General features: G+C 31.6%; 1 protein-coding gene across 8 annotated transcripts; it reads left to right on the forward strand.

Annotated features, from left to right (window-relative positions):
- Positions 1-38,666: 38,666 nt before the first annotated feature.
- Positions 38,667-102,896, forward strand: LOC142322829 (senecionine N-oxygenase-like). Of its 8 annotated transcripts, none has more exons than XM_075361904.1 (12): positions 38,667-38,787; positions 42,756-42,881; positions 42,981-43,110; positions 49,166-49,267; positions 68,615-68,811; positions 70,242-70,377; positions 73,645-73,763; positions 78,245-78,422; positions 82,231-82,381; positions 91,021-91,184; positions 95,383-95,658; positions 102,351-102,896. In XM_075361904.1, the coding sequence occupies exons 3-12, from the start codon at positions 43,027-43,029 to the stop codon at positions 102,417-102,419; spliced, it is 1,476 nt and encodes a 491-aa protein (XP_075218019.1). In that variant the 5' UTR covers positions 38,667-38,787; positions 42,756-42,881; positions 42,981-43,026; the 3' UTR covers positions 102,420-102,896. The 8 variants fall into 8 exon arrangements, with proteins under 8 accessions (XP_075218019.1, XP_075218043.1, XP_075218026.1 ...); XM_075361911.1 differs by having other exon boundaries at positions 38,671-38,723; XM_075361919.1 differs by lacking the exon at positions 38,667-38,787 and adding an exon at positions 39,127-39,145.
- The last annotated feature ends 41,283 nt before the right edge of the window (positions 102,897-144,179 follow it).

Consider the following 144,179-nt stretch of genomic DNA (forward strand, 5'->3'; position numbering starts at 1 on the left):
CCCTGGAGCAGACATTGATAGTGACCATAATTTGGTGATAATAAAATGTAGATTGGGGTTTAAAAACCTGAAGAAAAGGTGTCAGATGAATCGGTGGAATTTAGAGAAGCTTGAGGAAGAGGAGGTAAAGAAGATTTTTGAGGAGGACATCACAAGAGGTCTGAGTAAAAAAGATAAGATAGAAAATGTAGAAGAAGAATGGGAGAATGTTAAAAAGGAAATTCTTAAATCAGCAGAAGCAAACTTAGGCGGAATAAAGAGAACTGGTAGAAAACCTTGGGTTTCAGACGATATATTGCAGCTGATGGATGAACGTAGAAAATATAAGAATGCTAGTGATGAAGAAAGTAAAAGGAACTATCGGCAATTAAGAAATGCTATAAACAGGAAGTGCAAACTGGCGAAAGAAGAGTGGATTAAAGAAAAGTGTTCAGAAGTGGAAAGAGAAATGAACATTGGTAAAATAGACGGAGCATACAGGAAAGTTAAGGAAAATTTTGGGGTACATAAATTAAAATCTAATAATGTGTTAAACAAAGATGGTACACCTATATATAATACGAAAGGTAAAGTCGATAGATGGGTGGAATATATTGAAGAGTTATACGGAGGAAATGAATTAGAAAATGGTTTTATAGAGGAAGAAGAGGAAGTTGAGGAGGATGAAATGGGAGAAACAATACTGAGATCTGAATTTAAGAGAGCATTAAAAGATTTAAATGGCAGAAAGGCTCCTGGAATAGACGGAATACCTGTAGAATTACTGCGCAGTGCAGGGGAGGAGGCGATTGATAGATTATACAAACTGGTGTGTAATATTTATGAAAAAGGGAAATTTCCGTCAGACTTCAAAAAAAGTGTTATAGTAATGATACCAAAGAAATCAGGGGCAGATAAATGTGAAGAATACAGAACAATTAGTTTAACTAGTCATGCATCAAAAATCTTAACTAGAATTCTATACAGAAGAATTGAGAGGAGAGTGGAGGAAGTGTTAGGAGAAGACCAATTTGGTTTCAGGAAAAATATAGGGACAAGGGAAGCAATTTTAGGCCTCAGATTAATAGTAGAAGGAAGATTAAAGAAAAACAAACCAACATACTTGGCGTTTATAGACCTAGAAAAGGCATTCGATAACGTAAACTGGAATAAAATGTTCAGCATTTTAAAAAAATTAGGGTTCAAATACAGAGATAGAAGAACAATTGCTAACATGTACAGGAACCAAACAGCAACAGTAGCAATTGAAGAACATAAGAAAGAAGCCATAATAAGAAAGGGAGTCCGACAAGGATGTTCTCTATCTCCGTTACTTTTTAATCTTTACATGGAACTAGCAGTTAATGATGTTAAAGAACAATTTAGATTCGGAGTAACAGTACAAGGTGAAAAGATAAAGATGCTACGATTTGCTGATGATATAGTAATTCTAGCCGAGAATAAAAAGGATTTAGAAGAAACAATGAACGGCATAGATGAAGTCCTACGCAAGAACTATCGCATGAAAATAAACAAGAACAAAACAAAAGTAATGAAATGTAGTAGAAATAACAAAGATGGACCACTGAATGTGAAAATAGGAGGAGAAAAGATTATGGAGGTAGAAGAATTTTGTTATTTGGGAAGTAGAATTACTAAAGATGGACGAAGCAGGAGCGATATAAAATGCCGAATAGCACAAGCTAAACGAGCCTTCAGTAAGAAATATAAGTTGTTTACATCAAAAATTAATTTAAATGTCAGGAAAAGATTTTTGAAAGTGTATGTTTGGAGTGTCGCTTTATATGGAAGTGAAACTTGGACAATCGGAGTATCTGAGAAGAAAAGGTTAGAAGCTTTTGAAATGTGGTGCTATAGGAGAATGTTAAAAATCAGATGGGTGGATAAAGTGACAAATGAGGAGGTATTGCGGCAAATAGATGAAGAAACAAGCATTTTGAAAAATATAGTTAAAAGAAGAGATAGACTTATAGGCCACATACTAAGGCATCCTGGAATAGTCGCTTTAATTTTGGAAGGACAGGTAGAAGGGAAAAATTGTGTAGGCAGGCCACGTTTGGAATATGTAAAACAAATTGTTAGGGATGTAGGATGTAGAGGGTATACTGAAATGAAACGACTAGCACTAGATAGGGAATCTTGGAGAGCTGCATCAAACCAGTCAAAGGACTGAAGACAAAAAAAAAGAGTCAAGCAGTGGTCAACAGGAAGGAGCGTCTTCCTCTTACCTGGTAACCTAAAGGAGTTGACAAATCGGCTTGGGCTTGCACTATACATACTTACACAGAATCATGATACTGGTTTAAGTGGCTTTATCAATATACATGAGAGAAAACTTCAATCAACTCTTAGCGGGCTGCAGGCATTGTTAGAAATTTCAGCTTCATTAAATTTAATAACACAGGTGAGACAGACAGACGAACCACATATAGTCGATATGAAAAACATCTTAGAAGAAAAATTAACAGATGAAGAACAGATTTAGTTTGCAACAAATAAGTGGCCAACTGTCCTGTCAATATATGTACAACAGGTGACCAATGCAGGATCAACTGAGGGTGATATCTGCCAATTTAGAAACATAGAATGTCGGCAGGGTTACAGCTGCACAGTCTCCAGTGATTATGTCTAATTAAGTCAAAGGTTAAAATGCGTATACAGTTATGACTGTTTGCATTTTAACAGTATATTCTTAAAAAGAAAGACGAGGACTTAACACTTTTTTGCTGGTAAGGAGGATATATCAATTATTAATTACTTTTAATTGTTCTATTAAAGTATACCAGCAGAACCATGTTCAAGAAATTTATTATGACACATAAACTTTTGTTATTTCATTTCAATTTAATACTTTAGGTAGATTATAAAATAGCTACCCTTTGTAATGGGTACTATGATTTGACTTCCAGAAAATTTTGACATATCTTCACATTTCACATTCCCTGAACCCCAATCCACTGCTCAAAAGTTTATATACTCATATATATATATATAAATGTGTGTGTGTGTGTGTGTGTGTGTGTGTGTGTGTGTGTGTGTGTGTGTGTGTGTGTATGTGTGTATATATATATATATATATTTCACTTTCTTGTAGACATGATAACTACTGTAATTTTGCGCCAATAACTTTTAAATTGATACATAACATATAACAACCCAAAATCTTGATCCAGTTCATTAATGGGCAAAATCAAACCATTGGGGTAGAAATGGGGTTTTTTTCAAAAAAAATATATCGCTATAACTTTCTTATTAAGTAAAATATTGAATTTGTTTAAACTTCTTACTATTCTTTGGATAAGGGCGTGAAACTTACCTGAGTAAAGTTTTTTGATATCACTAAACATTGGCTCAGGGGGTGGAAAAATGGGGTTTCGAAGACAATAAAATCACACCTCCCTTAATGTTCACTTAGTTAATGTTAATGTTCACTCAGTTTAAAGTGGTTGTTAGACCTCTAAGTATTACCAAATAGAACAATTTTTGATATGACCAACCCTTACGGCAAGGGATGATCAAAATGTTGCTGGAATTGTTAAGAAGATGGGGCTTGTTGCATGCTAAACAAGTGAAACTTTTTTCACTTGTCATACTGAGTAAATTTGAAGTTTTTCTTAACTTTAAGGTGAATATCTTTTTCATCCCCTATTTAGCACTGGTGTAATCTACCTCCATCTTCCAGCGTGTCGAAAGGGATTTTTTATTTTAATTTTGTAAAGAAAATTTTTTTTTTTCTAGTATCAAGGAAGTAGAAATCTTTGTTTTCCACTTAAAAATTAGAGTACTTTCAAATTTCTATTAAAATTTTTCATAGATTTCCTTTGTTGTTATAATTTTCAAAAGAAATGCTAATATTTCTTTAAAATTGTATTATATAAATTTTAATTCATTTTACCCTGTGTTTTGTTTATTTTCAGAAAAATCATCCAACATTGCAATTGTTTTCTAAACATGACTATGATTCTGAAAAAGTTGGTTTATTGATGCAAAGAAGAAAATCAATCTAAAAAAAAATATTTAAAAATGTAAAACTGTAATACAGAGTGGTTCAAAGAAACGGGAAATTTTGAAAGTTGTGTTGGTAGCCGTGGGCAATTGGTACCACTTGATAAGTGGCGCCAGCCTCTCTATCTTAACCTGCCATTTAGTTGTTATGGATCCTTGGAGTGGTGCGAAACGTGCATTTGCTATCAAAGCGTTTTACAAAAACAATGACAGTGTGGAGGGAGCGCGTAGAGAATTTCGCCGTCATTCTAATCTGCGACGTCACGACCGTGTTCCATCGGTCAATCCGTCGTCTCTCAGCATCTTTACAATTGCATAGTTCAAGTGTTCGAAGAATGTTAGTGAAGGACTTGCAATACCATCCATACAAGTTGCAGATCGTCCAAGAACTGAAACCGAACGATGCAGTTGTGCGAGCACAATTCTGTAATGTAATGCTTCAGAAGATAAATGATAACGAAGAGTTTGTTCACGAACTGTGGATGTCAGACGAAGCGCATTTCCACCTCAGTGGATTTGTTAGCAAGCAAAATTTCAGATACTAGGCACAAGAAAATCCTACGCAGCTACACCAGCGTCCGTTGCACAGCCAGAAAGTGACCGTGTGGTGTGCTATGTCATCTTACGGTGTTATTGGCCCTTATTTTTTTGAGGATGACAATGGTCTTGCGATTACAGTGACGTCGGCTCGTTACGTAGCCATGCTTGAAACCTTTGTTGTGGAACAACAAAGAGATTTCCACCAATTCTTAACACAGCCTGGTTTCAACAAGACGGAGCAACGTCCCATACTGCACGAATATCGATGGCAGCTGTACGCCGATTGTTTGGACAACGTGTCATTTCACGAAATGGTGACATTAGATGGCCTCCCAGATCGCCTGATCTCTGAGCTTGCGATTACTTTTTGTGGGATCACCTTAAAAACAAAGTGTTCCACAGTAGACCTGCTACAACGGAAGAACTGAAGGCATAGATCCGAGAAGCAATTGCGGAAATTCCAGTTGAGATGTTACGTCAAACCATGAGCAATTTAACGAAGAGACTTCGTGAGTGTTTACGTAGAGGAGGTCACCTGAAAGATGTCATCTTTAAAAAATAAACTAAAATGTATGTATCCTAAAATGACAACATTTGTACAATTACATGAAATAAAATTCATTATCTAAAAAAAAAATGTTCATTAACGTTATTTAATTTTTTAATTTCCCGTTTCTTTGAATCACTCTGTATTTATAGTAGAAGTAATTTATTATAGTATATATTTATTCAGAAAAAAAACTTTAAATAACCCAATTATAAAACTATTTCAGGTAAAAACTGTAATTTTAAATTACAGCATTAAAGGAATTTTGATTTGTATGTTACCCATCATTTACTTGGTTTTTTTATCCAGAATTTTCAAAAAATATTTACTGAAATAGCATACAGTACAAAAAGTGAGTATAAAATATATTCAGGAACAAGAATAATTTCTTGAAAAATTAAAAAAAAAATCTGATGTGGACACTGCATGACTTACTTGTATGTCTATTAAATTACATATACACATTTTTTGCTGCATTTCATTTAAACTTATTTCATTTGAAAGTGAGATACGATTCTCCAATTCTTTAATAAAGTGGACAATTAAACAATTGCTGAAATATTAGTTTTTAATAACATCTAATATTTATACTATTATTAATTCAACAATCTTACATTATATATTAGAATAGAGTGAAAGTCCCTTTGCTACTCATATTACTAGATCAAAATATTCAGTTTTATTATTGGATTATATGGTGAATAATCAAAAATGAAAAAGAAGCAATCATACAGGACAAAATAAGATAACATGAAGAAATATATCTCAAAAAAACGACAAGAAGATGAATATGAAGAGCAAGAAAACATTAAGAAAAAGGGAGAATAAAAAAATTAAGAGAAGGTGATAAAAATAAACAAGAAAACGTTAAGATCAAGGAAAAAATAAAAAAGATTAAGAGAGGATGATGAATGTAAAGAGAAAAAAAATTTAAAACTATAGAACACGTACACAAATTAAGATCAAAAGAATTATGCCAAACCAAAGAGCGATTAAATGAATGGCAACAAAAAACAAATAAACGAAATGATGATCAATTCTGATGTAGGGAGAACATTGTCCGACAATATCAGAGGAGTAATGAACTAAAAGATAAGAATTTTTTGCAATTTATTAAACATCTAGCATGTTTACCTCAGTGTATATGTTGTTCTTGAGAGGGTCTATTTTTCAGTCCCTCTGTAGTTAACTTTACTGTAGATAAAATTAAACAGAAATTGAACTAGAAAATCCAAAAAGAAAATACGATTTTCAATTATTATAAATAATCAGATGTTTCACCAAATCTATTACATGTTCACCATTGATCTCTATATAACTGGACAGAGGATCCCATATATTGGAATTGGTAAAATTTGAAGCATAAACTATAGCAATAAATGAGTATTAGAACCGGTAGAACTAAATAAAATGAAACGACGCATGCACAGAGGTAAATATATGAGTAAGAATAAAACCACAATTTAAACCAATGCAGTAGAAGTGTTCTGATTTTGTATTTTGAACACTGATCTCTATATAACTACATATCTGATCTCTATATAAATTTTCTATAACTGCCTGTAAATTTCTGCTGGTGTTGTGAAAATGACTGTATTTTGGTTATCTGACTTGAGTAAAATAAACATCCTTACCATCACGAATATAGTTGCGCAAGCATACAGTGGTTTTATTTCATTTCCAGCTGCTCATTCTGCGGTGCTGGAGAATGCTTCAATATTGAACACTTAATTGTATTTTATGGTATAAGGATCCCCTATCCAGTTATATAGAGATCAGTGGGCGCAACTCAGAACGACTCAACCAACATCAACAACAATTTTCACATGCATAACTTCAAATACACTACTATAGAATATTTAAATTTTAATGAAATTTAACTATTAGTTTTGGAGGCTTTCAAGCCACAAATTTTACACCTGCTCGCACACACACACATATATATGCACACACACATATATATATATATATGCACACAGCACACACACACACACACAGAGAGAGAGAAATTAAATGTTGAGTGAATGGTATTTTCGTACTCCTCATATTTCAAAATTTACAGAAAATTTATTTTCGCTCCCACAAATCTCACTATGCGACCAAAAGTAATACGGTACTTTTTTCGAAAAGTCAGTAAAAAGTATTTTTGATTTTATAGTTTGGTGTAGTAGCATGTGACTTTGTATGTTGGTATCATGATACCATACTTTCACAACTGTTCAGTAAACAATAATAAAACAATGCCGTTAGTTTTGTAAGTTAGTGACTATTATTAGTAGTTAGTGGTTTGTGAATAGTTTTTTTTAGTGTAATTATTATTTTAACTTATTTAACCAAATGAATAAAATTTAAAAAATGATTGTTTCTTTACTGTATTTACAGACATTATGGACTTTATCCCAACGTTGGTAATGCTATAAATTTTAGCTTAGAAATAGATTAGGACGGTATATGAACTTAAACTTAAAATTTAAATGTGATAAATTTTAGGTAAGAAGTAAATTATGAATATGAACCTTAATTTTAGAACAGTTCTTTTCTTTATTATTTGGCCCCCATATGAATTTTTTAAATGTATATATAAATACGGAATTTTGCAGTGTGTTGTAATAAATATAATCGGGGCCAGTTTTAGTCATTCGATTATTTTATTACATTTATTATTTTTCAGCGCTTGTTCGTGTATTTAAAAACAAATTTAATTACATGTAATAAACCATTTAATTACATAATTTGTATGTTTATTTCATTTTTTGCCCTAATTAAACATTTCGTTATTTGATTTGTAAATTGCTAACAAGTCTAAAATTTGTAAATGTTGGATTTATGCACTTAATCACAAAATATTTAATTGATTACTAAATAGTTTTGTATTCTTTTATAAAAGAATAAATGATTTTATTTGTTCATAATTTTTCTTTAAAAATGTCTATTTCATTTATTTATTTTTTTTATGGTGAGTTGAGAATGTTTTTATTTTTGTCTATATCAGCATTGTTATAAATGAGAATGGAACTTTATAAAAATGAAGATCCACCATTTACTGAACAGTCAGTATCATTGATAGTAATCAATACAATACAATTGGTTTATGTTAAATTGTTATCATCAGTATCTACATTGGTCATATTCCTGTTAAGTATGGTCTCTGTGTACATTATTTAAAAATTTAAATGGATAGTATCCAAATGACATTTAGAGTTTGAAAGTTTATTTTATTAATTAAAATCAGTCAAACAATATTTTATTCTGATTTGTATGTAATACATTATATTTATTAGACAAATTGTGAGATAAAAATAGATAGAAGTCCATATGAGTTAACATGTGGTAAATATAAAACATTACTACAAAATAATTTACAGTTCAGAAGGCACTATAAAAATTATTTTGAGTCCTTATTTATGTACACATTGAATGGAGTGCAGGTAATTCAGGGTTTTTAAAAAAACTTTTTAATCAGTATTATTTAAAAATTCCTCAAAAGACGAATATTGTTATTGTAGCTTGTAAAAGAAAATTTCAATTTTATTTTAATTAAATGGTACTTGTTGGTTACCTGCACACTACATGCTTGTCATGTATTGTGGTTTAGCTGCATTGTTATGTATTTTTACTGATTATATTAGCTTAGATAATGATTAGAAAATGTTTATTTCTAATGAAATAAACACACAACTGTACTTTTTATATTTTGTAACAGAAAATTATTATTAAGTAAAAGTGAAGCAGTTATTTTACTAATATTGTGTATAAAATTAGAACATTAAAATTACAACAAAAATTAATTAAGTAATTAAAAATGGTAGCAAAACATAAGATCCTTTCTCATCAAAGAAATTGCAAAAAAGTGAATCTTTTTGTTGTGTGGAATAAAATACTTTGTTATTATGAATAATTTAAAAAAAATAAAAGTGCAGAATGCTGAATAAAAATTTAAAAGGTTCTTACATATAACATTATTTTTGTATTAAAAAAACATGTGGATAAAAAAGTAATGCATTAAAAATCTGTGGATAAATGGACCATAAAATACATCACATCTAAAAGTGAGTTAATATCAGTCATTTAAATTCAAATTTATTATGTAGTACATCAGTTATTAGGTAAAATAAGTTTCAGCAAATCTTTTCTAAGTATATTTTAAAAGTAACAAATTAATAATAAAATTTCTGAAAATTCAGTAAAGGTTTTTTCTATTGTTGTGTTTCATTTTAAGTTATAATTTTAAAAAAAATTTCCTGAAGGATTTTTTAAATTTCCCAAACCGACTGCAAGTTTCATAACCTTATCTTTATTATACATCCCATGTCAGATTTTGAAGGGATTTTTTAACCCTGCAACTTACTGCATATTTTTATAATAACTTAATATATTAATAACTTACCATAAAATATAATCTTATAATAATTAATTAATATATAATATAATTTAATAATAATAGTATAGTTTAATATAATTATTATATTAAACATCTGTTTTTTAGAAAAGTGTGTAAAAGTCGCATAACTTTGCATAGTTTTTTCTAGACTACTATTTAGGAGAAAAACAAGCCCAAAATCTTTAAGCTTATTTATTTATAAGTGAATAAGTTCTTAGCCTTAATAATTTTGTATATCGGCCATGAGATACTTTGGATTAATTTTATTGCAATTTTTGGTTATGGAATTCTTTTGCTCACAGAGTTTCTTGCAAAGGATGTTGACTAATTGGTGGTTTCATGGAAGCAGTAAGTTTTTCATTTTCGATAAATTTTATAGATCAGAAATTTTCTATAGGTTTTGTACAGGATTATCGTGTGGGTTTCGTGGTTGCCTAGCTAAAATACTAAATTCCTGGTCATTGAGGCAGTTCAAGACTGATTTCACTGTATACTTTGGATATTCATCCAGATGGAAAATGATTTCACTGTATGGCAAAAAAAATTTTACAGGAGTTAAATTTCATGTATATTTATTTCTGTATAAAATTTCCGCATTGTATGACAAACAGTTATCCAAGACACAATTAATTACCTGTAGATAATAGTCCTTCATATAAATAGTCCTTCCACTTCTTGTTTTTTATTCAAAAATTTTAATTTGATTACATTCTTTATACTCAGTTTACTGCAAAATCTCAATCACAATTGTTATTGGGCTGTTTAAATAATGCTAAAGACAACGTCCCTTGTAACTGATTGACTTAAATTTTTTAATCGTTTGCCCTATTTAGCCAATAAATAAGAAATTTTTTACAATACAAAAAGATTTTTTTGTCTTACAGTTTTAATTTAGGGTCCGATGAGAATAAATGCTAACCAAAAGTATATAAGCCTCTAAAAGATATTGAACTATGAAAAAAATTTATTCTACTCTTAGTTTAAATTTTTAGATACATATCTCCTATTTCCTTGTTTGTTATCAAATTTAAATGGAAACAGTGATCCATATTTAGAAGTCATCATTCAAGATTTCATAGAGTGGTTTACCCAGACTGAAGATATTAAGCTAAATTTCATGTAAAAAGAAATTAGGCTTATTATCCCCCAATCATGAATGAAATAGGCAAAATTCATAACCAGAGTGTCACTAATGTGGTGGAATCATCTAATTTCATCCCTTTATGGGGGTTCCATATAAACCCTTGATTAAACACAATCAGATAGTAACTTAGCTACCCAAGGGACATTAAATTATGTAAAATAGTTTACCTGGTTTCCATTGTTATTACAAAACTACAATTATCCTGCGGAAGTGCCTATTCAAATGTTAATTTATAGTTGGATCTTCTAGTTACAATCAGGGATAAAAATAAAACAAATTTTATTTTGTTTTCAGTCATTTGACTGGTTTGATGCAGCTCTCCAAGCTTCCCTATCTAATGCTAGTTGTTTCATTTCGGTAAACCCCCCAACATTCTACATCCCTAACAATTTGTTTTCCATATTCCAAATGTTGCCTGCCTCCACAATTTTTCCTACCTATTTGTCCCTCCAATATCAAAGCAACTATTCCAGAGTGCCTTAAGATGTGGCTTATAAGTCTGTCTCTTCTTTTAACTATATTTTTCCAAATGCTTCTTTCTTCATCAATTTGTCGCAACACCTCTTCATTTCTCACATTATCCACCCACCTGATTTTTAACATTCTCCTATAGCACCACATTCCTAAAGCTTTCTAGATCTTTTCTTCTTAGGTTACCCTGATCGTCCAAGTTTCACTTATACATAAAGCTACACTCCAAAAATGTACTTTCAAAAATGCTTTCCTGATGTTTGAATTAATTTTTTATGTAATAACATTATATTTCTGACTGAAAGGTCGTTTCACCGGTGCTATTTGGCATTTATATTGTTCTTGCTTCGTCCATCTTTAGCAATTATACTTCCCAAATAACAAAATTCTTCTACCTCCATAGTCTTTTCTCGTCCTGTTTTTATATTCAGCAGTCCATCTACTTTATTTCTACTACATTTCATTACTTTTATTTTGTTCTTATTTATTTTCATGTGGTAGTTCTTGCGAAGGACTTAATGTTATTCATTGTTTCTTCTAATTCTTTCTTACTCTTGGCTAGAATTACTATATCATCAGCAAATCGTAGCATCTTTATCTTTTCACCTTGCACTCTTACTCCAGATCTAACTTGTTCTTTAACCTCATTAACTGCTAGTTCTATGTAAAGTTTAAAAAGTAACGGGGGTAGGGAATATCCTTGTCTGACTCCTTTTTTTATTATGCTTCTTTCATATGTTGTTCAATTATTAATGTTGCAGTTTGGTTCCTGTAAAAGTTAGCAATTGTTCTTCTATCTCTATACTTGAACCCTAAATTTTATAAAATGCTGAACATTTTATTCCAGTGTATGTTATCAAATGCCTTTTCTAAGTCTAAATGACATGTATGTTGGTTGTTTTTCTTTAATCTTCCTTCTACTATTTATCTGAGCACTAATTGCTTCCCTAGTTCCTATACTTTTCCTGAAACCAAGTTGATCTTCTCCTAACACTTCTTCCTCTCTCCTCTCAATTCTGTACAGAATTCTAGTTAAGATTTTTGATGCATGGCTAGTTAAGCTAATTGTTCTGTATTCTTCACATTTATCTGCTGCTGCTTTCTTGGTATCATGACTATAACACTCTTTTTGAAGTCTGATGGAACTTTCCCTTTTTCATGAATATTACACACCAGTGTGTATAATCTATCTATCGCTTGTTCACCTGCTGCAATAATTCTGCAGGTATCCAATCTATCCCAGGAGATTTTCTGCTATTCAAATCCTTTAATGCCCTGTTAAATTCAGATCTCATTATAGTATCTCCCTTTTCATCCTCTTCGACTTCCTCTTCTTGCTCTATAACCCTTCAGTCTCTTAATTCATTTTCTCCATATAACTCTTCAATATATTCCACCTACCTATCAACAGTTTCTTATTTTCTTTCTAGTTATAAATTTGTGTACCATCTTTATTTAACACATTGTTAGATTTTAACTTATGTACCACAAAATTTTCCTTATCTTTCCTGTTATGCTCTGTCTATTTTACCAATGATCATTTCTCTTTCCACTTCTGAACACTTTTCTTTAATCCAGTCTTCCAAAACAAACTATTGGATAATTAACAATGAAGAATTTAATAATTGCAAAAACTTATCATTAGACACATTTTGAGAGTTGAGTTCTTTTGAACTCATTGGCGTTTTAAAGTTTTTATAAATATATTATCTAAATTCTATACTAGTAAATCTCTTGAGTTTTTTGTTCACGCTAATCTCAGAATTTATGGAACCATTTTCTATGCAATGCTGTACACTTGTAGCAGGTGCGGAGCAGAAGGTTTTTCATTTTGCTTGATATCAGTATGTTAAAAGGAACTGGCTCTATTATAAATTTTATTCATTTATCTAATTGACACACTCATAAGTTAGTTCAACAGTGTGCCATTACTCGCTTCAGCCCTCTGTTTAAAGGAAGCTATCTTAAGATTATTTAAAAACATTTATTTCTAATCTGTGTATCACATTGTACTATTGTTGACATTCATCTGGTTATTTTCATGTTCAGTAGGTATAGGGAATTATCACCTGCATACATTAGAATCATGGGAAAACTCTTCAACTTTTGAATATATTTAGTAGAAGTAGAAACTTTCCCACACTTATCATATAGCCAGTACTTAGTTTACTTAGCCAGTATTAGCAAGGCTTTTTTTTTATTAAGTTCGGTTCTTGAAAGTCATCAGTAAGAAATGTATACCATACATATAATTACATATGAAATAGTGTTTCTTCTTTTGTGTAGCTCTGCAAACCAAAAAGATGATCTTTTAGGAAGATTTCTGCAGAGGTAGTAAAAAAGAGCTAATAAAACATAAGAAAGCTAATACAACTCATAAAGCTAATGAAACTTAAGAATTGTAAAATGCAAAATTGAATAGTTGTTTCAGTTATAATCCAGTTATTGACTATGCAGAAGAAACAGATATCTGGTTACCCAGTGTGATTGCCCTTATTGTAAATTTTTAAAATGGAAAGGCAAGTCACACAGATTATGTTGCTCCACGGGGAGAAGTGCAGTTAGTTCCCACACTTACTTAGCCAGAACCATTAAATTTATTATTAAATGGAGAACATCTTTCGTCAAACTTTTGATCGTATAATGCAGCTTTTCAATTTACATTATTTGGAGCCCAGTGAAACAGTCAAAGGAAGCTTTATGCCTACTCTCAAAATTCAAGAGCTAGTGTTTTACCACATAGGATCATTACTTTCCATACAAAAGGAAGTAAGGAATTTCTGTACACATGGAAAAAGCCAGGTGATACTGCAAGGTATCAGATAGATTATATCATGGTTAAGCAAAGATTTAGAAATCAACTCGTCGACTGCAAAACTTACCCTGGAGCAGATATTGATAGCGACCATAATTTAGTGATAATGAAATGTAGATTGGGGTTTAAAAACCGGAAGAAAAGGTTTCAGAAAAATCGGTAGAATTTAAAGAAGCTTGATGAAGAGGAGGTAAAGAAATTTTTGAGGACATCGCAAGAGGTCTGAGTAAAAAAGATAAAGTAGAAAATGTAGAAGAAGAATGGGAGAATGTTAAAAAATTTAAGAATGGGAAATTCTTAAATCAACAGAAGCAAACTTAGGCGGAACAAAGAGAACTGGTAGAAAACCTTGGATTTCAGACGATGTATTGCAGCTGATGGATGAAAGTAGAAAATATAAGAATGCTAGTGATGAAGAAACTAAAAGGAACTATAAACAATTAAAAAATACTATAAACAGGAAGTGCAAACTAGCGAAAGAAGAGTGGATTAAAGAAAAGTGTTAAGAAGTGGAAAGAGAAATTAACATTGGTAAAATAGACGGAGCATACAGGAAAGGTAAGGAAATTTTTGGGGTATGTTCAGTTTTTGGTCAAGGTCGCAGACACAACGTTGTTCGAGAAACCACAGTTTTGCAGATTTCGCATTAACGCACTAGGTTTTGTCAACAAATCAGTGAATGGTGTTATAAACAACATAATCCAAGGTTGTTTATTATTACAATTCTGACCTGTGTGCAATTGCCGTTACCAGCTGCCGCCAGTCTGCTCTCTGTGTGCATTGGGTGTGTTAGCTTCGGTGCTGTGCACATTGTTCTTTTGTTGTCAATATATCGTCGCGTCAAACTCTTAACAAGATTTTAGTTTTCTGAAGACTTTATTTAATGTTTTACTTTCTGCTCATGGCTGTTTCTGTATTGTCGGAAAAGCTAGAATTAGATTATTTTTTTAAGTGAAATGTGCTCGGTAAGGCTCGTTGTGCTATGTGTTTTCATACTGTGAGTTAAAATTATGTCTGAATTACTGTTTTTATTTTGTGAATGTAATAATTATTCTCGATTAAGTCTTCTCTTCTTGTGTTTCTAGTATAATTATAAATTAAACTAACTTCAAATAATGCTGATGTGCTGTTTTATGTGTTTTTTTCTTATTCGTAATCACTACCCAGTCCAAACCATCAGATCCTCTCAGAACAGAGTACATAAACTAAAATCTAATAATGAGTTAAACAAAGATGGTACACCGAATTATAATACGAAAGGCAAAGTCGATAGGTGGGTGGAATATATTGAAGAGTTATACGGAGGAAATGAATTAGAAAATGGTGTTATAGAGGAAGAAGGGGATGAAAGGAGAGAAACAATACTGAGATCTGAATTTAAGAGAGCATTAAAAGATTTGAATGGCAGAAAGGCTCCTGGAATAGACGGAATATCTGTAGAAATACTGTGCAATGCAGATGAGGAAGCGATTGATTGATTATACGAACTGGTATGTAATATTTCTGAAAAAGGGGAAGTTCCATCAGACTTCAAAAAGAGTGTTATAGTCATGATACCAAAGAAAGCAGGAGCAGATAAATGTGAAGAATTCAGAACAATTAGCTTAACTAACCATGCCCCAAAGATCTACTAGAATTCTATGTACTAGAATTCTGTACAGAAAAATTGAGAGGAGAGTGGAGGAAGTGTTAGGAGAAGACCAATTTGGTTTCAGAAAAAGTATAGGGACAAGAGAAGCAATTTTAGGCCTCAGATTAATAGTAGAAGGAAGATTAAAAAACTAACCATCATACTTGGCATTTATAGACCTAGAAAAGGTATTCGATAATGTAGACTGGAATAAATGTTCAGCACTTTAAAAAAATTAGGGTTCAAATAGAAGAACGATTGCTAACATTTACAGAAACCAAACAGCAACAGTAATAATTTAAGAACATAAGAAAGAAGCTGTAATAAGAAAGGGAGTCTGACAAGGATGTTCCCTAGCCTCGTTACTTTTTAATCTTTCCATAGAACTACCAATTAATGATGTTAAAGAATAATTTAGATCCGGAATAACAGTACAAGATGGAAAGATAAAGATGCTACGATTTGCTGATGATATAATAATTCTAGCTAATAGTAAAAAGGATTTAGAAGATACATTGAACGGCTTGGCTGTATGTCCTATGCAAGAACTATCGCATGAAAATAAACAATAACAGAACGAAAGTAATGAAATGTACTAGAAATAACTATGATAGACTGAACACTGAATGTAAAAAAGAGAAAAGATTATGGACATAGAAGAATTTTGTTATTTGGGAAGTAGGATTACTAAAGATGGACGAAGCAGAAGCGATATAAAATCCCGAATAGCACAGGCAACGAACTTTCAGCTAAAAATATAATTTGTTTACATCAAAAATTAATTTAAATGTCAGGAAAAGATTTTTGAAAAAGGAAGAGGTGAAAAAACAAAATCAAAGAAAACAAAAAAAACAAAGGAAGAGGTGTAGCGGAAAATTGATGAAGAAAGAAGCATTTGGAAAAATATAGTTAAAAGAAGAGACAGACTTATAGGCCACATACTAAGGCATCCTGGAATAGTCGCTTTAATATTAGAGGGTCAGGTAGAAGAAAAAAATTGTGCTGGCAGGCAACGTTTGGGATATATAAAACAAATTGTTAGAGATGTAGGGGGTATACCGAAATGAAACGACTAGCAGTAGATAGGGAATCTTGGAGAGCTGCATCAAACCAGTCAAATGACTGAAGACAAAAAACAAAAGAAGTTCTAAAATTTTTACAGGTGTATTTTATAAGACTATTTACAGCAAGCTGAAGCAAGAATAGTTCATATTCATAATCTAGATAAAACATAAGTAACAGACTTCAAAATTTATTTTATGCATTCAATCCATATGTTAAACTGCAAAGTACTATTTATTGAATATGTAACATCTGCGAATAAAAATCAGCACAATATTGTTATTCATGCTGATAGAAAATAAAATAATAAAGAGCATTGACGCCGCTACAATTCACCTTTAATTTTTTGCAGGGGAGTAGATGGTTAACATTTTACACTAAAATTTTAATACTCATACTGGGTTTCAAACTAAGAAAGTTTTATTCTTATAGACTCATCATAAGAAAAGATGAGTACAGTCATTTAACTTGTTTCAAACAGCTTCTGAATCAATATATTGTTGTTATATATGCTAAGACAGACATGGAAAGACTTATACACATTTGCACATATCAAACTCAGCTAAGAGCTGGAAATTACATACATTTACAAGATGCATTACGAAATTTTGTATAATTTAGGCTTCTTAGTCATTTTACCCGAGGTACACAGTATATGCATGAGTGAATTACAAGATGCTTTTTGCTATGTACACAAATCTTGTACCCTGATTTATTTATTACATTCACTACAAATAGTAAGTGATCCATGAGTTACTTAAAGGGTTTTCGGCTTGAGATCAACATGATTTAGTAACACACATAATTTATTGAGGTTGAGAAAACTGATAGATTTGTTAGTTAAGAAAGAATTTTTGGCCTGGTTGTCAGCTACATGTACAGCATTGAATGGCAGAAATGAGATTTGCACATGCGCATATTTTGCTCTGGTTAGAAGAAAAAATAAGACCAGATCACAAAGATTTTATAATTAGTACAGAGATGGCTGACCCTGATAAAGTGCCTTATGATATAGTCAAAACACATATGATTCATGGACCAAATGGAACAATTAATGCTAGGTCACCAAACATGAAGGAGAGGCATATGATTGCTAAATCATTTACAAAAAAAACTACCAAAATTGATGATGGCTTACTAAGTACTGAAGAGGGAGAGGTTTTCAATGTGAAATCCATTTAAGAGAAGAGACTTTGACAGTTGACAATAGTGGGTAGTTCCTTTCTCGCCAGTGGTTTTATTAAATTTTGGTTCCCACATCAATGTTGAATTGGTACCAGTGTCAAATTCATTAAATATATGTGTGTAAATACCTGAATAAAAGCTCTGATTTAGCTACAGTTGGTATACATGATTTTTACAGTGAGTTATAACAATTTCAAATATGAAGCTGTGTGGAGAATCTTTTCTTTCCCTACACATAAGCATTTTCCACCTGTTATTCATATGGATGAACATCTCAAAAATGGGTAGAGAATTTATTTTCATGAAGGTAATTTACACGAAAAAAAAAAAATGGAAAATCCAAGAAACACAACTCTCATGGCATTTTTTCAGTTGTGTTGGGAAGATGACTGCCAAAGCTTTGTTATACAAAGAAGTATCACAAATTACCTTTCAATAGACAGTCAGGAAAATTTAAGCTTAGACATTCAAGGAAAATTTCATTTCGTCTTATTGTTAGAAGGGCGTGAGAATGTGTATTGTGAACACATATTGGATTGAGTATATACAGTTCATCAAAACAATCATAAATATTATTTTCTTCATTTATTTCTGTATAATGTACGTGGCCCAGCTTCATATGAAAATATCAATCCTGTCTATAATGTAATTCATCCAACGTTTTACGTTACATTCAAGCTCTTGAACTTTTAGAATGTCACTCATTGGAATGATATATTGTCCGGGGAAAATTTATTTGCCAAAATGAGAGAACATTTTGCAATAATTCTGTTATTCTACAGTCTTTCAAACCCAGATGCATTACGACCATTTCTCTGAAGATTTGATTCAAGATATTGCGCATCAAATTCCTGATTCTGATTTGAGTTCATACAAGGAAATATTAAAAATAATTACTATTTTTACTAGGTTTTGTTACTTGAATCACAGTAATCCAGTAGGTCAATATGGACTACCAACTCTGTAGACTGCTGTGCATGCATTTCAAAAGAATATCTTTCTGAAACCACTTACAACAGACAACAATTTTTTTCTACAGTCTGAGAGAATGAAAGATTACTGACAGACAAAGAAATATATATCAATTAATTTTTCAAAGTGTATATTGTAAATTTGGATGCGCATTTCTCCTTGAAAATACCAGGTTGTACAGATAAAACATTTTTAATCAAATGATTCTCTTGAAGTGAAGAAATGCAGGCAGGATCACATTAGCAGAAGCTTCCTCAGGAATAACTGCTACATTATTACCTGGTGGAAAAACAGCTCATTCCTTATTCAAAATATCAATAGATATGAATTGCAATGAATTTCCAGTTTGCAATATTTTCAAAAATAGTGCTAAATTGGATTTGATAATAAATGCAAACTTGGTTGTTTGGGGTGCCACAGTATGGCCCATAAAAAAAATCAGTAAATGCTCTCGATTGAACTATATGAGATTTGCACAATGACAACAGATTCATGGGTGGTATAAATTTTTCTTTGGAGATTTGAGACAAACATTGTTCATTGGTAGGCAAAGTATCAAAGCTGATGAAGTAAATGCTTGCATTAAACGATCGAATGTATGACGTTCTGTTTAAACAGTATCACGTAACTATAAAAGTGAGGTTCAGCTTGGTGGCAATGCAGATTAGGCAAAGTATCAAAGCTGATGAAGTAAATGCTTGCATTAAACGATCGAATGTATGACGTTCTGTTTAAACAGTATCACGTAACTATAAAAGTGAGGTTCAGCTTGGTGGCAATGTAGATTTTCACAAATTTTCTACTGCTTTATTAAATCTTGGAGATGCTAAAATACCAGAGACAGATAGAACAATATATTTACTGCCATCATTTTGTTGTACAGTTTCTTCGATGGTGGAGTTGATCAAAAAGGTTTATGGACTTATTAAGTATATAAATTTACATGATGATGCCTTATTATGTGAGCGTATAATACTAGCACCAAGAAATGAACAAATAAATGCTATAAATAGCAGCATACTGAAAGAATTTCTACGAGATGAAAGAATATATTATTCCATTAATACAGTTTTGAGTGAAGAAGATGTAGTTCATTACCCAACTGAGTTCTTGAATTCTTTATCAGTATCAGAATTAACAACTCCCACATTAAAATTAAAAGTAGGTGTTTCGGTTATACTCATGAGAAATCTGATCCCACCACAGTTATGAAATAGAACTCAATTGAAAGTTAAGTTTCCAAAATAAGCATATCATCAAAGCGACTATTTTGACTGGCTGTGGCAAAGGAGAAACTGTGTTTATCCTTATAATTCCAATCATACCAAATAACTTTCCATTTCATGTTAAAAGTTTCCAGTTAATATATGTTTTGCTATGACGATCAATAAGTCACAAGGTCAAACATTACATACAACTGTACAGCTAGTGTAGATTTATGAGCTGCTTGCTTTTTTCATGGGCAGCTATATGTGGCATGTTCTAAAGTAAGCAAGAGCAGTGAACTCTTCATTTGCTTTGATAATGGAAGAATTAAAAATTTGATTTATTATGAGGAACTGGTGTAAAAATGTATATAAAAACACTATTTGCATTATTCTACAGAAATAAAGTTTTTATCTATTTCTCTATATGAATCATGTTACTCCATATTTATGAATATCTCAAAATTGAAATTACTGATTTTACACATTGAGGACACATGAATGATGAATCTATTATTTCATACTTTGAATATTCATAAATCATAATAAGAAATAACTTACACGTACTGTTTACAATTTATAAACTCGCAATTGCTACACAATCATAATAAATGAGTGAAGCTGCCGGTACTTGCTGATATTATTTAAAACTCAAGATCTATCTATTGTATTTCTTTTCCTTATTAATAATGTCATTAAATACATTTTTGTTGAAAAATTTTTTTAGTTTACCATTAAAAATATTATTATCAAATTTTTTACAGATAAATATTTAACAGTTTTCAGTGCTTTTTGTTGGAAGTATTTAAATTGATTTTGTATGGTTTTCCTCCTTTTTTCAGATGTCTGACAAGCCACTTCCAAAATCAGAAGGTCTAATATCAGAAACTGGACCTGATAAAATTGAGGAAACTGTATGTTTGTTTTTGCCCCATTTTCTCACTGAGCATAATACAACATTTGAACACGTAAGTTTTTTTTTAATAATTAAATGGTTATTATTGATTTTATTTCATTAAAAATTAATGAAATAAAATAAATATACAGTGTGTTTGTAGAATAACATTGAGGTTTCAAACAGTCATAGTTTGGAACAAAGAATGACGGACACATGTATTCCTCAAAATAGAGAAACTTCAAGAATCTATCCTGTTCAGTAGATATTGATTTGTATTCCTTTAGTTGTGCCACAGATATCTAAACTACATTTAACCTCTTGCCATGCACTACAGAGGATATTGATAAGGTAAATAACCACTGAACCATAGCTTCAGTGGTTCATTTTAAATGGTTCAAAATTCTTATTTGAGCAGAACATTTGTGTCTCTTTTCATAAACCTACAAATAATAATTCGTTAGGCTAAGCTCTAAGGTATCCAAAAGGATAATAAGATGTAGGGATAATAATCCAGGATACCATGCTTCTTGTCTGACCCATTGGTGAAGAAGTGTGTAATCTGGAATCCTGCAATTGTGGGATATTTACCATATCCAGGAAGTTGTTTCCTATTATATTTTTTCGCAAAAGAGAAGGACCAGTCACTTTGCATCATGCAGTTGCAAACCACACAACGTTTGGGCTATCACACTGATGTTCCGTACTGACATGTGAATCTCCCAGTACCCTACATTTGAACATTAAGCCATGTACTCATCCTAATGATACTTGAAATGTGCTTCATCATTAAAAATAAATCTTTTAAAAAATTTTGATCTGAATTCATTGAACCTTCCTCTGCGAGGTAATGATGGTGACTAACAAATTTCATGCCACTTAACCTTGCACTGGTAGTAGAATTTGCTTACATATTAAAACGTTGGATAGCTTGTTTTTATTTATATTTCCTGTTTCTGCCATGCCTTGTTCCAAAACTATGACTGTTTGAAATCAACCCATTATTTTACAGAAACACTGTGTTGCTTCATCAAATTAATTTTTTTTCTGAATTCCAGAAAATTGATGACATTCACTGTTCTGGACAACAGAAGGATGATGTTGGTGATAAAAATGTTTCAACAGACCCTCTAGCAAATGATGGGATCAATTTTATTAAATTTGAAGATTATAAAATTAAAAGTGAAATGGTAAGATGATAATTTTAGCTTTTTTTAATGGCACCTAATGCAATGTCATCATTTTTACTGAGAAACAACTTCACTTTTGTCTTTCACAAAATAGTCTACAACAAAAACCATGTTTGCAAATAAACTGGAAAGCAAGATTTTGTTTCAAAAATCTTATTTAAAATCTAATAGAAGGAAAGTTGGTAGTAATGCTTTTACTTTTCAAATGGAACATTTTAAATAGTGTAATATTTTCTTAAAGTAATCCCTTATACTCAGAATACAGAAAAGAATTTCTGGCTTACATAAACTAGAAAAACAGAAACTAGTTTCCATTATTCAAGCATCATTTAATTAGTGCCTTCAAATAACACTGAAGACTTTTGCCTCCAGGAATCATTCCTTAAGTCTGCCAATTTACATGATACTGTTACACTGTAATGGTATCATATACAGAATGGCAGTATATGATACTACCATTCAACGACACCTGAAAAGACCACATACCCAGAGGGGGGTACCCCAGATAGAGGCAAGGCATGGAGAAGACCTAGTCCCAGCTGTCCGGATAGTACTGCTGGGAATGGCATAGCCGGGCCTTCCTTTGGTTCGGCTATGCCAGCCGGATGGTTAGAGGCAGGGCCCCCCCCCAGAGCTGAGCTGAGCTGTGCTGAATAAGCAAGTCCGGCCATGGTAAGGAGAGTTAAATGGAAGAAGGAGGAGATAAAAAGTATTATATCGTCAACTGCTTCTCTCTTAAGATAGTTGGTGGTCTACTTAAAGATTAAGTTGTCATGATTACTTAAGAGGTTAAGTTAATATCAGTTTTAATTTTGTAAATGTATTAAATACTTGTAAGTTCACTTTTCTTTTGGTTTCAAAGGTAAGATTTTTAAATATATTTACTTCCATTTTAGAGCATGGATGAATCTCCTCTAGTAGATGATGCTCCATTAAAGCTTGAATTTGGAGAATCAATTTACACCAACTGTGAAGAAAGAAGATGTCTGATAATGAAAGTGAAATATTACTTGATAAATTGTAGTAAACTTTTCTTGTCTCTACAATAGTGAGATTAGATGTGTAAATTATTCATTGTAATTTAATAATTAAAAATAGTAATTGATTTTTTTTTATTGAATATTGAGTGAAGTTGCAGTTGATCAACAGATATATAATACCATGTTACCTGCTTTGTTATGCTTACAAATTTTTGTACGTTTTTATATCATGACAATAGTAATGTAGTTTGTAGTCTAGTATACAGCTCAAAAGTTAAAATTTATTGAAAGTATTAGGTGTGATTGGAAAGTTTTAAGACATGGCTTCTAATCTCAAAATGGCTATACTTACAGGGTATTGCGATGGATCTCCTTCAAAGTATTTTTCTGCCTGAACACATGATTCCAACATTGTTTCTGCTTTTGAAAAGATTCCTGGAGATTTTCTTTTTTAAGGGTGTCAAGAACTATGTAGACTCTTTAGAAATAAAATTAATAATTTCATCAATAAAATTAACAGCGAAATAAAAATGGTTGATAGAGTAGTATAGTTAAGTAGATAGAAATGATTATCGGGAAAATAGATGAGTATATAGAAAGATAAGACAAAACTTTGGAGAAATGAGGTCAAAATGTTCAATATTTTCATGTGCAGAGTATAAGCCATTATTGAAGAAATAAGAAAGAGCTACAGTATTGTGAAAATTAATGGACTAGTTGTAAATTTTAACAAATTTTTGTATTTTACTTACATGAGTTTATACTGTACAATTTTGTTAATATGAAATATGTCAATCTTTATGTTTTATCTTCTCTCTGTTAGGCATAAATTGGATTAGTTTTACACATTGTTCTATAAATTTTTCATCCCAAAATCATATGCAGATTCCAATGTTAATCGTTTTCCCCTTTGATGTGTAATCTAGCTTCCTCATTTTGTTCTTGCATAAATTCTCAATGCAGTTGAGGTCAGGCGGGTTTCCTGGCCTGCCTAACAATCATATATTATTGTCACCCTTGAACCTTTTTGCTGCTTTTAAAGGATGACAGGGAAGAAGTCTTGCTGGAATATCCAATTTTTGCTTTCCACAAGAAGTAGAACTGTATTTTTCTATATTCTTTCTGTAGAAATAGGACAGTGTGGTCCTTCAACAGAAAAGCATCTATTTTTACCTGATATTTCAGCGATAGAACAATGTATTTACAAGAAACAGATTTGCCATATTCACTTTGAAAAGAAGGTGGATGTTTCTCATCTACAATAAAATGTGTTTCGTTAGAAAATATCACTTTTTATAATGTTACCACGTCTACAAGTATGAAAATAAAACATTTATTTACATAATAAGAATAAGTATACGTGCACATTAAAATTCTTCAAAGTATTGTCCCCCTGGTGTCAAAAAACATAATGAGCATGATCTTGATCTTTGATTTGCTCATTCGAGTCTTCTTGGGGTGAGAGGACACCGAGGTATGCCACTCGGCATTTTGCCTCTTCATGTCAGGGTCATACTGGAATATTCACATTTTATCACCCGTGATAACATTCTCCAAAAAGTGGGATCATTTTCACTCATTTCCAAAACATCTTGACAAATTTCCATTCAGCGAGATTTTTGGTCACAGTCAAAATTCTTGGGACAAGCTTTGCGCACACTTTTCTCATGTACAAATCCTTGGTCACAATATCCTGGATGATAGTTTTTTAAATATTTAACATGACGGCCATTAAATGAACACTTATTCGACAGTTTGTTTGTAAAAGTTCTTTCACACGAGTCACATTTTCGTCGTTTGAGGAAGTTGACAGGTGACCAGCGCAGGGTTCGTCGTTGACCTCTTCACAGCCTTCCAAAAATGGCTTGTGTCAATTGTTGATTTGCCTTTGTGATAAGCACTCATCTTTGAAAGCCTGTTGAACCATTGGAAAAGTTTCCACTGCAGAATTATTAAGTTTCACATAAAATTTGATCGCATATCTACATTCTAGTGAGAGCTGCATTGCAACTTGTACAAGAGATGAAACAGAGGTTTATAAAATTGCTCATCCTTCACCTTTAAGAGCTCAGAAACAATTGAGCAAGCACTCACTCGGTAGTTGACTTACACCACCAGTGGTTGATAGAGTGCTTTAACATACAGTTGCTTCACATTAAAATGTATGACATTACTTTCCAGACAGACCTTGTACAATTTCCATATTTCTAAGGCCATTGCAGTCTCTTTTTGTTCATATTTTCTGTTAGGAACTGTGATTTTTTACAAGATGTGAACCTTGTTCAAATAACTTTCATCATGAATTTGAACACTGAAGCAGATGATCTTCCTTTGAAGATTACAACTTTAGTTTGGAGGCAAGACATTATCTCTTTTAGTAGTATTTCTTTTATTGGCACACTTTCCTTTTTTACATATTTCAATAAAACACTAAATAGAAAAATTAAACTAACCTAAATAACTTTACAAAATACTAATAACCAATAAAGAGCAGTTTATCTGAAATTTCCCTGTTAGGTATAACATTTCCATTTATTGCCACAGCGCTCAAATAATGTAGAATAAGAAGTATCACTGCATGTAGAACAAGGTAAGGTTTTCTAACAAAAAATAATTACCTATCAAAAGAATTGTTGCAGTTTAAAAATCAATTTGAAATAAATTTTTTAAATCAACCTATAGAAATTAGAAATTACGTATTAAAATATAGATGTATGGTAAATCAGTAAAACAATTGCAATAAAGTATTACTTTCCCAGTTACTGTTATTTGTGTTATATATATATATATATATATATATACTGAACTTTCTATTTCATTTTACAGGTACCCCACAAAGAAACAATAAAGAAGAGTACAATGAAGAATTGCACTACATGTAAGAAACAAGTGAAAACCTTTGTACAAGATGGAGTTACAAAAGAAAAGTGTAATAATTGTTATGATAAAGCACTTCAGAAAAGGTTTTTTTACAGTTAAAATTAAAAAATGATTGTCGATTAAAAAATTTGGGTAAAGATTTTAGTAAAAATGAATTAAATCATTCTATATATGTTGAGGAATTTATATGTGAATATTGTAATAAAAATTTTCAATCTAAACAAAACTTAAGGAGACATATTAACTATCATAAAAAAGATAAAAAGCACTTTTGTAACTATTGTCAAAAATCTTTTAATATTAGTTCTAATTTAAATAAACACCTTAATATCCATACTAAAGAGAAGAAGTATATATGTAACTTTTGTCAAAAATCTTTTAATCGTACTGATCACTTAAAGAATCATCTTAATATCCATACTAATGAGAAAAGATATGTGTGTAACTTTTGTCAGAAGTCTTTTAATCGTCTTGATCACTTAAAGAAACATCTTAATATCCATACTAATGAGAGAACGTATGTTTGTAATGTTTGTCAGAAACATTTTAATGATCATTCTAATTTACAAAGGCATATTAATAGCCACACTAAAGAGAAGAAATTTGTTTGTACATTTTGTCAAAAGTGGTTTAATTTTAGTTCTAGTTTAAAACAACATCTTGCTATTCACACTAAAGAAAAAAAAAATGATTTCTTCAATTCTTTTAATTGTGATTTAAAAGGTTTTTATAAACACATTGAAAAGAAAAGGATATGTTTGTAATTATTGTAAGACTATAGTCATTAAAAAATAATAGAGAAGTGAAAATATTAATAGTGTTTAAAAAATTGATTATCCAATTATATTGCTATGGAAATTATCTGTGAGTAAACAATAGTTGTGTAAAGTTGGGGAAAAGATTTCTTTGTATTTTAACACAAGTAAAGCAAGGTTTTTTTTTTTTATTTCAAATGAAATTTATTAAACCATATATGTGCTGTTTTGATCAACCAAGTTTTGCTATTTTTGATGTAAAATCATTACCTCATCATTGTAAAACTTCTGTGTTTTCAATAATAAAGACTGTAATTAATGATTTTTTCAGAAATCAACATTGTACTGTTATAGAGTTTTGTAGGACCAAAACAAACAGTCATCTGATGGTGCAAGGTCAGATGGATGCATCAAAACTTCCCAACGAAGCTCTCAAATTTCAACAGGTCACCACAGATGTGTGGGGTCTGATGTATGGTTGGGAACAACATCTTTCCTATTGATCAATTTAGGTCGTTTTACGTTGTTTGATTACTGTAACCTTTCCAGTCGTTGACAGTGGAGGTTAGAATCAGTTGTGTCAATATTTACACAGCGTCACCTTTGTACAGATCTTTTCTGTACATTATTGTTGATGTAATCCTTTTTTCAAATTGGATTATGTCCTTAATGAGCCATTTCAAAAATGGTTTTATGTTGTTCTGTTTTAACATCGATTCTTAGATATAAATTTTGAACCATTAAATTTTTCTTGTTAAATCATGTGGCACACAAACTTTTGAGTTTTTTTATCCTGCTTTCTTCAAAACTGTTTAAAATTTTTTATGGTCGGTTAGTAAATGTGCTTGATAAATTTTTCCCTTGATTTTATCTTTTTCAGTCATTAGTCGACCAGAGTGAAGTGCATTATTGACATTAAAATTTTGAGATTGATAATGCTTGAACCAGCTTTGTTTCATACATATTGATACTGCATCATGTACTGATAAACATCATAAACTATTTTAACAGCTGATTCACATTCTTTCCTATTTTGGAATTAAATTTCAGAATGTGTTGAATTTACTTTTTTATTTTTACAACAATAAATTTTAAATAAATATACCTTATAACCATAACCTTTCTAAAAGTACTTAGTGTTTTGTCACCTTTCAGAAGTGTTGACAGATTAATATTACCAGAATTATGCCATTTACTGGGAGACTACGAAGAACTTTTTCCTCAACTCCAATATATTATTTATAAACCAAAGCAAATGAATAATATACCAGAAAACATTATTAACCCATAGTGGTGGGATCTGTTATTTTCTAATTAATTTGAATATTTTTTGTTAAAGAACCAAAAACGAAAGATGAGAGTTGGTGCTGTGTGTGTGTATGAAACATACATTTAGGGTGGACGTAAAATATTTCTCTGATTACAAACATTTATTATAAAAATCTACATGGAATAAAATCATATTTTTTTATTTCAAAATATAACAACTCAAGAAGGTTTTTTATGACACAATTGTATGCTTCTACATGTGCTTATTTTTTTACTTGGGTAACACCTAATCAATTTTTCTCCACTTGTTGTCCAATATGCCTTCAGTTATTATATCAAATAATTTGTTATTCTTGCTTTAAAATTTAGAATGTGTCAAATATACTTTTCCTTAATATATTTTCATAAAAAGAAATCAAAGTAGATGATATCCACTGATTGTTGTGGCCAGAACGTTGGACAACTTTCTAAATCACTTGTTTGAAACGCATATCCAAAAATCAAGAACATCCATTTAAAGTGTGGAGGTACACCATCTTGTTGGAAAGTTATCCACAGCTAAAAAAACTTTTCTACATAAAGTGCAGCTTAAAGTTCCAATATGTCTAGATAATTTTCTGAAATTGTTAGCTCATAAAAAAACATCCTTGCTATGCATTAGACCACACCAGACATTTTCTTTAGGACTGTCTCATTCATTTTATAAAACAACTAGCTTCCTCTCATAGCTTCGCCCATCCTATATGGTTACTTGTGTTTCCTGTAGCGATCACTCTTTATTTTTTATGTTTGTAGTAAAGTAACCGGCGGTAGGTGCAGCCAGTCAAATATACAGTAACAGAGTCAGAAACTGTGATGGTTGAGCCACAGCACCTTCGCATCCCTTAAAAAAATTGGAATAAAAAACCCCAAATATGGTTTTTAAATATTTATCTAAAGAATATTTGTTAGCCCAAATCTACTGAATATCTTATTTACTATAGTTGGGATTGGGAGAATTTACAATCATTGTTCAAAAATGTTTTTTACCTTTTTTCACCCCATTCCAAGGTTGAAGTTAAAAAAAATCTAGTAATTGATTTATTGACATGAAGATTACACTCACCAAAAATCAGGTTGATTTTTTTATTTGTTACCGAGAAATTAAAAAAATAAGTGTTTAAAAAAAGTCAGAAATCAGTTTTAACATTTGACACTTGAAATTAAACTCAAAAAATCTAGAAATTCGATTTTAGATGTTCCTAATCTTCGTAATCAATCGGCTCAAACCCAGTTTGTAACCATTCTAAATTTTGTGGGTTACAAACAATATATATTATGTCATAAAGAAAAAAGTTTCAATATTTTAAAAAGTAGTTAAATATTCATTGACTTAGCTGATATTAAAAACAGAAAATAGGCAAGATAGTATTATATTATTTTAATACTTAAATAAACGTAATTAGTTTGATAAGAAATTGTATTACATAACTTTGTTTTTTGATGTCTGACATGGTCTGGATAGCCAGACGGTGATGTCATTGTGGGCTGGTGAGTGCGTATACAATCTCAGAAACAAGTGTGTACATGCATAGATATGAACGGGTGTCTGGTGGGGGAAGCCAGACTGACATTTTTTTGTTTCGGGTGTAGTGTGAATTTAGCCGTCATGTAGAAAGGACGTGTTTAAGTTAGATCGCATGGAAGTGGTGATGTGTTCTTTGTTCAATACGACAGGACAGTGAGACTGGGTAAATAGGTGTATTCGATGCAAGGTCATCATTATTTTTATATGTGCAAAAAGTATCCTTATATATATGAAGAAAAAAATTAATAATGATAGATTTTTTTTAATAATATGACAAACGAGTAGTGTGGAAATGTGTTTTCTATGATTCCATATATATGATTTAAAATATATGATTCCATATAATTTTGATATGCTTAATATGTTTAATTAATGTTTTAAAAATTATTTTTTGTATTGTTAATGTTAATTATTTTTTTATTTTTAATAATATACTTGTCAGACTACATAACCAAAGTACATTATTTCGTCATTCCCGCTTTAATTTGAATTATTTAGTTATTAAAGCTTTTATTTTATATTGTATAATTGATTCACTTGAGCTTTTCAAATTAAAAATTTTTTTCTCTTTTCTCAAATTGGTAGTAAGCTCACAAGTTCACACAATGATAGACTTTCACAGTTCACAATTTGTTAATTCAATTCAGTAAAGTTTGTGTTTCAACCGGCCAAACCCCACTGTTACATATATATTCTTTTTTCGAGATGAAATATATCCAAAAACTTCCTCACTTATGCCAAGAAACATGGGTAAAAATTTAGTAGCAATAGACGAAGTAGTTTTTTGTTTATCCTTAACAAAAAAACTTTTCCTCTTTATATAATAATATAGATGTACAAGTTCTCTGAATACCAATACATTGTGAATATTACCTACCAAGGTGTAAAAGATTGTCTCATATGAAAAGCAAACAAGCTTAAGATAATCATTACTTCATTAATGTGATACAGAATCTCTGTAGCAAAAGAAGTTCATCAAAATCCATCATCTGGCTTTAAGGCTTGAACAATTTTCACTACGCGGATACAATTTTAGTTATTATTGCAAAATCCTAATTATTGTATATCAAGCTTATTTGAAGCATGACAATGTATTGCTTTACCACAACTGCATTGAAAGGCCACACAAGCAGTATCAATAGTCTTATCACTCACATTAAGCCTGCCATTTCTGTTAAGATAACAATATACTATAAGTCTCTATGAATTTTGAATACTGCACTTTGATGCTTTTAATGTCTGACTGAAGTTGTTAGTAATCATTTCTGAATTTCTGCTACACTGTAATGGATGATTTTATTTCATGATATAAAAAAAAACAAATTGGGCTTTCTCCTTCATTGACATAATTTTGATACTAGCATGTTATGTAATTGTAACATTACAATAAACACATAAGATTTTAGAAACTAATATAAGTAATGGTAAAGAATATGTTTGTGTTCCATGTAATAATTTAATTGCAATAATATTTATAATAAAGAAAAGAATTTGTTCTTGCTGTATATTTAGAATAAATATACATTGCATTAAACACATAAATATGAATGACTTTAATTAACCTTTCTCTTTTATTTTGTATTTTTTCCTGCAACTATGCCATATATTATTCTCAACAAATAATCTAATTAACAGATTTGGTGGAACATTTCCTTTTTTGAGTAAGCATTAAAATTCTATGTAATATAGTTCAGAAATGAAAAGAAGTCAGTACAGTATTAATTTCTTCAGCACCTTCACAGTTCTTAATTTTTATACTATGTGTATATCAATGACTGTGTACCTGAACTTTAGAGACAAAGAAGTAACTTGAGAAGTTACCTTTGTGGTCAAACGTTTTAGGAATGATGAGATTAAATTTTATGCCCTTTTTTGCAATTTTATGCAGTTTTATTATAAAAAGCGTTAATGATAATTATTTGTAATAATTGTTTTTTTAGTTGCATTAGAAATCATTTCATGAAGTGAAAAGTTTTCAGAAGGTGCTGCTATTGTGCAATAGTAGGGGTAGGTTTGCCCTTCCACTGCACAGTAGTATGGGGTAGGTTTGCCATGATTGTGGAAAGGGAATCTTGTTTTGTCCTTGAAAGTCCAGAATAGATCACCATGATATCTTTGTTTATTAGAGAGTGGTATCCTTTCGAGGATAAATGTCTGAGCCGATCAAATATTTTTATCTGGTTCAACAGATTCAAATATGGCCACGAATCAGTCGAAGATGACCCTAGCCTGCAGGACTTACAGTTCAGAACCAATGAAAACATTGTGAAAGCTTGTGATTTAGTGTGCCCTCACCATAGCCTTACAATTAGGGAGGTTGCTGATGAACTGAATTTAAGTTTCTACTCAGTCAGTCATTTTGAACATGTGTCAAAATTCATTCTGAAATTGTTCTCAGAAACAACACTGACTTCCCAAGAACTGATTAATCAGGTCCAAACTAACTCTGATTTATTAAAAAGGTTAATTACAGGTAACAAATTATGGATATGACCCAGAAACAAAGGCATGGTCATTGCAGTGGAAGGGTCCAAGTTTGCCACAACTGAAAAAAGCACGACAGTCGGTTGAATGTGAAGACTATGTTAGTTTTTCTCTTTGATTCTACAGGTATTGTGCTTCACAAATTTGCTTCTAGGGAGGTGATCAACCAAGAATGCTATAAAAGTGTCCTTGAGTATTTGCATAAAGATGTAAAAGGGGCCTGTACTTTGGTGAAACAAGAATTGGGTCCTCCACCTTGACAATGCACTGGTTCATTGTGCATTATTGATCACAGAATTTTTTCCAAATTCAAAATGCCTGTGCAGAAGCACAGGCATATGTTTAAAATATTAGGAGGCTGATCCTTAAAATTTAAAGATAAATTACCAATAATTCCCAAGCTTAATATAAAGTACTGTAATTCAATCACCTTAGAGATAAGATAAAGATTTTGTAATTCACCATAATTGTAGAAAATATAAGGTGCGATTGGAAAATTTTATGACTGGACTTGTAATTTCAAAATGCCAATACTTACAGGTTATTGTGATGAATCTCCTTCAAATAGTCCCCTTCTGACTGAACACACCGACTCCCAGTGGTATTTCCACTTTTGGAAGCATTCCTGACAATTTTCTTTGTTAAGGATATTAAGAACCCTCTCCATACTTACCTGGATGTTTTCAATTGAGTGAAATCAGTTTCCTTTCAGTGAAAATTTCAATGTAAGAAACAGATAGAAGTTGACAGGGGCAAAATCATGGGAACAGGGAGCGTTGCAGAAGCACAGGCATTTTGAATTTGAATTTGTATTTCTCTAAGGTGATTGAATTACAGTACTTTATATTAAGCTTGGGAATTATTGGTAATTTATCTTTAAATTTTAAAGATCAGCCTCCTAATATTATAAACATGCTTATAATTATTAAATTTTTGATAGCATAAATGTATTATTTTTATGTAATTATATATTTAAAATTATATAATTAAGTAATATAAATAAATAATTCTAAGATCATTTCAAGAATGGGTTAGTATGCTGCTCTACAGGAAAACGCAAAAAAGGACTACTCCAACATTTGTTTGGATGGATCAAGGGAGAAACCGTAATTATAGTAACATTACAAAATATACAATTAATTATAAAAAAATTGATGTGATCTGAAATCCATATTATTTAAAATATAAACACATAAAATAAGATTGAAATAAGTGCATGAGAATATTTGAACAGCCACAAAATAATTCACAGTCAGAGGTGGCTCAAAGCTAAAATTAATGGGATTACTACTGCAGAAAAGTTTTTTCTGGGCCTTTTCAAGGCAATGGTTAAAGTTTTCTGTAAAATAAAAGAACCGAAAAAAATGAATCATAATAGCTGGAAGCAAGATGATAATCTAGTTCTATACTTTATCACATTCAAGAATATGATACACAGTTTTTAAGCATATTGTGCTTAAAAACTGCATTAGATTTAACCAAATAAATAATGAAATATTTATATTTTTTAGTATTATTAGATAATAACTTAATAAAATGTCCACCTAAAAACATTATAGTTCAGTGGTGCTCAATTTAAATTTCTATGTACACAGAAACAAATACATAATTAGGTTTTACTAATTACCTTCTCTTTTGCCCTTCCAGCTTGTTTTTGGACAGATTTGGCAATCAAAGAGTCCTTGCTTTCTGCCATCTTCTGATCTCTACTGAAAAAACAACTAAACCGCTTTCATATTCCCTCCACTTACTAAACTAGAAAAGGAAACAAACAAGGAATGTTCCATACACACAGGAAGTAAAAAAAAAAAAACAACTACCTTCCACCAGCACACCAGGGTCGGCACTGTGGGAGCAACAGTGCTCTTGCATGCAGCTTTCTATGTACACAAGTGTACAGCAGCTAAACACCACACCATTGGAACTGTGAAGTGCACAGTTCCATATAAAAATTTTTGTATCTTTTTCTTAAACTGGGGAATAACTACTGACATTAAGCTTAAGTATATATATATTGTACAATTAAAGAAAAAAGGAATTATAATATTAAACTTTATTGATAATATCAAGTGGAAATAGGAGTGCTGCAGGTCCACAGTGCCTATACATGGTCTGTCACTGTTCACAGTCCTAAAGGTGTTAAATGCAAATTATTTAAGCACATGTTGAATTAGATGCAGAAAATTCAGGGGTATTTTTAATTTGTATTAGTAGAAATTCATCAACCTGCAGTAATACAATTCTTGTAAACTGTATAAAGCTATTCATGGCAGTGTTCAAACTATTCAGACAGTTTTCAGGCAACCATTGCCTGAAAGCTATTGCAGCCAAAAAGAGAAATTGTAGAAACTCTATTTGCATAACTAATTGAAAAATTAAAATCAATACTGACTGAAGAATGTAGCATCATTGTAGAAGATGAAGTTTATTGTAAAAGCTTGTATGTATGCCAAAAAGCACTGGTGAATACAGGTAAAGCTAGTTGGGCACTTGTGACTTTTAGTCACTGTCCCCATGAACTGTTTCAGTCAGCACATGATCAGTAACTGTTAACTAAAAAGTCATGATCATTATTATTATTTGTTGGTGGATTTTAAGGAGTTGGTCTTGTTAAAAATAAAACAGAAAAAAAGCAGGACTGGATTTATCCAATTTCTTGGATCCCATCCAAAGAAATTTTCTGGATATTTCCATGAGTGTTGAGAATTTCTATGATTTGCTGCTCATTTTGAGTTCTGTTATTGCCAAAGTACAAATATTTCATTAATTCCACCTGATGAGAGAGACTTGAATTACTTATAATGTAATTTTTATCAAATAATACAAGTAAAAAAATATTTTTGGGATTCTTTTGAATTGCATTCTAAGTACAAGTAATTGTGCATTTTCTATGTTTACCTGTGTTATTTTCCATCTACTGTGCAAGTAATAAGTATTAGTTTAAAAAAATACTAATTATTTACTGTTTATTTCTAGTTACACAGTTACTATAATTCGTAAAATAAAATCTGATGAATACTTTGAAGGAAAGACCCTGCCAAATCTTTGATCCACAAATAAATTGCTTTAATTATATATTATAACATTTAAAAAAATAAGGTAATTAAGCAATTATTTCTTTTTTATATTTATTTATTGTTTTAGAAACAATTAAACTATGTTTTCTTTTAAACTCCAATATTTCATAATAATTATGAGGTAATCACTACTTTTATATTCAACATAAAATATTAGTAAATATCTACATCAATAAATGTAAATTTTTAGTAATGATTTGCTACCAGAATGTGATATGGTAATATTGTTCTTTTTTTATAGATGACACCACTTATCTCCATTAATTTTTTATACCAAAGTAATTATGGTTTGAAAAATGTAGCAGTATTTTTGTAATTTTTATGTTCACAACTTTACATGAATCACTAAATAAAGTAAGATAAAGCATCAGTTTTTCAATCTTGTTTTGCCAAAGCTATTATTATTGTAGTAATTATCTTCTGTATTTATAGAAAAAGGAAAAAAGTTAAAAAAAAAATGAAAAATTCTGGAATGAGAATGCTGTTTGGAAATGGTGTTCATTCTATTTTCATGACAAGACAAAAAGTTGTAAAAGTGGAGGCAATGACTCATTAGTAGAATCTTCATATACTAAGGCTATAGCTGGATTTTACATTGAATGGGTTTTGTAAATATTTATCTAAAATGGAATACTACAGGGAAATGTCCTAAGTATTGTCTTAGTCATCAATACTAAAACAATCTGCGTGCAAAAACTCATTATGAGTTCTTTATTTGTAGATGATTTTTCAATTTACTTTGCATCTAGAACTTTACCCAATGGCAAAAAGTTGCTCCAAAACACAATAACACATTTAGAATCGTGGTGTAAAACGACTGGATTAATGTTGTCTCTGGAGAAAACAAAATGCATTTGCTTTTCACACTTGAAAGAACATGATGACCCTCAACTGTTTTTACATGGTGAACCAGTTGAACCATGCACATAGGTTAGCTTTTGGGATTGTGGTTTGACCAACGACTAACGTGGGTAACACATTTGAAGGAGCTGTAGGTAAAATTTCTAAAAATGCAGAGTTCTATTTAATACTAATTGGGGAGCTGATTGAGTATGTACATTGTTCTACCAAGCTCTGGTTCATTCCTGCTTAGACTATGGCTGCATGGCTTATTTGCCCGCACAGGCTATCACTCTTAAAGATGCTCATTGCAGTCCATCATTCATTTATCCGTCTTGCTACAGGTGTGTTTCGCTCAAGCCATGTATTTAGCTAGCATGAATTTTTGCTAGTGAACAGTGGTGAACTATCTATTTGAAATAGACTAAACCAACTGATCTGCTCCTATATAGCTTACATTAAAGCACATCAAAATCATCCTACCTTTGATGCGCCAAGCAGCATGTTAATCAATTTTAGTAACAGCCAAGATTTACTGTTAACGCTAGCCATCACAGCTCATCACCTTTTCTTATCTCTAAATGTAAAATTACTTCCTGTTGCTCAATGTTATTACCTCGATTGGCAACCTTCTCTCATGAATTAATGCTGTAATCTTGGTTGATTACAAAAAAAGGACACAAATCCGGTTATGTCATGAGAAAAAGGTTTTAATATTGTAAATAGCATGAATCCTGATGCTGTAGTTTATACAGATGGCTCTAGACACCATAATTCTGTTGGTTGTGGTTAGCAATAGGACATACATGTTTGGCCTTCCCAGCATCAACAGTGTTTTAGTTGCAGAGCTGTATGGTGTTAACAAGGTCTCAAATATGCTTAGCCCAATATGTACTTGTCTGTTCAGATTCCACGTATACCTTGCAGGTGATTATGAGCAGTGACATGTGCTCCAGACACCCTGTTATCTATGATATACAGACAGTCTTTATATCACAATCTGTCTTCTCTGAAATGACTCTGTGTAACACAACTGTAAGCTTCTGCTGAATCCCTAGTCATATTGGAATTTCAGGCAATAAGCATGCTGCTCATGCAGCATATGATCAATGTAAAAATATACAATCACGTTGTTTCGAACAGTCTTGTCTGGTTTCTGAAGATAGTGGTTCATGATGAGTGGCAAAGTGAATGGAATGCTACCATCAACTTCATACAGTTAAGAACACTGTGTTATTGTGGAGCTCTTCATGTAGGAATAACCATTGAGAGGAGGTTATTATTTGCCACACCTCATGAATTAGATGGATGCAGCTGTTTATGCTCGCTGCAGTGCACCAACTAATGGTACACCACATCCTTGTGGACTGTATCTGTTATGCAGCATTGTCAGAAATTTCAGCTAGAGGTTAACATATGAAATATCTTAGGCTACAATGTATCAACGTTTTCACATGTCTTACAATTTCTTAAGGGCTGCATCAGGATTTAAAAATTTAATTACTCATATCTTTTTTCGTCGTGACTATTTATACCATATCGCATTTGCCAAATGACAATTTTGTTCTCTAAGTTACATATCTAATGTTATATTTCATTGTGGTTTTATTTCACTTTTTGATGATGTGTTTTAAAATTACTATTGTTTAGATTTTAAGCTAATTTTTAATATTTATTTACTATATTATTATCTTGTTTGGGCACTGATGACAGCACTTTGTTGTTCACTCAGGAGGGAAAAAAAATTGTAAACTATAGATTTGAAGTAAACAAAAGTTAATTATTATAGTGGCTTCTGTGGCACGAGTGATAGCGTCTTGACAAACAATACAGCAGTAGTTGCATGAACCATGCAAGTTTCTATGCATGGGTGGAAAACTTTATACTTTATTGAATAAAACGCCAGAGATCAATGATATTTCTGCATCTTAAAGTTTTCCAGACATTAATTATAAAATTAAAATAATATTTTTCATTGAAAATAAATGTCTACTAAGTTGAAGACAAAGCTTATCTTTACAAGACATTTCTCACATGATTTATCTTACTTTTATTTACACCTTTCTTACTTTCTTTTTCCTGTTTGGCCACCAGTAATTACGTTCAGATAGTTAAAGAGTATATGTATGAGTGTAGTTTTATACAGTCTCAGCTCGACCATAACTGAAATGTGTGGTTAAATGAAACCCAACCGCCAAAGAACACCGGTATCCACGATCTAGTATTCAAATCCGTATAAAATAAGTGGCTTTACTAGGACTTGAACGGTGGAACTCTACTTTCAACTCAGCTGATTTGGGAAGATGTGTTCACAACTAGACCAACAGAGTGGGTTACTTTTATTTAGACCATCCACTGAGTGATACTCGTTACCAATAGACAGATTGCAAAAACGTGTTTGAAATGGAAACTAAAATAATTCGTATTACGTCATTATTTACTACAGTTACGTTAGTAACTGTATGTAATGGAATGTTATGTAATGAATGTATGTAATGTTATGTAATGGAATGATTTGTAATAAATTTCTGATGAAATTTCTTCTTAATCAAATTCCAATAATCAAACAATTCCTAAAATGCTATATTATACTCCGGATCGTGATAAAATTCGTAAAACACGTTAAACGAATTGAAAATGAGAGTAAAAGATAAAAAACCAGTGGTTTATAAGTGATTGTTTTAAAATAAAATATAATTTTCTTAAAATAATATTCCTTAGACAAAATTTATATAATCTATTATTGCAACTTGTACAAGTTGGCACGAATGATCGTAACGTTTTGACTTCTTACGAACAGTACTGATTTTTTATTATTGTAGTGTTTAGGTACGAGCACTTTTGTGCGTAATGTTATTTTTGTTTTTGGATAGTAATTATTAGTTTATCTTGCGTAAGTAGTTAATTTAATAAAATCCAATTTAATTTCCAAACACTATTTACTTGCTGTCATTTAGTAAAAAAAAAATTAAACTTATTTGTTGACATTGTAGGCTTTTTGACAATTGTATGTGTAAATGTACTTATAACAGTAAAACGTGGGTTGGGAGTAATTAAATGTTTTATATAGTAATCATAACTGTAGGCTATGTTTGATTACTTGTTTCTGAAACTTATTACTGTTTATTCTACACCATTGTACCACCATTGAGATTTACATTTATTTTTCATAAATCTAAATAACCAGCAAGTTCTTATAAAATAAAGTTCATTAAACAGATGAATGGTGAAAAAATGTGTCTGTAACATAGGTATGTCCTTAGGATATATTTTATATTTAAATGCTGTGTAACTTTGATTTGAATTAGACCTAATGCCAGATTAACCAGCAAACTTTATTGTATTATTGTCCATACAAGACTGGTTCCTAGAAAAGTATCTACTCTAGACCACTCTTATTCCTATGTAATTATACAGATTATAAATATCCACAAATATTTGTAGTTTGAAAAATTACACTACTGAACAATTTGTATTAAAATATGTTTACATTTTAAATCAATTACACTTGATTTTAATTTGATGTATGATATGGTAAATTACTATACAGTTTAAAGTGTTTTATTAATTTAATTTATTTAACCTACTGGCATCTTTGTTGCATTGTCCCAGTCACAGTCCCTGATAAAAACTTGTATGTCAGACAGAAAATGATTACTTTTTAATGAAAATAATAGAAAAAAAACATTTTCTACAATCAAACACTAATATTTAAATGCTTAAAATGTATGGTTTTACCTGATTTTACTATGTATATTAAATAAAACTCACCAATTTATTTGAAATACAGTTGAGATCTTGAAATGCAACATACTTTGGTATACACTCTGCAGGCTAAAATAAAACATGAAAAAAATACGAGTGACTAAATTTTTGCTGAAGATATAAAATGCATAAAAATAGTTGCTGAAAATGTAAATTTTTAAATTAATATTGTTATATAAAATATAAGCACTGTTAAAAGAAAATCCAATGTTGTTTTGTATTCTTACTGCATTGTATCAGGATATCAGGCTCATATGAACTTAAATAAAAAGCTTCTTTGCAGCTCATATCTTTACATTTCATACAATAGTATTGTAATACCTGTTTCTATAAAATATAAAAAATACAAAGTAATTATTAAGAAAGCTTCATCATTACCCTCCCATAATTCTAGTGCACAGCAATTTTCCAAATGCACTGTATTGATGACTAAGGGCTTGGTAGTTTAGGTCTAGTGTTGATTGCAATTTTTCACTTTTATTTAAATGTTTGTTACTTTTTTATTTTAGCTTGATACTTATCGGTAGTGTCATCATTATTAATAAGTTTGCTTTGTTGTTTATCTTTATAATTTTTTTTTTCTTTCCAATATTTGCCTTCCTATACAGTTTTTACGTTTTACACAGACCCTATTATCAAATTAAGCCTGAATGTTTTAATACACGGCCCACCAATGTAGTTTGCCACTTTACAAGATTCTATCAAAACTTTCTTTTCTACTCATTTTAAAATCTTTAAATTTTACTACTACCAAACCACCTAATTTTCAATATCCTCCTGTAACACCATATCTCAAAGGTCTCTATGCGTTTCCTATTGGTCTTCCCTGTTATACATGTTCTACTATCATGAAGCAGACACTCCACAGGGGCATTTTCAAAAATTGCTTTTTAATTAGATTATATTTGATACTAGCAGATTATTTTTATCTTCCTTATACCAGTCTGCGTTTTATATCTGTATTATTTCATCCATTCTGTGTGATATTACTAACTAAATAACAAAATTTTACCTTTTCTGGTGTATAGTATTCCTCTATGCTATCCTTTCTGTTATATGTAATTACCTTTATTTATTTTCAAACCAATTTCTATTTGAGCAGTAAATCCATGCCTTTCAGGACACATGTTTGGTTTCTCTCAGAAGAGCAATGTCATGTTTATTTTTTCTTTGGTAGTTAATCTTCTCTCAGATTTGTCTTTCAGTTTATGTATTGCTCGTCTTCTGTGAACAAGTTTAAAAGCAATGCAGACAGCTACATATATCCTTGTCTCACTCCTTTCATCAATTTCTACTTTTATAATTGATACCATATTCTTGAACAGATTATAAATAACTGTATTCTCCCAAATGTAAGTTCAAGTTTTCTTAAAATTTAAAACCTTTAATTCTATTCTAAATTCTCCAGATCTACAGATGCGATGTACAGGACTGTATTTTTTAATCCTGTTTTCATTACCATGTAACACCATACTTGCAAATAAATTTAAAAAGTGTGTATTTTCTTTATAATCTGTTGCTCCTCGATGTGTCAATCTGCTTTTGATGTCATCATTACTCAGTCATTAACCTGAGGCTCAAAATCTCTTGCTCATATCCATGCTCTTTTTGAAACTAGATTGGTCTTTATCGCATGCTCAGTTATTTTATTGAGCAGATTTTTCCTCTGACCTATCCTAAATAATCTTGCCATTTCTTAGCACTTTCTTCTCAGTGCAACAAAGATTTTCTATTCACACCTGTGGTATAAATAAATTTATGCTTCACTTCCTCATGGTTTTTTTTTTATTTTTATCTATCCTGCATTTAGTTTTACTGTAAATTTTTTTACATTAATAGTTTTACTAACTTTGTTTTGTCACTCCTGACTGCACAACATGATTTAAGTAGCTTTGACCATCCTTCTGCATCATCATGGTGTAATTTCTATTTGAATATGTTTGTGTATTTTTATTATCTCATGTTATGTGCTATCTCAATCCTTCTATTAGTGGTGTTTGTATGTAATAATAATAAACCATACTAATAAAAATATGCTGTGCTGCAGTGCTTACAGATGTTCGAACCAAAATGACAAAGAAAAAAAAAAATATGTTGATTTATCCTGATAGAGGAGATAAATTTCTGAATTTATTTAACAATTGGATGACTTTCTGTAAACGAAAATGTGTTAAGCTAACCAAAAATTCCATTATTTGTTTGAAGCATTTTAAAGTGTCTGATTATGATGACTAATCATACAATCTAAAAAACTGCTACTGTCGATGAGAAAACAAAATATCCTTGTTTGGAGATGGTAAGTGAACCTTCTCTATTTTCTAGCGAAAACGACTCCAGAATTAAATAACTTATAGCTCTGCTGTCTGAAAAGGTTGTGGGTGAAAATCATGTAATATTATTGTTGAAAGTTTAACTGATGAGACGGAACACTCAAAGCTTTATAGACGTAATACATCTTTAAGTTGTCATTCATTGTGAGAGCTTATAGTGAGATATTATGTAAGTTATCTGCTAATAAACTTCGCTAAGTTTATAGCTAACCTCCTAATTTCTGCAATCGATGACCTCAAAACTGATATGAACAAACGCTTCATCATTTTATTAATGTTTATTATAAATATAATGTAATTAAAATTTCATAAAAAAATACATGTATTTTTTTAATCTTGATGGTTGATTCTCCTTGCTAAAGTTTTGTGTATTTATTCTGTTAATTTTCATTTTATGTGTTTGTGTTTGATAATCATTCATTTAAATAAGTTTACCAAATGAATTCATATGTTTGACTATTTTAAATGAATTTTAATTAATATTTTGATTAAATGTTATTTTAAAGTCCTCCTTTCCAATTTCATGGTTTGGCCTAATCCTGGATTTTATAATTTTATTAGCCAAAGGATTTATATTTTTAGCTATTTTTGCTGTAAGAGAGTATTTATTAACTACACAAATCCATTAAATTGAGTTAATTTCAATTTATTCCACTTCTCTTTCACCCTTATATTTATATATAATGTTTTCCTTAAAATTATAAAAATGTTTTATGTTTCCAATATAGTTATTGTTTAAGTTTTTGGATATTTTATTTTTTTGCAGATAATGAACCCACCAGCTTCCACATGTGTTGGCATGAAGTTAAAAATTGAAGAGAATAAATCTGATGAAACTGAATGTTTGTTTTTACCACATTTCAAGACTGAAGATGATTCAACATCTGTTTATGTAAGATTAATTTTTTAGTTGTTATCAGCTTTTATACTAGTAAAGTACATAAAAGGAATTATTACATTGTTACGTTAAATCTTTGTTTTTGTTTTTCAGGAAATTGATTTAGCGCTAGTGAAAGAGGATCCATGTCATTTTGGTGATGGAGATACTCTTAACAGATCCACTTGCAATTGAAGGGGCCAGCTTAATTAAATCTGAAGATTTTAAAATTAAAAATGAACTGGTAAGATATTAGTTTTCAAGAAACAAACAGTTCATTATTTAATTCAATAATGATACATATGTATGTATGTGGGTGAATACTTTTTCTATCAAATTTCAACGAACATACAGCTTGTTATTGAATTTAATAATGATAAGTATGTATGTGGGAACACTTTTTGTCTCTGATTTGGATTAACCATTATTAAAGGAATAAAAAAGTATACAAATGGCCCAGATCAGCCATCGGGTTCACCTGAAAGTGGTTGCAAAAATAAAAATCTTGTAATACACAGGTCTACAAAATTAAGGAATTTGAAAGTTTTTTGTAATATGATAACTGATTTTTAAGTTATTTTGTGCGCCGATTTCAAATATGGCCACTGGTTTTTCTATCACGTAAGAATTTTTTGTTATACTAAAAAAATAAAATGGGAAAAAGGTATATTGTGTATGTATTCCTTGTAGTAAACTTTTATCTATAAAGAAGTAATAGAGCTTAAAGAAAGGATTTTTGTACATTTTCTTACCTCTAAAGAAGATTTATAATGCCTTTTTCTTTTCCTTTCAACACTTCTCAGGTCACATTTTCTGTTGTAATTAGCTTGTGGATCGTCTCTTTGGATGCACCAACAGTAGTCTGCAATCATGTTCACATTCCACCTTTCCTGATATTTGTGTTTCATTTCCTTTATATCATGGTGAAATCTTTCACCCTGTTCTTCAGTTGCAGCACCAAGATTTTCGGGGAAGTAATCAATATGAGAATGCAGAAACTATACCTTCAAGCTCATCAAGATCAAGCAACCCAAGTCTTAGAATGTTTTCCACTATACGCTTAAAGTTTGGGTCCTTATTAATCCCAAGAAATTTCTTTACAACTTCTTTAAATGTTTTCCATGTTTCTTTTTCAATGTCCTCCATTTTGGTTTGAAAGACTTCATCTTTAAAAAGTTACGAATATCTGGACTAGGGGAAATGCCTTCTTTCACTTTGGTTTCTGACAGTTGTGGAAACTTGTGGCATATTTATTTAAAACACTCCTCTTCTTTAGATAGAGCGTTTACAAATTGAAATTGTAGCCTTTACAAAAAGAATTTAAATTCTTTACAAAAACAAATTGTTTCAGCAATTCCAGTTTGATGTGAAGTGCAGATAGGAGGACTTTCGGTGGATCAACTAAACTTTTCCGTATTAGATTTTTGCTCCGAACACCTTACATGTCCATTCTTTTTTGGTCTAATGTTATTCCTTGTTTCGGCTGTCCTATTCACACAAGAAGCAGGGGTATTTGGTGTATCCTCCTTTCTGTCCAAGAAGCATAGAAATTACTTTAAGCCACCACATATTATCTATTCATAATCGCAGTAATTCAGTTTAGACTGAACTAATTGTAAATTCTCATAGCATTCTTTCAGATACACAGTGTCCTATTAGCACTAAAGCATATTTGTTGCCATTATGAAGAATAACAGCTTTGAGACTTCTTTTGGATGAGTCTATAAACAGCCTCCATTCATTCACATCATCCTTTATATTCAACTGCGCCATTACACCAGGAACATTATTACAATAAATTAATCTTCTATCTTCAGAAAAGTACAGAGTAAAGCCTTTTGCTCTATTTCTGTACCATAAGAAAAAAGTGCCAAGGCCCAGTAAGTTTTTCCTTTTAATCTAGATCCTAGAAGTTCTGCTGAATTTTTAGGAAAACTTAAATCTCTGACCAAGTCATTCAGTTCATACTATGAAAAAAATTGTGGTTTGGAACTACCAGAAATAAAATCAACATCGTCATCATCCTACAACTCTTGTTTCGGAGTTGTTCATTGTATCTTCTAGTTTTTCTGGAACTGAAGGTGCAGGTACACCAGGGCCATGAGGTACAGAGTATATTGCCAAAACAATTTGGATACACAATTTCTTTCTTATTTTTTAGATTTTTAGAACCTTTTTATTTATTTTTTTAGAACCCTTGTACATTACAACAAAAATAGCAATCATCACTGTGATTTGACTTTTTCTTACCTTTTGTCCATTTGTATAGCTCTTCTACACAAGTAGAATAAACTGTATGAGGGGCCCACATTTTATCTTGTCTCCAAGTTTTACCCCAAAATAGGCACAGTACACTTTTTTAACAAAGTCTGTAATATTTCTTTGCTGTTTCTTTACCACAAACTCCCCGCAAATGTAACAGAAGTTATTAGGTGAATTAACACAACCCCCTTGAAGTCATTTCGAAATATAAAAACACAAGGACAGCACAAATAAAATAACTTCAAAAAATGAAAGAAAACTAAAACATTATAGAAGGTTTAGAAAACTATTTAACACTAGCATGATTGCAACACAGTGTTCTAATTGCAACTGATTTATTTTTATTTCAGTAGAGTGAAAGGGAGTAGGGAATGAGTAGGGAGTGGTCATCACTTAGCTTGGCAAAATTGACTTACCAAGTCACTCTTAAGTAATTAGTTTACATCATCTTATTAGTCACTCATCTTACTGTATCAAACCAAGATTATGAACGCTACTTGTATTCATTCCACATAACCAAACTAATAATAAAGTATCAAAAAGACTAACATAGGGCTATTTTTTTACTCAGTGTTTTATAAATAAAATATATTGATTATCAATTTTGAGAATATTAAAAAAAAATTGATTTAGTGAAAAAATGATACATGATATAATGTGTTGACTATTTTTTCTGAAACCAGCACACAAAAATCTATAAGAATTTGTTATTAGTTTTCACATAACTTTTCCATTGTTGACCTGTGTAATCATTATGCAATAACGCAATAAGCTATCAAGTTGGTTTAACTGCACTAACGTAAGGTTCAACATTAGTTATTTAAATACTACCATAATTAGTATATTTCTTCTGTCATAAGTTAAAACAGTTTCAATAGCAAATGATTTCCAGTGTGCGTTAAATTTCAGCCATCCCTTGTATTTTCCAAAATATTAATGTTTAAACTGTACAGATGGGAAAATAGTTTATCTACTTGCTCTGATATAATCGATATATTTATTATTGTATACCAAACAGAATAAAAAATGTATTTATGTGTTACTCAAATCATTAGATATTTCCAGTACAAATACTGCTCTTGAATCTAAGTAATTATTTTTATTGATATTCCTTAGTGAAATTGAAATAATTCAGCCATTCAATTTTTTTTTCTATTTACCAATATCTAATTTTTTTTACTTTGCATTTCCATCTATGTAAAAATATCAGGTAAAATTAATTTTAATAATTGATGCACTAATGGAATTTTACTGTTTTCAATAAGTTCTAGGATCCAACCAAATAGTGATGTGCTAAATAATTTTGCTGGACAGAACTGTCCAGTCATGCAGTATATGTTCAGTATTACACAGTAAGCAACAAGACAATTGATTGTCTACTGTTTGGGTGAAAACAAATATTCACAGTGAACATTTATAAATTTAAATTAATTACCAAAATGCAAAGAAGATTTTTTGACATGAATTTAACATCAGTTAGGACAGAAGAATTCATTGCAAGATGCTATTATGAAGGGGGTTGAAAAGTGAAAGAACATGGGGTAATGTTTGTAATCATTTTGTTGGTAGTACACAAACAGTACAGAGAATGTTCAGAGAATTAGGACTGGTTATTCGAAATTGAAGTCGTTTATGTTGTATATAAGTTTCTTTAAATATAACTGATAGAACAATGTAAACATTCTACAGTGTACCTCAAATTTCACTTGTATAATATTCAATTTGTTCATAAATTTATTGATACTGGTGAAAAAATGTGATTATAAATCTATACTCTGTTTAATAAAATCTTAAATATGAATCTTCTTTTTTAAATTGACTAATTGAATCAGATGAGGTGCATTTTTATCTTAATGATAGTATTAAGCAGACAAAAGTTTTGTTATTGGAATGACAAAGATTTGTTATAAGTGCAGAAACAACTGCGTACACTGTACCAAAGTTACTGGATGTTGTGGTGAACCTGCATTTGGAATTACTGGTACATACTTTTGTAAAGAAGGTAACTTTTACTTCCTAGCAATATCAAGAAAATTGCTTATGGTAACACTTAATGAGATTGACGGTTAAATTTGATTCCAACAATATAGTGCCACATGGATACTGGATGAGATTGTGAAATTTGTTTACTATTTACATTCTGTGTGTTTATAACGTGTGTGGGGGACCAGCTAAGTCATAATAAAAACATAATAAGAACTAATTTATTGTATACGGTCCATTAAAAATGTGTAAAAACAACAGTGCAAAAACTTTTTCATGTGAATCAACATCATCCAGATATTATTCAAGTTACAATAGATGTTCTAAGAGAATCTTTCCTGAACACCTTATTTTCTGTTTCGGTGATGTAAATTGGTCATCTGTGTTACCTGATCTAATTGCTGCAGACTATTTCCTTTGGTGATACTTAAATCTAAATTGTTTGTGTATAAATCACATTCTATTATGGCATTAAAAAATAATGATTTAAGAAATTTGATAATGCATTGCTAATAGGAGTTATCTTGTAGATAGTTTTTGCACCAGTAAATACTGTAAACAGTGTAAAATATGATGCAGAGATTCATTAGAGATGCTGATTGTGTTACTGATCTCATATGCTTTTGATTTTTTATCCTCAATCTCCATATTGTGGAATTTTCTTTATTCTCTGCCGTTGTAATCTCAACGGCTCAGTAATTCATTTTTTATGTTCAAACAATTGTTCTGAAAATAACTAAACCACAATTTTTCTGATGGTGGAAATGATTATAAATCATAATATTTATCCAGCTCGACTTCAGTTTCCTGCACAATTTTTCTTTCAAAAGTATTGTTTTGAATTTCTCTTTCACCCATTTTTCACAAATCGGAATACTAGGATGACTCCTAACAAAATTATGAATGTATGTGTCAGAAATTTGGTGTATGCTCTTAGTGGAGTTCTGAAAAACTTAGGAGAAGTCTTGTATTACAAGAATTAATTTCTTGATCTTGAGTAGACTTAACAAACACTCCTCTTAAAAAGAAAGATAACTGTAAAAAAAAAAAAAAACAGTAAACTGTAACTGTAAAAATAAATAAGTAAATAAATGAAAAAAAAGAAATATTAATAAAAAAATATATTAACTAATAAATGATACTTTTTTATTTTTTTTCTTCAGTCTTTTGACTGGTTTGATGCAGCTCTCTGAGATTCCCTATCTAGTGCTAGTCATTTCATTTCAGTATATCCCCTACATCCTACATCCCTAACAATTTGTTTTACATATTTCAAAGATTGCCTGCCTGCAAACTTTTTTCCTTCTACCTGGCCCTCCAATATTAAAGCGACTATTCCAGAATGTGTGGCCTATAAGTCTGTTTCTTCTTTTAACTATGTTTTTCCAAACATTTCTTCATCGATTTGCCCCAACACCTCTTTATTTGTCACTTTGTCAACCCATCTGATTTTTAACATTCTCTTGTAGCACCACATTTCAAAAGCTTCTAATCTTTTCTTCTCAGGTATTCCGATCATCCAAGTTTCACTTCCATAGAAAGCTATGCTGCAAACATATACTTTCAAAAATGTTTAAATTAATGACGTTTAAATTAATTTTTAATGAAAACAAATTATATTTCTGACTGAAGGCTCGTTTCGCCTGTGCTATTCAGCATTTTATATCACTCCTGCTTCGTCCATCTTTATTAATTCTACTTCCCAAATAATAAAATTCTTTTACCTCCATAGTATTTTCTCTTCATATTTTTCATTCAGTGGTCCATATTCGTTATTTCTACTATATTTCATTACTTTCATTTTATTCTTGTTTATTTTTATGCAGTAGTTCTTACGTAGGACTTCATGCCATTCTTTGTTTCTTCTAAATCTTTTTTACTCAGCTAGAATTACTGTAAAATGATACTTATGAAACTCCTAATGAAGGTTTAGATAAGTAAAAGAATTCTTTGAGCGGTTTTTTAAGCAAAATCTTGTCTTCTAATTCATCTTTGTAACTATTTAGTATAGTTCTTTATTTGAGTATAAGAATTTTTAAACTTTATTGATGCAGGAAATAGAGGTGTATGGTGCTCCGTTAATGCTTGAATTTGAAGTGGAAACTAATACTTCATTTGTATCAGCTGTGAAAACAGAATCTGGCATGTCTGATCATGTGAGTTAAATATTAATAAATTGTAAGTCTTCATTTGTCTCAATGAATTTTAAGTTGTAAATTAATTTATTAAAAGCAAAAAGTGATTTTGTGATATTTTAATCTGAATAAGCTGAATTTATTGACAAGTATAGACATGTTTTCTGTTATACCTGCAGATTTGTGGTTGGATTGGCTACACTATTCTATGCTATAACCGCACAGATACAGTCTAGAGTATTTCTATTTGTATTTGGCCTTAGTAGAGGCAGCAAGTTTGTAGTTCTTATAGTGTAGCACATGTAATAATTAATATAGTAGAATTTCTTCTTTCTGAATTTTTTTAAAAGTTATTTATTTTTTATGTTATATTCATTAGGCTTGGACCTACACTAGGTAACAAGTTAAATAGAATTAAATACAGTTAATTAGTAGATTCATAGGTTGACCCTTAAAACTGAAGAATTAATATCATATCAACATGGTATCAGTTCTGTTTATAAGGTTATATATTTTCCCACTATGCAGTTAAATTTACAATTTTGTTTTCAAATTTTTGTATTAGAGAGAGACAGTGATTTACACTTTCTTCCCATGCAATAAATACATTTTAATTGTGATTTTATAAGTTATTTCTTTAAAATTGTATTAACTAAAATTAAGATTTTATTAATTTTTATTCTAATTTTAAAAATTTTGAAACTCAATATTTCAATAAATATTTGGAGATTTTTGTCATTCAATTTTTTTGCGTTTAGAATTTTTTGTAGATTACTTTGACAATTTTCATTATTTTTTTATGTCCAGTTTTAACTTTTTTCTTTTAATTTACAATATAAAGATCACCTTTTTAATTAGTTAAAAATATTACTATTGTATATTTTTATTTTCATATTAATATTTTTGGACATGATCAGAAGCATCAACCATAAGATCCTTCAGTCTGAATTTTGGAATCACAAGTAGGAATTAAATTTTATACTTCACTATTACCATTATTATTCATATACTTTATCATGGTCCGTCAACAGCATATTACATAATCCAGAATGGGGATTTTTCGAGGTAAATTCAGTAAATTTATTTACTCCCTTTCTTCATGCGCAATGTAAATTTCATTTCAAGTATAGTAGTTAAATCTAGTTAATCTTTCACTAGTCCTCCAATGTTCTTGGCTTTTTTGCAGTCAGTTGAACCCTAGCAATCATGCATGGTGTAAAGTGGCAGATTGCTCCCTAGCTGTTGTGTAAGGTTTGTTAAGTCCAATATTGTTTGTTAGCAATATTATTGGCCAAGAGGATCTATGTGGTCTAAATTATAAATTTGTAATGATGGTATAAATAATTTTTTTATATTCAGTGTCTTACCAAAAAAATAATAATTTCAAGATTTGTTGTATAAGTGAAGATAAAAAAAAAGTTCATATGAAAATATGGCATCATGAAACACTTCATTTTTGAGTTCTAGCTTGCAGAAAATTTTGTCCTGATTTCTACTGCAAGGATTAAATGAAGGTATACTGAAAATTCTTGGAACTAAAATTAAGGGATAAATTTGATGGTTTCATACAGTTATGACCTGGAATATTAAATAAAATTGATTCTGGAAAATATTGTGATTTATGAATGTCAAATCCATAATGTGTTAATATGTATGAGGAGTGAGTGAAATGTACTGCACAATTACTCATAACTTGCAAATGAAAAGAGAGATTTAAATGAAATGAATATGGTATAAGAGTGCATTTTATTGTTACAAAAAAATTTAATTGCTACAAAACCTTAATTTATTTCTCCTCATACTCACCATTTACAGGTAAATATTTCTCCCATCGGTGAACTAGTTTTCTCATTCCATTGATAAACAACGTTAGCAATCTTTCCTTAATCCGTGACTCTGAATCCTTCAGTTCGTCTATGGAGAAATGAATAAGGGGTATTCATTTAAATGAATGTTAAAGGAATATCTCCATTTAATTACAAAAAAAAGTGAAAATCACAGGTCAACAAATCATAAGTATGGAGGGTCTGGATGCAACCATTGGGTTCGTTATCAGATACCATAACATAAGCTTTTTTTAAACAAAAACATCAAATTTAATAACAAAAAATTTTTAATTTATATTTTTACAAAAATGTACTTACTATGTCGGGATTTGTGAAATAATGTACTAGGACTATGCTGAATATGTTGTTTTCACAAAAATTATAAAAAGTTAAATTACATAAAATAAAAATTACTAATTGCGATGAATGATACATATTACATATAATAACAAAGAAAGTGATAATAAATATATTTGTCTCTAAAGTCCCAAAAGTTTCGTACGTAGAACCGCTATTGTATAACTACTTGTATACCTCAAAGATTAATATAAATATCTTACTAATATATATAATATTAACAAATTGACCAATCCAAGATTAATTTATTTATAATTTTACGCATAATTTTGCCATTTTAACGTTATAATTTTAATAATAATATTATTTATGTTATTATGTATATATATATTTTTTTTTTTTAAATCGACAAGTAAAAAATCTTCTAATTGATTGAAGATTGTTCCTTATGAAGTGGCCTGTAATTTAAAGTTCTCATACCTGTGATCTTTATTGTTCATGATTAATAAAATTTTATGATCAGTTTTTTCTTTTTATATTCTCTAGCACAACTTACTATGTTGAGATCCCACACAAAACTGATGCTTCTTGATGGTATTACAGGTTTAACTCCACCACTCTTTCTTCGAATTGTCCAAGTCTGTGTGAGAATTTGTACTCGCACAAACATAATGCTCTTTGTATAGAAAACGTTAGTACATTTTTCCAGCATGATATGTTTCTTAAAATTCTATTTTAAGAAAAATTTAATAACAAATGACTCATGCTGCTAATAATTTAACTTAACTTTAACTTTAATGTTAAATTTTATGTTTTAACAAATATATCATATATTGACGTATTAAAAAATTTATATAACAAAATAGTCTAATATAAAGTAAATTTCAAATAGATTCATAAATTTAAATAACCCAATTAATTTTAATTTAGGTCAGAATTTATAGTGGTTACATGGAATCTGTTAAAATTTCAACTTCACAATATTTGGTTATATGTGATGTGTGTTGCTGAATATTATTTGTTGTAGAATTATAGGCTTTGTGGATTATCAAACATGACACACACGTCTCCTTAGATGTTTTAACATCGTTATATATGATGTGATGGTTGTTTTGAATCGATTAATCTACATCCTTTTTGTGCTTCTCATCAGTCACAGAAACTGTTCGACATCTGGAGAGTTCATCCTTAATATTTGTTTTACCAGATTGTGGTACACAAAATTTGATTGCCCATCTACTTGCCTATTTCGATCACCATGAATGGTTTTTAGATGACATTGAATTAAACTAGCATTCAGTTTTTTCAGCCTTAAAAAATTTGATTGATGCACATTATTTTAGACATGTTGACATACTAAACGATCTCAACTTCATAATAATGGGGACTGACATAAAATGGGAAAACTTGGGTAAGCAAGTTTTGAAATATTAGTAGTAGGGGAATGAAACTGCAATAGCATGTGTCACTTTGTGCAACATTTTTTTCTCCCGTTACATTGCAGTGTACATTACATTTCAGCCAACCCTCATTTTGGTTTAGAGATCGGTCTAGTCTGTATACAGAAATAATAATAAACTGTTTTTCAGATTAATGTTGTAGAAACTATAAAGAAAAGTAAAATGAACTGCACTGCGTGTAACAAACTTGTAAAGAATTTTATACAGGATGGGATTATGAAAGCTAAATGTGAGGATTGCGGTAATTCTTTTCAAAAAAAGGCGACAATTTAAAAAAAATAAATAGAGATATAAGATCACAAAATTTAGGTGAGAATACTAATAATGAGAATGAATTGTCTGAAAATAAAGGAGGTGTTGAGGAATTAAGTTGTGAATATTGTAATAAAAGATTCGTACGTAAATTTAGTTACAAGAGACATATTAACATTCATACAAAAGAGAAAATGTATCTTTGTACCTTTTGTCAAAAGTTTTTTATTTGTAATACTAATTTAAGCAAACACCTTAACATCCATACTAAAGAGAAAAAGTATGTTTGTGAGTTTTGTCAAAAATCTTTTAATTATAGTTCAAATTTAAAGGAGCACCGTAACTCACACACAAAAGAGATAATATATGTTTGTATCATTTGTCAAAAGCCTTTCACTTATACCTGTAATTTAAACAAACACCGTAAAACCCACACTAGAGATAAAGCATATCCTTGTGAATTTTGCCATAAGTCTTTTAATTGTGGTTCTGTTTTAAAGAAACATCTTAATACGCATACTAAAGAAAAAAAATTTGTCTGTAATATTTGTCAAAAATCTTTTAATTACAGTTCTAATTTAAAGATACATATTAATACTCACATGAAAGAAAAAAGTTATGATTGTACATTTTGTAAAAAAAACTTTTAATTTTTGTCCTAATTTAAAGAATCATCTTAAAATGCATGTAAATGAGATAAAGTTTTGACTAGTGATTGTAATAAATCTTTTATTCAGAAAAGTTTTTTAATAAGTTTTATTATTAGTATTCACAAAATTGATATTTATGTCTTACTTGTGGTAATTATACGGGTAAACAGTTGCATTATACTGGGTGAGCAACTTAAAACTAAACTGCTACAGACTAAATACAGTTGTAATGTGTTACATTATATGAATGAAATGAAGAAATGAAAAATTCCTGAATTATTAAATTAAATGTTATTGAATTGATAATCAATTCAAGTTAAGTGAAGAGTTGAAAATCTCTATGCAAAGGTGGCTACAATTCCCAGATAGTAGAATTGTGTGCAGTGAGTTTGAAGATGCTTGTTTAATGATATCAAAAGTATTTGCAACGAAATGGTGATTATGTAGAAAAATAAAGTCAATATGTAAGTATTTGTAACCATTAATAGATTTTTCCTTTTTTTAACCTTTAAGCTCTTGAACTGCGCCTTCTGTTTTTCACAATCTGTTTTCAGTGTTGAATTTTTTTGAAAATTGTGTAGTACACTTGTGTATGGATAGTCTATTCAAAAAATATTGGCTTCATTATACAGTTGTCTAAAACAGCCACACCATACACCAATTTTCTCATTATGATGTGGATACTGAAACATCTGGTGAGGATTTTCAGTCATCAGATGGTTGGTGGTTTTGTGTGAATTAACATGCCCAGATAAATGAAACTATGCCACGCCTGAAATGAAATACAGCATCAGATCTGTCTGTTCATTGACAATACTTTTGAGAAGCCAGTCCCAATAATTAAAATGTTTCAGTTTGTGTGTTGTTTTAACATGACATAGTTTAAAATTTAAAACACAAAAAATTAACTAAGATAATTAATAAGTAATTAGTTATTGGTAAGTAATTAATTAAGTTTAATTAAAGAATATCGGCTATAGCCTCTGGAGTCCTAATGAAGGAGGTTGCCTATTTTGTTTTGCATTTGAAATCGACCCTGGTTTTAAATGCATACTTTTAACAAAGTCTTGTATTCTCTATATTTTGCTGGAATACTACCATTCAGAAAGTTTTCTTAAAATATTTTACATGTTTCTAGAAAATATCCTAGAACATACAGCTACTTTGATAGAATTATTAAATTAAGTGTTATTGAATTGATAATTGATTCAACAAGAGATGTTCTGCAACAGCGTGTGTAGTTAATGCATTTACCAAGATATACAGCAATGATTATCTGAGGTTTTCTAACATCTCTGTGGATGCTAAAGGTGACTACCCAAGTCAGTTATTAGTACTTCAAGTGATTTTTGGTCGCATTGTTAAAACTGTCAACTTTGATGCTACGACAAATTTCTTTGATTTCTAGTAACTGGCTCATATTAAACTTAGCCCATATTGAACTTTAAGGCCGTTATTATTACTTAATTTTAATTCTTTGTATGTTAATGTTAGTTCCTGCAATCGTTTACATTGATGGATCAAAAGTAGAAAGATAAGAAGTTGTACCATTGTAACTAACGGGATCCCCATTCATGGATACTTCCAAGAAAGGTGAGCGTGTACACTGCTGAAATGTATGCTCTGTTAAAAGTTTGTGCTGCTGTGAAACCCATTGTATTAAAAGATTTATTATCTGTACAGATTCTCTAAGCATGGATAGATACTACTATCCACCTTGGCAACAGATTCATTACACAGAACGATTCTTGATTTATGCCATAAGTTAGAACACCTAACTTTAGTCACTTTAACTTGCTTCCTGAATTATTTGATTATGAACATTGGCAGTCATGTCATTGATTTGTCTTGATACTGTGTCGTTAGAAAGCGAAATTTTTTCAATTTTTTTTCTTTCACATGCCTGTTAAAACACTGGCCATATCAATTGTGGCAGGCAATATGAGATTTACTGTGGTTGTACAGGGTTTGGACATCTAGCTACTCTTAATGCTATAACTTAAGACACTTCAAGTGTACTTTTATCAGTATAGCTTGATTTACAAATAGAAGTTGTTGATTTCTCAACATGTGTAATTTTCTTTTAAAGAATTCTAAGGGTTTAGTTTGAATGGAAAGATTTTTGAATAATTTGCTAATTTATTAAAAATGGTAATGCATGCATAATGATACTTTCTCATAAGTCAAAGGATTGAGTTATATGAAAACAGTAATGTTTTTCCTTTTAAGAATAAGTAACTTATTTTTAGCAAAGATTGCATATAAATAAATGTAAACACAAAGATAAGTGTATATATTTAATTCTTTAGATGTTAGTCTACACAATTCATATTTATGGGCATTGAAAAATTATCTATGTGGGAGTATTTTTTTATGGTGAAAACTCACTCACTTTTAAAGAGATCCTAAGAGATAACATTGTACTTTAGATGAGAATTTACAAGGCCCAGTTAAAAAGTAGAGGCCGATTGGTAACAAAAGAACAGTTGAAAAAATGAAAAATTTATTAATGGTTTCAAATATTTATATATTTACTTTATTTTTCTACATAAAAATAATTTCTTCCTAATGTTTTTGATATTGTGAAACAAGCTTCTTCAAACCCACTGCATAAAATTGTGCCACCTGGGATTGTAGCGACTTTTGCACTGCGATTTTCAGCTCTTCACTTTTCTTGAATTGTTGAGACATAAGTCAGTTTTTGAGGTGTAGGAAGAAATGATAATCACTGGGTGTGAGATCTGAACTGTAAAGGGGATGATAAAAAATCTCTCATCTGAATTTTTGAACTGTTTCTGTTGTCCATACAGCTCCGCATGCATGTTTGTTATCATGAAGAACAATTCCTGATCTCAGCATTCCCTGACACCAATTTAGAAAGTGTTTCACAATAGACTTGTTACTTTAAATTAATGTAGACTTGATGAAATTTATCAAACGCACAGCCTGTTAACCTCAGAATACAGTTTGCATGATTTTCCTTCGAAACTGAGCATGTTTGAATTTTTTTCGGTTTAGATAACGAAAATGATGCCACTGCATGGATAGTTGTTTCATCTAATATGGGGAAACTTTTCTTGTGGTAAAATGGGTTGAGAAAAGTAAATGCACATGTCATATGTGTGACCCACTGGGTTGATCTAGTGGTGAATGCATCTTCCCAAATCAGCAGATTTGGAAGTTGAGAGTCCAGCGTTCAAGTCCTATTAAAGTCAGTTACTTTATTTGGATTTGAGTACAAGATCGTGGATACTGGTGTTCTTTGGTGGTAGGGTTTCAATTAACCACACATCTCAGTAATGGTCAAATTAAGACTGTACAAGACCACTTCATTTACACTCATACATATCATCCTCTGAAGTAATACCTGAATGGTAATTCTTGGAGGCTAAACAGAAAAAAGAAAGAAAAGATGTCATTATGTGATCTTTGTGAGCACTTGACATTTTTCGCACCCATCATGCATACGGTTTTCAACAGCCTAGACTGTCAGTCATGATTCTTCACAATGTTAACATTGAAACTATGATTGCTAATCATAAAGCAATGATTTTCTTTCACTTTTGCATGGCAAACAACAGTGAATTGATGGCAATGTATTAGTTACATGCCCAACAAACCACTTGCTACTGTGCATGTGTGAACCAATCATTGTTGCCAATCACTACTAATAACTGATTGGTCCTTACTTTTGAACCGTACCTTGTATGTTAGCATTTAACAATGATGAGAAGCTTAGCGTTTTATTAAAGCACTTCAAAGCAAAACAGTATGGTTTGATTCTGTTACAAATAAAATGGATTCCATCATCCCAAGAAAACTTGTTATCTAATAAAATACCCAGAAATTTTGCTTTATGGTTAACAGAATTACATTTTCTCCAGGGCTGGAGAAAATAAGCTTTATATATATACTTACTCTCATTTCCCATTATGGCTTTGCACACACTGGAAAATTTTGCCAAAAATCTCCAGCAGAGGACCATTTCTATGCATAGATCAAACTGACTTTTGTCCATATGATACATTAATAGCAATTTAAAAGTTGAATGAGCAGTCCTACCACCAGCGAGGAGTATTGCAGTGATGCCTGATGATGTTATACCGAGCGCCAAGATACTTGCGCATCAAGCAAATGGGATAAGTAGATTTATCAAAAAGGTTTCCCAGTGCCTTGAGGAGTATCTAAAATAAATAATTTGTTCTGTCAGTATGGATTTTGCGAGTGATTGAATCATATTCTTGTGCTGATCTGGTTCTAATTTAGAAACGTTTATTTTTATGTACTCTTGAAGTACACTGATATTAAAAAAAACTTCAGAACATTAAGTCATTGGGGTTTTCATTATCTTGTTCATCACAATTTGGCAATGGTAAACCGAAATCACATAAATACTGTTCACAAAGTCATAACCCTGTCTTCACTTTCAATAAGATCTCTATTGAAAAATATCTTGGGAGCGGCCTGAATAAGAAATGCAGCATCATAATATCATAATTTACAAGTTTAAAGAAATAGTTTTTCTTCTTAATAGAGCCTATGACACTCCAGATTACATAATGAAGCTACTGTAAAAACTGTTATGGTGATTAGTTAAGCAGTTTCTAAAATATATGCTAACGTACAACTGTTTCCTCTTTATATAATAAGATCTAGATGCTATTCAATAATTTGAAAAAAATATCACCAAATGAATAATCAAATATTTATTGCAATCACAATACACCCAAGAAATTGAATACAACTGCATTAACCTAAATACTATACATATATCAAAGATATGAATTAAAATTGTCTGACTAATTAACCGGTATCACCAGCATATGCTCTTGTAATGCAAAAACATTTTTGCGTGAAGCGTACCACAATGTGTTTGCTGCCTAGCAGAGAGCCCGGTAGAATTTTAATGCCCTATACCATTAGCAAATACCCCTTTTGAATTTTGAAAATTGGAAAAATTTTTTGCCAAGATTTAAAAATATTTCTGAATATCTGCTTGATGGAGAGTGTATATTATGCATGCAAAAGTTAGCCTTCAACCTACTAACAAATTCCCCATTTCAATTTTGAAAATCAGACGATTATTTACAGAGATATACAAGAGCACCCCATTGCATCTCCCTAAATAGCACCCTGTTTGTTACTAGTTGATGGGTTTAGCCTCCCACAAGGTGCTCACATACCGCCACTCTAGCCTCACACGCAGTCCCCACAAACGGGAAGTCCATTATTGATAAACAGAATTTTTTTAAATTTATTTAATATTATTTTATTTAAGGTAAATTTAATTCTTTAAATTATTTTTGCAAGATTATTTATTCTGCTGACTCAAATTATTCAGTTCAAACTCTGTTCACAGTTCATTAATTCATTTCATCAAAGTTAAGTAGAACGGAGCTCTACTTAACTCCTCCTACCATCGGGGAGGGTCCTTGGTGAGATCCAAACTTGTCTGAAACGGGTGGAGCAGATGGTTAAAAAAGCATGTCTCCGCTGCGGTAACAGCCACGCCGGGGGGCCTAAGCGGGTTAGTCCCTGGCCGACAATGCAGGCACCGGCTATCAAAATTAAGCGGGCAACCGTCAAGGTGGTCTCTATGACGCCTGGTCCGGGAGCTTCATCTGCCATGACGGAGCTGACCGTTGGGGGATGGTGAGGTTGATTACTACTACTACTACTTGACTCAGCTTTTCTCCGGCCCTGGCGGTTTTGGGACGTATCTACATCGATTAAAAGGAGATCCCAAGGTGCATTTACTGCAGGTGGGAAGGCTCTGAGCACGCCTTCCACTCATGCCCTAGGTGGGATGACATAAGAAGTAGACTAGGACTGTTGTGGCTCACTCCGGAGAATATAAGGTTAAGGAGGAAGATAGAATGGAATGGGGAGACGAATAACCCGTAAACAAAGTGTGGGTAGCTTGGTACAGAAGGGTACGGCCCGCTGAGGTAGGCCGTTCTTGACGATTGTTCGAAGACCCCAGGGGAGATTAGGGAAGGTAAGACTGAGTACCATTATATAAATTATAATAGTATGAGGTATAATTAATAGACTAACTCGTAGTGTAAGGCTGTGGTATGTCTCTATTTAAATAAAGACACCGGTTTTCAGATTATAGAACAATTTCTATTTATTAAAATAAGAAAAATTACGAAAGGATCGTTGAAAAAAGATATTAGTAAAACTGTCCGCGTTATCACTCATATCCTCGATTCTATAGACGGCTTATTGAAAAAAATGTTGAACTTATATACATATTAAATTTGTAATATGTAATATTTTTTAAGTAGTAATTGATCAATGTGTCTTCAGCGAATATCCGTCACCATCGAGCTTAACCATATAGTGAAGTTTTTCAAGCTTCTGGACTACAATTCTGAGTAGAGGGGTACCATCTTGCTTGTACTCGATCTTCCACGCTTAATTGACATGCTCTGGGAGTGGTTTTGGAATGTGATGGTGTACGTGGTAGTGGTTTCAGGTCTAATTTAATACGTAATCTGCGTTTTAGGTATAATTCTCATGCGAGATTTACCAGATGAAAGATTTTTTCGAACCGATTGGCGTATTTATTGTAGAGTTCATGTTCTATTTTGGTGGATACCACTGAATATATTGAATTGGTATTACCCTTTTTGGTGTCGATATCTTGTAGGCGATTGCTCAGGTGCCTTATCCAGGAACGGCCCAAGAGTGGAGAAAACGTTTCCGGAACCACGTAAAGTCTTTTAGTTGATTTTATATCCTTATATTGAACTTCTACGTCGGCTACTCCAAGTGGAGCAAATATGCCAGCGGTGTATGAGTGAAATCGTACGTTGGTATTCTGAAGTTCAGTAATCAGGTTTAGTTTGTCAAAATTTGATTTGTTTAACAGCGTTTGTCAAGTCACAGAATCCAAATACACTTCAAACTGCTGGATTTTTTTTCACTTGAATGAAGTATTTCTCTGTCTTGATTTGGACTGTTAATTTCATATATAGTCAGTTGACCTTGGAGGAAGGAACCTTCTTCAGTATCTACTGCCTTTACACCTTTCTTTTCGGATATCAGTCTTTTTAGGCACACTTAACGTGACTGCGTCGCAGTTTACAGTAGCCAAATTTTAATCTAGATGGGTCAACCGTATATTTTGACGAAGTATGATTATTCGTGGCACATCTTGAGCAGAGTCCTTCGATTCCTAAATATTTTTAAATTAAGTACAGGAATTTGGTGTTCCTTATATCTTGAATTTATCGTGTCTCTAGGTTTTAATGTAAAATTTCTTGTACTCTTTCGTGGACCAGAAACTTTGTGTACATCGGTTAAGGAATTTTCTATTAGGATATCGAATTGTTGATTAGCCAGCAATGATGCTTCTAATGTTTGAGCTTTCGAAATTGCTTCTTGATTAGTTTTTGAGTTATCAAAAAGAATTGATGAATATGTCTTGGCTGGAAAGCCCTCTGATAAATTGTAAATGTAGAAAAAGATCTGCTACAGATTTTTTACGTTCGCATTGGAATTCACATGTTGAAATAAATTTACGTAATTGTGTTACAAAATCGTGAATTGGTTGCTTAGACCCTCGTTTTTGTGAGAGGAATTTATGTCTCAACTAAAACGTTATTTTTCTTAGTTAATTGATCGTTCAAAGTTTGAATTATTTCATCATAAGTTAGGGTATGTAGTTTTTTGGGTGCCGCTGATAACTTTAGTATCTCAAAGTGTTAGGGGCCTATACTTTTAAAAGGGCTGTATTCGATATGTCCTTATCTGCTGCTAATCCTTTCATAATAAAGTTATCGAATCCTTCTTTGTTAAAAATTTTCTTTAACTTTGACCAAAATTACTTATATTATGTTGAATTGTTGGTTGAGCATTTTGATTAGTGCTGAATTGTAACATATTTTGAATTTGTTACATTTGGAAAAACTGGGTAAATTGTTCGGCGTTATTTTTGAGGTTCGTTGATATTGATAGATTATCTTTCGAAATATTTATACACTTAAAAAACATCACTACAATTATGAATTAAACAGTTTGAATTTGAGTGATATAAGTAAAGTTGTTGAAAAGTTTGAATATGCAAACAAACCTGCGAGGCGCCAACACTTTCGTTAACTGTTATGTACACAAAAGTTTTTCTTTTTCTCCTCGTCATGTGTATAATTAAATAAACACACGTAAATTATAGAATAATATTTGTTTATTAAAATATATTGAACAATTACGAAAGTAACATTGAAAAGTAATATTGATTAACTTATCCACATCATTACTCCAGTCCTCAATTCGATAGACGACTTATATCGATATCTCGAACGCTGCAATACAACAGGTTGCTTGTAAAAATTAACATGATTTATTTGACGTAAATTAGAAATTCCCTTTAACATTTTAGTATTTGGATTGCGTAATTTCCTACGCAATGAATAACCCTAAGAAGACTATTACACAGTTTCAGGTATACTGTATTGACAATACTTTCACTACAGACAAACTTTTGCTACGCTATTTATGGGTGCACATTAAATACAGAAAAAAATAATTACAGATAATATGCTTGATGTAGACATGTCATCTAATATTACGCGATAATAATAATAATAATGTATGGTTATTTTTTATGAATCACTTGACTTTTAATCTCTTTTCATTTTATCACTTATTTTAACAATTTTATGTAAGTTAGAAGTACCAATTTTGTTCAGGACTGCAACCGTGGATATCAAATTCCAGGTTTTCTAGTTACTTGAGGTATGTTGTTGACTGAAATGTTATATAATTACTTTTTTAACATTTAATTTTGAATACCAATTACTGTCTAAAAGTAAATAACTTTCTTTTTAAATATTTGACCATAATTGCTTACTTTAGAATTTAATCTCTATTTTCATCATTTTTTGACAGATTTTTCACAATTATTTTTAATATCTTATTTGTATTATCATTCAGTATTTATGGCATTTTTTCATCCATGCAGTATCTGCGTAACCTATAAAGTGAGATTTCTAGTGTACTTAATGCTGGTATTTTGTAAAATTAATGTTCAAACATTTTTAATTTATTTTGTTCCTTGAGATGTGTTAGATAGATATTTTATTGTAGAGGATGAAAACATTAAAATGAGAGGAACTGAAATAAGAATTTATTTTAGTGTAAGTAATATACTATTTGAATAATTACAAAAATTTTGAGTTTTTTAGTCAGCGTTTTCTTTTCTTTTTTTCAGCTGTTTCATAGTTGTAAGATACTTTATTTATTTATTTAGCATATGGCACCAAAACACAACACCAATTTCAGTCAAAAATTACAAACATTTAACAAATTAATATAAGCTACTGATTCTGGAGTCGCCATCAGGAAATCTTCAGGATTCCCATTATAAGCTGTCCTAGGGCAAACTTCTGTGATGTGTTTAACAGTTTGATTTTCACCACACTCACAAAGGGGCGTCAGTGGTTTACCCCCTTTAAACAGGAAATAGGCACACCTACCATGCTGAGTTTGAATTTTGTTTAGCATTGACCACGTGTTACGTGGCAAGTCAAAACCCAGTGGCTTTTGAGTAATACATGGGATTTGGTTATTCTGCTTTGTGGCCCATTCTTGACGCCAGGCGTCAGTTAGGTTAAATCCTTCCTCTGTGGCAGCAATTGCCTTTTGATAGGTGGCTTTCTAGATCAAAAGCGACCATAATTGGCATCCTCAATGTCCCTCATGTATTGGTAGGTTTCGATTGTCGTCCATAATCTTCTTGTACTTTCTTACAAGAGCGTTCATATGGCACAGGTTTGGGGGTGATATGTGGCTTAATACTGGGAGCCATTCCACAGGAGTAGACCTGATAACCCTGGCAATCATGATTGCATAATTACCATTAAAGATTGCCATCATTAAAGTGTAACAGTTTTTCAGCAACAGTAAAGTATTCATTAATGCCTATTTCCTTATGATTATTGTTTTTCATTTTAACAGCACTTTCAAGGATTTCCCTCATTGTCAATTAATAAAAACCTTTTTAAATTACACATTAAACTCTCAGAAACATTAAAATTGATACATATTATGTACACTAATATCCCTACAGATCAAACTATACGTATAATAAGAAGTAAACTGTAAATTAATAATGAAGACCTGAAATTTATCAATAATATTATAACCATCATTGGAAATCATGTCAATAAAATTATTTCAGGTTTAACAACAAATTTTGTATACAAGATAATACTTTTCCCATGGGATTTACAGTTATCGGCTGTTATGTCTGAAATTTATTTACAGGAGCTCGAAAATAAGATAGTCTATGGTATTACCCACATTTATAAAATTCAATTACGGGTTTGGTACGTTGATGATATTTTGGTAGTCTATGAATCTGTTATAAATAATGAATATTTAATAATTTAAAAAAAACTTAATTCTTATCATAATAATTTAAAATTTACCATTGAAACGGACAAATACAGAAAATAAATTTTTTACATGTTGACATGGAAATTAGCAAAAGTAATAAAATTATAACAACTGTTTATAGGAAACCAACAACTTAGTAAAATAAGTATTAACAGAAGTTCGAATCTTTCTTGGGCACCCAAAATTAATATATTTACAAACATGTTAAATAGAAGCGATACATTACATGCAGAATAATAAAGAAAAACTAGATGCAGAAATAGATATTATAAAATGTATTTCAGTAAAAAATGGATATAACACATCATCGATTGATAATATTTAAAAAAAAGAGAAATTGAAATTTAATAATGTAACAATGTTGACACCTATAATTAATAAATGTGGTGATGAAAATATGTATATAAAATATTCCTATACTAACACCATTATTAAAAACTTGGTAATGTTTATAATGATAAAAAATATAAACTAGCATATAGACCATATAATAAAACATTTGAAAATCCATAATAATGATAATGATTCTAATAATTTGTGTGGTATCTATAAAATAACATGCAATGATCGTAACAAAATTAACATTGAGAAAACTAATAGGTCATTTAGGGCAAGGTTTTCAAAACACTTAAGATCTTATAAAAACAATAGATTATGTTTCTCCAGTCTTACAGACCATTTAATAATCAATAAACATTCAATCACCGACTCGAATACAAATCTAAAAATAATAGAAATTGTAAAAGGATCTGATAATAAAAAATTAAATATTGTAGAAAAAATATTATATATGCAAGTATAGATAAAAAGTTTAACTTGATTAATGTGACTGTGAGTTTGATAATGACTTTATCAAAACTGCCATAGATAACAGCACATTCATATAATTAAATAAAATTTTAATTAATGTTAGTACAGCACTGTATGTGTGGCTGGCCACATATGTATTTTATTTTAATTTTTTGACTACATATTTTTATATTATGCAAAAGTTTTAATGTTTTTGAGTTTAATGCGTGATGTTAAAAAGTTTCTATTATCTGACGATGAGGGAATTCCTTGGAAGTGCTCTTAAAATGGAAAAACAATAAGCATAAGGTAAAAGGCATTATTGAATAATGTACTGTTGGTGAAAAAATGTGTTATACTTTAGTGTTTTAAAATATTTTTAAAAAACTTACTTAAAACATTTTTAGTTGCTGAAGCAAACAATGTGAGGAAAAGCAGTTTCTGAGGATTATTGCAAAGACAACTGAAATTGTTTTGAAGTAAGTTTTAAAACATTTTATTATATTATTTGGCTATAAAAGTATTATTATGGTATTTGTGTATTATTATAGAAGTCTAAATATCAATTAAAAACATAAAACATTTAGTATAGCTAAGCATCTTACAAAAAAGCAAATGCCACAAGTAATAAAAATGGAAGAGAATATAGGAATTTTGAAAGTAATTAATACTATTAATAAATTACAACAATTATAAAAATATGTTATTTTAAATTTAAAAGTAAACATAAGGTAATGAATTCACTGCCAGGATATAAGAGGATATTTTATTTAAATTAGCACAAATAGGATGACATATCTTATCTTGTTGGTTACACTGCTTTAGAAGTAAACACTTGTAATTTAATTCAGGTGTATATGTTTAAATTTGACAAAGTAACATAACCTTTAAACGCTTATTTTATTGACTCATGTAATTTATAATTTTGATCTTTTTTATGAAAAATCTGATGCAGATTTCATAGAAAGTGCATTGTTATAAAATAAAACTGTATCATTAAGATAACTGTCTTAAATTGTTATCACAATAGGTGAATTCATTAATTTGTATAAAATATATATATATATATATAAAACCCAGATATAATATTTATTTTTTGATATTTTTTATCTTGAAAGACCTTGTGAAATGCTTGCAGTTAACATATACATTTTTCTAAAAACTTAATCTAGTTACGCTATATTTTATTTTTGATATTTTCTTATTTAATTTAAGTTAATGCTCATAAAAAATTTGGATTCACATTTAAAAAGTGTTTTTATTTATTTTAGTTTTACAATCTTGAGTGTTCTACACATAGACTTTAATGAGGAGGATGAGATGGATGAAATGATAGGTGAAAAAATGGCAAATTCTTATTAGGAATCTAACTTGAAACCAGCTGATCTAGAAACTATGAAATATTTTATTGCATTCAGTTATAAAATTATAGAATAATTTTTTAAGTATCAAACAGAAAAAAGTATAGTCTACAAAAATCTTTAATGATGACAGCTTTTTATTATAAAAGCAAGTATAATTTTTTAGAAAAACTTACGAAAGAGGAAAAGAATTTTAAAAAAAATTAAAGTTAAGTGCATCTCAAGGGAGGATTTCTGGTTTTAGTTACCCTTGTAAATGTACCCAAAAACCCAGTTTTTTGCCTAACTGTGGTTCTTCTTTTTTGGTTAACAGCCTTTAGGCTGGTTGGCACCAGCTCACCACTCTTCTCACTTATCAGCCTTTCTCTTTAGCTCCTAGTAATAATCAAAGTTCATATTGTCCATTATCTGTTTTATGAACTCCAACCGAGGCCTTCCTCTACAATTTCTCCCTTCAGTCTGTTCTTGTATCATTCTATCATCCTCTTAATCAGACTCTGGTGCCTAAAAATGTGTCCTATTAACTGAGCTCTTCTTTTTAATTGTTTCAAAGAGCTTCTGTCTTTGTTAACTCTCTTAAATACCTTGTTGTTTGACACTTTTTCCATCCAATTTATCTTCATCTTTCTGTAACACCATACTTCAAAAGTCAAAAGTCTCCTCTTTTCCTCTCCACCAGTTGTCCATGACTCACTCCCATGCAATGCAATACTCCACACAATTGTTCTCGGTAATTGTTTTCTCAACTTTAGGCTTACATTATTCCTGTAAAATGATTTTATTTTAAAGGCATTCTTCGCCTGGTGTATTCCACTAACTGTTTTTTTGCAAGTCCTCTCTGCTTTCTGCAATTACAGCTATATCTTCTGCAACTCTTAACATTTTAACTCTTTCTCCCTGAATCTTTACACCTGCACTCTCTTCCTCTCTAACTCTATTGATGCCTCTGATATATATAAGTTAAGTAAATATGGAGACAATGTACAGTCCTGTCACACCCCTTTTATAATGTGATAAATACTGTAAATAATTCTTTGTTCCCTGTAGCTAATACCTGTCCAATTCAATAAAACTCTGAATTCTGAACGGGATTCGCTTGAAAATCAACTGGGTTCTATTATTGATCGATTTACATCATCCCAACAAGTTTTATAAAAATTGGTTAAGATTTGCATCCTGTAGAGCGAAAAAATCTCATACATACATATGTATATGAATGAACTTTGCAGAATCAAGTTCAAGAGACTCCAGAATGTAAAGAAATGTTGCTCTCCCCAACACCTTATAAAATTTGACCAGGCACCATAACATTTTCTACAATTCTTTGGAAATCTGCTAAAAAAATAATATTTGTTGTATTATTGAATATTTAAGTTTCTCGATAGGATGTCAAAACAAAAAAAATCTCTAGTGCCATATAATTAAATATTTAATATATATTGTGATTAATTTAAATATTACCTGACAGTATAAATAAAAATATTTTGTATGCTTTACTGGTACTAAATAGGCTTTGTATAGAACAGTTGATAAGCTTCAAACCAGTCTTATTCTTAAAATAAAAATGTAAAAAAAATGTTGCATAGCAGAGTGAAAAAAAAATGAAAATGTACCAAAAAACCCGTTTTTCGGTTCTAACTCCAGTTCATGTGGACAGAGTCCCTAGAAAATCAAAAGATCTCAATTCCTAATAGGTTTATATCACCCCACCAAGTTTTATCAAAATTGGTAAGATTTATATCCAGTAGAGCACAGAAAAAAAAAAACTTATACATATGTGTATAAACATGATGTGGCGCAGTAGTTGGAAATCCACTAAAAATCAATATAATATAAGTAATCAAACTAGTACTAAATTTAAGCTGCCAGCAGGAGAGATTACCACATTTATAAGTTAAAATATCGTTTCACTTTTCTTCCTATTTATTTGTTAGTGCTCCAGGTGTGTTACCTGCCTTACTTTCACCTGTTCTCTCATGCTATAAATCCCACTTTCTGCATTTTTACAAGTTTGTTTTTCAGTATTTTACTTTCAGTGAATTTGCAGAGACAGTTTTTGCCCTGATAGATACATTAGTCATGATTTTTGTACATGATTAGTTAAGAGAATATATGATATAAATATCATACCTTTGGATTGAAAATTAAAGTTAAGACCTTCGTATCTGTCAGTTAAAAGTATATTTTCTTATCTTGCTATATTTAATTTTAAGGATCAGCTTTTACCTCTGACTGTAAGAAATAAAGTAATACAAGTGGTTTTTGCTAATGTAATGTGTTAATGTTTATACATATAACATTCTAATTATTATAAAATAATCTGTTTTAGATGAGAGTGGCAATAATTGGTGCTGGAGCTGCTGGTCTGTGTGCTGCTCAGCACCTATCTACAGTATCAAACAATAATACTTCATTTATTGTTTATGAACAAACTGGTAACGTAGGTGGTACATGGACCTATACTGAAAATACTGGTGTAGATGAGTATGGATTACCAATACATTCTTCAATGTATAAAAATCTCAGGTAATAATAATAACAATAACAATAGATCCTCAGTGATCCTGTACCATGAGATTAGTTTTGAAACTAATTCTTTATGTCAAATGGATAGTTTTGATGTTCATGCTTGCCTTTCCATAAATGTAGTGTGAAGAACATTTTTCTGTAATAAAATTTTTTTTTGCTTGATATCACCTCATAAATGTCACTTATTTCAAATTTTGTCATTTATCTTTGGAATGGGTTTTGTAATAATTTATGTTTTATCAGTGATGTGAGCTGTCATATTTCGGTACTAGGCCGATGTAGCCTTAATGGATCACTATTGTTAGCCCTTTTTTTATTCATTATTCTGATGAAACTACAATTTTGTGTGTTGTAAATTGCAGTAGTCTCTTAAGATAACCGTGCTTGATTTTTTTTATAGCTATATTTTTGTTATGCTGCTATAATTTAGTGTGAAGTTTCATAAAATAGAATATCTTAACGGAAGTGGATTATCATACTGATATTTGTTTTGGTAGTTAATTTTTTTCATTTATTACTACCAAAAAATGTTTGTTTAAATTTAATAAAAAAATAATTTTTTTAATATTATTTCTTGATAATTTTTATATGAAGATTGTATAAATATGAAGTAAATATAAAATTATGTGTAATAATGTAAAATATATATATATATGTTTAACAAGAATAAAAATAATAGGAAGACTGGGAAATACTTACAGAATTCTGTTGGTATCAGCAGATGAAGAAGAGTAGTAAATGAGGAACCTATAATATTTATTATTAAATATAGAAATATTTAAATAAAAAATACAAGGATCACCACATAATAAAAAAGGATTTAATAACTTCACTCCTTTCCTTATGCCGAAACATAAAGTTTTCACATTTCCCTCAAAATAAGGGAGTTTCATATTGATAAGTATTCAAGCAGAAGTCCCTTTTTACTGTTTTCTAAGTTAATGGAATTTTTGTACAAAGGTGAATATTTTAATTGCCGAATAGATTGATATTAAAGTCTAATTTTTCTTTTCTCAGTAAGATTTAGTAAGGCACTTTTAAAAAAATATACAGTACGTTGTTTCAGAAAAAGAATAACCCAGTATCCTTAAGGGCTAACATTTTTGCAAAGCATTTGTAGTCAGAAGTGCTTTCCCTGAGTAATGATAGTGTAATAATGCATCATGTAGTGAGCCCCAATGGTAGATTAATAGGGCAGGGATACCACTAATAGGTCTAAATAGCACTTGCATTTCTGTGGACTTGATGAGTTGTGCAACAAAACATTCAACTTTATGAAGAAGACTATGGGAAACTATTTTTCTCTTCACTTTTAGTTGATTTGTTACTGCCTGCTAGCCTTTGGCAAAACATATATAACTTAATTTTAACCAAACTGAATGTACTGGCATAATGTTATTTCTGCCTTTCCTTTTTGTCTTTTTCAGAACCAATTTGCCTAAAGAGACAATGACATTTTCATCATTTCCGTTTAGAAATGAGAAGTCATTTGTTCCAAGGTCAGATGTTTTGCAGTACCTGAAAGATTTTGCTGATTATTATAATCTTAAAAAGTATATTAAGGTAGAGTTGAACTATTATTATAATACATAACATATTGACAAAAATACATTATGTTTTACAATTCTTTATTTAAAAATATTCAAGTTTATAGTAATTAAAATAATTGTTACATTAAAATTTCAGTTGTGTTTTTGTCGATTTTGGTTAAATTAACTTTTATTATTATCTATTTCTAACTTAATTTTTATCTGTATGACTTTGCCTGACATCTTGATTGCATTGAAGAGAGCCATTACCACTCAGTTAACTATAAAGTTCTTCCTCAGACTAAGTGCTGCAAAGGTCCTTGTTAGAAGGATGAATAAATATTTTTATAATTTAAATCCAGGATTGTCATCTCAAACGAAACATTTTCTTATTTTTTCCCACAAACTCCATTCTCTTATAATTATAGGAGCTTCAGTGAATTATACTGGATTTATAAAATGGTTCAGGATTGACTAACCAGTGAGGCTTGTATGTCTTAGTTTGACTGGTAGTCTGCCATTTCATTTCCAAATACAGGTTTTCTCAGATTCTTGCAAGCTTGAAGTTTCTTTCTCGCAGTCTGAAAGATTAAGAACTTTAACTCTACATTTTTTGAATCAGCTTGAGATGGAGTGTACAGAGTGATTCAAAGAAACGGGAAATTTTGAAAGTTGTGTTGGTAGCCGTGGGCGATTGGTACCACTTGATAAGTGGCGCCAGCCTCTCTAACCTAACCTGCCATTTAGTTGTCATGGATCCTTGGAGTGGTGAGCAACGTGCATTTGCTATCAAAGCGTTTTACAAAAACAATGACAGTGTGGAGGGAGCGTGTAGAGAATTTCATCATCATTTTAATCTGGGACGGCACGACCGTGTTCCATCAGCACATGCAATTAAATCATGGATATCTAATTTTGAGGAAACAGGTTCGGCAATGAAAAAGAAACCTCCAGGCCGTGAGCGAACCGTCCGTACACCACAGAATGTTCAGGCTTTAAAAGATGCTGTCACATGAAGTCCACATCGGTCAATCCGTCGTACTCAGCATCTTTACAATTGCATAGTTCAAGTGTTCGAAGAATGTTAGTGAAGGACTTGCAATACCATCCATACATGTTGCAGATCATCCAGGAACTGAAACCGAACGATGCAGTTGTGTGAGCACAATTCTGTAATGCAATGCTTCAGAAGATAAATGATAACGAAGAGTTTGTTCACGAACTGTGGATGTCAGAAGAAGCGCATTTCCACCTCAGTGGATTTGTTAACAAACAAAATTTCAGATACTGGGCACAAGAAAATCCTATGCAGCTACACCAGCGTCCGTTGCACAGCCAGAAAGTGACCATGTGGTGTGCTATGTCATCTTACGGTAAGCCCTTATTTTTTTGAGGATGACAACGGTCTTGTGATTACAGTGACGTCGGCTCGTTACGTAGCCATGCTTGAAACCTTTGTTGTGGAACAACAAAAGAGATTTTCACCAATTCTTAACACAGCCTGGTTTCAACAAGACGGAGCAACGTCACGTACTGCACGAATGTCGACATTCGTCATAAATATGGCAGCTGTACGCCGATTGTTTGCACAACGTGTCATTTCACGAAATGGTGACATTTGATGGCCGCCCAGATCGCCTGATCTCTGAGCTTGCGATTACTTTTTGTGGGGTCACCTTAAAAGCAAAGTGTTCCACAGTAGACCTGCTACAACGGAAGAACTGAAGGCAAAGATCCGAGAAGCAATTGCGGAAATTCCAGTTAAGATGTTACGTCAAACCATGAACAATTTAACGAAGAGACTTCGTGAGTGTTTACTTAGAAGAGGTCACCTGGAAGATGTCATCTTTAAAAAATAAACTAAAATGTATGTATCCTAAAATGGCAACATTTGTACAATTACATGAAATAAAATTCATTTTCTAAAAAAAATTTTTCATTAACGTTATTTAATTTTCAAAATTTCCCGTTTCTTTGAATCACTCTGTATTAAATTTTTTCATTAATTGAAATCCTTCAAAACAGTTTTCAGTACTTACATATTAGCCCATCGATCAATAATTTGTAATCTTTTGGGTTATTGTTAATATCACCCTATATAACCATTCGCTTAACCAATTTTTTAACAATTTCTATTTTTTTATTGTATAAATATAATTTAACCAAACTTAACCTACACTTGCTAATCTTGACTAATTAACACAGTAATGTTTTGAGTATTTAAATAATAAATTCATCTGGAGGTTCTGGGTTCGATCCCACGTAGGCATCATATTTTCACACATGCTACATATCATTCATCTCATCCTCTGAAGTGGTGTATCTAATGGTGGTCCTGGACGTTAGAACAAAAAAAAAAAATGATAATTAGTTGAGGTTAGCAAGTGAAGGTTAAGTTTGGTTAATTTATATCCATAATTATAAGCAGCAAACCTTTGGTTGTTTATATCACCCAATTTATACCATTATATTACCATTTGTATAAACATTTATATTTATTTTATAAATATAATTTCACCAAATTTAACCTACGCTAGCTTTGCTCACTAACCTTGACTAATTAACACAGTAATGTTTTTGAGTATCAAAATAATAAATCTTCTCAAATCAGCTGATTTGGAAGTTGAGAGGTCCAGCGTTTAAGTCCTAGTAAAGTTGGTTATTTTTATACATTTGAATAGTAGGTTGTGGATACCGGTGTTCTTTGGTGGTTAACCATACATCTCAGGAATGGTTGAACTGAGACTTTACAACACTACACTTCATTTACACTCATACATATCATCTTCATTCATCCTCTGGAGTATTATCTGAACGGTAATTATCGGAGGCTAAACAGGAAAAAGAAATAAAAAATTCAATAATTATTGCAATTATTTATTACTTAAATAATCAAAACATTATTGTTAATTAGTGAAGGTTAGCGAGTGAAGCGAGTGTAGGTTAAGTTTCATTAATTTATACCTATAATTACAAGCAGTAATGCTTGTATTTTTAATATGTAAACGATGTTAATTATCATTGTGATTATGGTCGACAGACTAATATGTAAGTACCCAGTTTTCATGAAATTGCATTTGTCTGAAGGTAAAATTTAATTTTCTGATAATAGGTGCATTGAACAGAACCCTGATCAGAGAAGTAATTAATACCCTTGATTTTATTATTCCTCACAGGGAGTTGTCTTACTTAAATGAATGAATCCTTTGAAGAATCTGCATTTTTCTTTTTAGTTGTTAAGAACTATTGACTCAAAAATATTGAGTCCTTTTTACTACTAAACTAATTATTTTACTTTCAGTTTTATCATTATGTGACAGAAATATCTCCTATTAATGAAAAATGGAAAATATCTATAAAAAATCTTCAAACAAATGAAGAAAATGTTGTAAATTTTGATGCAGTTATGGTGTGCATTGGGTTTGTATATTTGTTTTTCTTTCTCTTCTTACTTTTTTCTTTTACTATTAATTTGATTGTTGTAGCATATATGAAAGTTGGTCAGTTGTAAAGAGAAAATATCTGCAGTTAAAAACATCAAGAAGATTGTTCTTATAATAAGGCGCTTTCAGAATTATAAGGTGGCATCTTTGTCTTAAATTAGAATACCTGATTGACGAATGATTTATTTAATATATTTCACTCGATCATTCAACAATGTTAAGTTCTCTTGAAGTATGACTTTTCAAAATAATTGTTCACAGATAATATTTCTGGTTTCAAAGAGTTTTAAACCATCTGAAATTTACAGTTGTGTGCACAAACAGTACGGTAAGAGTTTTATGTTTTATGAAAATTTTTACAAGAGAGTAGTTCAAAACTGGTTGAATAAATATTAAAACTTGGGGGACAATCGATTGAGGATGTCGAGGGAAGCATTCCAGTTCTCTGGTCAGGAAAATATTCAAGGCCCAGCCATTGCTAACGAAGTGGTGATGATAATCATCTGGGATACTAAAGGTCTAACTTGCATGTATTTCTGGAAAGGTAAACAGTGCTACAAAGTTTGCTCAAAAATGAAGTGAAGCCTGCTGTAATACTGAAAAACATTGGTTTACAGTGAAGAAATGCTTCTTGTTCAGAATAATGCTCATCTGTACATGGCACAATCAAACTGCAAAACCTTGAAAGCTCATCTACTGGGATTACCAGTGAGAATGACAAGGATTCTTTAAATATTTCCATAAAAAATTGTTATTTCATTTAATAGATATAAATATTTAAATTATTTTGAGGTTATATGTTCTAAAAAATTGTTAAAAAGTTTATAAAATTTAACAAATTAAGAGTTAAACATTATAACCAGTTTAAAAAAATAAAAATAGAGACAACTTCCTTAACCAGGCATGGCCCTTACGTTAATTTGACAAATTATGTATGTAAAAAATACTTTTTATTAAAAAATGCTTAAAGAACTAATTAAGTAATAAAAGCTTTAATAGATAAGTATAATCACTGGATACTTCTGTTGGGGAATATTGTGGTAGAACTTCATCTAACTATTGGACTTTTATGGATGGTGGCTGGAGTCATAATAACTGGACAAAGCCTCAGGAAAGTAGAAGATTTATGAAAACAATTAGGTGGAAAACTATTGATTTGAAATATAAAATGATAATGTTTAAATTAAAATGAGAATAAATATATTTACTGAACTTATAGCAGAATTATCTTTTTGGACAATGCAATATACTGACAAATGTAATATACTGGAAAAAGGTGAAGATTAGTAATAACAATAGTAAAATTTAGTAGTTATCAATAATTTAGAAAGGTTAGACAGTAATGTATGAATCTTTCCTCTGGTAACTGACTTAACATTGATATTAAAATAAAAATATATATTATTGATCTTTTTATTTAATCATAAATTCTTACTTTATCGTTTTTAAAACATTAAAATGAGAAAAATCAAATTAATCTTCAAAAAAGATTCCAAAACCAGTAAAATTTGAATTATGAAAATTGGTTTAGTTATTGATGAGATTAATTAGGTTATTATTAGATCCAACAACTAGACTTGAAAGTTTGAAAAATAAAAATAAAATAAAATCTTAATTATTATTAATAGCATTTTGAAGAGATAAGGCTTAACATTCTCATACAGAAACATGTTTATCCCATGGAGAGGTGGCCGTGAAATTAATCTGTTTCTTTCTCAAGTGTAAGAAATTGAAAGTTGTGCAAAAAATGACAACTTTAAAAATGTAAGTGCGCTTATAATGAGTAAGTACACAACTTTATAAGAAAAAATAAAATCAAATTTTAAGGATATGTCTGTTAAAGACTTATATTTAAAGCCTTTGGTAATAGAAATAAAAAATTATTTGACCTAATTTTTATTGCCTTGTACAAAGTAAAGGAAGTATTGTATCGTGAAAAATTTCGGTTTTCAGATTTCAACGGAATATCCATTTTGACCATCCCTGAATCCATAATGACTAGTTTTGGCATGAGGTACATGTGTACGTATCTTGCATAACTCAAAAAAAATTAAGCGTGAATGTTGAAATTTTGGATTTAGGACTGCTGTAACATCTAGTTGTGCATCTCTCTTTTTTGTTGCAATCGACTGAAACGAAAGTGTCCAAAAAAGCCGAAAATCCAAAAATTTGGGTTTTGGACCTTTTCTTAACTGCAGTAATAAGCCCTCATTGAGAGATTTTCAACGATATATCAGATGGTACTGATTTTCATCAGTTCTAGAGTTATAGACAAATAAAGTTTTAATTAATGAAATATTTGGATCTTACAAGGCAAGGCGCATTGGTTCGAATCAGACTTGATCTCTTTTTTTTTTAATTTAAATATATTGATTTATTAATAATTATTAACCTGTGAATGTAAAAAAAAATTTACAATAAATAATTCATAATAATAAAAAAAAAAAAAAATATGAAAAAATATCAGAAGTTATTAATAAAATAAAATTTTATGTACTTTTAATTTTAAAAAAATGTGTACATGTAATTTAATAGGCGTACAAAGAAGTCATGTGGTGTTCGTATCAGATTTTTTTATTGAAGTAAAAGGCGTTGGCCTTTATTCTTCCTAGTTGAAGGTTAAGATATTATTAAAGAAGCCTTTATTAGAAGTAATTTTATGAAAAATAGACTAAATAAATAAAGAGCCAAAGATGTTACAAAATAAAGATAAACTCATTACATAACAACTCATCTTAACAACTCATTAGTTGTTATAATTTTATACCAAACCAAAATCTTTTTGATATAGCAAGAAATTGAAGAAATAAAATTAATGAAAATAAAAAATTAATATTACAAATTTACAACTACATAAATTTTGAAGTAAATATTTATTTTTCTTTATTACCTAAATAACTTTAAAAACTGATATTAAACTGTTATGTTATTTTCATTATTATTTACTAATCTTACATAAAATTATTTTTTTTAATTTAGTGCAAAATTTAGGATCCAGATAGCAATGTTTGTGTGTGGATTTGGACCATGTGGATTTGGGTGTGTGTGTGTGTGTGTGTGTGTGTGTGTGTGTGACATTCATATATGCATGTGATAGATACTATAACCGTAGTGTTTGTGTGCTAGCTAGTAAGAGAACAAGTTAACCCAAAAATGGCATTGGCATCCTCAAGAACAACTATAGACATGAGCCAGTTATAATAAGGATAATGAATGAAGTATCTTTTGTTGCCGTCTTCACTGAACTGAATATACTGTTGTGATCATTTATATCAAGCCCTCCTTAATACCGGTGAGTTCAGTCTTTTAATTGATGCTCAGTTTACAACAAGTATTAGCCATATAGTTGACATTATTACCTATAAAAAGAATGCTGATTAGTGTATTTAATACTTCTTGCACTCATAAAATACAAGTTACTAGGGGTCTCAGAAGCAGTGGAGAGGATCTTTAAATTCAATATTTTAATACTAATATTAATATGGTAATGCTGTATACCATAGTAGTATAGTAATGCAGGTGAAAAATAGTCAGTTATCTTTATGGTAGATTAAACAAATTTTTCTTCACCAGAAAAACTGCAGAGAGCAAAAGTAAACTTTGAAAAATAATTGTGCCATTTTAGAGGTTTGTCCACAAAATTATCTCAGTTGTATTATTCATATTATTGATAAACCAATTAAAAACCTTGGATTGTAAGAGATAATAGAATTACATCTGAATAATCAAATTTATAAAGTTGAATTGTAGAATCTTACATTATCAGGAAAAAAACATGAGTTAAGAAATTAGATTAATGTAAAGAGATCTTTCTTACGGTATAGTGGTATAATTTTTAGCTCTGAGAACCAAGGATGGTGCTACCATTATAATTAAAAAATATTAAATTATCAAATATACAATTATTCATTTTTAACAAAGTAATAAAATCGTTTTACAGTTTAGGAACCCTTGGCAAAAATTTATTTCTAAGTAGTGTGGAGTCTGTAAAAGATAAGTAATTACTTGAAATTCATGGTTTGACAATTCATTATTTTCTATATGAATCTTACTGTCAGTTAAATCTATTTAATTATTTTCTGTTATATTACTAGATACATCTGTCACCTGTATTTTAGTGGGTTTGGTTTGCTGTATATGATTCACTGAAGAAAGAAATTGAAAATTACTTCACTCCTCACTTTTCCTGATACCTTGGCATTGGATGCCTACTATTCTTTGAAATGACTGTCATTTTCAGGATTGGTTTTGAAATTCATGCCAGGTTATTTGCTAACATGTAATTAAACTAGTATATGTTCACTTCGTGTATGCATTCTCAAGGTATTCCTGAGAATAATTTGTTTGTTATGTACTAGTACACTTTCAAGTTATTAACATCACCCATTATTAATGTAATATACAATAATTAATTGTTGTATTTCATAAAAATGTTTTTTAACAAAACTATATTTCCAGACATTACAGTAAACCACGATTTCCTATATTTACTGGTATGGATATTTATAAAAAAAAACAAATGCATAGCCATGCATATAGGTATCCTGAGAGTTTTGAAGGAAAAACAATAATTATAGTTGGATCCGGTCCATCTGGTATGGATATTATATTTGATGCTGCACGATATGCTAAAAAAGTAAGTTCTAATTTTTCATTATTCTCAATAGAATATTTTTTTAAATTAATACATACTTGAAAATATAAATAAATAAATTCTAAGTCAGGAAATTATAAAAAAATGATTTCACAGGGATCAAAAGTACGCTGGTGTAGGTTTTTTCTTAACAGGTTTTTACGTATAACCCACCGGGTTGGTCTAGTGGTGAACGCATCTTACCAAATCAGCGGATTTGGAAGTCGAGAGTTCCAGCGTTCAAGTCCTAGTAAAGTCAGTTATTTTTACATGAATTTTAATACTAGATAGTGGATACCGGTGTTCTTTGGTGGTTGGGTTCCAATTAACCATACATCACAGGAATGGTCGAATTGAGACTGTACAAGACTACACTTCATTTACACTCGTACATATCATCCTCATTCATCCTCTGAAGTATTATCAGAACGGTAATTACCAGAGGCTAAACAGGAAAAACAAAGAAAAGGTTTCTGCGTGCACTAATATATTCATGTGATACAGCCATAGTTTAATGTGTACAGACATATTTTTCAAGATGTACAATAATGTTTCATTAGAAAACACTACAGACATCACCATAAATCTTGTGAATAGAATATAATCTTATGAATAGAATATAATCTTGTGAATAGAATATAAGGATAGATTTGTAGTCGTCTATAGTACTGAACTACACTTTAAATTTATGCCAGTGTGTACTTTGTAGCACACGTGAAGATTCTCTTCTCTCCTTTGATGTCTTCTGAAAATCAGTTATTCTATTCTTGGTTAATGAAAATCAGTTATTCTATTTCTGGAAAATTTTGCTTGTCACTTATGGTATGATAAATCTAAATATCATAATTTTTAGATTGAGAATCTGTACATGCTGCAAATTTTAAGAATACAATAATTGTTTAGAGAATACTTTCCAAATAGTCATAAGGCTTTTTTATTTCTTTATCATCTCTTGCTATTCCTTTACTGAGATAATAGAGATGTATGCATGGGCAGTTATACCATAAGTCTGTGATTCTCAACCTTTTTAGTTCCATGACCCCCAAGAAGTAAAGATATATAACGATATTTTGTGACCCCCAACTACAACCCAGTGAAACCTAGTTAAAACTTTTTAGCTGTGTTGATTGCGACAAGAATGAACATGCATGTATGAACTGTAGAAACATGAGCAATTTGATGGTTATTGATGTTTCAAGTTGATGTTTATGTGTTACTTGTGATTTAGTCTGATTACATAATATTTGCTGTGAGAGCATCATGTTTGAACATTGATATAAACATTTGAACATATTGTACTCTCAGTAGTATAAAAGAGGTGTAAGGGATTGCAGAATGTCAGTGTAGTTTTGATTACGAGGCACATGTCTGGTGCCTGTATTTAAGTAAAGGCAGGTTTATATAAAGACTCACTGTGTTCTTCTCTCCTGTAGTCAATGTTTTTCTTTTTGGCCACTCTTTTCACAAAATTATTCTTCCTATCTCTGCTGTCCCATTCACACAAGAAGCAAGAAAATTTTGTTTACCCAAATTGTAAACCAAGTAACAGTGGTATTGCTTATAAGTCTCCACAAATGTTTCTCATACTGAATCATAACCAATACAAGTCTCATATTTTCATATGACTCCTTCGTATGAGCTAAAGTAATTGATGGGATTTTACTTACAACATGAAAGGTCTGAAAAAGGACTATCTTCAAATTATTCTTTGAGCAGTGCATAGAAAGATGCCATCCATCAGGATGATGCTTATGTCTCAAAGCTTCTAGTAAAGATTCCACATCATTACAGTAAACAGTCTTCACACTGGAAGAAGAAATGTTTAAATTTACACTGCCTGTCATGGAAAGTACTTATTTTAATTTTGTGTTGTAAAAGATTCCACCCTTTCAATAGTGGCGAGAATTTCTGCTTAATTTATGGATAAATTTAGATTACAAACAAGATATTTAATCTGACTCATTCATTAAGTGTTATTGGTTGTTCTAAGTCAGTTTAATTGTCTGCATAGATGAAATAGTTTTTAATAATTTACTCTTAGTGATAGTGAAAGTTTTCAGAGAGTTGCTTCTTGAAATTAAATGAATGATTCTTTCCTAGTAATTGAAGTAAAACTGAAAATCAGCATGTAACACTGTTTTATATATTTTAATATTACTTTGTTTAATATTAGCATATTTTACAAATTTTTTTCTGAGCTCATGGTGCCTATAAAAAATACCTATGGTACAAGACTGAAGTAATATTTTTCAAAAAATTGCTTTTTCAAAGAGTGATGTTGTTTATTATATAGTTAAAATCCTGCAAAGTATGAGAAAATAATAATGAAAGGAATCCAGAAAGGAACTAAAAGGGATCCTTTTCTCAGGCCAACAGGTCTATTTAACAATCTGTTCTTTGTAGTACAGGCAATGACACTCCCAACACCTGTTTGACGTGAAGGGTTACCAGACCATAATAGGAATTTATGGGAAAATGTAAGTGTGCAGATGATGAAATTATTATGCTTCAGTGGGTACTGGTTCTGCAGGCTAGGGGATATAAATACTGCCAGTACCAGTGGGAACAGTAATAGTTAAGCAGTAGTCAGGTGAGGCTGTGTTCACTGCAGTTGTGTGATGGCATTATCAGTAAGTGTGTACTAACAAGTGAAGAGTACATCACAAGCATTCCAGTGTGGACAGTGGTTGAATGCAGAAAGTTGTTCTGCGAGTTATTGGTAGGCAGTAGTGAAAGTGACAGTATTAATTCATTCATTCATAAAGTGTAGACTAGTTCTACTAACGGTAGAAGTTACAATATTTGCAGAGAATTGAATGGTATGAACTTTTAGTCTTTTCTAATCTTATCTTGTTAATGCAATATTAGATATTAATATTAGCAGTTATTATAACATTCTTAAGAGTATTAAATTGTATTTGTAACAAAATTTTAGCTTTCTATCACTTTCTGTCATCTTTCATGATTCTGCTCCATACAATACAATTGACATAATAGATTTGGTACATCATGATTTTTTTTTGTTTCTGTTATCTTCTTGTTCCATAGCAGAATGTTTCACACCTTGGTACAGATTTTTTTCCTGTTTCTGTCATTTTGATATTTCTTTTAAAATTTCCCCATTTTGTGTACATCCTTTATCTGTTATTTAAGTATCTTTTCTTGTATCAGTTTTTTGTGTGCCTCCATTTTTGTTTCTTCCTTTAACTTCCACTCTCTTATACTCCTTTGTATTTTCGCTTTTTAAGTTTTTGAAAACTAAGTTTTATTTATTGCATCATATAGTTATTGAAACATCAGTGTGGCCAAACATTCTTTTAAATAACAACTTTTATTTATTTCCATTTATTCATTATTAGAAAATATTCCTTACTACTTCCTGTTGTTTATTATATAACAGCAATAATTCTTTTTTTCGTGACCAAGGTATTTATCTACCCAGATTAGCAGTCCCTCCACAGGTATTATCCTTCTTTCTTTATCTTCCTCTTTGTCTATCATTTTTCCCTTCCTCCTGGCATGGGTACAATAGGGATTGTGTCAGATCACTGCCTGTGGGACTATTTGGGCTGATAGACAGGTGGACTATATGGGAACCAATAATAATTGTAGTGATGGGGGTGAACAATTATGCCCACACTTGTTTCCTATCCAGGAGTTACACAAAATCCAGATCTTATGGGTATTTGTGACCCCTGTGAAGTGTCTTCCAAATTTCTATGATAGTTCCACTGCTAGTTTAATTACATTTTCTTTGTAAATATTTATTTACCTGATATTATGCTTTTTAATTTTGATGTATTTTTCATAGATATTTTTCAGCCACCATAATTATCAATTAATTAATGAAGAGTTTCCCAACAATGTTGTTCACAAATCTGACATAGCATCTTTATCAGAAAGCACTGTAACATTCCAGGATGGTACAAGTGAAACTGCAGATGTTATTCTTTACTGCACAGGTATGTTTTAAATAATTTCATAAACAATTTAGTTTCAAACTGGTTCTGTATACTTCAAATAACATAAAAAGTTGACAGAAATCAATTTTGTCAAATATTGATAAGTAAACAGCTTTTCTGCTGATAGTTTTATTTATTCCATTGTACAGTTATTGAAATATCAGAGTGATTGAACATATTTTGAATTAAGTATTTTTATATAGTTGACACTTAATCATTATAAAAATATATTCCCTACTCACTAACTGACTGGCCAGTTTGAACATAGCGGTCTGGTTGCTTATTGTGGTTTTATCTTTGTTCCTGTGTCCCATTTCTATGAGGTCATCTACAAAAGTTGTTTCTCTTGTAGAGCTTGTGATGGGTTCTTTGAAGCAATGGAGAGCGTATATCTGTGTTACCTGACATATTATCTAGTATAATTATTGTAATTTAATTTATCTACTCAACAGTTTGGTCTAGTGGTGAACGCATCTTACCAAATCAGTTGATTTGGAAGTCGAGAGTTATAGCATTCAAGTCCTAATAAAGTTAGTTTTTTACATGGATTTGAATACTAGATCGTGGATACCGGTGTTTTTCAGTGGTTGGGTTTCAAATAACCATACATATCAGGAATGGTTGAACTGAGATTGTTCAAGACTACACTTCATTTGCACTCATACATATCATCCTCATTCATCCTCTGAAGTATTATCTGAATGGTAATCACTGGAGGCTAAACAGGAAAAAGAAAGAAGTTTAATTTATCTATGTTGGGTTACTGTATTTCTTAATAAATGTTTTATTAATCGTCTCTATGATCATTTTTATGTTTTCTGGTTTTCAAAACAACACAGAATTGAAATATTTAGATAATTCTGAATGACTGCTGATTGATTTAATTGTAAATTTTCTGTCGCTAAGAGTGTCTGGTTTTGTTTAACATTGTCTGTAAATATTTTATATTTTATCTGACAAATATTTTATTGTACAGTACAACTCCATTATAACGTGGCCATCTGGGAACACATTATAGGCTAATTGTGTTATTTTGAAGATAAAGTGCTAACAAAAAAAAATAAAAAAGCTAATTGAGTTAATGTTAAAACATAATTAAAATATTACCAAATGTTACAGTCAAAAACGAGAATATTATGGGATAAAATAAAATGTAGAAAAATAAAAATAAAGAACTGAATATATATTGTACAGTGCTTGCATTTTTAATTACTGTACTGTACTTTTGTGAACACTTTATATCTAATATTTTTGATTTATAATAAAAAACAATTTCATCACAGTTGAAAATTGTTCTTCTCTATAATTATTTTCAATTATAATCTTTGCAAAATTTCGGAAACTTCAGCAGGTAGGGCATCTACTGAACGAGATTCTGCTTTGATGCTTACTAAATTGATAAACAAAAACTTAAAAAAGAAAAATGCAAAAAAGGTCGGCAAATTCACAAATTTGCAAAATTCAACAAATTTTACAAAATCGTATTTATGGTAGTTTTAACTACAACTGTTGAGTATGAGACAGTTATTAATTACATAGGTGCATCCATTCTGTATTTTTACTTAACATGAATTACTCATGAAATGTTTCTAATGGAATAAAATCAGATTATAAACACTGTCATGCGATAATGTTATTTAAAAAGGAAGTGCAGAAAAGTAAAATATTAATCAACATAAATTTTTTTATCATTATTTTATGTTTTTTCTTCCTGTTTAAACAGCTATATTTAATTTCACAGAGCTTAATATATTAGCATATTTATTTATTATGTTTAATTTATTACTAAATACCTAAACATACTTAAAAAGCATTTCTATATACAGACCAAAAAGTAGAACATTTTTCTTTATATCTGATAATAGTTATTTTTGTTGGATGGACATCCTTCTATCAGCGTTATAATCATATCCGTTTTATTTTGGACCACATTATAGTTGGGTCTAATGTATGTCTCAGTGTATGTTTCTCATTATGAAGTATTAGAGTATTTTTTAAATTTGTTACAGTAATTCAAGAAGGCTATAAAACAGGTAAAAGTCATTGGTAGACCTGACAGAGAATAACTGACTTGTACATCTCATAGTTTTGTTAAGGTTCCTATCCCTACTGATTGGTCTAGTGATGGTTATTTTGTAATTCATTGATAGCTTCTTATATGGGTGATAAGTAAATATTGAGTATATGAAGCCTGTTAGTGCAAATGTACTTACAAATATTTGAGGGATTTCATTTTAAGGCAATCTTTATGCGGCACATAATTGTATATATATATATATATATATATAATATATATATATATATATATATATATATAATATATATATATTATATATATATATATATATATATAATATATATATATATATAATTTTTTTTTCCAGTATAGCACTGTATTTTTTCTACAATAGCACTTCTGTGGCAACCCACATCTTCAGTTATAATTTACTTTTTAAGTGTTTATATCAAATTACATATTACAATCAAATACAATTAAATATATGAGGGATATTCAATAATTAAAGAGACAAGTTGATGTAAAAAAAAACTGTGTATTTTTACAAAATGAGACTTTTACTACTTCTCAGCATAATCCCCCACTAATATTAATACACTTGTCCCAACGGTGAACAACCAAAGGTTTTTTTTTATACCTGATGCAAAGAAGTCTTTGTCTTGTTATTTGATCCACTTTCCCACAAATTCTTTGTTCTCGTCATTGTTGCTGAACTTTTTTCCACATAATGCCTCCTTGGTGGACCAAACTAATGAAAATCCGAGGGAGCCAAATCTGGACTGTAGGGAGGATGTGGTAGTATCTCCCAATCCATTTTTCTAGTTATTTCTTGGGTCAGTTGGGCGGTGTGAGGACGAGCATTGTCATTAAGCAATATCAGGCCTTTTTTTTGAGATCTGCAACATTTTTCTCTCATTGCTGGCTTTACCTTTTTCATCAGAACATCTGAGAAGTAGACACTGTTTGTTGTACACCAATCTTCCAAATAATCACAAAAGACGACATGTTGGGCATCCCAAAAGACGATCAACAAGACTTTTCCCGCTGATGCTTGCGTTTTGAATTTTTTTCAGACATGTGAGCTGGTGTGCTTCTACAACATGCTTTGTCTTCGGACTGTAGTTCAAAATGGTGAACCCAAGTTTCATGTTAAAATCTTGTTTAGAAAAGGGTCACCTTTCCTTTTATAGCATTCTTTCAAGTCTGTACACACTTTCAATCTTGTTTCCTTGTGTTGTTGCCTTAACTCTTTCAGGACCCACCTTACACTTGTTTTGCTGTACTTGAGCTTGTTACTGATAACATTATGAACTGTGCCAACACTTACTGCAACTGTTTTTTCTATATATTCAACTGTAATACGTTGGTCTTCCAGAATAATGTTGTCAATGTGGGTTTCAAGCATAGGAGTTGACACTTAAACCTTTACAATGCCCATATTTTCCTCAAGAATAACAAACATTAAACATTATTTTCTTTAAAACTAGATTTATAATAAATCTGATTTTTAAAAAAATTAAATTAACATATACAAGGTCTGTAAATAAAGTTATGAGACTGGTTCAGAAAAACTTTTTATTTACAGTCCAATTATACATGGACTCTTGTCATCTTCAAAATAGTTCCCTTGGGAAGTCATGCAATGCTTCAAATGGTTTTCCTACTCTTCATAGCAGTGTTAGAACTCAGAAATTGGAGTACCCTTCAGATGGTTGGTTACATTTTTTTTAATGTTTTCTACTGTTCCAAAATGGTGTCCTTTGAGGTGTTTTTTAAAGTTGGGTACAGAAAAAAGTTTCAGGGAGTCAAGTCAGGTGAATAAGGTGGTTCAGGAACTACAGGAATGTTTTTCTTTGCCAAAAACTCATTAATTGAGACTGCAGTATAACAAGGTGCATTGTCATGATGCAGCATCCAGTTGTCTTTGATGGCTGGTCTCACGTGGGTAACTCATTTCCACAGTCTTTCAAGAATTTCTCTGTAGACATATTGATTTACAGTCTCTGATTCGCTCTACATTGTCATCACTTTTTGACAGTCTTCCAGAGCGTGGATTGTTCGCAACTGATTCCCAGCCATCTGAAAATGCTTTAAACCACCTAAAAACTTGGGCCTGTGACAAAGCATCATCTTCATATGCCCTTTTCAATTTTGAAAAAGTTTCAGTAGCATTTTCACCAAATTTAACACAAAACCTGATTGCAAAACATTGCTCATAATTAGTATTTCTAATTTTTGTAACGCACAACAAAAACTCGTTTCACGAAAAGTTTGTTTACATCTCATGTGGCAACAATAGACTTAAAATATTAATACCTAATATAAATCAGCTGTTTATATAACCATGTTTACTAGTAAATTTACATTGTTGCCACTGGCTACCAAACCAAACTCTTTACTTTATTTACAGACCTTGTATGTTGCTTAATCTGGCTATGTCCATTCTTTTATTGTCAGCGTTTGTATTTTTCTTGATGTATATCATTTCTAGAGTGGTTCTTTTAAGTATAGTTTGTTCTTTGTCTAATATTTTGGTGCTGTTGAAATCAAATGAGTGTTTATGTTCTATTGTATGTTTGAAATCAAATGAGTGTTTATGTTCTATTGTATGTTTTGTAAGCACTATCACTTCTTTTTTTCTATATTTATGGGCTTCTATTCTTTTTTTAAGATATTGAAATGTTTGTCCAGTGTATACAGCATTACATTCTATACACGGAATGCTGTATATTACGTTGGCTTGTTGATTTTTTTCTATCGGCAATTTTAATTTAGAAAATATAGTATTCAGATTGTTGTAATTTTGATGGGCTGTTACGAAATCCTTTTATAGCAATTTTTTTTAATATTTCAGACAGACCTGCGACATACGGTAATGTAGCATAATTCTCACTCTTATTATTTTTATTAGGGTGGTTTGACTGATAAATACTTATTTAGATTTTATTAAAATAAACCTCTTGATACAAAAAAATCAAGATAAGACATTTCTTATCTTAATATTTCATGAAAGTACTTTTGTGGGATCCTGCATCCTCAGTCATTAGAATCGCATCTACAAATAAGAAACAATTACATAATATTATCTGCTACAATACCCAAAAAATTAAAAATACAAAATTTACTAATTAACTATTATCAATTAACAAATAATTTACCAATTAAAAGAAAAAGTAAATACAAACAATCTTTCAGTAGTAAAATCTGATAAAACTAATACATTGTTAACATAACAGTTGAAAATCCGGCCTCTTTGGCATGACTGGTAGCATATCAGCCTTTCACTCAGAGGTCCTGGTTTGAATTCTGGTCAGGCATGGCTTTTTTCAATCGCTACAAATTCCCATTCAGGCTAAATGATCACATCAGTCAATGCCTGCACATCTTAATACTAAATATAATGAGATTAATGGCCCAGCTAACAAATTTGTAAAATTAACATAAAGTTTAATAAAAAAATTCAGACCAATCTTTAATTATAATTATAATTTAAAATACTATTCTAGGTTATATACCTTTGAACTGATTGTCCCAAAATTAACTGAAAAATTCATTAATTAAAAATCTCAGTTTACCTTTAATCAATATTAAATCTGCTCCCTGTTACATTATATCCAAAATAACAGATAAAATTCGTAGGAATAAAATGAATTTACTTAATACATTTAATATAAAAAAATCTGATGTGGACACCACATGATTTCCTTATACGCCTATTAAATTATATGCACACATTTTTTTAAAATGGAAAGTTCATAAAATTTTATCTTATTAATAACTTGAGAGGTTAATAATTATTAATAAATCAATATATTTAAATTAAAAAAAAGAAGAAGATGAAGTCGGATTTGAACCAATATGTCTTCCCTTTGTAAGATCCAAATATTTCATTAATTAAAATTTTATTTGGCTATAACAATGAAACCAATAAAATAAGTACAACTTATTAAATATTGTTGAAATGTCCTAAATGAGGACTTATTACTCGACTTAAGAAAAAGTGGAGAACCAAAATCCAAATTTTTTGGTTCAGTAAATTGCAATCAAAAGGGAAGGTGCACAACTAGATGTTAAAACAGTTCTAAATAAAAAATTTCAACATGCTATGGCTAATCAGCATATAGTCTGATTAGCCATAGACTAATCAGTCAGCCTATGGACACTCTGCTTTGTATGGAGTTTTGCAACTGGTGGAATACAGATGACTACTCTTCAAGTATGTTTTGTTGAATGGTGAATCAAATTTCACTTTAGATGACATCAAAAACCTAACACAATGAGCTTATAAGAGCCGAAGTAAAATACTTATGAAACCGTGGAAGTTAATTTTGAACAGTGATGTAGCATCAGTGTATGGTGTGGCCTTCCTCACAATCAGTTGTTTGGACCATTAATAAATATTAACTAACTGGTCACTTAAATGCCGAGGTCTACTTGCGTTTTCTTCAAGAAGAACCGCTGCAGCTGTTTGAAAATGTTACTGTAGTGCTGAGATCTAAGTATTTTTCCAGCACATTAGCACCTCTCCCCACTTCTCTTGTGTCATTTCCATTTACTTAAATCATTATTTCTATGAGAAATGGATTTTTTCGTGGAGGATTTTTGGCCACCAAGACCACCTGAGCTAACACCTTTAGATTTTTGCATCTGGGGATGGATAAAAAATATTATATACAAAACAAAAATACATTCTTATGAGGAATTAATTGTCTGCATTATGAGTTAGGCTGAACAACTTAAGAACAGCCCTGAAGAACTAAGAAGAGGAACAAAAGCAATACAGACACATGCCAAGAATTGTGTTGAAAATGGCATGCTCATTTTTGAATATTGATTATAAACTGATACATATTTCATACACTTTGGTCTAGTATACATACCATTTCTAAATAAAGTTTGAAATTTTTTAAATTTTCTTTGTTTCATTCAACTTACTTCATTTGGTTCAGAATTAAATTTTCTACAAGTTTGGTTTAAAAGTTTTATGTGTTTATCATCCATTTAACAAAGTTATTGTATGTCAAACATAAAAAAAACCAAAAAAAAACAATGTTTTAGTTCTAGTTTATTAGTTTTCACCCCAGATTTCTCAATAACTACTGCAGGTATGGTTTTAGAATCTATTTTATTCGATTTTTCAGGTCAAAATTCATAAGGAATCACTAATTCTGCCCTAAAAATTACAGTATAATCTCATTTCACTGGGGTAGCTGAAATCCAAGCAAAATCTTTCATTGGCCATACTTCGCAAACAAAGCATTTTAGGACATTTATAAGAACTTTTTCCATTATTTTTATGAGTAGAATAGGTTATGAAAGTCTCGGGAGAACTTTCTGATATACTTGTATACAGCAAGATTAACAACAAGAAGTATTGGACTAAGCCTTGCCTACTACCTATTTCCCAACAATAAAAAGTCGCAAGGTCATTTTTTTTAAATAGATTTTATAAAATATTTTATTCTCAATAGTTCAGTACAAACTTTTTGTAAAATATATTCATGTGTTTTTTATTTTTAAATATGCTATCCTTTTAATAAAAGCCAGAAATATAACAAGAGGTTTAAAAATCATTTTATTATTTTGAAAAATATTAAATAATTTACAGAATCTTCCTTAGTATGTATAGTTAAAACTCACTGATTTTTAGAAGAAAAGAAGAATCATCATAGTTTTAAGAACTTATAACATACAGGTTGTAAGCCCAGTTATAATTCAACAATTTCTGGTCAGTCTTGATGCAATGCAATATACAGTTTTGTTTTTATACAGTTTTATGTTTTAATAGTTGAAGAATATGCCATAATTAATATACTAAAATATAATTAAATTTTTTCCTTTTATCTGGATTTTCTGTAGTGTGGAAAGTGTCAGCTGAAAAACTGAGTGGAAACTTGATTTCTCTCTTGGTGACCCATTTTTTTGTTTACTTTTTATTAGGATAGAGTTCTACATAAAATGTAGAACAAAAGTAAAGTTAGTCGTTTTTAAGACCAAAAATTTGCAGCACCTTTTTATAAGAATGTAGTTTTGAATTTAATACAATACGTATTTCTGTACTATTTTTATGCACTTGATTTTCTGATGTTTATCTTATTTTTAACTATATAAAAATTAAGTGTAATAAAAATTATAGATAAAATATTTATCTATGAAAACTTTTCTGGTTATGTATATCCTTTGGGAGGAATATATGTATGTGTGTTACAGCTGACTCCTTTAATAATCAATAAAGCCATGTACATTATCTAATGGTAAAATATAACAACCATGAAAATCAGAAAACAGAAACCAAGCATTTAAATTTAGGAAATATAGTAGAATTTAGAAAATTATCTGTGATTTATTTCTTTGTTCAGTTATGTAGCTATTATGCTCAATAAGTGCTTTCCTTTTCTCCAATATAATTTTTTAAAATAATTTTGTGTTGTGCATTTCTGAGACAATTATGTTACAAAAAAGTGCTAGTATACAGCATATTAGAATAGTTCAGTAAGAAAAACAGGATATCTAATAATTTTAAATAGTATTGTGATGGCTTCTAAAAAGTAAGTTATAAGCGAAAGCTAAATAAGTGAAAAGCGAGAAACTATAGTAATACCATTCATTTTTATATTTGCAGGGTACACTTACAGTTTTCCATTTCTGTCAGAGGAATGTGGTATTGAAGTAGAAGATAATTTTGTACAACCACTATACAAACAACTGATTAATATAAATCACCCTACAATGTGTTTCATTGGAATCCCATGGCAGACATTTATTTTTCCTATGTTTGATCTACAGGTAAAATTTTATACTTTTCAAGTTGTTTCATATGTTTAAAATGTATACTTATTCATTTTGAATTCTGTTAAGTAAATAACAATGCACTAGTACATGAAAATTTTCTATTAATACTGTAATAAAAAGCACAATTATATTCAAACTTAGGATTTTGTATATAAAAGAATTTTATTTCAATAGGTTTCCCTCCATTTTTAATAAAACTGCAAATTTTTCTTTATTTAAACAAAAGAATTTAATAAATTAAAAAGTTCTTATCAATGAGAGCTTTATATTCATCAAGAAGAACCTAACAACTCAATTAAAAATGCAAATTAAATTAAAAAAAAAAAAATTGAAACTGTGATAATTAGTAAATAACACTTTAACATAGTCCTTAAGTGATTTCTGACATAACAAAAATTGATTGTCTAAATCGTTATTTAAAGTGTGATGTCTTGGCTGTTCGCTTATTCTTTCTCTCATCAATATTGCACCTTTGTAACTAAAGTGGAAAATGCACAATTTCGTTGTGAACATAAGATTTTGTAACATATACATGAATATTTTGGTACTATTACAAAAATATCATCTTAAGTGCTTTTAAGAAAAATTGAAGTGTAACATTATCAACCTGAATAAAGAACGATCATCGTGTTTTAACTCATCTTTTTGGCACTTTATCCGTTTCTATGTTTTTGATACAGTTATGGCCAAATTTGTGTTCTGATTTTTATAAAATTCTGTAGTTAGGTTTCTTGTTAGGGAGAGTTGATATGTCTAAAGAATTGTCATATTATATCTGTTTTAAAATGTCAGCTGTAATGTTTCTTTAGGTTTGTACAAGACATGTAGTGAAAGATAGGTTCCATCAGCAATCCCCTGTTGCTAATAAATTGAACATGCAGTTTCCTCTCTGTTCCTGACATAACCTTTTCTTGATGTCATCTTCATTTACAGTCAGTCTTTGAATAATTGGAGTAAGATACTTTACCATATGATATTTTACTACATATTTAAGCCTAACAATTTTTTTGTTAGTCTTTGAGAACAGACTAAGAGATGAACTTCATTCACTGTTCAGAAACATGTCTTTCTCCTCAATTCATTATTAAACACATCTTTGATTTATTTTTGAGGAACTTATTTTTCTATCGTTTTCCCTTTTGATTACTTATTTATAAAAAAATTGAAAAATATTACAAAATAATAAGAGTATTTCCTAGATATTTATCAATCGGTCATGATTAGTCTCACTAGAAATAGTGCTTATGATACTGCTTGTGTAGTAAAATTATTTTTACTTTTCGCTGAACCTTCCACACTTAAAACAGGCATTCTGTTTTGTACTCATTTTAATTTCTACTTTCTTAATGTAATTTTGTTATAGAACTTAATTTAAGAAATGAGCAAGGTCTACTATTCAACAGAATTATTAATTATATGAGTATGTAACATGGTGATAATGATATATCGTCTACAAATTCTATGTAAACATACACATATCCTTTAAAAAATTTGGACTGATGTAATGTCTGAAAAATTGATGAAGGGAACAAAAAGATTGTTAGGACATGGCTAACAAGCCAATCAAAGATAATGTTGTCATCTGTGGCACAGTAAATGGGAAGGACTATTACTTTTTAATAGTAATAATACTATTAAAAATGTAATAGAAACTTCTTGAACATTCAAGAAGAAAAGACCAGTTGGTAAATGTGATACAGTTACACCCAAATACATGTTCTGATTTTTATGTAATTTTGCAATAAGATTTTCATTGATTGATGGAGTATTTATTAAGTCTGTAAGTATCATTTTTTCTTTACTTCGCTAGACTTAATAAAAAGAAATTGATGTAGTCAAAAATCTATTTATAAGAGGGTAAGTCAAAAAGTAAAGGGTAATTTTGATTTTCCTTCTAATCACATGTATGGCAGAAATGATTGTTCTGTTATAACTCATAACCTCTATCAGCTGTTCATTGAACGCATTGTTTCATTGTTAGCTATTTGTGATTGTGTTTAAAATGAGTGCTCCTTTGTCCGATTGCACCAAGGAAGAAATGTGAGCAATGATATGTTTCCTTCGTTCAGAAGGGATGAAACCAGCAGATTTTTTGTCAAATGTAGTAGCAATATGGAAAAAATTGTTTGAGTGCAAGCAAGATCTATGAATGGATTAATTGCTTTAAAAATGGTAGGACTTCTCTCTGTGATGAACAACAGCAAGGTAGGCCTTCCACTTCAAAGACTAATGACAATATTGAAGCGAATAAACAAATGATTTTTGGAAATCGACGAATAACAGTTGATGACATTGCAAGCGAGTTGAATATAAGCCACGGCTCATCACTTTCAATCGTCCATGATTTTTTAATCTTTCGAAAAGTCTGTGCTTGCTTGGTTCCATGCCAATTGACCAGCATCCACAAGGAGAATTGTTTGAAAATTTCCCAGAAGCTTTTGAAACGTTATGAAGATGAAGGAGACTCATTTCTTATGCGAATAATAACTGCTGATGAGACATGGGTCTATCACTTTGAAACCTACAAGAGAGTAAGCGAGAAAGTTTAGTGTGGAAATATCCTTCATCTCCTGCAGCAAAAAAGTTCAAAACTCAGATGTCTGCCGGAAAGGGTGATTGACGATATTCTGGGATATGGAAGGTTCACTTTTGGTTTACTTCACACCTAAAGGTCAATCGGTAAACAGTGACAACTACTGTTAACTGCTGCATTTACTGAAGCAAAAAATCAAACCCAAATGATGTAAACTTTCTGAAGTTGTGATTTTGCTTCAAGATAACTCAACCTCATACAGCCAAGAAAACAGTCCTTTACCTTCAAGATTTCGGTTTTGAGCTGCTGGACCACTCTCTCTACAGTCCAGACTTGGCTCCAAGCGATTTTCATCTTTTTGGCCCATTAAAAGAAGAGTTACGAGGGAATCATTATCGATCTGATGATGAATAGGCCGTAGAAGTGGTGAACATTTTGCACACAGACTGGAAACATTTTTCCAAGAAGGAATTCAAAAGCTCGTTAAAAGGTGGATTAACTGCATAAAAGTATGAGGAGGTTATGTTGAAAAATAACGTGTGTATCATTTATGAAAGTACAAAAAAATATATTGGTTTTTAGAATTTCATTTTACTTTTTGACTTGTGCTTATATTTATGGTACTAACAAATTATTGAAATTTCAAAAATTGTTATAGGAAGTAAAACTTCATATAATAGGAAGTTTATTTTAATGTAAATCTAATAGAACCCAAAGTATAAAAGTAAAAAGAATTTTAAACCCTCATTACCATTTTTAAAAAAAAATTTTAACCTTACCACAAGAATTACATAGTTTAGACAATAACATAAACTATAAGTGATCATTATAATCTTCTGATAGTTATCCTTACATACTATTAAGCTGACACATAGTGCAAGAAACATTTTATAATTAATTTTTACTTTCATAAAAAAAAAATAACTCTGGGTATGTTAACATCGGATTGGTAACTAAAAGTTAACAATCCAATAATAATAATAATTTTCTATTAACTAACAATTTTTTATCTACTATAATTGACATAAAACATATAAACTTATAATGATAGCTAGTTAAGTACATGTTTTGCTTTGGATAGATATTGTGTTAGGATTCCTTGAATAATTTATAAAGTTGAAGAAAAAAGTATTGAGTTACCCATAGGCATATTAACATGATTTCCGGAAAATGAGGAGAGTTACTGGATGTTACTAATTTATAAGAAACTAACACTTGTATCAACCTAATGTCATATAAATATTTTTTACATGTTTATGCATATAATGAATTATTATCATAATACATTCATGTAATGAATGATTTTTCTTTTAAATGGATAAGAATTTAAATTAAGTGATGGATAAGTTTAAAAATATTACCATACATTATTATAATGGATATTCACTATGTAGGATTATTTTTTTCTAATTCTAAAAATTGAATACATACACCTTAAGTATAAAATTCTCCATCTCATTTATGAGAGGTTTGGTAGAAAACAAATTAAACTAAAGTGCGGAAGCTAAAAGAACAGAAATGAAAAGATAAACTATTATAAAATTCACAGTCAATGTTACTCACCAACAGCTGAGTATTTTCATTAATCTTAACTGTTATGTTTTTGTTCCATTAGATTAACCAAATCTAATACTATTTGATTTGCTGTTGTTACTGTAGGTTTGTTGTTTTATCAATGTTTTGGAAAATAAAGTAGATTTACCATCTGAAGAGGAGATGCTATTAAGTTTAAAAGCTGAAATAGCACAAAAAAAACTTAAGAGAGAAGAGCCTAAATATTTTCACAGGTTAGGAGTTTCAGTAAGAGAATACATGGCAGATTTAGCTGAGGTGTTTGGTGTCGAACCGATTCCAGAAGTTGTGCACAAAATATATGAATGTACTGTTAAAAGACGGAAACAATTACTAAGAGGATTCAGAGAAGATGTTTATAAAGTAATTGATTCATATAACTATATTTTATACGAAAATAAAAAAAACTAATTGTAAAAATAACTATAAAAGTAAGTACTGTATAATACAGTAAATCTGTAGTAAATTGCTTAACAGTATTAAAAAAATTAAATTTCACTATTTTAATTTTCTTGGGAAGCCAGAAAGAATGTCCTTTTTATGTACACACAAAAGGTAACCTGTTTTTGTTAACAGCTACTACACAAAGTCCCACAACCAGTTGTCAAATTTAAGTATGTTGTACGTTGATTCTCCACCCTCATGAATGTTTCAGTTTTTGAAGGAAGTTTAGTGGGAGTGCCTGTATATAATTTAATTTTCATGTCTACATACAGCTCCACAATTGTAGATTATAAGTCTAGAATTTTTACCTTTCTAGTATATCGCTAGTCTCTAGTTATCACCCATTACGTAGATCTGTCAGAGATTGGGAGAAACCAACTAAGAATATACTGAAATTACATTTTGGCTTCTGGTTTATACCATAAAGTGATTTTTAGCATCTTATAGAAGTTAGAATGTGAATTTTACCACACAATATCTGTAGGAGACATTTACATGTGATCTGAAAATGCTTTTATTGAAATAATTATGTTTCATAAATTACAATCTCATCATTATTGTAATGTCTAACCTCTCAGCACAATGCAACAAATAAATGATCCTGTTTGGCATGTTTAATAATAATTTAAGCGCTAATGACCTTGGTTGTTGCTAGTTTCTGCTTCAGTAAGCATAATTGGTCATGTCAGAAGGAAACTAATTATCTAATGTGCAGCATTTACAAAGATCTGGTAATCCTAAACTGGAAATAATCCAGGAGGATGCAAAACGTTTTCTCTTGATGAAATAACTACCTGCATTAAGAGCATATAGATTAAAAAAGAAGTGAATATGATCTGAATAATATTTTCATGAATTATCTAATTAGCAAGTAAGACAAAAAAATCCTCCTTTAAACAGCACAATCTTCATATCTTTGTGATTTAATCATTTGAAGCCCAAGTTTCCTAAAGTTACCACAAGCTACCAAAACCATGACTGTTTTTACAATGGTTGCATTTATTCTTAGTAAGATTGGAATTGACAAGTAGGGTAATATCATTAAATATTAAAGGTTCTAATGCTCTTAGTTTTCATTAGTGTTGGTGTATAATACTTTTGACCCAAATTTGGACTATCAATGCATAATTTTCAGTGACATAGCGTTAACAATACCTATAATTTTTTAACTAATTAATAATGCCACCTCTATCCTTTGGTGGTCGTTTTTTCTTTAAATTTTTGTTCAGTTGATTATGCTATACAGAAAAACAGAACTAGCCATTAGTTTACATTGTGTCTTAAAAGGGGCCCAAATAAAAAAATTTATATATTTTTTTTATTTTAGAGTATTGTATATATATATATATATATATATATATATATATATATATATAAAACCTAATTCCTAATTAGGAATTAGGAATTCCTAATTCTTTGTACAATTTTAGTTAAGTGAACAGTGTTTAAAAATTTGTTAATTTCTGTCAATTTCTTAAATTGTTTGTCTCCTTATTCATATGCCTTAAACTGACTACATCATTATCTTTTGCATTATACAAAATACATAATTTGTGGTTTGATGTGAACCTCATTACTTTTTTTGTTTTTTCTTGAGATATCTAATCTTACTAACGACATGTCTAATATGAAAAATGTACATTTCAAAAGAAACAATTTATTCAATTATTTGAAGTTCTATAATAGATATAATTTAATTAGTGACATCTGTGTTAACCGCATCCTATTTCAGTGCTAAATCATATATACACTATTTACTAATTCATTTGGTCATCATAGTATAAATGTACTTGGAACATGTTTCAATTTTGTTGTAATAAACCCATACCACTAAAAGATACAATCACAACCAGAGATAAGGATCTTGGCAGAAGAAAATGTTTTATGAAGATGATGTATTTTTAGAAGATTTATTTATTTTTACATACCCAACTGCATGAGAAGAGCATGAATTTTATTCGATGTATTTTTTATAATCTTCTAAATCCTTCATATGTACTTTAGACTAGTAAGATTTTTTAAAAGGAACAGTCGAAAAAGTGTGGGAAGTGGTGTCTTATCATTTAAATAAATTTATACATTTTCAAATTTTCCTTTTTTATTGCCCATTGTAAATGTTCCTTCAGTCTTTTAATGAAGCAGATCCTGATCCTGTAGGGAAAGACACTCTCCAACCACCCCCTCCGTACCTAGCCCTGATTGGCTTTACCGGAAGTCATCTTTTAAACCTTAGCATATGTCATCTCAATAGCCTTGGCCCAGAATGCCACAAGCGACATTCCCATCACTAAAAATTAGAAAATACATCTCTAAACATCTCTAGTCTCAAGTAAGACTGAAAACTAATGTCGTCAAAGGAACTGCATCACCTACCTACTCCAAAGTTAAAGTGAGTTCACATGCGACACAAACGTGGTGAAACAATAAAACAAAAATAAAACTAATAACAAAACAACCAAAACGATATAAGACTAACAAAACAAAAACAACACTAACAAGAAATAGTTACACAACAAAGTACGCAGGAACAAGACCAAGCAGCACCCTGGATTCCCTCCACAATCCGTTCCCTAGCCAAATAGTGCAAAACTTCTGCAACCACTGACCATTCAGCCTGGTCCATCCAGTTTTGACTTATATCAATTTTGCTCCGATGTTATACAGTCAACAAATTATTGCAGTGTGCTTCAGATTGTATTTGGTGCACTCATGCAATACATGGAAGGCATCCTACATTGTGGACACAGACCCGAATCCACCAGGCTGAACCCAGCCAGTCTACTCGTGAAGGTCGTGTGACCAGTAAGAAACCGAGTTATGTACTTGTTGGGGGAAACCCATGAAGCTTCCTCGCAAACTTCTAATATCGGGAAAAGATTGTGTGTATATCACCCATCAATAGTCTCATCCCATCTAGCCTGCCATATATCATAACCATGTTGCTCGATATCCTGAATCTTTTCAGAAGTCGACTTACAAACTTCCTAGCAATGTACTGCTCCTGTCTCTCAAGAGCTAGAGAGGTAATTATCCGTTACTGTTAACAGTAATAATCGAATCGTTGGCCCTCAATATATTATTGAGGGCCCAAACTCTGGAAATTCCGTAATTATAGAGATATATTTATCTCTCTATAATTACGGAATTTCATCTTATCTGCCCAAACTAGCACAGCATACAACATAATTGCTTTGCACATGCCCTTGTACAGGATGCTTAGGGTCCTAAAATTGAGACCCCCAATCCAGATTGACCACACGTCAGATCCCAAAAATATTCTGCAGGCCTTTTCTGTGATGTATAGAAGGTGCCTCTTGAATTGAACATTTTCATCAAAATACACCCATGGTACTTTTGAACCTGAGTGTACTTTATTTGATGGCCTAACATCGATACTTGAACTTGTCGACTCTCCGCCAAACAACCTTTGAGGAGTATCATCACAGTCTTCTCTGGGCTGAAAGTCATCTTGTGTTGATGAGGCCACAGCTCAAGCACCCTGCATGCACAAGTGGCCCTGAACTCAACCTTCCTCCATGAGCATCCTTCACAACCAGCAGGAGCCTGTCGTCTGCATAGACCACAACAAGACGCCCACTGGGCAACCTCAGCTGCAGAAGACAGTCAAACTCCACCACCCACAAAAGAGGATCCAACACACTCCCTTGGGGATAGCAGTGTCTTCCCTACTTCACGGCGCCCTCGCCGACCAACACATCCTGATGACTGAAATAACTTTTCAATATCTGTAGTTCATTTTCAGTGCATCCTCGCCTCTGTAATTGGAAAATGGCAGAGGGCCACCACAGATTGTTAAATGCACCAGAAATGTCTAGAACGATCCCAAAGACATATTCCGCCTCACTGGCTGACACCACACTCATTATACGAAGTATATGGCATCCTCGGTGCCTTTTTTGGGGCAAAACCCATACTGATTTTCCATCAGCAACCCATGCAAGGCCAACCTCTCATTTATACCAAGATACAACACCTCAAAGACCTCGTCGATAACCAGTAGCAACGTCAGGGGCTGATATGATGAACTAATAGTCGGATCCTTGTGGCCTCCCTTAAACAACAATTCTATAATCCCTATCTTCTAGCACACTGGAAAGAACTCGCCAAACAATAATTTATTAAATACATTGTCACGTTAATTCCAACCAAGTGAATAAGGAGCTCAGCCATCAGTTCATCAAAGCCAACCGCCTTACTTCTACCAAGACTACAGATAGTCTGACGCACCTCAGCCTCAGCAATCTTCACAGATAATTCATCTCCGTGAAACATAGCAACCTCACGCCGTACTTGCAGATGATATGCGATATTTCCAGCTTTGCTATCACCAAGCAGATCATCTAGTAGTCTGTAAAATTCCGGAGATATCCGAATACACGCCCTGCCAGGTTGAGAGAGCGGACAGAAGAACGTCCTTTCTGCGTTTATATCCTAGAATCCTTATACACGACTCCTCAGGGATCCTTGCTTCACAGGTCATTCACAAAGGACGCCAGGAGTCCCTCTTGGCCATCTGGGCTTTATGAAAATAGTTGGATCTCCAATCCCTGTACTCGCCAATAAGAACTGCCCGCCACTCAGGATCACCCTCATGTTGAGAGGCCCTCCATAATCGACAGACAGCTTTCTTCATATTATATATCTCTGTATTCCACCAATGGGCCAACCTCTCTTGACTAGAACTGTGGGGAATCGATTACTCAGTGGCATTCATTAAGCCGCTGTTAACCTCTTTGCCAGGTCTTCTAGGGCATCCCAACGATGGGCTTTAATGGGAAGTCCTAGGCCAATTGTGTCCAGACCCTGATCTAAAATGCAAAGTCTTCCAGACAAAAGATCGACAAACTTCTTCCAATCTGCATACCTGTGCAAAAGCCAACTCTGCTCAACCAGAACGTTACATTGGTAATGACCACGCAAACCACCAACGATCTCATAAAAAATTAACCAATGATTGCTTGAGCAATTGTCAACCACTCACCAGTTATAAACATTGGCAGGAATATACCTACAAACAGTAACATCAATGTTTGTTCCACCAAACAACTGACACCCATCCACCATACCCGTGTAGGTGGGCAACTTGCCAGGTTCATTAGAAACTTGCAGACCATGTTGGGCTATAAAGCCCTCAGCCAACTCACCACTAACATCAGTGACACTACTATGCCACAAATGTGACAGCATTGTCTGCACCAATTAGGATTTGACTCAGACCAAAGAATCTGAGGATCCTATCCCAGACATCAAGATGACAGTCTCTAGGGTCACGGTTGAAAGTAAGAACTTGCAACATTAAGATGCAAGTTCAGAACATCCAAACGAATGACAGTATGATGCCTTAATGAGGGAGATCTGCAGTTTGACTAAATCTATTCATAAATTCGGCAAATTTGTGAAAGCTGAAAGTCCTGTAAAATATTGGAAAATGGATTGTCCCTCACAGTTGCCATTACTGGAACTCAAGACATTTAGAGCCCCAAATTTTGCCATGTGGTGCTTTTTATCCCTTCTATTCCTTCACTGTGGGATTCCCGAAACCATTTGGATGTGAGCGCCTGTTCTAGGATCCACGATATTAAAGAGGTGATTTACTTTAAAGTGAGAATCTAGACTTGTCTAATACTTCCGCGCAATACAAGGACTAGGAATCCAAATAGATGATGGAACCCTACTTAATATTGTTTTTAATTGCATCGGTAATTACAGGAATAGATTAATTGGGCATTAACAAAGTTAAACCTGCACTTTTTGTTTTACAACATGTCTCCAAAAATCCAATACCAACGTCCATCCTTCTTGGTTCTTCATCTTGCCACACTATCTACTGTTAACTATCACCATCTTCTCATCATCATCTTTTTAGGAGGTGCATTAGTCAATTTACAGACACAAAATGCCCAAATGCAACTATTCTAACCAATACCACCATTCCAGCTGTCATATTTAACTGTTGATGACATCATAAAATCAGACTGATTATGGTAGTTGCTACCCTTCTAACCAGTTACTGACCCTGTGTGTGTGTGTGTAGGGCATGTGAACACATGCCCTATTTATCTTCATTCTATTAACAACACTGGACATGTTCATTGAAATATAATTTCTTTCAACAATTTCTATTAAGTGGAAGCCATGATCTTGTAATATCAGCAAGCAACTGCCACAATTTAATCCTTTTCACGTCAAAATCACTGTCTAATACAATTGAATGCATCACAAATCACATCGATTAAGAAACAAAAATGTAATTACAGCAAGCAATGTTAAAAATATAACATGTAAAGTAATATATATTAAGTAGATAATGTTATTGCCACAGTATAAAGAAAAATATGACCTTATCTAAATTTAATATGTTAGTATGACAAACTGCAATATAAAACTAAATAAAAATAGAGATACTTCAGCTTACAATAAAAAAGTAGAAAGTACAAGAATTGTAAAGTAATCGAAAGTCTATCTAATAGAAAAATACCATTCCTTCTTTTGGTTTTAGTATTTCACATAAATATATATAAAAAATATATATATAACTGTAAAAAAAAACTGTAAAAATATATTTAACTGTGATATAATGTCTTTTGCAGGTCATTTGTGATACGGGTGTGGGAGGTTCTGTCATTATCAAATGCAATATTGGTTCTAATTCTTCATAAACTGAAACCTTTAATTCATCCATACATAATCTTATTACAGTTTTTTCTATTCTGTCACCCAACTGACAGGCTAGTACAGAGGTGTCCAAAAAAAAAAACCCGTAGCTAGCGGCAACTTTTGATGTGGCTTATTTTATCAAATCGAGCATGAAATTTCTAAAAATTATTTGTTCTATAAAATACCACAGTTAATAGCTACAGTTGCTCAGATATTACTTTAATTTTAATGTATAGAGGGAAAAGAAGACATTAATTATAGGTATTAATTTGGTCGATTTGTGAAGTTTTTTGATTTTATTAAATTATTACACCACTGACCAGGAGTATTGTTGTTCAGAAACGACATCACCCAAAGCACTCTTGGGGATGCGCCAGTTTATCTCAGTTTATAGTGGCTGTGGGCTGATGCTGGCCAGTAGCTACTGAGAGGGCAGCAAGATAGGTTCGTTATTTTGTAATACATGTATATACAGTACTTTTATTTATCAGAAATTGTGCATGAAGTAATAAAGTTATAAAGTAATAATTGTTACTTATTATAAAGTTACAATAAGTAATAAGGTATAAAGTTAAGGTTCTTCTTGCAGTTTTTTTTTTTCAGTTACAATGATGTCATCTATTATGAATTTTCAGCACCAGCTTGTACGGTCAAAAAACAGTATTACTCAGAAATTGATGTTTACAAAAAATAATTCAAGAAAATCTAAGAATTAGGGCAAACAATTCTTAACTTTAGTACCACGACAACACTCCAGCTCGCTGTCAATGATTATTTAGCCAAAAATGATACCAAAAAAATGCATTTCACTAGTACTTTGAGAATTGGAAATGCTGGATAAGTGTGTCATCTCAGGGGCTACTTTGAAGGGGGCAACATAAACGTAGAAGAATAAGTAAACTCTTTTTGTAAGGGTTTAAATTCTTGTTTTTTTTGTTACACCTAATACATGATTTGATAAATTCTTATATGATTATATATACCTGTATCAAGAAGGAAAGAGTTAAACCATAAAATTACAGTAAATATAAAATATGGGCCAAAAATCTTACATATGTACGTTAATAACAAATAAATTTCATTAATCCTTTTTATGAATACTATTGATGGTCTCATAAAGACATCAATAGTCTTTATTGATGTTTCAATAAAGACTTCTTGAAATCATTATCAAAATGTTTTCCTTCAGTGTGCATATTAATGTGCATCTTTAAACTAAAACTATAACTGAAGATTTTTTACAATATCTACAGATATACATTTTCTCTTCAGTATGACTATTAAGGTGCCTTACTGCAGTTAAAACGATTTTTGACAAAACTACAAACATATTTTTTCTATATAGTATGAGTATTTGGGTTTCCTTCAGATTAGAACTGTAATTAAAAGACTTTTGAAGACATTGCAAACATATTTTTCCTTTTGAATGTGGACATTAACATGTACTTTTTAGCCATTGATCATTGATATGATTAAAATACGTTTGACAAATGTTACAAATGTACTACTCTTTCTCTTTTGTGTGAATGTTAACTTGTCTAATTAAATTTAGTATACAGTGGAATCTTTTTTTGCAGAGTCGATTAATTTTTTCTATTAATATTATCTTCTTCATTCTACAGTAAACATGTACTGTTCATATTACTTCTAATTTTGAACCCAAATATACACTACAAGTACTATAGGCACAGAAAGTATATTCAGTTGAGTTTGTGGCTTTATAAATTGCATCAGCTTTTATATTATTTATACTGTACATGTTGGTAACTGATTTCTATATTTTACTCACTTTTTAAGATATCTTTTAATAATGAGAATATAAAAGGCACCTTTTATTTAGCTTACTACTGAGAATTGTGACTTTAATCAATTGTTATTTAAAGATCATTGGACCGATCAGATTCAAATTTTTACTCACACTAGCCCTATTAACTTATCAGATACAAAATTTCAGACTTGGGTTGTTATCTGATTCGTAAAAGCAAACTATCTTGGTATTTATTTGATGTATAAACAAGAGTCAAGATTCAACTCTGGCAATAATATACCATTCAAGTTTAAAAAAACAACCACAAAAAAAAGTTTCATTCATTATAATCGGTAATGACAATTTTTCAAGAATTGAAGAGTTAACATATCTTGTTCCCATAAAAAGTGACCATCTCTCTACTTTATAAAAAAGTATAATAAAAAAAAAAAAAACTGAAAGTAGTGTATTCCATTTCCTAAACACAATATTTTAATAAACAATTTACTAATTCAATTTCTGCCAGTGGATTGGGAACCTGTTACCTATAAGATCTGTTTTATGTTAAAGCTACAGAAAAAAGTGTGATTGTTGTTGCACATAGGAACAATTACATTTAGTTAGTTGCAGTTTTGACATATGAAAAGATATACGTAAAAAAGAAAATATATTAATAAAATGCCACAAACCTTGTAAGAATGTTATGTCACGAATGAGCAGTGGCTCCCTGTTAATGTGCCAACTAATTTTGATTGCCAATAAGGCCCGAACCACAGATTTGAAGCGTATCTATTTTAGGCTTTGAAGGTTGAAGGTTGAATGACTGAAAGTAATAAAAAGGTGTATGTTAGGAGAACTATTTTTTATCATTCTTTCTGTTTTTTATTAAATCAATATGATTTCTTCACTTACATAAAATAGGCCTGCAGTTGAATCTTCAGATGGAATTATTCAAGATGTCATCAGAAAATAAAAGAAACAGGACATTCTTTGGTAAACCTAGGTTTAGCAGGAATTAGTAAAACTGAAAGATGAAGAAAGTTTTCAATCATGAAATATTAATGTAATTTAAAAAAAAGTGGAAATATAGGGGTAGTAATAATAATCAATATAGTGTAATTTTGTTATTCCAATTAGCAAATTTAAGAGTAATTCAAAGATAGAATTTAAGACAAGATAGAAAAAATAAATAAAGGAACAAATTACCTAATTTTAATATATAAAAGGAATGTCAGTTTTATAGTAACGAAGGAAAAGGATATGAAATTCAGTTCAGGAGCAGGATGAGAATAGTTGGAAGTATGGCAGCAGTTACTTTTATATGGATTTGAATATTCAATCATGGGGTGTTCTTTGGTGGTTGGGTTTCAATTAACCACACATCTCTGGAATGGTAGACTTGAGACTGTACAAGACTACACTTAATTTACATTCATACATATCATCCTCTGAAGTAATACCTTATGCTAATCTGAAAAAGAAAAAAAATACTTGGTTAAGAAATAAAATCTAAGCATAGTGATATAAAACAATATTCTAAAAAAATCACAAAAGAAAAAATTCACGTAGGTAAGAGCAGAAGGTGTTATAAGGTATTAGATATAATTACATAATGGTCAGACAGAAATTTGTAAACTAAATTATGAATTATGTAGGTTAAAACATTAAAAAAAAGACAGAATATACAGGTGTTCCAGGTAGTGATCACCAAAATTAAGGCACAGTAGATGTGTACAAAATGTTGTTGGGAAAGTAAACATACATTAATTTCAATAAAGTATTTCAATATCATACACATCACAATCTCAAGTATGAGATTGAAATACTTTTATATGTTTATGATGTACTTATACTAAACATATACTAAAGTAAATTATAAGTAACATAATAATATTGTTAATTGGCATCGACTGGCAGAAGGACAAAAAATCCGTTGTTTGCCGGTGAGAGTAATCAGTAATTATATTTTTCGCAATTTGTTTTGTTATTTATCATAGTAGAAACTTCCAACCACTTATAACTATTAGATAACTATAAACCATTAAAATATACCAATAATGACAGCTATTCAGGTTAATAACGATTAAAGTTAAATTATCTCTTATATTCATTCATCTTGTCGTTTTTTTAGATATATTTCTTCATGATATCTTTCTTTTTCCTGTATGATTGTTTCTTTTTCCTTTTGGTTATTCAATTTTTACTCATAAGGGACGCTCAAGACAAACATTTTAAGTTTCCATTAGGCATTATATAAAATGTAGACTGCTAAAAGAGAGCATTGTATAAAGTACAGTGAAATAAAAAATTTAACTATAATTTTTCATGGCAAGGTATTTTATTCAATGGTTTGGGTTACTCAAAATAACAGACATTCATTCCGAGTTATATTCTGTTCAGAGGAACGAGAAATAATCTTTTTCCTTTAGTTCTGTTCACTCTATTATTCATTTGTACATAGTACTGTGTTATTCAAAAATAGAATTGTTCATATTTAATAAGTGCCTTCCTATGCTCAAGAATAAAATATATTATGTAGCAGGGGAACTTGTCCGATGGTCAGTACATTGTAATAGGTACAAGAAGACAGTCATATAACCTAAAATTTAAAGGCTGGTTATTAGTAATCTTATTTGATTGAATATAACACAAACTGCGTAAATAAAACGCTGGGATTGATAGACCTTAAAAAAATTTGAGGTAAAGAGAATAAGTTTGATTACACATATTTGTTATGATTAAATGTATATTTATATAAAAGAAAATTACAATGAAATTGTAAACCGTACGGTAAGTCTCGCAGACATCATTTCTTCCGCTCAAAAAACAAAAATCTTTATTATATATAAAACTGTTTTTAACAAAATGATACTGATATCAAAAATGTAAGGTACTACATTTCTATTATAAAAATCTGTTATTAAATTGGAATTTTTAAAAAAAGTACATGTTAAATATATTCAATAAACAATAGATAAACAGTTTAAGCTTTCCATATAATAAACAAAAAATAGAAAAATTTGTTAAAAAACTCTTACTGGTCCAGATTTTATGTATTGTTAAACAATGAATAATCAATCATAAGAATTATTTTATTCTGTAAATGTGATATGTGCATTATTAGGAAAGTATGGAAATCAGTTGAAAAAATGAAGTATGGTTTTTTTTGTATTTCTCGACGCCGTGATTCAGGGACCCCAGAAAACAAACAAAAAAATTGGAAGTTATGATCATACATAAGTACATGCTTTGGCGTGTTTGAAGCTTAATAACGTTTGGCTGGATAAACCAATTTTGATGAAATTTTTTTACAGACTCGTGTGTATGAGGCAATTTGATGGTAATGCTTTGGGTTCAATATCTACAGAGGGGTTTAGGTTTATTTATTTTATCAGTTTTCTGAAAATTTTGCAAACATTGCTCCACGTAATATTTAGCTCATTACATGAGTGCATGCTTGTCTTACCATTTTAAAAAAAATTGATGTGGTCACCACATGACTTCCTTGTATGCCTATTAAATTACATATACACATTTTGAAAAGTATATAAAAGTTTCACTTTTATCAGATTTCACTAAAATCTGATTTTTTTTATTGCTATTATTGAATTATTATTTATTGTAAAATTGTTTTTTTTTTTATAATCGGAGGTTAATAAAATCAATATATTTAAATTAAAAAAAATTCGGATTCTAACCGATCTGCCTTCCTCATGTAAGATCAAAATATTTCATTAATTAAAATGTTAATTTGCTATAACTCTGGGACCAATGAAAATAAGTACCACTTATGACATATCGTTGAAAAGCTCTTAATGAGGGCTTAATTACTGTAGTTAACAAAAAGGTCAAAATCCACATTTTTAGGATTTCGGGTTTTTTTGGTAATTTTTGATCCAGTCGATTTCAATCAAAAAAGGGGAGGTGCACAACTAGATCCGCTAATCGTTTTTGAGTTATGCGAGATACGTACATACAGACGTCACGCCGAAACTAGTTAAAATGGATTTAGGGATGGCCAAAATGGATATTTCCGTTGAAATCTGATAATTGAGGGCCTGAAAAGCAAAGGGGTTCAAGTGACGTTTCATACATTTTGAGAAAAACTAGTCTAAAGTTACTTGTTTATAATAAATTTCTGGGATAATCTTTTGCTGTTTACCAATTTATTTTTGGAATCTAGATATGTCTAGTTGTTTTTATGTATAAATATTATGAAATTTAATGAAGACTACATGTCTCAAAGTATTATTTTTGCGTTGCTTGGCAACCACTTAGACCCGTTTGCTGCTAAAAAGTTCTTGGACCTCTTTGCCTTTAATATGGTTTTAATAATAAAAACACTTAGTCAAGTATAAAAAGCTTTAATAAGACAGTAAGCAAAAGTCATTGTAATAACTTAAGTAACATATATATATATTGTTAGACATTTCAGGTTAATTGAGCCTCCTAATAGTCTGAATCAAGCACACCATCATCATAATCTTCATCCTCTTCAACCTCATCTGTGTCATCTCCTGCAGATTGAGTTACAACTCTGATGCTCCATGAGGCAAGCTCCTGTAGTACTTGTGATGAATAGGTGGTATGAAGGGCAACAGCCCTAGCAGGTCCTTGTATTTGGATGTTTTGATGTTGATTGGACCTTCATACAAAGGTTTGAGCTGAACTACTGTCGTTGGCGGTCGGCCAGTTGTCTGCTTCAAGGATAGGTTGTAGAAAGGCAAGTCATCATTTACTGTTTCTTTGTAGTAAAGGGTAAGAGGAGATGTCTTTTTAAAGTGGAGCCACTGCATTTTCCTTATGCCTTTTACAGTTTTACCTTTCATGTGCTTGGACATTTCATCAATAGATTTAAAATCTTCCTGGCTCATTTCAGTAACGGTAAATTTTCAGCTACCCTTTGACACAAGAGTATACCAATCCTGAGGTACAAAAATCCTGAGCTATTCTTCTTGCATTTCTCAATAAGAGCAAAATCTTGATCAGATTCGAGAAATGAATGTCCACTTACTAAGAACTTGTGGTCTACTGTTTCTATTTGGGTGTTGATGACAATGAAACACCAAAATTTCACAATGTTTTTGTTTTTGTTTTGGCCTCCAGCGTTGTCACTGAAACCATCCAAGTGTTTAACAGAAAAAGGATGTGCTTTTATATATTTTAAAAGACAAGACATAATCTCTTGTGAGCTTCTAGATCCCACACACTCTGGCCACATGAACATTGTAGCTGTTTTGTTGCTTAAGTTGTGCACTCCCAAATTGTATGTCCACAACTGATGTGAATCTAACAGTTCTGCTAGTAGTTCTTTATTTATAGGCAGAGGGATCCAAGTGTCACTTGTACCCCTTTGCCACTCAACAGATGTTTGTTTCTAGTGAGTAGTTATATCCATTGCCACCAGAAACCATCACTGAACAGACAAATCACTTGGATCTCTTTACAGCTAAACTTTCCTATGTGTCTAGTTTAGGTTGCACTGCTCAGATCCATTTGTCAAAAAAAATCACTTGGACCCCTTTGCTTCTCAGGCCCTCAATTGTAATTTTTCGCGACCACAATACTTCCTTTACTTCGTACAAGGGACTAAAAGCATTGGTCACAAAATTCCTTCTTCCCCAAAAATTTAAAAAAGCTCTATCATTTTATTGCATGTTTTTTAACCGAATTTATTTTAATGCTTTTCTAGGCATAATAGTAGTACAAGTGACAAAAAAAAAAGTAAAAGTACTTTGGTGGTGGACGTACCCATCAAAACTTAAAAATATAGTTTTTTGAAGTTTTTAATACTTTTTTGGGTTTATTTAAACTTTAAATAATATGAGACACTTAAATAATAGACTGTTAGTGATAATATTAAAATAGAATTTCATCAAATTCACCCCTACCTCCAAACCTAGGTAACTTTTTATTGGTTTTACATTTTCTGGTGGAACTTTTTTATTTTTTTTTCATTTAACATAGTAAACATAAAAAATAAAAAATTTTCTTGGAAGTGATTTTAGAGATGGAGAGCAGAAATTAACAGAAATAAAAGTCAACATGTATTTGTACTAAAAGTCAACGTGTTACTTTTTTACTTTAATTGTAAAAATAGATGTTTCAGACTTTCAGAAACTCTAAGAATTCAAGAGTTTGGTGCCCATTGGTAGATTTTGGTGCAATTCAAAATATAATTATTAATAAACTATAAAATATTTTCTTATTTTTCAAAATGGAATAAATTTTCAGTAAGATGGAAAATAATGTTTATTTAGGATATTTCCACTTTATTAAGATTTGAAAAATTTTCTCCTACTTTTTTGTACTAAGTAACGGAAGTATTGTGATCGCGAAAAATTTTGGTTTTCAGATTTCAACCGAAATATCTAATTTGACCATCCCTGAATACATTTTGACTAGTTTCGGAGTGACGTCCGTACGTACATATCCCACATAACTCAAAAACGATTAGCTGTAGAATGTTGAAATTTTGGATTTAGGACTGTTGTAACTTCTAGTTGTGGACCTCCCCTTTTGAGTGCGATCGACTGAACCAAGTGTCCAAAAATTTTTAACTACAGGAATTAAGTCATTAAGACCTTTTCAACAATATATCATAAGTGGTACTTATTTTCATTGGTTCCAGAGTTATAGACAAATGAAATTTTAATTAATGAAATATTTGGATCTTATAAGGGGAAGGAACATCGGTTCGAATCAGACTTCATTCCTTTCTTTAACTTTTTTTTTAATTAAGGTTGATTTATTAATAATTATTAACCTCTGAGTGTAAAAATATTTTTACAATAAATAATAATTCAATGATAAAAATAATTTTTTTTAAATATAAAAAAATCAAAAGTTATTAATGAAATAAAATTTTATGTACTTTTCATTTTTTGAAAAATGTGTAATTTAATAGGCTTCTATACTTAATAGAAATAAGGTATTCATCCTGCCTTGTTTAACAGTTGCTCTGTTGGGATTTTTAATATACTTCAATAGAGATAACGAACACTCGGACAAAGTAAAATAACTAGAATATCTTACTTCATCAACAATAAGCGTGTGGAGCTTTTGAACCGTCAGTGAATAAGTTCCTAACAGTTGGTTTTGTACAGGTAAAAGGATTTATTTGCCACAATTTCTATATTTTGCAGTGTGATCTGATAAATGCATCAAACTGATGTATGAGCTCAAGCAGCCCTAAAAAGTTACCATTCTGCAAAGATCCAAATCTTTGTTCTGTACTTTGAAAACTCAAACCACGTTGTGCTAATGTTTGAATAACAGCTATGGCAAGCCTCAAGTCATATTCTCAGTAATTACATTCTTCCTGAAGTCCAGAAAATAATCATAGGGATAGACAATTAGTTAGGGCAAGCATAAATCTGTGCTAGTGATTTGTTAGTAAGTGGAAAAGCAGTTAGTTGCAGCATTTATCTGAGAAATTTGACATAAAACTGTCAAATTGGTCACAGTTAATGAACTGTGAATATTCTGATATGTCAAGGAATTATGGATTGGACACCTGCAGATGTCTTTAACAGATTTTTTTAGTTGAGATTGTTAAATGTTTTTTTTATTTTTTCTGGAAAGATTGTACATTTCTTAGTATCCACCACTTTCCTTAATTTTGATCCCTTCATTCCTTGCTCAACTGGCTGGTCTGGGAACTACTATATTCATATTTATACTTTCAGGTATAATAATGTCAGCAGTTGATAAAATGTATAAAGTTTATCAGTGGGCTGGGTATGATGATTTAAAAAAAGTTACATTTACTTTGGTATTTACAAATATCTTAAGTTTTACTTTAATTACATGCTCTATTATTTATATATATATAAACTGGAATGACAAAAACTTAGTGATTTTTAAATTATTAGCAGCGAAAGATGCAGATGGTTTATTGTGTGTGTTCATAAACTCGTTACAGTTTATTTTCCTGAAACATAAAACAAAAAATATCTTTGATCTAATTATTAAAAAGTATGAAATAACAGAAAAAAGTAAAATCTTACTGGAAAAACAAAGATTTATCATTGAAAAATATGAAAATAGTTTGATGAATAAAGAAGCTTACTTAACCATATGTTGGGGATTTATTTTTATATTTTCTCCGCTATTTATATCTATATATGTAACCTTTGATGCAGGATTAAATAATGTAAATGAGTCTGATCTACTGTTACCACTTCAAGTCTGGTATCCAAGAAGTTACAAACCGATACAGATGTATTTTATCATGTACATAATGCAAACTATTGCAATACTTTATGTATTGGCACATTTGTATGTGCTATTTAGTTTACTAGTACTTTCTTTTCAAAAAGTTATTAACAGATCTAAACTGCTATGTTATTCTTTAAGCAATATTGATAAAGTAGTTTTTGATTCAAAATATAAAACAAAGAAAAGTGTGTTAAACAAAAATCTAAAAGAATATTTGCAATTCTTGGTCTCTGGACACTGCATGATTTACAGGTAAGACTGAAGAATTAAAATTTTTTCTTTGTTAAATGAGAACGAATAACTTATAATTATTAAAAGTATTTTTTGCATTTGCTTTAAAATTAACATTTTTTATTGGGCAAAACCTTTTGCAATAAAAAAATGTGATTAAAATTACAGAATATTAAATCCACTTCATATCGATCTAAAATACTATTTTGGATTTTACTTCTGTAATTGGTTTGAGGTAGATCTCTCTTTATATCCTAGCAATAGTCAAACAGTAATTTCAGATAGCATGTTTGGGTTCATTTTCTCTCAGTAGGGTTCCATGATAGATCCTGGTGAAAGGGTTCTCTATGTTCTTCACTCGCAGAGTCACTAACTAATGTTGGGGATCAATTTAAAGACATATTATATACAAGTTCATTGTAGTTTAAAAGGACCTCACATGCAAGTAAATGTTGTTAATTAATTTCAGGGTTTCGCAGGAAGTTGTTCACAATATTTTCAAATGATTTCCATACAGCTACCTCAGTTTCATACAAAACTTCTGAAAATATATGTCGTTCATTTTGCTTCTTATAGTTTTCTTATTTGTAGACCAACAAATTTCCCTTCCTTTATCTTATGTCGTTTGTATTTGGGAACTTCTCTTTCAGAAACTGGAATCATGGAACGTTAACTTTCATTGGACTAACTAAATTTGATATTAACCTGATAGCTCTAGATGAAGAGCTTACAGAAATAAAAGGATAAACAATAAATTACAAGTTGTTGATGTAATGTTTACATCGGAAAGAAAATAAGTAAACATTTGTGTTCTTTTTAATTAGTATATTATTGATAGCTAATGTGTAATCCCAAATATGCTGTCTGATTTGTCATCATGGTTTCAATAAATAAACTAAAATCATAATATAAATATTATAAACTAAACCTATTTATAATAATATTATTTAGATTTACTAAATTCTAAGCATGTGTTTGTGGACGCCTTATTCCAGCATTGTACTTAACGAAATTAAAAGAAGGGCAGTTAGAAAAATTAGCTATTAAAGATACATAATTTGGAAAAAATTAATTAATTTTGTAACAAAATCATAAAATTATAACCAGTGTAACTAAAATTATTAGAACACGAGTCATCATTCTTGTTACAAAATTTTTAGTATCATTTCGATTACTACAGCTTTTAATCATGGGCATACCTTCTATTTTTCCAACGTAACCCTCTTCATATCCTCCTTGGAGAATCAACCTGATAAATTTTATTCTTGATTACCACATACAAGAAACAAGCAACACACATCACCTATCGTTTTTCAGCAAATTTTTCACCATATTCTATCCAAAATAAACGGAGATGCAGTAGTATATACAGATAGTGCACCCCAAGCTTTACAAGATTTTTACTCTAGACATCCGTTGGTCACTGAAATCTACAATGCAATTGCTGAGTTGAATCATCGCAACACACAAGTGACTTTCTGTCGGATCCCTAACCACATGGGAATTCCAGGTAATGAAAGTGCAGAATCCGTTGCTAAAGAATATTGTAATCAACCTCCCATCAACGTTCATGTTGCTACTTTGTACTTTATTATATAAAACAGTCTCTTTGAGCAAAGTGGCAAGGTGATTGGACGGCCACCATTGATAACAAACTTCGGCACATTAACGATTCTGTGTTGCCTTGGCACTCCTCATGCAGAACAATTCGTCGTGAGGAAGTGGTTCTCTATCAATTGTGATTAGGCCATACTAGAGTCGCACACGAGTACCTGATGTCAGCAGGTCATGCACCACCATGCGCACGATGCAATTGCTGCATGACCGTGCACCACATTCTTGTGGATTGCATTCGCTATGTGGCTTTGCGTAGTAAATTTAAATTGCCCAGAAATATCCATCAATTTTTGGGCAATGACAACGAAGTTTTAGACCGGATGTTTCTGTTTTTGCATCATGCTGGTCTTATATCTAAAATTTGATATTGTGGTGAATAGCTTTTGTTATTGATAAAGTTTATAGTATGTCGGTTTTATTTTTAATTTTTGTGTTTCTGTGTTTGTTTCTTATTCTCTTATCCGAGAAGGGGCCCTTTACACCTCTCTCGGATATGGTGAACTTATACATTTATACAATTTTTATATTGTTTTTTAAATAAATTTTATCCTATTTTAAAATTCTGACTGTGATAATTAGTTATAAGTCGTTAGTGAGATTAGATATAAGTTTTTAATGTTATTAGTTTTAAGTTTTATTTAATATTTTAGTTTTACAGTAGGTATATTTTTTTATGTTATAGTTTTTAGTTTAGTTATAGTTTTTAAATTAGTTATAGTTTTTTTTTGTTAGTTCTTAGTTTTTTTTTATCCCTTTACACCCCCTCTCAGAGTTTGTAAAGTTTTTTTTTAGTTTAATTTTATATATTTATTTTATTATATTACGCTTATTTTAATTCTCTATGTTAGCTTTTATTCCGGGCGATGATTACACAAAAGTGTTTCTCTCCCCCCACAAAAAAAAGAAAGAGAAGTATGTACACATTAATTTTTGAAATGTGTCATAAGAGTTTAATATATTATTCAAATGACATGGTATTTATTTTTATAACATGTATTAATAAAAGGTATTATTAAACATTATTATTAGAGTTATTTAAACAGAATTAATTTAATTTTAATGAAAATGAAAATAAATCTGTATTCTCCACTATCTGTATTTGCAGGGATGTCAGAGTCATAAATGATAGTTTATCAATAATAATTACACTTGTTAATCATGGTTTTTGTTTCCAAATGTGTACCTATCTTTGTTGTATGATGGAGGTAAATATTTTACATAATATATTTATTTATAGTAATATAAAAATAGCGGATATTTTTATTCTGTTATATAAAACAAAGGAATAAGGTGAATGTTGAATTTTTTACTACTGTATCTGGGTGATTTACAGATTTGTATCTTTAAATGATTCTTTATAAGATGAGCAAATTAATTTTCACTCCAGCGTTTCTGAAAGAATTTAAAATGTTTAATCTTTCTTACTGCACGCATGGATGTTTGAATTGTGATTAAACTTTAGGACAATAATTTAAAATTTTTGTTTCTCATTTGCCTGACATCTATATTCTGAAAATACCTTAATGAACACTACTGGTGAAAAAAGTCAAACAGTAGCAACTGTGGCTACAGTATTGTTTTGAGCCTGTCAATTGTGTGAATTATTTGCAATGTTGAGTTATTTTCTATTTTTGTATTTGCTCAGCTACCTGAATGTGTTTATTTTATCAGCAGTTGATTAAAAATATTTGTTAAATTACTGAAACACATTAATTTGGGATTTTATTTCAATAACACAGCATATCTTATTAAATTTCTTACCAATAACTTCAGTTATATAACCAACCTAACAAATATTATCTACATTCATAGTTCATAGAAGGGTCCACTTAGTATTCTCTGAATGTTCTATGATGTACAAATGTCACAGTCTGACTAACAATATCATTATTATTGCCCAAACAGTGTCTTTAGGACATTCTAGGGACTATGGATAACAGATCCCAAGAATGTTCTATGGGAGGCACAAATCCTTTAGGGTTGTACCTACAGTCCAGGGATATCATGATATTTGTCAGAGAATATCCTGGGTTATTGTGCATGGTCATCCATCAATTGTCATATAGATAACGTTGTGCTTTCTGGGATAACCATAGTTCCGAGGTTTTTGCTTAGGTACACTTTTTATGTAATTTTATTCTCAACATCTCTTACTGAATAAAAGATTTGATTCAAGAAGAAAGAAATCTTAAATATTAATTCTTACAAATATATCTATATTATTTAGTATTGAAATTTTATACATAAAAATAAATTGTTCATATTATACAACTATAACAGAATGGTAACTTTTTGATATTTCAGATAGACAGTATTCTAGTAAAATCTGCCTTCTTTGGTATGATACTATGTTCAAGTGTCTTAGTATTTTTGTACTGCTTCAATGGACAAAAAGTTATTAATGAGGTAAATAAAAAACTTTTTATCTAAAATAAAAAAAAACATAACAGCAAAACAAACAGGAAAGAGATGAATTGTTTATTAAATATTTGAAAATATGCTTCCAGAGATAGTTATTATATTTATTAAATTAAAAGAGATAAATTTTTGGGGTACTTTTCATTTTTAGTGTGTGGAGGAGTGTGGGGAGTTTTGAGAGCATTTAAATGTTTTGTTGTTTGAAAACGTTTTCCACTTTTTTGGCAATGTGGCATGGCACCAAATCTTGTTGGAATTCTCTGATGTCTTATGGGATTTGTTTTGAAGTTGTATCACAACTCTTTCCTTCAGAATCTTGATATATCCATCAGTTTTCAGGACACCACACCATCTACTGAAAGTAATGAACAAGGGACTTCAAATGTGAAACAACTACAAAAAGTCTTTTTCTGAAAACATAACACTTTTCCACTCAGCATGTGCTTTGGCCCAAAAGAATCTTTCTTGCACATTGCTGGCATTAAAAGCTGTTTTTTAGCTGGCCGACAAGCTTTCCACCCAGCTGCAAGAAGTAGATAACTAACTGTTGTCATGTGTTCCGGTGGCTGCTAGTTTTCAATTTATGTTTACAGCAAATAATTTTGGATCAAGTTTAATTTTTCTTGCTAGTAACTGATCCTATGTTGGAATAGTTTTTCTTTTACAGCCACAACTAGCTTTCCTTTGAGGTGGAAAAGAACCAGTTTCTTTAAATTTCTTTAAAATAGCATTCACTATCACTAGTCCAACACCAAACTCAAAAGCTATTTGTTGTTGTGTCATATTGGTATGCTCAGAATGAGAAACAATTTTTGAATGTTTTGTTGGAGTTACATCCAATATTATATATTCAAAACTTACAGAAAAAAAATTATTAAAATATGAATTTGTAATAAAAAATTAAATGAACTTTCACAAAATACTGTTTATAATACAAAAATTGTTAAACAGCCAAAGAAAAATATCCTGACATAACACAAACAACTTAAAGAATCTGTGTGGTCAAAAGCAGCACACCCACAACACAGAAATAAACAAAAAATTCCCTGTGTTCAGATTAAATTACATGCTGCTGTATAACAGCAGATGCAAACTGGGCACACATTTATAGATATTACAAATCATGTGAAAATGTTACATATGACATATACAAATCATGAACTTAATATATTTGAGCAATGTGAATTATACAAATGCTTCAAATTTGACAAAAACAATGTATTAAAAGACAATCTGAATACATTCCCCCCTGAGGGGAGAAGATCCCACCTCGTAGCGTGTCCGGTCGCTACACCATCCCCTCCGTTCCTAGCTGAAATATAATATTATACAGGATTTAAATGTGCTTTCTAACCACGTATAGAGTTATTGTAATAGTAGAAGAAAAATGGGACAAGCCGCAAGGCAATTCTCCTATACTATGTATTATGCCCTACAAAAGAAATTAATTTGGCCATCCCAACCCCATAGGAGGAAGACACTCACCTTGTGATGTTACCAGTCTCCACACCACCCCCTCTGATCCAAGCAAACAGAAGTGTTTGTCAGGTGATGGTACAGTGAACATTGATCGCATTGATCGCTCAATTGACTTAGGTAGATCTGCTCAGTACAGTGTGGTCACATGGTCTTCTAGCAGCCTGACTCCTGTTGCTCCATTTGTGTCGCTCGGTAGAGTTGTCAGAGGCTCCTCGAATCACCACGGCTTTCTAAATTATGGGAAAACAAACTAAATTGGCTTGTCCATTTCAGTATCTCAAGAGGGAATTTAAATTTTATTTTTTCCAACTAGCTTATAAATGTCTGCATCTCCTAAAAAAATTTGTGCCAAAGATATGTAAACACTATTAATGTTTCACATTTCAAATGAGCTGTAATATATTCTTATTAGACTTGTGATAAATTCTGGGTAGGATATCACTGTGGATTAAAACCACAATATGCAGGTGACCTTGATGTGTTCCATGCCCAATAATGAAAAGTATTACTATTCTAAAGTTACCCATACTCACCATATCAGGGAATTTGAGAAGTGCTACTAGATTTGAAAATTAGCAGCTTTCCCAATTTCTGTTGAGATATTGAGGCAAAATACTAGTGTGCTTATAAATCTATCCAAGAATTACAGTTCCTAAAAGTTGAATTTCTGCTGCAAACAGATTCAGAGCATATAAATATCAGATATGCTCTCTTCTAGTGCAAACAAATCAGCTCTCTTGTTGTAATCTGTGTTTTGTAAACTTGCCCAAAATAAATAAATATATAGAAAGACAGGCAGTGGTGAATTGTGCTCAACTATAGAGATACTGTTAACTATCTCGGTCAGTGAAATAAAATTAACATTTTTTTGCAATTACAATCTGCTGATGAACACTGAAGTTACAATTTTGAATAACAATTAGAATATATTATTAATTATATACTTTTGTGAAACATATTTCCTTAAACCAATTATCATGTTAAAATTTTGTATAAATATATTTTTATTTTTATTGTCTAAAATTAATAAATGAAAAACATAATAACCAAATAGGTAGTGTATTTTTATGTTGCAGTTTTCTGTCATTAAGTACGTATGTTTTGAGTATGAAAGGGATTAATTTCTGAGTGAGCAAAGCAAGATCCTGTTTTAACCTTTGGATAGACTTCCTGTTTGACTTTGTCACACGATTATGGCCAAATTGAATTTTTATTTTTATGAAATTTTGCTATAAGTTTCTTTACTATTTGCAAAACTTACGTGTAACAAGTTTTCATAACATTTTTTGTTTCAAAATGAAGGCTGCTATCTTTCATATAAGGATGATGGAGAATTAAGATGGAAGAGAAATTTTTGTTACCAAGCTATTGCTGCCATGCAGTTGACTGAACATGAGGTTTTTCCTCTTCACTCGTGAATAAATCTGTTGCTAGCATCACATCCAATTTCCAATTTTTCTGTCAATGGTTATGAATTGTATACCTTCACATTTTAGTCTCTGAAACCACTATTAATACTAAAACCAAAATTGATTCCAACAGATATTCCATTTTTTATTTAAATTTCATTAATTTAATTTTACTGTAGGCTCAATTTTTTAAATTCAGTAAAAGATGAGTGTGGTTTGTTGTTCATAGAAGTACTGGTTTAAATTTTAATCCAGATCTGTTACAGGTAGTAGTTTTTACTGTACACTGCCAGAAACATTTTAAGAATACACCGATTTAGACATGAGAAACTAATGAAATTGATTTATTATATTTATTAGAGTAACATTAAGATTTATTTTTACAGAATGATGAAATTAGAAAAAGTTTGGTGCAGTGTTCTTGGTTAAATAAACCACAGTGGTTAAAAAAAAGCATACTTATAATGTTGATTAGATCTGAAAGACCACTGGAAATAAAACCGTTTGGTCTTTATGTTCTTAATTTGAATAACTATACAAATGTAAGTAAACATTTCATGTTATGTGAACACAATCTATATATATATAAAAATGTTAAGTTCGTTTGTGTACGGCTTCAAAAACTCAAAATGTTCTGCTCCGATTGAGCTCAAATTTTAGCACGATATATAACCCGCATCAAAGATTGTTTTCATCTATTTTTAATTTGGAAATGTAAACAAAGGAAAACCAATCAGATCAATGCAAGATGGTCGCTGTCAAACACAACGACCAATCATAAAGAGCCCGTATGGCCGTTGCCAATGTAAACAAAATCACAACTGATTAAGAAACAAATTTCTTTAATTATATTTAACAGCTAAAACATCTGTATTGTATTAAAAAAAAATTAACACTAAAACAAAAAGAAAAGCCACCAAGAAGGACAACCGCAGTTGGTGATGATATGAATGATTTATAGCGTATGAAAATGCCATGCCTGACCGGGATTCCAACTCGGAACCACCGGATTAAAGTCCGAGACGTTACCACTCGCGCCACGGAGGCCGGTAAACATATTCGTTAGGAGCCGAATAAAAATACGACTTTCCAATATGGCGTTGTGTGTCAAACCAATTTTATACGGACTATAATTACTTTTAATACGCGAATCCCTTTGCGATGATAGAACATTAACTTAAACCTCTTCAAAAATTATTCCTTTTGAACTAAGCCACACTTTGATATCATTGCTTTTCTATAACACGGCTGGAATTCTTTTCGTTTAATGATAAGAAGCGTTGTCGAAGACAATAACCGAATTCTTTTCCAAAGGACATAATACACCGATAAACTATTTCTAAATAATTCAAATTCGTGTCATTTTTTTACGAATCGCGTTTTTATCAAAATCTCGCCTTTTTCTCAATTGACCTGCGGGGTTTTGTTTTCTTTGGAGACCGTAATTCATTATTAGATTCATACTCGAGAATCACGTTGTACACTTGAAGCAGCACAACTTCTACTTACTTTAGCAGTTTATTAACATCTGAAATCAACGCTGTTTGATTATTCTGTAATTTGTAAGGATTACTCTGCTTTTGTAAGCATTTAAAATGGTGTGTTTTTTCGCACGACTTAAGGGCTTTTTTTCGCAGCCCACAAATCTTTATATATAAAAATGTTAAGTTCGTTTGTGTACGCTTCAAAAACTCAAAACCGATTGAGCTCAAATTGTAGCACGATATATAACCCGCATCAAAGATTGTTTTTATCTATTTTTCGCATCAGTCACATACCCGCGACCGCGAGAAACCATTTTTTTAACGGTCAGCTGTGTACCAGTGACCGCGCCATCTGCCAGAAGCGAGGGGAACACTCGCCATACTAGCTAACGACAACCGCAGTCACATGTGAAACAATACCTGTTCCCAATAACATTGTTTATTAGCAAAAAAAAAAAAAACGTATCCACTAACATCTGATTCAGATTATTATTCAATCTGAATTAAATATTCACTTTAATCGAGGTACTTTTGTGTGATCTTGTCGTGATTGAGCTGCGCCTTTCACCAAGCTCTGAATTTAATAGAAAACGACCAACGGTAGGATATATGTATTAATGACGCGTGCAACACTGCACATCCAAACCAAATTTGCGCATTATTCGCAATTATAGTGACCGCTTGCTTCCCTTCATCTCCCACAGAGTTATGGGAAAGATATCGATCGCATATGGCTGAGGATATTTTCCATAGAGTACGCCTAGAAAATACCAATATGACCATGGAATTTACAGAAGTCATTTACAACGTAGCATTTATAAATATTGAAGATATTTATCTAGTGCTTAGCAATTGCAAATAAAGTTCTTAGTCAATTGGGAATGCCAGCACCCACCCGAGCTGCGATTGCTTCATTTGATTGGATTTACGCCGTGAACAGAGTTACATCATTGGTGATCTTCAGTCATATGTCCAATCAAACATTCCCAGATTAACGCGTGAACAGAAAGGCATTTATGATCGCATAATGCAAATGATAAATGACGGAGTTGGGGGACCTTCTTCTTTGATGCGCCAGGAGGAACTGGGAAAAAAGTCCTCATTAGATTGATTCTAGCAACGGTTCGATCAAAAAATGACAATTATCGTGTTGCGGAATATTAATCAGCCAAAACACTGCAACGGCACGTGACTTGCAGTTAAGAAATTGATGAATAACGTAGTGGAAGCAACGATTTTAACGGGGCCTTTCAAAGGTGAAGATGTCCTCATTCCTCGAATACCCATAATCCCGACCGAAACACCATTTTAATTTAAAAGATTGCAATCCCAATTCGATTGGCATTTGCAATCATAATCAATAAAGCTCAAGGTCAATCTTTAGAATTGTGTGGTTTAGATTTAGATGCGAATTGCTTCTCACATGGATAACTGTATGTTGCGTGTTCCCGAGTCGGCAAACCAGATAGCCTTTATATCTACGCAGACAGTGGATAAACAAAAAATATTGTATATCCACAAGTATTGCAAAATTAAACTTCTATGAAACGTATGCTTTGTTTTGTTTCTCATTTCTCATCCATGTAACCACAATGTGCCACAGCGTGGCAGGTAGAGCTAGTTAACAATAAAGTAAGTAGTATAATGATATTTTGATGCTATTGTTTATAAAATTAATTTTACAAGAGGTTTAAATTATTTTCAATTTGAACACATATTTTATCATCTTGTCATAAAGTATGTCATGTTACTGTAACAAATTAAATTTTAATTACAATTTTTCTCTTTCCTCTCATAGGCCACTTGGTTTCTTCCTCAGAATTCCAGTCATTGTTACTGTTGTTTTCCAAATCATCCATCAGTCTTATCCTTGGTAATCTTGATATATTTTCCAGGAATTATTGTATCTGTCCCAGTACCTTTATTTCTGATTAGAACATATTACGAGTATATACATGATATCAAATTCTCCATCTTATTTTTAAAAAGAAAAAGAAACTTATTTTTAAAATAAGTTTTACTTTTCCATTTCTTAATTAAGGAACTGAAGTATCAAAAATATAATTTGTTATGCACAATGTTAAAACATCACCACAGAAAAATTGTTTTTTGAAGGGGAAAAAACAGTTGTACTATAATGTAGCTGATTTAATTGCACTATGTAATTGATTGTGTTCCTGTTGCTCAGAGAGGTCCTTAAAGCTATCCCCTCAGGGATAATGTTTGTCTTGTATCACAGTTTGACCATTGATAGATTACTCTCTCTGTAATTATCTGTCTCCTTTCCTTCCCTTAATTGTTTAATTTTTCTCATGTTAATTTTTCTGTGGCTGTAGGTCAGATCCTTATTAGGTGTTTACTGATCAAGTGAAGTCAATATATCTTGGTGTTAACAGAAGTAGGACCTAAGCTGTCTCGTGACCAATCCAAGGTCTCTGTTTCCTATATGGTGGTTAGTCAGCAAGACTAATGACTAAGTGCCTATTAGGTAAAGATATCCTTTCAAAACCGTTTAAAAACTATGATTTGTATTAAATGCTTTATTATCAACTTATATTTCTCTATTTTGCCTGTGATCATTCTCTAGGGTGCACAGAACATAAAAAAAGTCATTTGTTCTCTGAATATCTAATGTACAGATTTAAAATTTTTTTGCTTTTATATTTGTAACTTTTAAATTAGTGTTTTTGTTTCTTAATAGACAATTACCATTCTAAGCCCTTCACTTTCACCTAAAACTATTATTATTCATCATACCAGTAATAACTTTCTTCTTTTTGAAATATGCTTGTTTTATTTTATTCAATTTTTTTTAGTTAATCCATTACATCAATATCACTCATTTTTAATTATATATTTAATACATCCCCACTTACTTTCACTCCTTCACTTTATTATTTGATTTAATTTAATAGATAACTATCGATTAAATTCTTTACATTTTTCATGTGTATCCTTTTGTTTCAAACAAACAAATAAGTTTTAAATAATAATATCCTTACTTTGTACTGGTTATTATCCTGTAGCTGTGAAGTCATGTGGTTGGGTTCTCACCTTTAGAACTCTTAGCCACTCTTTATAGAAAATAGCACATACCAGATAAGACAATAAAATGGAATGCAAATACTCTAAAAACTGAATAGGTTAAATAATTTGCCTACTAATTATAAATTTTGTGGCAAGATAATGATTAATATTTTACAGTTTTCCTTTGGCTCTTGGGTGCAATAAATGACTGAGAAAAGTAATTTTTTTAGAAATGGAAAAAATCAGTAAATTGTGTTGTGTTCAAATAATGATGTAATAACATAAAACTGAATGCTGTTATATTTTACAAATTAAATGACCCCTTAAAACCTGCTGGTAATTCTGACTAAATACAAGTAATAATAGATATTTTATTAATTCTGTTACAGATAATGAATGCTGCGTATTCTTATTTTAATATGCTTAGAATTAATAAGTAAATAATGGTATGTATGTAGACAGTTTACAGGGTTTCACTGAATAATTTGTAGGATTTTCTGTGTTTTTTTTTTAACCTCGACGTGTACGTTAGATATTGCTTCAAAGGATGAGATGAATGATTTGTAGCGTGTGGGAAAATGCCATCCCTGACCGCGATTCGAACCTGGAAATAATTTATAGTTTAGACTGATTTACCTGCACACCGTATCATAATACCAATGATAGTTTCTAGGAAAAGTATTTTATTTCAGAATATATAGAATTATCTCTATAGATTATCGTTATAGATTTAAAAGAGTTGCTGAAAAAGCCCCACTCGCCACGGGGCTTTTTCAAAATATAACAAACAACAAGATGATGAACGGAACGCAAGAATGGCGGTAGTTTTTCAATATTTCTCCCTACAGATCGCAGAACCTGGACAATGTCCCTTGCTGCTGTATCTTTCTATCTTTCTATTATCGGGCGGGTTTCATGAGTTATTTAGTGGCGCTAATAAATTTTACGTTTTATTTAAGGACGGATTTGAGTAGTTGTAAAATAGGGCTCCTGCTTCACTAGTACATGTTGTCAGCGCTAGTGTTGCAGCTGCCATCTTGGAGCGGGAGATTTGAAATCGCACAGGGTTGCTGTTTTAAAAAATATTCGAAAAGTACATCTAATTTATAGAACATTCAGTATAACGTTATTAAATAAATAAAAAGTTTTAATATGAAATTTAGCTTTATACTTACATCCTCATCAACCGGGCACTTCTCCGACACATGAACTACTCTAACACAACAAAATAGTTTATAGACTGCCTCGCGTAATGAAATCCACACAGTGTATAACCCGTCCTCCTGTTCAGTGTTTCGGTCACATAAATTCCGGGTTCGAGTAATTCACCAGCTTGGGATGTCCCATGTATATGATATAAAAATGCCCTTTCTTCTCGGGACGAAACGTTTTGCGTTGCGTTTTTTGGAATAGCAACCCAAGCTAGAGCTGCTAAACTAAAATCATTATTAACAAAAGGAGGAACGGCTTCTTGAACTGCCATCACTACTACGTTACGGTTATACGTCCGTCTGGATCCGTATCAGAGCACCAACTGAATAAAAGTAATTTTATTGTAGTGCGAAGGAGGGAGGTAATTTAGTAAAACAGATTTATCATTAAGCACGTATAAGTAGTTGAAATATTAAATATAAAACTAATCTCCAGTAATCAATTTTTATTACTTTTCGAAATATGAAAAAAAAGTTCTATTTCGTTTAGACATATAAACAGATTTATCATTAAACACGTAGAAATAGTTAAAATGTTAAAACAAAGTCGTAAATTGCTTAAGAAATAAAAACTAATGTCCAGTAATCAATTTCTATTAATTTTGAAACATGAAAATAATTTTTTACTTCTTTTAGAAGTATAAAATCATTAAGCACGTAGAAGTTGTTAAAATGTAAACACAAAGTCGTAAAATTGTTTAAGAAATATAAAACTAATGTCAAGTAATCAATTTCTATTACTTTTAGAAGTATAAAACAAGTACGTAGGAGGGACAATTTAGTGTGTGTATGTGTATTTGTGTTTAGTGTTTCATGTATTAGAATTAAAATTTTAACAGTCATAAAATACATATATCATTAAGCACGTAGTATTAGTATTTTTTTCCGTTCCTAACAATAAACTTCTAGTCAACTAATTATTTTATTTCTTTTAAAAATATTAAATTAACCTCCAACGAGCAATTATTATTTTTCATTTAGACATGAAAAAAATTTTGTATATCTTTTAGACATACAATAATATTCCTCAACAAACAATTATTTTTTATTTCTTTTCGAAATATGGAATATTAATTCTTACTTCATTTTTATACACGTGTAAAACCTACACATGTGCAGCAACCAGTCGGTTACAACCAAGTTAAAATAAAGAAACGTACACACCCAAAGCAGCAAGTCAATTCCAATCACGTTAAAATAAAGGTCTTTCCTAAGAAAAACATACCACACAGAGTTGCCAACTCAATTATTTTCTAAAGATTAAATCTCCTCTACTTAGTAACGTTATAAGATATTCGTAAAAAAGTAGGAACGTATCGGTCGAGGACAATCCTAGTTGATAGGGTTGTTGCGCCAGGAGGCAACAACTTCAGTAGACTAGTTCGCTGTTGTTTCTCATGTACCAGGAGGCGGTGTATTCGCGTGCATAAATCAGCAAAGCAAGATATATATTCACCGTGCGAGCTGAATCGCGACTGAAAACCCCATTACCTATCTTAGCTCCTACCCAGAAAATCCCACCAATCTGTTTGCTTTATTTTTTAAGCATCGTTACACTAGTATACACTAAAAATGCCACGCTCTAAAATAATTTCCAAACGGTGTGTTCGCATGCATACATTAGCGGAGCAACCTAAATATTCAACCCTAGGTCTGCGTGTATATAATTTCCAAACCTGCACACACACGTGCGCGCTCGCGCAACAGCAACCATCTTTTACATATACCAGACTCAATAAAGGTATGGGTTGGTTAACGGACCTTACCCCACCACTCCCCACTCACTACACTCCCCTTCCTTTCCAACCACCATCTTCAACTCCACATATCCCCCTCCCATCATCACTTCCTAACCGCAATTCTCTTTTTAACAATTAATTCATTCTTCGACTAAAACAACCATCACTTTCCAATCACTACTCTTACCAGTTAAAACAAAAAATTACATTGTGTTACATTATTGGAAGTTTACTCAACATTACATCATTTGTGATGTAATGACAGCTTTCACAACGTAAACAGTTTTTCGTTAGTCTCATTAATATTATTTTGCTTCTTTCTTCAAATTATAGTTAAAAATAATTTTTCAAAGAACACATTCAGTGCTGTTTAAAGGTGTAACTATCAAGATATTAAATAACGTTAATATTATTATGCTTGTGTCTTCGAAGTAAAGTTAAATGTATATTATTTTAAATAACACAATTAGTACTGTTTAAAGGTATAACCATCAAGATATTAGATGAAAAGGTAAGTGTAATAACTAACATATGAATAATAATATACAAATTACATTATAGTAATCTTATTAATATATATTACAGTAAAGTAAGAAAATTGTCTTACATTATTTTTTTGAAGTTTTTGTTTTGTGTAGTGTGTAATAATTATCATAACTTACGTATAAAATATTAATATATGTATTCCATTATAGTAATCACACAAATATTATATAATAATTATTAATGTACATCACATAATTGTAAGACAATAGTCTTATATTATTTAATAATCATAAATTTTGTGTGTGCATGATAATTCATAAATGCTGTTATTATTGGTGTAAATTTTGGGATAGAATTATAAAATATGCTTTGTTCATATGTTCCAGTTAATCGAAAAGAGTGTCATCTCCACAAATTGTACGTGCCAATAATAATAATAATATGATCCTCTTCAGACGGGACTTAATGGACTTCAGCTTTGTGGATGTGTTAACAGCCCTGAACGAGGTAAAGGTACTTGTGCTGAACCATTTGAAAACGGAGGCTAGACGAGTTGACGACAACGTTAATGGTTATTACACATATTTCATTATGTCTACTAATAATTTTCTTTTCAGCTTCATAAGTGTTCTGTTTAATATATATAGTGAGTGATATATTCATTTTCTTTCAGATATTAAACAAAAATTAGCCAAAACATGTACTAATATATAACTTCATTTTCTACAGGTATGTGATGGTCACCGTGGAGATGGTAGTCACAATGAAGGAAACGATATAAATCGTATTATGCAACATCAATCTTCACGGGAAAACAAGAACAGTAATTAATGTAGATATTAACAATGACCTTATTGATGTTCAGTGGTGGGAATCTGTCAAAAAAATCATCGACACTTACCAACATTATACAAAACGGTATTGAACAAAGTCAATCGTTTAGATCTAAACATTGTTCGGTACCGCCCATTATACGGTGGTGCTAGTTCGTTCATCGAACTTCCACCACAAATTCAAAAGAAAAATGTTGTCATCAGTGTTAATAATTTTTATGATAAAAAATGTTTCCTATGGTCAGTTTTGGACCACCTGTTCAACCAATCTCGTCACGGCCACCATGTGTCTAGTTATGTTGAACATGAGGAGAAACTAGATATGATCGATATCAAGTATCCGTAAAGATGAATGACTATCGATCGCTTCGAGCGGCAGAACCAAGAAATCAGCATAAATGTGTATGGATACGAACTGGTAAAGGACGATGTTCGTTTATATCTAGTTCATGTAACCGAGAATCTGGATCATCTGCATATGATTCACCTGTTATTAGTAACAGGCAAACACCGAGACAGGTTTCCTTACAGTCGCATTAACACCAACGCGAACACAACGGATTATAACTACTTTTTTCCTGTGCGTTATCATCGCCCGGAATCTTTTTTATTATATATAAAAATTAAAGGAATTAAAGATAATCTAAAAGATCAATAAAATTTACAACTAATATCACAGATAAAAACTAAAATAAAACCAAGAGTAAACAATTTTACAAAGTCCGAGATAGGTGTAAAAGGCCCATTCTTGGATAACAAAAAGATTAAAAAGAAAACAAAAAACCGTAAAGGAACTAACATAAAACTTAAAACTATGTTAAAAACTAAAATAATAAAATTAAATAAAACTTAATACTAGCACATATTATATAATTAAAACTAGGATAAAAACAAAAATTAAAATAGTGAAATAAAACTAGAAAACAAACATTACTAAATTCTTACAACTAATATCACAGACAAAGTATTTAAAGCATAAAAGTAAAAATAACTATATAAAATTTAACAAATTCCGATAGGGAGTGTAAAAGGCTCCTTAATTGGATAATAAAATCAAAAACACAGAACCAAAAAAATTAAAAATAAATGAAAAACAAACTTATTAAAAACTCTTCCAGCATTTAAAAATATACCAAAAATATTAAATTTTTTGTATTAACCCAGCACTACGCAAAAATAGAAACATCACTGTTAAAATTTCATTATTATTGCACAAGACCCCACGGATGTTTCTGGGTAGATTAAATTTACGACGCAACGCCGCATAACATATGCAATCCACGAGTATGTGGCGCACAGTCATGCGGCAGTTGCATCGTGCGCATAGGGATGCTTGTCCTTCTGTCATCAGGTACTCGTGTGTCCTATCCGCAATCGACAGAGAACTACTTCCGCACGCCGAGTTTTTCTGTATGAGGAGTCCCATGGCAACACAGAATCTTTAATCTGACGGAGTTTATTATCAACGGTAGCCGTCCAATCACCTTGCCACCTTGTTCTTAATAACTGTTTTACATAGTTAATGAAATCAGAAGTAGCAATTCGGGTGGTGAAAGGAGGCTATTACATGCTTCTTTGGCAGCGGAATCGGCATGTTCATTACCTGGAATCCCTACATAGCTAGGGACCCAGCAAAAACTTACTTCTGTGTTGCGATTATTCAACTCAGCGATTGGGATGTAAAGTTCAATGACGATTGGATGTTTGGAATAAATGTTTTTAAGGCTTGGAGAGCACTACACGAGTCCCTGCAAATAAAGTTTTTTCTGTATTTAGGGTTAATGATATTTAGTGCCTTATTTATAGCGTATAGTTCAGCGGTGAGCACACTCGCAATACCGGGTAGACCAAACATATAAGTTCTTTCATTGACAACAATACCACCGCGTCTGGTTTTATCTTGAAGAGAACACACTGAAACATTTGCTGGAAGACAATAGGTAGCGTTGATTGTGTATTGTATGTCGTAAGGTCAAAAGTAAAATTTATAAGGTTTATTCTCCACGGACGATATGGGCAAGGATACGTAGGAAAGAATGGCGGTGTGTCAACATTTATATGCTGCAGCAGACGTCGGGTATGGACACCTACAGGTGCAGTACAACGTGGATGGTTCTCATACTTTCCTAGATTAGGATTTCTAAAGATTCAGTCAATAGCCGGGTGATTTGGCTGTCCTCTAGACGAGCAAAATAAGATAATATAAGCTGGTCTCGTCTGTCCGAAAGTGATGGTTCACCACAGCCTACAAGGCTGATCTAAACGTGCCTGTGGAAAGCTGAAGGAAAGCATTATATACACCATCCAACATTTTCAGCACGGTTTGACAAGCTGAAGAGCAGGCGACACAACCATAATCTAAACGGGAGCGAACAAAGGATTAGTAAAAACGTATCATACATGACCTATCGCCTCCCCAGTTGGTGTTAGTAAGAACTCGCATCATATCTAGAAGTTTGGAACATTTTGTTTTTAATTCTTTTATATGTTTGACCCAAGTAAGACAGTTATCAAAAAAAACCTAAAAATTTGACGTAGGTAGAGATAGTAATAATCTCTTCGTTCAGAAAAACTTGCGGAATAGAAGGGTTTCGTAGCCGAGAAAAAACTACACATTTTGTTTTTCGGATGAAAATGTGAAACCAGTAATCCTGGACCAAGCTTCAAGGTGAGATATAGTGTTCTGCAGTAGTCTCTCTGCTGTGGATGTTGAACGGCTTGCAACGTAAATAGCAAAATCGTCAGCAAATAGAGAACATGAGACAGGAGCTTGCACGCATTTGGTAATACTGTTTATGGCTACAGAAAATAATGTGGCACTTAATACACTACCTTGAGGTACTCCATTCTCCAAGATGACACTATCTGAGAGCGAATCGTCCACCCCAACACGAGCCGTTTTGTGATTTAAGAATCCCCGGATAAAAGCAAGCATATTGCCCTTGATTCCCCATTCTTTGAGGGTGTTAAAAATACCACTTCGCCAGGCTGTGTCGTACGCCTTTTTATATCAAAGAAGATAGACGAGGTGCTGGCACCTACGGTGCCACTGGTACGGGTTTACCCGTACCAGTAATTACCAGTACATTGGTAAATATGACATAATCGCCCTACCACCCATGGATGCATTTTTTAGTAAATTGTCCCATGACGCTGTATCGCAAAAAGACTATCATCACAAAAAATGGAATACCTTCGGCTTTCGTACCTTGGGTGAGTATCATGATCTCAGCCTTCTGTGTGATGTTTTTCTTCTATCCGATGTCTTTGAAAGTTTTCGTGATACGTGTATGAATTTCTACGGGTAGACCCTTGCCACTTCTTCTCGACTCCCCACTTCACTTGAAACGCAATGTAAAAACCACCAAACAAAGACTAGAACTTCTTATTGACAACGACATAAATCTATTCATCGAGAAAGGTACACATGGATGAGTCGCTATGATTTAAAACAGGTACGCTGAAGCCAACAACTTAAAGATTCCAGATGAGTACGACAGCACTTATCCTATCGTCTTGATACAATATCTCGATTGTAATAACCTTTACGGAACCGCAATGGTAGAGCTCTTGCCTTATAGGGGTTTTCGGTTGATTAGTGAAGAGGAAATCGAAAACCTCGACATTAATTCTCTCGAAGATAATGGTGACTAGGGTTACATTTTGGATGTTGATTTATTGTACCCTATCCATCTCCACGACTTTTTTTTATAAAGCTTACCCACTTGGCCTAGAACGGAAAATCCCAACCGATCAATTGATTTCGCCTTGCAGTAGGTCACAAAAGCGATGTGTAGTACCGAAACTTCTGACAACTGTTTTAGAAAAGGAACGTACTACACTTCAGAAACTTCAAACTGTGCACACGACTCGGACTGTTTGTGACCAAAATTCATAGAGCTGTTAAGTTTTTACAATACCCATGGTTAAAATCATACATTGATTTCAATACTCAGCGGAGGGCGGAGGCTAGAAACAATTTGGAAAAATACTATTTCAAACTGATGAACAAGGCAAATTTGCAATAAATCCCTTGAAAACATTCGTAACAGAATTGATTTTAAACTAGTGACTGACGAACGAAAACTTGACAAGGTGATCTCTAAACCAAGGGTAAAATCTTGGTTCATTTATAACACTGAAGATATTGGGGTTAGTTTAAAGAAAACCAAAATATTTCTAAATCGACCTATCTACATTGGGTTTTCGGTATTAGTCATTAGCAAAACGACCATGTACCCTATTTCCCTATGATTCCATATTGAATAGGTATGGACGTAACATTAAGTTTCTAATGATCGATACCGATAGTCTAATTTACGAGATCCAAACACAAGTTGTCTATAACGATATGCTTGAAGACAGATAGATTCTGAAATTCCGACTATCCTCCTAACCACCAGTGCTTTAGTTTAATGAACAAGAAACAAGTCGGTATATTTAAGGATGAGATGAACAATAAACTGATTCGTGAGCTTGTAGTTACGTGCAAAAACGTGCAGCATTCTCCATTTCAATAGAAACTAGAAGATTCTAGCAATAGGTGTCCCTAGGATATATGTTGAGAAAGAGCTTGGACACGAACTCTTCAAGCAGTTCCTCTTTAATAATGTCATCACCACTAGCGTTGCGTATTATCACCTTATGACAACAAACGTGACGTTGTTAAGAATCAGACAGGTACTTTACCCTACGGACATTACAGTTTGAAACGGGCAGAGGAGGATAACGAAAACTTGATACCGTCCAAGAGACCAATATTTGAAAGTCTGTCGCATCTAGTGGATTATGATTACTTTTAATTAAATGATCTTTTTTATATTTACACTAATGTTCTTCTCTGATGGTTGTGTACATTGTATTTAAATCTTGTTTATCATTTGTTAAAATAACTGTTTTATGTAAATTATGTAAATATTTGTAAATAAATTAGCTATTTTTCTAAAGTAATAACACCAGTACTCACATTTAATCTTCATCTTCACTATCCGCTTCCTAATCATTCCAGTAACATTTTAGCCATATTACTTGTTGTAAAAGTAGTAAACGTAATGCATAGAACATCTTTTATAATGGTTTTATTTAATAACCGGACCGAATGAACGCAAAGTAACACGTGAACAAAATTACCTGCATTGTAGTTTAAAGATAAGTTTAGTTTGCAAACCCTCTACTGCATATAATAACATAAAAATTCATTAATGATTTGTTTATGTTATCAATACGACCAGTTGGCGGGGTGGGTAGAAAACGAAATAATATTTTTTATATATTCTAGTCCAAATAATATAGTCAGTAGAACAATGAATGTCATAGCGTCAATAGATAAAGAGCTCCACCGTCAGGCTCAGCGAAACTTTCCAACAAGGCCGATTTAGCTAAAAGGTTTTAATGATTTATACCAGGTGACCTAGTCAAGACGATTCCATATGCTAGATCGAACAACGATTATCGGTACATATTGGCGATGATAAAGCCAGTTTCTAAACTGGCTTTTGGTGTAGCAGTAAAAACAAACCTGGTAAGGAAAACGCCAAAGCCCCCAAACCTATGTTAGATAAACATCCGATGCGACATTTTCAAACCGATTTGGGTAAAGAGTTTTACAATCTGTCAGTTAAAAAGTTATTAGAGTCGTACAATATAAATCACTATGCTACACATGCGGATGCTACACATCCAGACGAGATTGAACCGAATAAGATAATAATTTTTCACGATCTAGCTTGCAAAAAGCAACATAATATTCGCAATTACTATTCTACGGGAAGTCACAACAACATCGACAGCTTCTATCTCACACAAACGTATTCTAATGCTAGTAAGCATCTTGTAGGAGACAACACCAATTTTCTGCTTGTATTTAAACAAGATGATCTCAATTTACAGCATATATATCACGATCATGTAAATACCGATACGAAATTTGAACAGTTTAGAAGTCTATGCGGAGACGCTTGGAAAACAAATCACGGATTTTTATATGTACATAAGGAAAGCGATATAAACAATGGGCGATATCAATTAGGCTTTGATGTCATTGTGAAAGAGATAAATAAAGATGACGATAGGTGCAAAACATTTTAAAAAAGCTGATGTGATACGCATGATGTGTAATCAGTTGTTTTTAAGATGTCAAACATATATGGTGTTATATCTCCTCCTCATCTGCCGAGGCGGTTATGAAAATCGATAAAATACGAGATTCGATTAAAAGAAAACATCGGGCTATTACCCAAGGAATAATGGAGACCGATGAGATGATACAAAAGCATTTTAAACCGATTGCCGAGCCTTTACGTAAACTTAAGGAAACAGTTAAACAAAAAATGAAACAGAAGAAGTAATAAAGGAGGAAAATAGGAAGAGAAGGATAGGAATGTGCTAAATTATCGTAATGCACGATAATGTGCATTATTGTGATTACCATTTCCATAAGTAAACTCTCTCTTTGTGTGTATTCGTAAACTTTCACTAATATTTCGCGTAAACATTCATTCAGCATTAGCATTGTTTATATCATGCCTGTATATAAAAAAATATAAAATATCTAGAAGGTGTGTGTATGTTAAAAGATTCCCACGATCTACAGTAGCGTCACGCAACACACTATACGCTTACATTGTATTATTGCAAATAAAGCAGTAAAATACACCCAGGAATTAAATATAAATTATGAATACAAAGTTTGCAACAATTTATTGATATCTGTTAAGCAAAAAGGCCTCTATTTACGCCCCTGCATCTAATATAAACGTGATATGTAACATGGATCATTGTAACAGAAGAAAATTTATAATTATATACTCTTTTTTTTTAGTTTTATTTAATCGAATAAGAAATAAAAATCGTAAGTTTATGCAGTATTTATAAGTTTATTTAAATAATTCTATAAATGATTGTATGAAAAGTACATTCATATATAATAGAATTATCTTATGAATTTATTTGTAATAAATAAATGGTAGCACAAAAAATTATTTCTTTAAATTTTATAGATCGGAAAAATAAGTGAAAATAATTAGTGGTATAAATACATAGTAGGCCGGATTCAAACAGGCCGCGCATGCGCAACACGTAGACCGATACTGCTGCCACCACCACCACCACCACTATTAAGTAAGTATGGACGTACCTTGAGGATTATCTTGGTCATCGTGGCTGTTGCACCGGTAGGCGACACCCGCCACTCCAGGACCCCGACGTGGCTCGTGCACCAGGAGGCAGCGGCCGAGGCTGCGTGTGCGTGTGTGTTCGCATGCGTGCTTTGACGTAGCGGCGCATTTTGTTGACAGTGCGAGGTGTGGCGCGCAACTGAAGAATTGCTGACGAACATGGGCTAAGGTGGAGCGTCCTACTTTGAACGTCCATTACAGTGGTACGCGTGGAAGCGCCACACCCTACCGACCAATCACAGCGTTGGATCAAAAGCGACCGCGCATACGCAACATGGATACAAGGCCTTCGTATGCCCTCCTACAATGCCTACGCATCCGGTCGACCTCGAACATGTTTGAACAGGAAAACTACCATACACAAAAAACGACTATATAGGGTGACCTTGACGTCACACACACACACACACGTCATGACCAATAGGAACACAGCCGTCAGAACTGCCACACCCAACGCAACCGAGGCGCGTTGAGTTTTTTTACATGAGTGAAATCTCTCCCCTAGAAGCCTATAAAACACTCTATCCGGTTTTTATATCGTTTTTTTTCTATTTTATTTTTTTGTTTTTAACTTTTTTTCTTGCAAGTGATTGTATGTAATCCACAAAGAAAGCATAAATAATATTCCCGGCATTAAGCCAAGATGGATGGCTACAACTATAAGTGAGACCTCTATCTATGTGGCTTCGTCAGCTTCTTGCAGCAGACTGAGATCTACAGCGGTAGCACTGTTCGAGGTGCGATAGACTCTAATGGCAGCGGTATGTTTTCCTTGATGCAATTCCAACATTGTGGTAAATTGAACGAGTTAATAGGTTCGTTGCACCAACAACATCTTATGCACAAATCGTTGAAGGAATAGTAAAAACCGTTCTTGTCCAATTCTTCTTTGTTGTTTATGTTTGTATTTTCAAACGATCCGCTTCTCTGACAAGATCCAACAGATTTTTACACAATTTCATCCACTCTATGTAGAAACATCCGGTTTGTAACGCGCATTTTCCGCTTGGATGTAGTTTATGGTACGGAGAGGTTACGATGTAATTCGAATTCGGCTTCTGTGCGTATCTCTTGTATCATTCGAACATCGTTATGATATCGACGCAAAAATTCAGATTTCTCCAACCCCTTTGTGTATATTATAGAGAACTGTGAACAAAGTTTCTTCATATCATCCTCGCTGTATACAGCGTCACCGTACTCCCAATCTATTTTGTGAAAGTTTCTTTTTAACCAGGCGGCTATCCGCCTGTATTTCGATTTGAATTCAGCGCGCGGGTACGGTGAACGAATATGTATGATCATGTAGAATCCGCTGTCACTGACAACAGCGAGTTCTTTAACTATAAACTTACCTCGGTTTCCGAGGAAACCGTGATACTCGATAACTCCTTCCATGATCGTTGCTCAACTGCGAATGCGAGGTCAAAGATAACTTTCTTAGTCCTCTTTATTATATCACCGTAGACGTGGTGGGGGTAACCCCCTAATCTTTTCTTCTACAAATTCATCATAGTCATCATCATTGTCATCATTATGTACATGTAACGTTATGTTAGGTAATGAGATATTGGTTTTAGCAGCGTTTGTTATTGGTAACACTGCTGCCGTTGCTGAAGGTAATGATGATGATGTAACATTCTTTACGGTTTTCTTCAATGCGGTTTTGTCAATATTATCATTAAAGTTTCGTTAGGTAATGAGAAACTCTTATTAGCGACGTTAACCATTGCGTTTACTGAAGGTAATAATGCTGTGATGTTGCTAACAGTGTCAGCAGACTTACTTTTTGATGATGATGATACGATAGTGTTATAAAAACTGGGCAACGCTTCCACAGTTGATGAATTACACCATATTAACGGAATGTTAACCGGCGATGGTGCAGAAAAAACCACTCTACATCTATCGGTTTCATCGTTGTACACGTTTCATGCGAAAAGTCGCCCATTAATAGTGTTACAATTATACCAACTGCAATACCCGTTTTAAATACACCCAATGTTAACAATAATTTTGTAAACTGTTGCCATGTTGTTAGGGTTTGCTTTTTATCTTCTTCTCCTCCTCCGCCTAATGGATCGATTTTAAATACCTCCCGCATTACATAACCTTTTTCACTATTCCCGCGGAGTGTATGTGACGATAGTATCATATATAATGAGACAGTAGGCGGTCGTGTGAGCTGGTATGTGTTTTTGGTCTCGAAATCGATATATGTACATCTACGGTTTCTGTTTTAAGCCATTCGTTCTGACGGGGTTGAAAATAACTATTAATATAACTATCTGACTGTGTACCAGTCAATAACTATTAATGGTACACATGTCTTGAAATCTCTGAACTGTAAGCGGGACAACACTCGTCCTCCAGTTTGTTGTAATAACCGGACCGAAAGCTGGCGAACATTTCATACATCATATTCATATCAGCCACTAGATTGTACTGATAGTACTGCGAATTCAAGTACAGACGAACGTTTACCAATTCGCATATATCGAAGAGTGTCAGTGATTTTGTAGCTTTATCCTTTCTGTCCGTCTGTAAACCGAATATCACGTATCTCGGTTTCTCCGTTTGCGGACATGTCTTTACCATCCATGAATGTATGTTTGTTTATAGTAGAGCCGGATATTCATGAATTTTCCATGAACGAAAAGCTACCACTTAAGGTCTATCTCATTCTACTACTTTCAACAATTGCTTTGATGTCATTGTGAAAGAGTTAAATAAAGATGGTGATAAGTGCAAAACATTTTTAAAAAGGCGATGACAAGCATGATGTGTAATGAGTTGTTTTTATGATGTCGAAAAAGTATGATGTTACATCTTTTCCTCATCTACCGAGGTGGTTATGGAAATCGATAGAATATGAAATTCGATTAAAATAAAACATCGTGCTATTACCCAAGGAATAATGGAGACCGATGACTACAAAAGCTTTTTAAACCGATTGCTGAGCCTTTACGTGAGAAGACACATTTAAACAAAAAAATGAAACGGAAGAAGAATAAAGGAGGAAGAGAAGGGTGGAGTATTTACACCGAAAGTTATGAAAACACATTTTAAGACTCCAAAATATCAGTTTGCTACACCTGTAGACCAATCATCGCTTGGTGATCGTGCAAATTATTATTTGAATCTGATTGTAACGTATAGAAATACACAAATCGGCAACATAAACGGTGTAAGAAACGTAAACGATCGTCCAACCGCACTGTTTTGTTTAAAGGAAATAAAATTATAATCGATAATAAAACTTATAAAGGAACCGGCGGTGTATATCAATTGATACTTTTGAAGGAGGCTAAATAATATACAATTAAAGAACTGAAATAATTACAGCAAAATATTACAATATACTGGAGCTCAAAAAAACCAAACGACTAGTCGCATAATTTCCAGCAGATCTATGAAATACAATAATATTATTAAACAATTATTTCTCCCGAAACGATTACGTATCAATCAGGAAGATGAAGAGGAGGAAGACGAAAGCACTACAACTGGTTCAGGGTTCCTTTTGAGATGAAAGAAAACCGTTAAACCGGATTACGCGTACTAGGACGATCTAAGCGAACTTTGTGATAGACTGTGTCTGTTGATAGCTTCAATGCGTGCAGGGCATACCGGTCATAATAACGAAATAGTTTCCATTATAGAAGAATTACGAGAAGGCGGATACATAAAGGGTAGAGGTAAGATTTTATTTTAATCAGTTGAAATATGAGTATCGACAAGTTCGGACGTTTTCGTACCAGAACGTATGATAATAGACCACAGCCTACGCGAGTTATTGAAACATTTGACAGAACCGTCGAAAAACGAAGGTTGTGCAACCTTCGTTAACCTTCGTACAACCTTCGTGAATGGGACGTGTCCCATTCAGGATGATGATGCAACCAATTTTGGTTTTGTAAACAAGACCTACGTAAAGCAAAGCGACCTGACCAATGGATACATACCAACTGTTTTACCGTCAGACAGCAGTAGGCTATCCTTTTTAAAACTCAATTATTTGCACAACTTGTTTGGTGAAAAGAATATAATTGATATGAAAGAAAGCGTTTTGATGAATACCAGAGAGACGTTAAGAGCAAAGGATCTTATCACAAGGTGGTATGTTGATCATAGGGAGCATCACATTAAGAAAAGTATTGACAAAAGGTATTTGTTAAGCAAAGATGGAACGATAGATGCTAAAGGAAGTGTTGTTATCAATGCTAGCGTACCGATAGATTTATCGGATCTAACTACAAAGGGCTGCGTTATGAAATATCTATTCAGATTTTACAGACTTATAATGTAATATTTAGAGGACACCAAATTTCAAAACATTGATCAAGACGTTGTCATGCAACTTTTAGACAATGCCAAGGAACTAAACATTAAACAATCAAACAATAAAGATAACGTGGAGTATCTGACTAATAATGAGATAAGTCTACCAATAATAGATCCAACTAAAAATACATTACCCCCACCCATCACAGATCCAAACAAAGTCGTTCCTCATCCGAATATAAATCCGATGTACGTCGGTGGATAATCATGAAAAGTTCAGTCCCTCTCCAACATTGGAAGGGTGTGGACGTCAAAACGTGTTGTCAGTAACCGAAACCGTAAGGGTAAGGTGAGGAAGTCTAGAAGCACCGATAGTCTTAAACGAGGTGGTGGACTGTTAAGAAGTCTATCTGAAGAAGCTGCTAGAGCATTTGGATCTTACATTAAAGAAAAAGCATCAAAAGGCGCTAAAAGATTAGTCGGTAAAGTAGAAAAGGCGTTGATCTACTGCCGGTAGAATTACATATTCCAGGTTATCAGTACTGTGGACCGGGAACGAATTTAAGAAAACGCTTAGAGGCGATCCGGGTATAAGCAAGTTGGACGCCGCTTGTAAAAAACACATCACATACGATACGGACAGTGATAACAAGAACAGAGCAGCTGCCGATCATAAATTAGCCGAACGCGTTTAAGAACGGATGAATGTCAAAGACTTAAGTATCGCAGAGAAGGCTGCTGCACTGGCCGTTACAAACGGGATGAAACTCAAAGCAAAATTTTGAGGTGGTGTTCGTGATGGAAGAATAAAAAGAAGAAGACGTACAAAAAGGAATAAATACCCTTGATAGATAATAAATAAATATATAATATATAATAAATAAAAAGGAATAAATAATCTTGTAGAGATGATGAAAAGAAAAGCAAGGAATGGGGAAAAGGGATTATACCTTAAACCTTATCCTTTGATAGGTTCGGAAATAGGCAGCAAGAATAAAAAAAAAATCGCTTCTGATAAAGGGAATACCAGTGCTACCGCTATCGAATATCGAATTGATGTGGTACGCGAAAAAATACTAAAAATATCAGATTTTCGAGGAGTTTTCATGTTGGACGCATTACCCAAAAACCGTGAACTAATGAGTCGACGATAGTTAATCTTGATCTTAGTACAGGACATTGAACACAATGAGTATTTTATTTAAAACGAGGGGGATAGTAGACTATTTTGACAGTTTCAGTAATTTGCGTCCACTGAACGAATTGAAAGTAACGTCCACCGAACGTTACTTTCCATCCCACTCGATTATAAATTATAATTATCAAACCAGACAGCGTATAAACACAGTTATATGTGGGCATTTATGTCTTCAATTTCTCAGTCGTGGATCGTACGGATACCAATAAACATCATCATGTTCTGCATCAGCGGAAATTCATCGTTATTACACACTACCTTCTTCCCGGCTAATAGGTAAAACCAATGGGGTGTGAGAATTGGCATTGATAAACCTAACCACCTACAACTTGATACCGAATGGGGAAGAAGGGATCAATAACTCGTTTACCGTTTTACCGGTTAAAAAAAATATCAAGATATCACTGCCGTCTGGATCGTACGAAGTGGATGATATCGCTAAAACATTAAGCGATGAATTAAAAAGGCAAACACAACATAACCTTATTTATGCGACCGAATAACAACACGCTAAAATGTGAAGTTAAATGCGCTGCCACGATTGACCTAACGTCGAAAGATATATTGGCATCACTGTTAGGATTTGAAAAAGCTAATCTTGCAGCGAATATATGGTACAAGTCATCGAGAACGATTGTCATTAACAATATGAACACCGTACGTGTCGAATGCAATCTTATACAAGGCTCCTATACGAACGGATCAGGTGGTCACGTGTTGCATGAATTTACACTAAGCGTACCGCTAGGTTTCAAAATAATCGAATCGCCAAAGAATATAATATACTTAACGGTTATACAAAGAATATAAAAGAGATCACTTTTACCGCAGTTTACCGATCAGAGTGGAAAATTGATAAATTTTTGTGAAGAGACCATAAACGTGAGATTACATTTAAAACATTGACTGACATCGAACAACGATGGGATTATTATACAATAGCGGTACGGTACACAAACTGATCAACCGTCTTTTGAAGACTAGAGCGTTAACATCGCAGAACGTGTCGTTCCTTCGCAAATTCGATTTTACATTGAATTGTAATGGCAGCAGCAACCATGGATATGTGGACGTTGGTGAAATTGTTTCATTTGAAAACACAATCGCTCAGTTTCAATACCATACACATCGTCGACTTATAACAACAACGATGAAATCAGGATCCCGATTCACCAGCAAGACGTATGTACATTGCCGTGTAAAAGTTTTTTAATAGTCGAAGGTACTTTGACTACCATGAATAGTGATAGAAAGGCGGAGGATTCGACATTGACCAACAACACGGTTCCGTTTCTATTTGAGGAGATATGATAGGAAATAAACGGAACGGAATTGTGTCGTGTTCAAAAGTTGCGGATTACAACAACAATAAAAAATATCCTGTCATTGCGTAAAGGTGAGGAAAATATTTTGGAAAAGTTCGGCTGGAAGTTTAATGTGTCGGATAAATTTATCTCAGATGAAAAAAACATGACGATTTTGCTTCTATGTTGCATAAATCTGAAGATGTTGCATAAAAAAGGACAAAAAGTGGCAGTGCGATTATAAACAAGTACCTAATTTTTTTTTTGAATTCAGGGAAAACAGTTTTTTGAGGGATACCTTCATGTCGTAAGTGTTTTTCGGGGGGGGGGGGGGGAGTCTATTATCACCATTTTTTATATCATTCCAAGTAATGAATAAATTTGAAGATTATTTTAGTCCGGAAAAAAATGTCCACCAAGAATGTTTTAAATTTTACAGTCATGGGCAGTTAAGAAGATGAATCATCCGATATTGTTACTGATATCAAAATCTTATTACAAGATTGTTAATTCAGAAATGAAGAAGAAATTTTAAGGGACAAAATTGTGTTATTTTCAAATGATAGAGAAACTCGTGATAGACTTATCAAGATAAGTACTGTTGAATTAACCGATGCACTTCAGCAATTCCGGCTGGCAGAAACTTGTCCAAAACTTTATAAGACAAATCGATTTCAAGTATTATTTAAACAGCATTATATTTAAAGTATTACTTACATATGTATATTGTAAAAGGATAATTTGTGAATTTTTTTTGGTGTTTAATACACTTCGATATATGCACTATTCGTGGTCCTGCACACGTCTAGACGGTAATCCAGCTCTTTCCACATACTTGCCAGCATGTCGGGTGTAATAGATGCTACTGCCGCCGCAATCCTCTCCCGTAGGTGGTTGATGTTACGGATTTTCTACGAATAAAGAATGTTTTTCACATGCCCCCACAAAAAAACAATCTAGTAGGTTTATACGTGGGCTACTTAGTGGCTCTGCGATCGACCCTCTTCTTCCAATACACCTATTTTAAAACCGAATATTTAATGGAGCGCGGACACGGTTGTTGTAATGCGGCAAAGCACTGTCTAGCTGATAGAAATTAACCCATTTTCTTCGTCAGTCTGTGAAAAGGTGTAAAGTTCGAGCATATTAAAGATAATATCCCGATTAATTGTGCTTTCTACAAAAATGAACGGCCCACAATACGGTCATTCATCAGTCCGTACCAAACATTGACATTGGGAGAGTCTCGCTGATATTTGGTAATTTCATGCGGTGGCTCTGATCTCCGAATTATACAAATGTGTCGATTTATTGACTCATTAATGTGGATTGTCGCCTCCTCTGAAACGTGGCATTTTTCATGTAGTCCTCATTTTCGTCAATGTTGTTAAGCATCAATGCTGCAAACTGCAATCTTTTCACTTTGTCATCGTTCCCGCAATGCCGACCCGGCGTGCTGGAGGAAGGTAGTTTTTTTTCTAATTCGCGCGTGTACGGAACGTTCCTTGTTCTTCCCATTTTCTAGTTTAGTCGGTGGAAAGAATATGAAAGCGGTTTAATTGTTTTAAATTTAAATTAAGCACCGATGGACTATAGTGTTTTTAAGTGGACATTTTTATTAAGTTATTATTAAACAATATTAAAAATATTATCTGTATTGACATTTTATTATTTATTCGGTTAAACCGAACACGGTTTTAAAGCGAAATGTGTTTAAAAACTGTGTACCAGATTGTTGAATGTGATAAAGTGTAGAGCTAGATTATTATCCTGCTTCCAGCTATTCTATTGGATTCATTTTTTTTTTTTTGGTTATTTTATTTTACAGAAAACTTTAATCATGGCCTTGAAAAGGCTCAGAAAAACTTTTCTGGAGCAGCATCCCCACTAACTTTAGTTA

This window comes from Lycorma delicatula, chromosome 1 (genome assembly GCF_047948215.1).
Source record: "Lycorma delicatula isolate Av1 chromosome 1, ASM4794821v1, whole genome shotgun sequence".
Lineage (NCBI taxonomy): Eukaryota > Metazoa > Arthropoda > Insecta > Hemiptera > Fulgoridae > Lycorma > Lycorma delicatula.

Excerpts from the sequence above, each read along its gene's own strand:
- LOC142322829 (XM_075361904.1), top strand. The coding sequence starts at position 43,027 with ATGGAGATACTCTTAACAGATCCACTTGCAATTGAAGGGGCCAGCTTA. Across the intron at positions 82,382-91,020 it reads TGTTATTCTTTACTGCACAG|GGTACACTTACAGTTTTCCA; the intron begins GTATGTTTTAAA and ends TTATATTTGCAG. Across the intron at positions 91,185-95,382 it reads TTCCTATGTTTGATCTACAG|GTTTGTTGTTTTATCAATGT; the intron begins GTAAAATTTTAT and ends TTGTTACTGTAG.